At 44.5% G+C, this 143,582-nt stretch overlaps 3 protein-coding genes across 4 annotated transcripts in view; 2 read left to right on the plus strand and 1 right to left on the minus strand.

Annotated features, from left to right (window-relative positions):
* Positions 1-11,931: 11,931 nt before the first annotated feature.
* SERPINE2 (serpin family E member 2) lies at positions 11,932-74,853 on the plus strand. The gene is made up of 9 exons (XM_061148632.1): positions 11,932-12,099; positions 47,689-47,969; positions 50,972-51,199; positions 56,753-56,950; positions 66,314-66,512; positions 68,507-68,607; positions 70,760-70,846; positions 72,991-73,074; positions 74,225-74,853. The coding sequence occupies exons 2-9, from the start codon at positions 47,711-47,713 to the stop codon at positions 74,260-74,262; spliced, it is 1,194 nt and encodes a 397-aa protein (XP_061004615.1). The 5' UTR covers positions 11,932-12,099; positions 47,689-47,710; the 3' UTR covers positions 74,263-74,853.
* A 9,363-nt stretch (positions 74,854-84,216) lies between these two features.
* Positions 84,217-89,220, minus strand: MRPL44 (mitochondrial ribosomal protein L44). The gene is made up of 4 exons (XM_061148631.1): positions 89,004-89,220; positions 86,981-87,449; positions 85,896-86,074; positions 84,217-85,070 (listed from the first exon to the last, which is right to left on the minus strand). The coding sequence occupies exons 1-4, from the start codon at positions 89,180-89,182 to the stop codon at positions 84,899-84,901; spliced, it is 999 nt and encodes a 332-aa protein (XP_061004614.1). The 5' UTR covers positions 89,183-89,220; the 3' UTR covers positions 84,217-84,898.
* Positions 89,221-93,145: 3,925 nt separating this feature from the next.
* The window catches only part of WDFY1 (WD repeat and FYVE domain containing 1), a 57,818-nt gene continuing 7,381 nt past the window's right edge, over positions 93,146-143,582 (plus strand). Inside the window, exons 1-12 of one of the 2 annotated variants that reach the window (XM_061148634.1) lie at positions 93,146-93,359; positions 113,261-113,328; positions 118,250-118,323; positions 125,617-125,671; positions 127,178-127,250; positions 129,040-129,152; positions 131,216-131,342; positions 132,340-132,445; positions 137,067-137,168; positions 138,946-139,076; positions 140,601-140,709; positions 141,732-143,582. The exon at positions 141,732-143,582 is cut by the window's right edge and continues 7,381 nt beyond it. In XM_061148634.1, the coding sequence (XP_061004617.1) occupies positions 93,223-93,359; positions 113,261-113,328; positions 118,250-118,323; positions 125,617-125,671; positions 127,178-127,250; positions 129,040-129,152; positions 131,216-131,342; positions 132,340-132,445; positions 137,067-137,168; positions 138,946-139,076; positions 140,601-140,709; positions 141,732-141,791 (1,155 nt within the window). In that variant the 5' untranslated portion in view covers positions 93,146-93,222 and the 3' untranslated portion in view covers positions 141,792-143,582. Of the gene's footprint in view, positions 93,360-113,260; positions 113,329-118,249; positions 118,324-125,616; positions 125,672-127,177; positions 127,329-129,039; positions 129,153-131,215; positions 131,343-132,339; positions 132,446-137,066; positions 137,169-138,945; positions 139,077-140,600; positions 140,710-141,731 lie in introns of both variants that reach the window. The other variant, XM_061148633.1, reaches the window with a different exon arrangement.

The following is a 143,582-nucleotide window of genomic DNA, read 5'->3' on the forward strand; positions in this document are numbered from 1 at the left end:
TTCTTTCAAACCCCAGAATGTAAATTAGATAGAATAGACTCAAAAAGACCAAATTTATCCAAAGCACTATTTTTCCCATTTCCTGCAAGCAACATGGGATGCCCAGGAGGCAGCACAGAATCAGGAAATCCAAGTTAGAGTAATGATCATCAGAGCTGTTTACTGAGAAATTTTCAGGTGCTCTTAACATGCTTTTCATTTTACCTATTCAACAGGCCTATGAAACCTCATTAACAATGAATAATGGGAAGTTTAGTGCTATGTTCAGGGACTTACCTAAAATTATAGGCTAGAAATAGGGGTGCCTGGATTTGAACAGGGGTCCTCCTGACTGCAAGCATAGGTTCCTATCCAGTTACCCATATGACCCCATGGTTTACCCATGTGACCTTGGGCAAGTCAACGGGGCTCTTAGATCCCAGCTGCCTTATATATAAGTGAGTTTGAGCAATCTTCTTAAATTTGAATGTTCATATGGCTCTAGTGGGGATCTTGTTCTGATTCAGTAGGTCTGGGATAAGGCCTGAGATTCTGCATCTCTCACAAGCTACTCAATGATGCTGACACGTCTTCAGAAGTAAGGGTTTGACCAAGCAGAGAAAGAAAAATAACATATATATCGCTTATGTGTGAAGTCTAAAAGACAGTGAAGCAAATGAACTTATTTACAAAACAGAAATAGACCCTGTTAAATTAAAATGGAGAAAATCTTGTTCAGAATTCAGAAGCAGGAGAGTAGGCCTCTGACCTGCTTCTGACCTGCCTGGACACTGCCAGGATTCTGTGACTGCCAGCAAGCACAGCAGATGAGGCAGCACTTTAGATAAGAAAGAGAGTGGGCCCTATAATTTCTTAAACCCCTGAGGGTCTGGCCAGGACCCCTCTCCCCTAGCCCAGGGCCTAAGAAATTTTGTGACTCACAAGGTGAAACAAACAGCATTGCAGATGTAAAACCAGAGCTGCATTTTTGCATGCAAACTAATGATATCAGTTTGTGGCCTGAGATTATAAGGGGGAGCCCCCCAAACTGCAATTCAAATTCTCACCCGTGGAGTGGATGCACCTCCCAGGACACTTTCTTGCTCGGGATTCCAGATTGCTGCTAATGAGGGACTTCCCAGCAAGTCCCTCATTGAGGGACTGTTCAATTCTGGATGTAGGTCGGCCCAATTTGGTGATGTATATGCTGTTACTTCTCTCTGTTGTTTCTATTTCTTTCCTTTTAATGACTGTATATTGAGATTAAGTCAAATAATCTTCTATAAAAAATTGGAATTGTTTATTTGTGAGTAAAGAATGGTTTATTTTGTTAACAAATCCTTCAAACCTAAAACTAAAGTAAAACTTTTGGTAATACAGACCCACAAACACAGAAAACAAACTTATGGTCACAAAGGGGTGAGGGGAGTCAGAAGGTTGGAACTCACACACACACACACACACACACACACACACACATATGTAAACAACAAGAATCTACTGTATAGCACAGGGAACTCTACTCAATATTTTGTAATAACCTATAAGGGAAAAGAATCTAACAAAGAATAGATATAAACACGTATAACTGAATCATTGTACTGTACCTCTGAAACTAACACATCATGGTAAATCAACTATACTTCAATTAAAAATTTTTTTAAAGAAGTAAAGGCTTGGACTACATCAGTGTTTAGATGTATGTGTATATGTGATGTCTATAAAAAAATTCATATTGAGATGGCTGCTGAAAGAATAGATCTTGAGATGGATTCCCAGGTGCAACTTTAATAAGAATCTCAAAGATGATCTTGGTTTGGATCATACTTTAAGAAATGCTGGCCTGTTGATCAGTAAGGTTCCTTCTTCACTCTAGGAGTCTTTGAAGAAATGTCCAATGCTAAGATGACACAGGCATCAACAGTGTGTGTTAAAAGATACAGTTAGTCAAAGATCACACTTACAGGTTCCCTTGAGGTTCAGTCATTGGTTCCTAGATCCTTCAGGGTAGAAATGCACAAAGCATAGTTTGGAAAGACTACAGAGGCTTCTTCAGTGGTCCCTTATGGAATTATTACTTTAAAAATGACAATGGATCTCTATGTCTGGTATGATTTAATAACTGACTTTTTCTTCAATAAGAACCAGTCTTTTCTCAAGGTCTCATAAGGATGGGACATGATTATCTGCATTAAATCTAAAATGGTGTGTAAGGAGAGGTGATAAGGCAGAAGCTGAAGAGGGTAGAACACAGGGACCTCCTCCACAACAGAGATGCCGGGAGCTTGGGACAGCAAGAACTGCCCTCCAGGGAGGCAAGAGGCAATGCATTTCAGCTCCTGCCCTGTGACTGGCTATCGAGATTATTAAGCAAATTGTGATTAAAAATTTTTTTTTTTTCTTTTTCACTCAGAAGCCATTCTTGAGATTTTAAACCCTGGTTATTCTCACTCTGCAATCTCAGTCACCTTTGATAACTCAGGGGTCTTCCTGAACATTTGAAGACAGCTTTCTAACCTGGTGAGGTTGGTAACCTAGAAAAAGTCATTCCTTCTGTTTAGAACTGGAAATCTCAGAACACTTGCCTTCACTTTCCCCTTCCCAAACATCTGTCCATAGGGACTGGAAAAACAATAATAAATGCTATTATCTATTGATTTCTATGGTGTGCCAGGCACTATGGAAGGCACACCAGAAGAGTTGGTATAGAGCAGAATCAACAAAGAACCAAGATAGACCAGTGAAGATCAATTGTGGGACTTCCTCAGTGGCCCAGGAGCCTTAGTTCTCCCAGAGAAAGATGTCCAGGTTCGATCTCTGATCAGGGAACTAGATTCCACATGCTGCAATTAAAACCTGGAGCACCCAAATAAATAAATATTTAAAAAAAACTAAAACAATCAATTGTGTGTTTCAAAATTAACAATAATAATGTTGTGGGCTGAATGTTTGTGTTCTCCCAGAAAAAACAACAGTGCGTGCATGCTAATTTGCTTCAGTCATGTCTGACTCTTTGTATCCCTTTGGACTATAGCCCACTAGGCTCCTCTGTCCATGGGATTTCCCAGGCAAGGATACTGGAGTGGGTTGCCATTTCCTCCTCCAAGGGATCTTCCTGACCCAGAGATTGAATTCACATCTCTTATGTCTCCTGCATTGGCAGGTGGGTTCTTTACGTCTAAGTGCCACCAAACAAGAGTAATGTTATGAATGAATGCTTGTCCCCTCAAAATTTATCTGTTGTAGCCCTATTCTGCAGTGTGACAGAATTTAGAAACAGGGTCTTTATGGAAGAAACTAAGGTTAAATGAGGTCATGAGGGTGGGGCCCTGATCCAATACTCTTAGTTTCCTTATAAGAGGAGACCCAGAGTTCTCTTTTTCTCTCTCCTTTCATAGGCACAAAGAGGAGGTCATGTGAGCACACATTGAAAAGCGGGCACCCAGAACCAAAGGGGGAGAGTTTCATCAGAAACTGACCTTGCTGGCACCCTGATCTTGGAATTCCAGCCTTCAGAACTGAGAGAAAATAAATTTCTGTTCCTTAAACCACTCAGTCTATGGTATTTTGTTATGGCAGCCCAACCAGACCAGAGTAATACAAGTAATAATATCTGTGAAGTTCTTTGGATTTCAAAAAATGCTTACCGCTAAATATCATATTCCCTCTCATGACAAACCTAAAAAGGCATTGCTATTCTTCTTTCAAACTGAGGCTCAGAGAAATCAAATTATTTGCTCACAAACACAATTAAGAGGAGGCAGAATGGGACAGTAACCTAGGCCTTCTGGTTCCCGGTGTCTGGTCTTCTAGTTCCACCCCCAGGCAATGGTATAGAGAGCTAGAAGAGAACACGGAAGAAGCAGTGAAGCATATTAACTGCCCAGGTGCCAAAATTAGTGTTATCTGTGAGTGGCTGTCACTTTTTAAACTGGTAAAATCAGTTATGCTTAACATTCATTCAACAAACACTTACTATGACCTTCTCTGTGCAAGGCACTGCATGAAAACATAAAGATATGAAAAAAATGGTGATTGCCTTGAAGTTAGAGCCTAAACCAAAAGCTTATATCCAAGACAGGATGTGGTCATGAGACATAAACAACCCGTACTTAGAGCTGCAAGAGTGCTGAGTGAGGCGATCTCAACACCAGCTAGGCTGAGAGGGGGAAATTGTGAAGCATGAAACTTATTAATTCAGTGGCAGAGAAAGATGGTGAATTAAGTCCAAAATTGATCCCTCCCATTCTGCGGGTCCTTTGCAAAGTGATTTTTCCACTTCTCTTGTTTTATACTAAATTGTATCTCTCCAAAATTCATATTTTGAAGCCCCAACCAGTGTGGGGCTAATTTGAAGATAAGCCTTTCAAGGAAGTAATTAGGATTGTTTTTCAGTTGCTAAGTCACGTCTGACTCTGCAACCCTACTGCCTGCAGCATACCAGGCCTCCCTGTCCTTCACTGTCTCCTGGAGTTTGCTCAAATTCATGTCCATTGAGTCAGTGATGCCATCCAACTATTCCATTCTGTGTCACCCCTTTCTCCTCCTGCCCTCAATCTTTCCCAGCATCAGGGTTTTTTCCAATGAATTGGCTCTTTGCATCAGGTGGCCAAAGTATTGGAGTTTCAGCACCAGTCCTTCCAATGAATATTCAGGGTTGATTTCCTTTAGGATTAACTGGTTTGATCTCCTTGCTGTCCAAGGGAATCTCAGAGTCTTCTCCAGCACCACAGTTGGAAAGAGTCAATTCTTCACCACTCAGCATTCTTTATGGTTCAATGCTGACATCTGGACTGGAAAAACCATAGCTTTGACTATTCAGACCTTTGTCAACAAAGTGATGTCTCTGCTTTTTAATACGCCATCTAGGTTTATCATAGCTTTTCTTCCAAGGAGCGTCTTTTAATTTCATGGCTGCAGTCACTATTGCAGTGATTTTGGAGCCCAATAAAAAGAAAATCTGCCAGTTTTCATTTTTCCCCCATCTATTTGCCATGAAGTGATGGGACCAGTGAGTTTTAAGGCAGATTTTTCACTCTCTTCTTTCATCTTCATCAAGAGGCTCTTTAGTGCCTCTTTGCTTTCTGCCATTACAGTGGTATTTTCTGCATATCTGTGAGGAAAAAAAGCATGAGGCTCTTCTCCAATATGAATGGTGTCCTTATAAAAGGAAACAATAAAGATCTCTCTCTTGCTCTCTCTCCACACACACAAAAAGGTTACATGAGGACACAGTGAGAAGGCAGCCATTTGCAAGACACGAAGATAGGTCTCACCAGAAACCAACCCTAAGAGTACCTTGATGTTGGACTTCTAAGATCTCTGTGTGAGAATAAATGTCTGTTGTTCAAGTCTGTGATATATTATTACGGCAGCCCCAGGTGACTATTGTCTCTCTCATCAAGAAGCAGAGTTTACTACTCCTCCTTCTTTGAGATAGTTCTACTTTGAATGTCACAGAAGTGACTGAACGCAACAGAAGTGTATGTATGTGAAAGTCGCTCAGTCATGTCTGACTCTTTGTGACCCCATGAACTATACAGTCCATGGAATTCTAAAGGCCAGAATACTGGAGTGGGTAGCCTATCCCTTCTCCAGAGGATCTTCCCAACCCAGGAATCGAATTGGGGTCTCCTGCCTTGCAGGCAGATTCTTTATCAGCTGAGCTACCAGGGAAGCCTCACAATAGAAGTCACATTGTACTAAATCCAAGACTAGTCCTTAAGAGGTCTTGCAAGTTCTGGTTTCACCCTCTCAGAGTCTTGTGCTATCATGTAAAGAAGTCTGCGTGTTGCTGGAAAATCAATGTAGAAAGAAGTGTCTCAGTTTGAAATATGAAAGGAGGGGAAAGGCCCATAAAGATGAACAAAGTGGAGGAGAGAGAAGATAGAGTTCCAGCCAAGCCTGTTTAGGGTCCATACATGTTAGTGGCACTATTTTGAATCCTGCAGCTGTGCATGTCCGACAACACTGGGTGAGTCAGAGATGACCCATCCTAGCTGAAGTCTGCCCAGCCAACCCATGAAATTGTGAACTAACAAAATGGCTACTTTAAGGCATTAAGATTAGGATAGTTCATAATACAAGGCTAGAAACTGATACAGGTGGAGAGAAAAGGTATTTGGGGTAGATAGAATGGTTCAAACAAAGGCACAATAGTAGAAAACTACAATATAAATTTAAGATGAGTAATTCTCGTTGGTAAAGCCTTTATGAACATATTAGAGAAAATAAGAGGATAAGGTTAGCAAAGTAGGTTAGAGTTAGAGTGTGGCGGGGTTTCAGTGTAATGATTTTTTTACTGAGCACTTACTATCTACATTCAGCTAAACCCTTTTCATGGACCAGCTGGTTCTCACATAACTCTGGTGTAGGTTATACTATTACTTGAAGCTCAGAGGTTAAGTTACTTGAAAAAAAAAAAAGGTTTTGATGAGACTGGTATTTGAACCCAGGCACTCTAACTCCAGAACTTATGACGCCAACCTCTACAAAAGATGGCCCAAGCCAAAGAATTTGGACCTTAGTGATAAGCATGAAACTATTTTAAGCAACGAAGTGGCATAATTGAAGCAGTGCTTTAGAAAAATTAAGCAGGCAGAGGTGGATAGAATCTGGAAGCAGAAAGTTTAGGATATATTGGAGTGGTCCAGGTATGAAGTGAAAGGAGTCTGAACTAATCTGAAAAAAAAAGGGCAAGGGATAAATAAGAGATGTCAGGAAGACGCTATTAATCCCATCCAGGCAATGGCTGGATATAGGATAAATAAAGGGAAGAGGTGTTGTCAGAATTCATTTCCATCTTTCTCATTTCTGTGACTGAGATGGTAGTCATCCCTTTAAAACCCTTATTGCAGGGGTCCCCAACCTCTCAGATCCAATCAATGCCTGATGATCTGAGGTGGAGCTGATGTAATAATAATAGAAATAAAGTGCACAATAAATGTAATGTGCTCGAATCAGTCTGAAACCAGCCCTCTTATCCCCTATCTGTGGAAAAAAATTGTATTCCATGAAACTGTTCCCTGTTGCCCAAAATGTTGGGGACTGCTGCCTTATGAAGTTCAGGAGGAAGAGATGGTTTGGCAGGGAGATAATAAATTGGCTTTAGACATGTTAGGTGGGAGGTGATGGTGGGATATGAGTTAGAAGTATCTGCCAGGTATTTGAAGATAATGTAAGTAGGAACTTGAACAGGGGTCAAGGCCATCTGTAGATACAGGCTTGGAAATCTTCCAGAACTAAGCAAAGTTACATGCATCTAGAATGTCTCTGTTAAGAATTCTTGGTTACAAGCAACAGAAACCAAATCTAACTAAAGAAGAGTCCAGTGAGGACTTCTAATCAGAAGAGTCAGGGACCAAGGAAGTTCTGGAGATCCAGATGGGAAGAACTCATAAACAATCTTAGCAAGCTAGGATGAGCCAGTTCCAACTACTTTCCCCACTCCTTTCAGTATTCAGGGTCCTGGGAAGGGATCCATTGAGTTTGGTCATATGGCCATCTCTTGGCTAGAAGAAGTAGACACCTTGTAATCCACTGCCAACAAGGTGATGCATAAAGCAGGAGAGGTAATTCTCCAAAGGCAACCAGATTTGGCAATCAAAAGACAGGGAGTAGATGGGGGTGGCCACAAATCAATCAACGGTCCCGCCACTGACAGAATATTTGAAGGAGAGGAGACAGCTGAGGGCAGACAAGTATATGGCACCCACATGTGGAAGGAGGACAATTCGATGAGCCAAAGATAAAGGCTGGCTGAGGAACTGGAAGAGAGAGAAAAGGCAAAGACATTTCAAAAATGGACAAAACACCAGCAGAGTTCAATGGTGCCAAGAGAACAAGTGTGATAACGAATGATGGAAAACCACCAGGGTTGCCATTGGAAGTTACCGGTAACTTTTGAGAGAGAAGGGTGGTGGAGGGATGGGTGAGGGAGACACAGTGATGCAGGTATGAAGAGAGAGCAGAGAGAGTATAAAAGAAGAGACATGGCATCCATGTTCAGTGATAAAAGGAAGAAGAGTTAGGCTCTTCTTTTAATTGGTGAGCATCACAATGACCCTCAGCACCCCGGGAGTTCCATTTTCTTTGCTCAACTATAAGTAGCAAGTCATCCTCAACACAGCACCTAGCAATGTCTTCTCTCTGAAGCTCTTGGGAAAAAGTAATGATGACAATGGGAAAGTGCGAATTGTTTCAGAAGTTACAGCAAGAGGACACTGGATTTATCTGAAAGCCAACTTGAAAGGGAAATAAAAAGACAATTGCCTATTATAAGCTAAAAAAAAAAAAAAAAAAAAAAATCAGACCAATGCAACAGCCCCAGAAACTAATTGTCTAAGAGAACTGTTGTAACCAATCTCCTTGCCTCTGGTTAAAACCATCTTACGAAACAGCATTTGCATCTGTGAAGTTGTGTAACAAGTCGACTTGTGATGAAATGTATTTTAAATAGGGGTTAGATAGGAGAGGAGCAACCATTATTATCTTATTATAGAAACATCAGTAGTTCTTCCAGACAAAACACCATCACCCATTGGGAGCTAAGGGTAGTTTTTATTTAAATACAAGGTCATACTGTTTGGGTGTTTGAGAGAACGGTGGAGGTGGGGCGGGGTGGGGTGGGGGGGTGATTTTCATCTTCTTCCAAAGCACTCAAAGCTGGACCTCTTCCAAGAGAGGAAACGAGACTAAATAGATCATTTGTTTTATTCTGTTTGGGCATTTTCTTGCATTTCTCCCAACTGTGGCTTATGGACACAAAGCCAAACTCAGAGACTGGCTGGAGCTGGCTAAACTCCAGGTCACTTGAAAAAAAAATTTTTTTTTTTAAGGAATAAACAATTTGAAGCTCTATCAGAGGATTAAGGCAAGCCACACAATTGAAGGACAAAATGAAATCCTGCTATGAATGTGAAGTCGTAAAAAAAGAAGTGGGTAGGAGCGTTAAACAATTTGGATTTTTCAAATAAAACAGAGGTAGAGACAGGAGGGAAATGCTGATTTAAAATGCACACCAATGAAAAATCCATTTCAGTGAGGGTCAAACGCCAGAGGAACTGCTGCTCATGGGCACCAAGTGAGGTAGGAACAACACAACTTTTTGGGGGCAGCCTCTAATGATGGGTGTCAACGTGCCTGGTCACTTGAGTGTCATGGAAATCTTGGCAGATTGTACCTGTGTCCTCCTGCTGGCATTGGGGAGACTGGCCAGCAGCCCCCATGCACATTCTGTAGCAAGCATAGTTGATATTCCCAGCATATCGCACTGGCAGAATGGGTCTTTGTCTTGAATCACTTCCCTCTGGAAGGCACTCATTGGCAGTCTCATCCAATGTCCAAGGAGAGAGAAAGGCCCATTAGTGGCTAGGCATAGTTCAGCATATTAGTTAACACTGCATCCTGTCTGATTTCAGAATTGACAAGTCATGTACAGTATTGCTCAAAACATTCCTTCGACAGTACTGGGTAGAGCGGGGAAGTGAATGGTCAGAAACAAGTTTCAAAGATTTCGGACTGTCTTTTACAGATGAAGAATCTGAACCCTCACTATGTTCTAATTGGGAAAATAAAACATTTTTCACCTTAAAAAAATGTTGATTCCATTAAAACAAGAAACTGAAACCCTTTAAAATAATATTTTTTCATTTCTTTCAAAAATCAGAGTAATTTTACTGAAAATTTGAAATTGAAAGTAGTTACCAAAGTGTTTGAGACATGAATCAATCTATCCATGTTAATATCCTGATTGTGATGTTACACAGTAGTTTCACAAAATGCTACCCTTGGAGCAAACAGGACAAAACATACAAGGAACCTTTGTGATATTTCCTACAGCTGCAATGTGAACTCACAATTATCTCAATAAAAGTGTTCAATTTAAAAAGCGTGATGGAGTAAGCAGATAAGAATCCACCTGCCAACGCAGGGGACATCGGTTCGATCCCTGGTCCAGGAAGATTCCACATGCCACGGGAACAACTAAGCCACTATGCCACAAATACTGACCCCCACGAGCTGCAACTACTGAAGCCCGCGAGCCCTCGAGCCTGTGCTCTGCAACAAGAGAAGCCACCGCAATGAGAAGCCGGTGCATCGAAACTAGGACGTGGCCCCCACTCGCCACAAGTGGAGAAAGCCCACGCACAACAACAAAGACCCAGTGCAGCCAACAATAAATAAAATGTTTTCAAAAGTGATGGAGATAGAAATGGATGGGGGGATCAGGCAGGCTTTCAGAAGCTGGCTTCACCTACATCTTGGTTCTCGTTTGTTTCTCCTCTGGTCCCCTGGATGACTCCTATCTGGAAGATATTAATTCCAGTTTCTCCACCTCTGGGCTTTCTCCTCTAGCCTCTTCCACCTCCATCTCATTGTTCCCAGCTCCAGCTCACCCTGCCAGATGAGACCAAGCGATAACCCTGTCCCTGGAGCAATACCTAAGCTTGTTAATAGTCACTTGGCATTGTCCACCCACTAGTCAAAACATAGTTATTGAGCAACTACTTTGATGGAGTACTGGCTCCAGGCACTAAGAACTAGGTGACTTAGAAACCACATTCAACTGGTTTCTCTTCCCTGCTTTCTGGGAGTATATATTCTAATGAGAAAGGATGGGGGGCGGAAACTAGCCAAGAAACAGGTGAAAAAAAAATCATGATGAAAGTTATTAAGAATGTAATGGGTTGGAGAAAGAAGGAAGTGGCTTTAGCTCAAGTGACCAGGAAAGGTTTTCTAGAGAGGGTGACATTTGAGTTGCAACCGGAGGTAAAAGGAAGTAGTCATGAGGAAGACCATGGGGAGGGAAAAAAAGCATTTCAGGCAGAGGGAACAAGGAAAAAGGATCTGTATCCTGCACATAACTGAATATAAATACTAGATATGAGAGAAAAGCAGTGAAAGGCGTTTTCTCTTTGTGAACTGTTTCCTTTTGGTTTCACGACCAAACCTCCCATAGATAGTTTCCCTCTATGAGAGGCTGTGAAAATCCTTCTAAGAGTCCAAATTGCTCTCATCAGTACGTGCAAGCTTAGTTCAAGGATGTGTTTCAGATTTACATTTTTTTCCCCCTCACAGGTGGGGCCGTGGGCCTGGTGATGAGGATTCCGCACTGTTTACGGGAGACATAAATTATATGTCATTCAAGTTGGGTACCCACGAACCTAAGTTGACGCAAAGGAGGGCTGAATACGGGAGATCTGGGTAACACAGCTGGAAGCGGGACAGTGATTTGTCGCCAGCCTCTGGGGTCTGTGCCCCTCTGCGGCGCACAAGGTCCCATCGGCGGCAGTAACCGGTTGGGAAGGGCCGGATGCCCTGGGCTCTGCGGGTACCTTACGCTGTCACCACAAGCAGGAATCCAGTTTTCTGGATTCCCTCGTCTGCCTATTGCCTAGGGCGACCAGCGGCCGCTCCTCTGTCCCCGAGGCCGGGAGAAGTCGGCTCTGGGGCACCGGGCGATCTGTCCCTCCCCAGCCGCGACCTGGCACCGTTCACCCCATCACCCGGAACGGTAGGCACTCTCCCCGGGCGTCCCACCCCGTCTCTCCCGGGGCAGGCTGGGGGGGTGGGGGGTGGGAGAACAAGCCCAGACGACCCGCCCGGCGTCCCAGGGACGCGCCGCGAGTCCCTGGGTCCCTCCCCGCCTCCCACACCCCCCGCCGAGCCCGGCGACCCACGTGCAGCACGGCCCGGGCTGGCGCCGCACCTCGGGGTCGGCGCGTCTCCCGGCGCTTTCCGGCGCAGCCCCGGGACGGGAACCCGCGGGGGGCGGCCTCGGCGGGACGGCGGCGGGAGCGGGGGCGCCCCGGAGTGCGGGCGCGGGGACGCGGCGGCCGCCGGCACACAAAGAAGGCGGCGGGAAGGCGGGGCCGGGCGGGCCGGGGGCGGGGGCGGCAGGAAGGGGCGGGGGCCGCACGGGCCGCCGATAAAGCCCCCGCCGCCGTGGCTGGCGGCTCGCGCTGTAGGGTTGCCAGGCTCCGCGGCTTGTGTAGGCGCCGCCGCCTCACTCCTCGCCGCTCTTCCTGCCGCGACTTCCCCCGCCCCGCCAACACCCGGCTCCGGCTCCGGCCGCGCCGCGCCCCACGGCCGCCACCTGGGGATCCCGAGCGAGGGGCGGTGAGTACGGGGCTGCGCGCCCGCGGCCGATCCCGGGCGCCCGAGGAGCGGGAGGGGAGCGGCCGGGGAGCGGCCGGGGCTGCCCGCCGCGCCGGGGACGGTCCCGGAGCTCCGCGCGCCGCAGGCTGCGCGCCGTGACCTTGCGCCCGGCCGGGAGGCTGCGGGGCGAGCGGGGCCCGGGGGCGCTGGCGTCGGGCGGAGGAACTTTCTCAGTCTCGCCCGACCGGGCTGCCTCGGCCTCGGCGGCGTGCGCGCCCGGCCCCGCGGGGAGCCGGGGTGGGACCCGGGCGGGGAGCCGAGGGGCCGCGCTTACGGTGGCGTCCAGGTGTGCCCGCGACCGGGAGTTCTGGGGCCGCCGTGGCTGCTGCCGGTCCGTCCTATCGGGCGCCCCTGACCCTGAACTTGGGGTACACAGGTACTCGCGGGCGTCCCCTACCCCGTACTTTACTGGAGCACCTCCTCTTACGGAGGACTCCTACGGACTCCTACTTGTTACCGCTGCCTGAGCAGAGTGGGGGTAACGGGTGGTTTGGGGGAGAGCCTTTGGTTTCCTGCCTCCGATTTAACCCTGTGGAGCAGATCTTTGCTTTTTTTTTTTTTTTTTTTTAATCGCCTGTCGCAGTGGGACTTGCAATACAGATTAGTGCCTACAGGTAAGGTGAAAGTACTCAGAAATTCTGGGGGAACTGGGTGTTTAATTTGCCTACAAACTGAGTGCAGAGGAAAGGCTTCTATTACATAAGACAGCACTCCACCTTCAGGTATCATGGAAGATGCTCTCAAAGGTTTTACTGTTTTAATGAACGAAAAATAATCTTCGCCTATGTCTCTCTTGAGAAATCTCTAATGCTGCTGTGTCTTGCTTTGACTACTTCTCAGGGAGCATTTTTATATTTATATTCTTATATTTAGCATCAACATAAAAAGGTGTTTGAAGATTTGACTTCCTTTTTCAAGCCGGGAAGCAGATTACCCCTCTGAACTGTTCAGGAGCAATCTACATGATAATTTTATACTTTGGAGATTTTATATCGAAAGTTGAACACTGATAACTGGGAAAAATGTAAGCGTTGCTAATTTGTGTATCTAAAGCACACTTCAGAAATTGAAGATACCTTCAATGCTGTCTGCATATCTAAATCAGTAATTATGGGCTGTTTGCAATATTTCAGTGAAAATTTTCTTCAGGCATGCAAATGAAGGTGTTAGCTGAAATCATGTAAGGTTTCTTTCAACTCTGAGTTTTGATTCTTGCTTGAAATGTGGTTCAAAAATATTGTACAGTGCAGGGCAATTAGAAGGTCAGCAAGATGTCATCTTTCTTTTTTTTTATTCTTTAAAAAATGAATCTATGCAGAAAATTTCGTCTCCCTTGAACTTCACTTATTAGTGTAATTTTAAAAGGACAGAAATGAGTCAGTCTGTAAAGGACAGTAATTTTCAGTTTCACACGTCAGTAACCAAATACTAGTCAGAGATTGTTTGAGGTGGCAGAGTTGAAAATGAGGTGGGGACCCAGTCAGGCCCCAGCTACCCGTCTCTGTAGCCGTCCTCTGCCAACCAGTCCGTCTCCCACAGCATGGATGACTTTGTCCCGTGGGCTTTCTCTCCTCCCCTAGTCCCACAGTTCACGTAGACGATGCTCCCCTGCCTGCTTCTTTGACCAGCTCAACTCCAGGGATCTCCACCCACTCTGCTACTGGGTCCTCTACATCCGGGTCTTGCCCTCACCCAGAGTTGCTCAGCTTCTGAAATCAGCATCTCAGTGTCTCTGCACCACAGGCTCCTTCCTTCCGGGTTGCAGATTGGTCCTCCCATCACAACTCTTCTTGACCATAGGAGATCTCTTCCCTACCCTCCTTCCCCTTTGGCAGGTGACTAATGACCCATTCTGCTGGGAAAACAGGAGTCACTGGATTGATGTCTCTGCATGTCCCACCCCATTTCCTTCCCACAGACTTTTCCACAGTTACCCACATCCAAGAAATCTTAAGCACCTGTTGTGTCCGGGCACTTTGTTAGGCCCTGATGTATGGTAAAGATAGCAGGTCCGTGCTCTTCTGAAACAGTCTTTCTTGTGGAAGCAGACAGACAGAAAACAAATATAACTATGCTCTGATAGAGTTGGAATACGGTAGAATAATAGAAGAAAAATCGGGGGATGGGCAGGGACTTAAGAAAAGATCAGAGAGACAGAGACACATCTGACAGTGCCTCATGACTCCCTATGAACTCTTTTTTAAAAAAAAATTATTTATTTTAATTGGAGGCTAATTACTTTACAGTATAGTGGTGGTTTTGCCATACATTGACATGAATCAGCCACGGATGTGCACGTTAACAGTATTTTAAAAGCATCATAACCTCCCTTGTCTCTGCATCCCCAACTCAGCTACAGTGACCACCTGTGTATCCAGGTCTTCTTAAGTGAGTTAACCCTTCCTCAGGCTCCCCTTTCTTCTCAACTCTGCAACCTGGCCAGTCTCCCCACAGTAGGAGTTATTGTTCAGTCGCTCAGTTGTGTCCAACTCTTCGTGACCCCATGGACTGCGGCACGCCAGGCTTCCCTGTCCTTTACCATCTCCCAGAGTTTGCTCAAACTCATGTCCATTGAGTTGAGGATGCCATCCAATCATCTCATCCTCTGTCACTGTCACCCCCTTCTCTTCCTGCCCTCAATCTTTCCCAGCATCAGGGTCTTTTCCAATGAGTCGGCTCTTCCACATCAGGTGGCCAAAGTATTAGAACTTCAGCTTCAGCATCAGTCCTTCCAATGAATATTCAGGGTTGATTTCCTTTAGGATTGACTGGTTTGATCTCCTTGATGTGCAGGGGACTCTCAAGAGTCATCTCCAACACCACAGCCCAAACGTGTCAGTTCTTTGGCACTCAGCCTACTTTATGGTCCAACCATACATGACTACTGAAAAAATCATAGCTTTGACTATATGGACCCTTGTTGGCAAAGTGATGTCTCTGCTTTTCAATATGCTGTCTAGGTTTGTCGTAGCTTTTCTTCCAAGGAGCAAGGGTCTTTTAATTTCATGGCTGCAGTCACCATCTGCAGTGAATTTTGGAGCCCAAGCAAATAAAGTCTGTCACTGTTTCCATTTTTTCCCCATCGAGACACCATAATTCCTGAAGGATCTAAGGATGTCCTGTAGACCTTTCTGCAGGACTGGGTATGGATCTTTCCTCTTTTTCTCTTGGATACTTTTCTTCTTCCCTAGTTGCTATCTCCTCCTGGTTTGCCTTCTGCCTCCCTGGCAACTCCACTACCTCCTGGGGTTTCCTGGGGCTCAGGTCTCACCCATATTGAGCTCTATGAGGAGTGTTTGAGTTACCATTTTACCGTGGCTTCCACTTTCACCAGTTCAAAGTCCCAGATTGTATCTTCAGCTAGTTCCCTCCAATCTAGTGGGCTGATCCATGCTCTTGAGGTAGAAAACCCACAATAAGTCCAAAAGTGATTTTAGTTTTTAATCATCCACCCCATACCTGTTTCATCCTTAGCAAAAACCTGTCCCCTGTCTTATGTGATGGTGCCACCATTCACCAGGGGGCTAAAGCAGGGACCTCCCAGGGTCGCCAGACTCCTCCAGCAGCCACTAGCCCCCCACATCCAGACAGTCACCGAGTCCTAGTGCTGGTGCTGTGAAATCCCTTAAACCTCAGCTCCAGTCACTGTGGCCCGGTTCTGCTTTGCAGTCCAGAAGTGGCACAGTGATGGCCAGTGCGCCATTTCTAGCTGGCAGACATATTGTTGGCCTGAACACAGGTCTACAGAAATTGAGTTAATCTTTAGAAAGGTTGAGTTATCACTTGGATTTACAGCTACTCTTAAAAACCAGGGGCCCTGGAACAGGAGGCCTGCATTGCCATGTAGCAGCACGTGGCTGGCATGGAGCTCCCAGGGCCTGGGTAGGCTGGAGACTGCTTGCTTTCCACTCCCCCTGGACCCATGGTCCCCCCTTACAGCAGCTTCCCAGTGCCCATGGTCTTCTGAGCTGGCAACCACAGGCTGGGGGATGACCACGGGCAGTCCTGAGTGACTGACTGCACCATCTCCTGCCTGGTCTTTCACACTAGTTTTGTACGCCTTTCAAACCATTGTCCACGTTGCTGCTGGGCCTGCTTACTGTGGGCCCCTCAAGTCAGAATCCGTTTGTGTCCCTCCCGAGAAAACTCAGCGCCTCCCTCTTGGGGACAAAGCCCTATTCTGAAGGAGTAGCTGTGTTGTGTCCCAAGGTCAGTGTCTCAGATTGAAGAGGTGATCTTTCTGTTCACATTTAAAGGTGCTGTACCAGAATTTCTCGAAATACTTTTGAGCCTCTCCATGGAGGGTTGCAGATACATAATTCTGGCATTGGCTCACCTGTACTGAAATGCAGTCTCTGCTGATAATAAACCATTTCCACAGACCTCACCACCCTCCTCCTGCCCCATTACCACAGGAGGAGACAGGGCAGGCTGAATTCAATGTCCCAAAGCCAGAAGACCTCAGCCCTTGGAACATGGTTCAGCTCATCTCACATGGTGCCCAGAGTCATGCACTGTGTTCCCAAGATCACTTAGCTCCCTTTGGGCAGTCCTATCCCACAAGTCAGCACTCAGCCAGACAACTTGCCACAGTGCCTTTCTCTCCAGCACCTCCCCAGGCTGCTGGCCATTTGTAATGACTTGACAAAGGCCAAGCTTTCTTCAGTCCCTTCCCACCTCCCTGCTGCATTGTTGTTCAGTTGCTAAGTTGTGTCCAACTCTTTGCGACCCCATGGACTACAGCACACCAGGCTTCCCTGACCTTCACTATCTCCCAGAGCTTGCTCAAACTCATGTCCATTGTGGTGCCATCCAACCATCTCATCCTCTGTCACCCCCTTCTCCTCCTGCCCTCAATCGGTGGCCAAAGTACTGGAGCTTCAGCTTCAGTATCAGTCCTTGCAATGAATATTCAGAGTTGATATCTTTCAGGATCGATTGGATTGATCACCTTGCTCTCCAAGGGACTTTCAAGAGTCTTTTCCAACACCACAACTTTTCTTGCAAAACTGAACTTCCTACAGACTTACCACACCATGATGTGCCCTCGCCTCCTTATCTTGGCTCCTACTGGACCTCTGCCTGGAATTCTCTTTCTCTATCTTCTGCGTTCGTTGTCTGGCCAACTTCCACTTTTTCAGGACTCACATCTCATGTCACCTGTTCCAAAAAGTCTTTCCTGAAGACCAGTAGTATCTGCCAGTCCTCCCTGATGCACATGTGGTGTGCACACACATGTACACTACCCAATGGATGCCTTTCTGATGGTGGTTACTGTGTCATAGCAACATGCTCTATCCACCAGATTCCCAAATGGTGTGAAGTTGTGCTTCAGTTCTGGTTACATTTGCACCAGCAATGGTGCATGACCCAAAGGCATTTAATGGATGTTGAACTAAACCATTTTCATATCTTTAATAAGTTTGCTGCACATTTTATGAACCAGTGCTTGTCTTCTGGGCTTAAAGGGGAGCTCTGCCTCTAGACCTCTACCCCTGGTGCTGGTACTTCTGCACTTAATCAATCTATATCCTAACATAAAAAGAATGTTTGATCAACCATGTCTTCTAAGACAGAACATTACTGAGAAAAAAGCGGAAGTCTAACACAGAATGGCTTCTGTATCTGTGTTCACTTCATTTATCCTCATTTGAACCCTTTTTGGCTTTGTTCTGTCTTCCTTGAAGTCCACTGGCTATACTTCGTATTTCACAATTTGTAGAAGGTAGAATTGTTGTTCAGTTTCTGAGTAGTGTCCGGCTCTTTGCAATCCCATGGACCATAGCCCACCAGGCTCCTCTGTCCATGGGTTTCTCCAGGCAAGAATATTATAGTGAGTTGCCATTTGCTTCTCCAGGGGATCTTCCCAGACCAGGGATTGAACCCATGTCCTCTGCATTAGCAGACAGATTTTTTACCACTGAGCCACCAGGGAAGCCCACGAGGTAGAAGACTTTCTAGCTTATTTCCACTAACCTTTTCGATGATGGTGATAGCATGCCTTCTTTCTGACCCATTTTTTGTTGTTATGATTTTTTTTTTTTTCAGTTTTTGCCAGGGCAGTTTTTTGGCTAATGTCTTAAGCTAAGTTTAGTGGAAGGAGGCCTGGGTTGGGAGAGGGTATGCACTGTGCCATAAAAGATTTATATAGTTGACCATTTGGATCTTAATTTCCTTACCTATACAATAGGTGTGTTGAAATAGTGATCTCAAACATTTTATTAAAAAAAAAAAAAAAAAACAGTTTAACTTCTTGGCTTATTTTCCTTTCTGACCCAGCTTTCTCATAAATATCAGGCCCAGATGAAATTTTCTCTGAAATGCAGTTATATGTTTATCTGCATGAAATTATTCTCTTTCATTTTTTCTTTTAAACCAAATAAATCATTCAGTTTGGCTCTTTAGGGCTCAGAAATAGCATTGAGGCCCAACAGGAAGATGTATTTGGTTTGTATTCCTACTTGGAGACATTTATAAAAATGTGTGATACATTGAGTCCCGTATACTGGGATCTTCTTTGTAAACCTCTGTCTCCATTCATAAATGTGTCCTCCTTCTCTCTGCAGAACCATCTTTCCTCATGAGTAGATTGTATGTCTAATCTAAAAATCAATATTGGGTTTAAAAAAATACCCTTAGGTATGGAATGGAGTCAGATGCAATAAACTACACCTTTAGGTTATTTCTTATCTCTAAGTTCACAATTTGTTTAAGAACACTGAAAGACTAGGACAGTTTTATTTCTCTTTTGAGAAATGCTACCTTTCACCCAACAGGCCAAGTCAATTTACACAGTAAATGATTCTCCCTTTATTCTGCTTTTAGATTTCCAGGTCTGGATGTCAGCCCAGTCCAGAGAAGTTGGCGTTCCTTCTGTGCCTCTTTTTTGTGCATGGGGATGGCCACTGAGCCTCAGCAGTCTTCTATTTGTAATTCCATTCATGCATTTGGACAAACATTTCATCCCCATTTCCTCCCTGAATTCCTTCAAAGGTTGGGGTGGATGCCCTAATTCAAGATGAGACCAGGAACACCCCATGCTCCTGCCTCAGTCTGACCTCAGACTTTGCCCTTTGCCTCAGAAGATAATTGGAAAATTGGAGCCCACTGTGCCTTTCTATTTTTATCAGTTCATTCTTGGGAGAATGATAATATGGAGACATTTTAATGTAAAACATAAATAAATCCTATGAAAAAGCAGAAAGGATTTCTTACAATGACTGCAAACCTTGGTGAATATACTTTGTTTTTGTAATGACTTCCCCCACCTTACAGCAGAGAGAAGTCCAGTAACCTGGGGAATTTCTATGAGCATGATAAAAATAGCATCAGTCCTTGTCTCCACCCCGTGCCCCACCCCCCACATACCCTCTGCATTTAGTGCCAACTAATACAGCTATAGAAAAAAATAACTATTTGTTTTTGGCCCCAGTTTTTATGGGCCAAATCTTGAAAGTGAATGTGGGCAGGTGAGAAAGTTTAACACTGAATATGAACCCAACTGGAAAACGAACAAGGTGACTGAAAATGAAAATAGATTTTTCTTTCTTTTGAGGAAATACTGTATAAATAATGGCAGTGTTTGCTTTTTCTACTAAAAAAAAATTTTTTTTTTGGTCTTTTTTTTTTTTAACCAATGAATCCACTTAGGAGAAAATTATTTTTATTGAGGATTTGGTCACTGATTAGATTATATGCACTTTAATTACTGTCTGATCTTTTGGTTACAAGTGCAGAAGTATGATCAAGTGTAGTCAAAATAACTGACTCGAAAACACGGAGAGCCTGGGGGGAGCTACTGGCTTACGTTGCTGACCTGGAGCCAGGGCGAGGGTGCTTTGGCCCTGGAGGTGACCGGAACTAGAGACTCACGTCCTTGAACCTCTTTTCTTTCCCACCATGTCTTGTCTCTGAACCACGACTGCAGGCACCTTCAGGCTGACCTCCCTACAGCCTCAAGATCAAAGAGGAAAGATGAGCTTCCTAGCTGTTTAGGTCAGAAAAAAAAAATCCCAGGGAGGAACTCTGATTGGCTCAGGTTGGGTCATGTGCCTTTCCCTGGACCAATGGCTGTGGTCAGGGGAACGAGAGCCTGTGATTGGCTAGGTTCTGAGTCACATGGTCAAAACCTGCAGTCAGAGGAAGGAGGAGTAGTGAGAGAAGCGTGCTGGTTAGTATTTGTATGCAGAGGTTTGATAGAGGTTCAGCGTCTCTCCTCCAGCCTCACGGCTACGTGTAGGACAGATCCTAACATCATTCCCATTCAGACAGTTGTGCAGAAGAGTGTATAGCCGCCCAGGTGTCCGTGGTTACTCATACAGTCTGTATGTGTCAATGCCAGAGCCTGAACCCAGGTCTGTAAACGTGTGAGCTCTGAGCTCGCACTATGAACCGCCAAAGATTTATGACTCATCAATATTTATAACCTCTCAAAAAGAAACCCGTGTCAAACCACGGGCCTCCTTTCAAGAGACTATCTTCTTCCCTTGCTGTATAATGTCCTTCAATAAGACAATCAAAACAGAGACGGAAAGAGGCTAATACTTTTGTGTTAGCTTTGAAGTAATGTTTTCACGCCTTTGGGCCCCTGGGCCCGGTTGTTTTCTTAGAGACTTGTTTTTTTCCTGGGACTCACACTCTAAAATTAATACTGACCTTTGGATTGAAAAGGTAGAGTGCATATACGCAGAGTCCAAGAGAATAACATATGTTTAAGCTGGATGAAACTGAACTAAAGGACAAAGGTGACATATTTTTAAAGGATGTCTACTCCACAACTGTGTAGACTTAGGTTAAAACATTGAGATTTAACTTGTTTTTATGGTTTTCTTTATATTTAACTTTATTTCAGAGTTTGTCATATCTTGTGGTATATGTTCTCCCCATCCTCCTCTTCCTCCTTTGTGTAGTGTAGTAATTAAGAGTATGGAGCATGTAGAGATAAATGGGCTTTCATCTGTATCTAGATTATATTGGATACTAGCTGGAGGTCAGGGGGCTGTAGCCAATTTACTAGACTTCTCCAAGCCTCAGTTTCTTCATCTGTGAACTGGGCATGAAGGTAATCACATCTTAAGTGTTGTGAGGATGCAGTGGAGAGTATGCTTTAGGTGCTGAGCACAGAGCCTCGATTGGAGTTGACTTCCAGGACATGAGATGGAGGTGGGGTTCTATTCGTCACAGTAGTCCATGTGAACGTTTCACTCCTGGGACCTGTGTTTTCATTGTGCCTTTGACCTCATGAATGAGGAACTTGCTGTCTGTGTTTGCATACTTAGTTTCCAGACCCCTTTTCTGTAAAATTCTCGTGAACAGTATTCCCAGTGATCAGCTGATCATCTGTCTTTTCCACAGGCTTCCAGCTCCTCCGGTATTGGCCACAGAGCAAAGGATAGCTGGTGCATGAAATAAATTCCCTTTTAGTCCACCTTTGAGGAAACGTAAGCAGCAGTATTACCATTAGGTCTTTCTAGGGGCATATTGCAAGCTGGCCTTGTCAGACTGGGTGCTGTTTTTTTTCTTATTGTAGTTATGAAGAATGAATAAATTGCACAGTAGGAAAAGTAATCTTAGGTAAAAGTAATCTTTAATATTTAGGTTTCTGCAGATGTAGCATCCAAAGTCTTCCCCTTTTGTTCTTGTTTGTCTGACTGTGAAAAAGTCATTTTATTGTATCCAGTGATATCCATATATCCAGAAATAGCCATTTTAAGCACATGGTCATCTAATTATGATTTGATGCCTTCATTATACAAAAGAGTTCTGTGAATGTTGGATTAACCATTGCCAACATTCCTAGATAGGAAATGTATTTTCAACTGCCATTAGTATGATTTAAGAATTTTACTGGCAAATATACATGTGGGACTTTTTATAGCACCCAGTGTATGCCCGAACCTGAATTGTTGCTTGGACAATGAGTTGGGAAATGCCAAGGAGATTCTGGGTGATGACTTAATTATAGAGTTTTCTTTCTAAAAAGAAAAGTTTTCTCTTTGAAGTTACTTTAGTGATAGACTCATATGGTGTCTTGCCAAACCTGTATTCATTTCTTAAAGACATGTTAATTAAAGTAGCAACTTAGAAGATTGGCCAGAGATGCCGAAGTATTCATAGTGAACCTCTTCTTGTGCAGCTAGGTCATTAATCATGACCAGTGCTAGTCATACTAATGTGAATTGATTCAGCAGTTACTGAAAACAGAGTTGTTTCATGCATGTATATCACTTAGTAGTCTAAAATTTCTTTAAGAAGGATAAGTATATTTTTTATATACACATTGGCGAAAATGTGCTTTTCTGATACTCTCTATCATGTGTTCTACTTATTTGTGTGTGTCTTCTCCGCCCCACTAGGAAATCTTCAGGATTTTGTAGTCTCTTTTATTCCTCTGGTCTCCTTCCACAGTACCTGACACAGAGGAGCCCAGAAGATGCTTGAAACGGGGAATGAAGTGAAAGATCAGTGGGTCATCAGGGTGTCAAGTGCTATGGGACACCTTTTATACACAATCTTGTTGAATCTAAACAGATGGAAATTAAGTAAGGTGGAAATTAGTCGTACTTCACAGATGAGAACACTGAGGTTCAAGTGTGTGAAGCACCCTTCTGAGATTCCTGCCCATGGGATGTTCACTCCAGATCTGGGTGTCTCAGTAGAGATTTTTGATTCTGAAACAGTGTTTTCAGGGAGCAACCAAGGCTAAACAATGGTGGTCGAACCCACAGACCATGGCTGGATGAGGGTGACTTGGGAAGTCAAATGAACCTGGATTAAGTGTCTTGTTCTATGCTTAGTAGTTTTATGTCTGCAAAATATTCTCTGCGTCCTCCACCCCCACTCCCCACCATCAGTCCTGAGCTCCAGTTCCAAAGCTAAAGAATGGAGATGATAAGGATGCAGCTTCATTGCGGAGAGAGATTGAACTGTTCCTGTTTTACAGACAGGGAAATAGGAAATATTACAAGTTAGGTCACCTGACCAGCCCTAGGATGTTCTGTGAGTGAGGAACTCGGAGGCTCTCTGAGGGTCAGGAAGCTGGGCAAGAAATGGACTGTGTCCAGGTCTCAGTTTCCTTCCCCTTGAATTGAGCGCTGTGATACCCACTTTCCAGGAGCTTGGGAGGCTCAGCCATGCTGATGCTAAAGCCTTTTACTCAGAGGAGTTGCTTAAATGTCAGTCGCTACAATGCATGTGTGTTCATCTGCGTGTGTCTGTATATGTAGAGATAAGAGTGTGCCCAGTGTGACGTGTTGGCTTGTGGCTGACAAGCACAAAAGTGCAGACGGCCCTCTTGGGTAATGTGGCCCTTTCTTTTTCTTTCAGGTTACTCGCCACAGAATCCATTTTGCCCTAAATTGTGTAGAATTGCTATTTACTGATTTGTATCCATAATAAAAGTTGGCCATTTAGTCTCTCACGGGCTATCTATAGCTAAATTCATGGAGATAACTTCTCCATGGCAGAGAGATCAGATCTCATAAAAAATATGACAGTTTTAACGTATGACTTTGGAAAGTAAAACGTTACTTGCATGTAACTTTCACTTTCAGTAAATACTCGACTTCAAGACACTGAAGTGTCCCAAATTGCAGCAAGGCCTGCTCTTTTCTGTGTCAGATATGCCAAACTGGTACCTTGGAGATGCCTTAATGAGCCACTAAAAAGCATTGCATGCATGCTAAGTCAGTCACTTCAGCTGTATCCGACTCTTTGCAACCCTGTGGACTGTGGCCCTCCAGGCTCCTCTGTCCATGGGATTCTCCAGGCAAGAATACTGGAGTGGGTTGCCTTGCCGTCTCCCAGGGGATCGTCCCAATCCAAGGATTAAACCCACGTCTCTTACATCTCCTACATTGACAGCCGGGTTCTTTACCACCAGCATCATCTGGGAAGCCCCCAAAGGCACTAAAATGGGGGAATTTTGTCTGAGAAAAAGAGTGTCCTAGTTCAAAAACTCTGAATGTGAAGTGAAAATTTTTCTGAAATTGTCCCTCAGACAAAGAGAGGTTTGCTCTATATTACAGTCCTTACAGAATCTTCCATTTTGCAAAGATCTTGATATGTTTATTGGTCAGAGCTTACCAAAAGCCCCGGATGGATGAGACTCATGAGAACACAGGCAGAAAGCACATAAGCCTGAAATCACCTTTATCAATACTTAGTAGGAGTGCTTAGAGAGATTGCATGATGAAAAGGCATTTTTTTAAAAAGGCAGAGAAATTGAATACAGGCTTAGTCATTATTCCTGAGGTCATGGTTTTACAATCACCAAATGTTGAATGTGTCGTGTTAGTTATGGTCATGTTAGTTGCTGTAACAAATAAACCCAAACATGTGCCATGGCCCAGACGTGATGGAACGTTATTCTCCGCGTGCATAAAGCCCCAGGTCGGTGTGTTTTTTTCCAACTTGGTGATTCAGCGACGCAGCGTCTTTCCATCACGTGGTTCCACTTCGTTTAACAGGTCAGTTCCAAGGGCATGATGCTGATTGGCATCAAGCTGGTGGAACCAGAAAGGTCACGGCAGATTGCATGTGGCAGGTCTGGATGGGCCAGGCCTGCAGGCAACATTTCTACTCCCATTTCACTGACTGTATTTCAGTCTTATAGTCACTCCCGCCTACAGCACAAGCTATCACCCTGCCTTCAGTAGAAGAGGAAATGGGTTTGCTGAGAAGGTTAGCTACTCTGTCAGGTCAAATTTTATCTAAGCCACAAAGGGTCACTTTAAAATGTGACACAGCCAGTAACATGCTGTGGGGATCGCGGATATAGTTATGCCTGTGAGGGCCACTCTTCTGATGATCTGTGGGGGGCTTCTTATGGCTTAGGATAGACTTTTTTCATAAAGTGTCACACACAGATTTGAAAAGTACAGTATCACAGGCAGCTCAGAAGGAAAGTAGATAATGTGCTGAGGGAAATGGTTAGACTCAAAAAGCGATGACAGGCATGGAGAAGATGTCTGGGGAAAACTCAGAATTAAATTGCTTCACGGAAGGTGGAAATGGAAAGGTTCTATTTCTAGATCATAATATATGTGATTTCATATACTTAGCCATGTTGACCAGAACTTGCGGGACGGGGGCGCTGGGGTGGAGGTGTTGGGATTCTCTCGCTGGACGGGGGAACTGTCCTGTTTGGGAGACACCATGTATTCAAGCACAGATGGTACTTAGAACGTAAAAAAAACAGAAACTTTCATGCTGGAAGAAGGGGCGCCTCTTGCAGCAGCGTGGCGGAGGGTTGGCAGATGTGCTCAGAACACTGCTCAGCATCCAGGAGCGGAAGGCGAGGCGAAGCTGGGGGAAGGCATCAGTGCCAACCCTGAGCTCTGACTCGGGGGTGAAAGAGGACCCAGAGGGAGTGGACAGGGGGAGGCAAGTGACGGGACCACCTCTGCCCTCTCTCCCGGAGAAGCCTCTGGCAATGTCCGTCACGTGGTGGTGGGCATGTCCACGTCGTCTCTGGCCTCTTTCTCGCTGTGTGATGTGAGGCAGATGACTCAGCCTCTCTGCATCTCTTGTTACTTCAGCTCAAACCCAAAAGGCTCATGTGAGATTCAGTAGGATAATGCATCCACTGGGCTGTGCACACAGGAAGAGCTTCATAAATTAGCTCTCCCCTCTCCTGTGTGCAGTGACTCGCTGGCTGCCCTGTTGGTGAACATAACTGGTCCTGAGAAGCTGGAGAGACATTCTTTGTTGTTCAGTCGCTCAGTCACATCTGACTCTGAGACCCCATGGACTGCAGCACGCCAGGCTTCCCTGTCTTTCACCATCTCCCTGAATTCACTCAAACTTGTGTCCATTGAGTCGGTGATGCCATCCAGCCATCTCATCCTCTGTCATCCCTTCTCCTCCTGCCTTCAATCTTTCCCCCAGCATCAGGGCCTTTTCTAAAGAGTAGTTCTTCGCATCAGGTGGTTAGAGGAATGGAGCTTCAGCTTCAGCATCAGTCCTTCCAGTGAATATTCAGGGTTGATTTCCTTTAGGATTGATTAGTTTGATCTCCTTGCTGTCCAAGGGGCTCTCAGGAGTCTTCTCCAACACCACAGTTTGAAAGCATGAATTCTTGGTGCTCAGCCCTCTTTATGGTCCAACTCTTACATCTCTACATGGCTGCTGGAAAAACCATAGCTTTGACTATATGGACCTATATGGCAAAATTATGTCTATGCTTTCTAATACGCTGTCTAGCTTTGCCATTGGAGAAGGCAATGGCAACCCACTCCAGTACTCTTGCCTGGAAAATCCCATGGACGGAGGAGCCTGGTGGGCTGCAGTCCATGGGGTCACTAAGAGTCAGATACGACTGAGCATCTTCACTTTCACTTTTCACTTTAATGCATTGGAGAAGGAAATGGAAACCCACTCCAGTGTTCTTGCTTGGAGAATCTCAGGGACAGGGGAGCCTGGTGGGCTGCCGTCTATGGGGTCGCACAGAGTCGGACACGACTGAAGCGACTTAGCAGCAGTAGCAGCAGCTTTGCCATAGCTTTTCTTCCAAGGAGCAAGCATCTTTTAATATCATGGCTGCGGTCACTATCCACAGTGAGTTTGGAGCCCAAGAGAAAACTGTGACTTCATGACAAAAAGAAACTCAGCCTCCTCCATCCCTAATGATCTCTCACTGCAGTATCTTATAGCAGAGGTTAGAGATGGGTGAGGAGAACTTTCATTAAGTCAGTGATTTTTTTTTCCCGTATATCTGGTGCTGATTCTTTTTTAAAATTTTATTGGAGTGTAATTGATTTACAGTTCTATACACCTGAAACTGAAAACTAACAGTGTTGTAAGTCATTGATTTTCAATTCCAGAAATCCCTGTTCTCCCTCAGCTTTGTGTAAAGGCCTGTCCCATGAGGAAGAGTTCTGTGGGACCGAAGAGTGGCCAGGTCACCTCTCAGGATGGTGTCTTGTATGTGGATTCTGCAGGATGGGGGCAGGGGCAGGTATCACTGATTTGATGGGAGAGCGGAGTCACAGAGCAGGGATGGGATTTATCCCACAGAGGCAGGCCTAGGGCTCAATAGTCTTACCCCACCACCATGTCCAAGTGGACACCAAGTTAGAACACCTCCCCTCCCCTGCTCCCCCGTCCCTCACCCGATTCCTTCAGAAAGCACCAGCAGGGACCTCAGTGAGAAAAACGGAGTCAGACTAAAGGAAGAACCTCAGTGTTGGATGATTGAAGCCAAATTTGAAATTATACTTCCCGTCACTTCAGATGGTTTCTAAGCTTTGCATAACTTTGCTGGTTGGATGGTTCTTGCCAGGGTGTCGCGACAGACAACGTATAAATATAGAGTGGTGTGTCAGTTGCTCGGTTGTGTCCGACTCTTTGTGACCCCGTGGGCTGAAGCCCACCAGGATCCTCTGTCCCTGGGATTCTCTAGGCAAGAATACTGGAGTGTGTTGCCATTCCCTTTTCCAGGGGATCTCCCCGAACCAGGGATTGAACTTAGATATCCTGCATTGTAGGCGGTTTCTTTACAGATTGAGCCACCAGGGAAGATGGCGTAAATATAGAGTGGTCATCTTCCTAAATATTCCTTTGGGATTTTGTTTAAATACTCATTGCTGCCTCCTGGGGGATTTTCTCTGGGCCTTGTGTGTGCTAAATCATTTAACTCATGTCTGACTGTTTGTGACCCTGTGGGCTGTAGCCTGGCAGGCTCCTCTGTCCACGGGATTCTGCAGGCAGAAATACTGGAGTGGGTTGCCATGCTGTCTTGCAGGGGATCTTCCTGACCCAGGGATCAAACCAGCATCTCTTGTGTCTCCTGCATTGGCAGGTGGGTACTTTACCACCAGCACCACCTGGGAAGCCTCTCTGGGCTGCAGAGGTCTGAATCCATCAAGTCCAGGAGTGCTTGTATTCTTGGAAAACACAGCCCTCTTAAAGCCATTGTTTAAAAAGCCACTTGGAGCATTAAAAACCTCAGGTCATCAATTCCTGGTGTGAAAACTTAGGAGCGTTGGGGCTTCAGGCAAGCAGTATTGACTCAAATGTGCAGAGCACTTTAAGACAGCGTTTGATTGTACATTCTAAAACAGGGAACGCAAATTGAAATTCCTCCTGGGGGCTTTCGCTCATGCATTCTACGTGCAGTATTTTCAATTAGCTGCAGAAAAAAGTACATTCAGTGTGGGTCTATTTTTACAGCTGGGAATTGCTCTGAGAACACAATTGGCTATTTCATACATGTGAGATTTATTTAAATGACTCGTGGGGGTACTTGCAGTTTAACCAATAATTGAAAATATTATTGCAGTGTGGCAGGTAAAAGTAGGAAGTCATTTTGAATTCCTCCAAGCTCAATAGCCTTATGTTAGTCTGAGGGGCATGTGGTCGACAGGGTGAGAGCAATGTTGAGATTCCATCCTTCTCATTTCATTCCTGGGCTCTGCCACAGCGTGGAAAGAAAGAGCACTTAAGGCTGCCTGCAGGAGGGCACTCAGCAAGGAGCCAAAGCATTAAGGTGCCCTCTTGTCTTGCACTCCTGTTTTCACGCACCAGACACAGATGGAAGGTTAGATCAAACATGAGAAGCCTCATCCTTCCCCCAGTTCTTCTTGGACTACGTGTTCCGTCCCTCCACCCCCGCCACACTTTGCTTCCTGTTTCACTTCAGCCTGTCACCTAGCGAAGCTAGCTTGAGTCTCTCAGGATGGACCCACCAGCCCCTCAAGAGTTGTTCATAAATGTTACTAGAGGCTTGAAATGCATATTTGCACTGAACTGAAAACATGTAAGTGCCGGTTAGGAAACATTGTATTAAAATGCATTCTTGAACTTCCCTGAAACAGACCAGTTGTTAGAACTGGGCACTTCTGCTGCAGGGATGTGTGGGTTCTATCCCTGGTCAGGGAACTGAGATCTCCTATGCCACATGGCAAGCCCCCTCAAAAATGCATCCTTTGGATACCTGTTTACTTGTAGCTAAATCCCTTCACTGTTCATCTGAAACTATCACAACACTGTTAATGGGCTATGAAAGTGCAAAGTAAAAGTCGTGTCTGACCCTTTGCCACTCCATGAATGTACAGTTCAGTGGAATTCTCCAGGCCAGAGTACTGGAGTGGGTAACCGTTCCCTTCTCTAGGGGATCTTCCCAACCCAGGGATCAAACCCAGGTCCCCCGCATTGCAGGCGGATTCTTTACCAGCTGAGCCACAAAGGAAGGCCAAGAATACTGGAGTGGGTAGCCTATCTCTTCTCCAGCAAATCTTCCCGACCCAGGAGCCAAAATAAAAAATGCAAAAAACATATTTAGATATTAGAAAAAAATGCATTCTTGGTCCTGCAATTCAATCAAAGCATGGGTCAGTTAGGCATTCTGTGGGCAGAATTGAAGTCTTAACCACCAGTATCTAACTTTTCTCAGGATCAACAGCTCTCAGCCAGGGGTGAGGCCCCTCTCTCCCAGGACTGTTTGCCAGTGTCTACAGATGTTTGGTTGTCAGCCACGTGCGTGGTGCCACAGGCATTTGATAGGAGAAGCCAGGGAGACAACTCAACACCCTACGATACACAGAGCATCCCCTGCAACACAGACCTATCCAACTTGGAACGTCAGTAGTGCCAAAGCTGTAAAGCCCTGCTCGAGAATGTTTTTTTTTTTTGTTTGTTTTTTTGTTTTCAAAAAGAAATGACTCCCTAAATATTGGTTGGTCAAAAGGTTCGTTTGGATTTTTCCATAACATCTAATGGAAAAATCTGAATGAACCTGTCAGTGCTTGCAAGATGGTGGCTTCTGTAATCGATGTTGGTTGTGGTTTAGTCACTAAATCGTATCTGACTCTTTGCGACCATACTCTTTGTAGCCTGCCATGCTCCTCTGTCCATGGGATTTCCCAGGCAAGAACACTGGGGTTGATTGCCATTTCTTCCTCCAAGGGATCTTCCCCATCCGGGGATCTAACTCATGTCTCCTGCATTATAGGGTGGATTCTTTACCTCTTAGCCACCAGGGAAGCCCCAAATCAGTATTATTACATGAGGTGAATTCAGGTGATTACCGAAGGCCTGGCTTCTTCTTCGACAGCCTGGTTACCAAGAGAGCACTGTGCTGTCCCCTGGGCAGCACTGGATGCTGGGGAAGTGTGAACAGGACAGAAAAAGTACTCTTTCCGCCCACCCCCCCCCCCCCCCCCCCAGGGCACAAAGAGAAGAAGAGGCCACAAGTGTGGTAGTCAGAGCAGGATTACAGAAGCCTGGGTCTGGAAAGAGCCTGGCAGGCTTTGCATACTACCAGGGGGAGAGCATACCTGCAGAGGAAGCCAGATCAGAGCAGGCTGGCCAGGTTGGAGGCTGTGGGAGGGTAAGAGCTCAGGGAAGACCTGTTTGGTGCAGGTGTTGGTGCCAAGGGTCAAGGTCAGCCTTCCCTATCAGCAAGGTCACTGGACAGTGCAGACCTGGGTTGGATGTGGGAGACTGATTGTCCTCTTCCAGGAATGTCGGTGGCTTGCTGAGCACAAAGGAGATGGAGAACATAGACCATTCAGGAAGCGTCTCAGAGGTAGAAGGATAGAGCTTGTTGATGGTTAAATGGGGTCAGGGAGAGGATGCAGGGTGGCTCCCAGACTTCCTGCTTAGACTCTTCGAAGGATGGGGAGCCGCCCTTACTGGGATATAGGTAGTTCAGGGTGGAACCTCAAGTTTAGAGAGGAGGGCTCCTTTTTCTTCCCATCGTAGAATTTCTGTGAAAACGGGTAAGGGGACTTCTCTGTATCTATCTACCCTGTGTTTCTTTTCAAAAGAAACATTGGGTTTTAGAGTCTGCCCTGTGAGCTAAAATCTAACATATTTCTCCCAGATTGCTTCTTCTCTCCAGTTACCATCATAATAGGTTTTCCAGTGCAGCTCAGAATGATTTCTAAATGGCTTCCTTGGGCAATCATCAGGCATTTTCTGTATTAGACTTCCTCTCCACCTAAGCAAATAAAACAGTAATGAGACTCGGCTCACCATCCATGCTTCCGAGACAGGGCTCTTCTGGCTTTGCCATGCTGAAACTTTTCTGAATTGCATTGGTCTGGTCCTGCCCTATTTCATTTTCAGCTGGTAGGAAGCATGTCTCCTTATACCTAAGCCTGGCAGTCTCAGAAGGAGCACCAGGAAGTCACTGGAGCCTGATAGCCATATCCTAGGTCACCCAGTGATATCAGATACATTTTTCTAAAAAAAAAAAATTTCTAGAGCTGCCCTGACACCATCACCAGGGCTGTTCGAGGAGGCATCACGGGGCCCAGCTTCTACCCGGGAGGGCAGGCCTGCTTTCAGGTCCCTTCCATGAGGACCTGTGCCCACATGTGAAACTCTGATAAAGTCATACGGTAGATCCTTGAAGCCCAAAGAAATTAAGGAAATGGTCCACAGTTGCAAAAAGACCATGAATAAAACAGAAAAGGCAGCTTTAAAAATTCCCTTTCATTTTCAGAGATTGGAACTTGGGGAAATTTTGCAGTTGAGGAAGAACTGTTCGGATGGGCTGAAGAGTTGACATTTGGAGACTGAGGACAGAGACCCAAGGACTCCTTGACCCCCCGTGAATCGTGACAGAGGCAGCTTGGTTGAGCCCTTGGTGTTCAGGAACTGTCCAAAGAGCCTGAGCTGTGTCACCCTTTTTTATTCCTCGCATCAGCAGGGACTACTGTTACATGCCCTGTGCAGTAGGCAGGTGAAGTATAGTGCTTGTCAGAAATCAGGCAGTGACTTGGTGGGGGACCCAGTTTGAATTTGAGTGGTTGTCTCCGGAGCTTAGAGCGGCCAAGAAAACTAAGAATTGGTGCTCTCTCAAAGAATTATGAAAAGGCAAAATTATTCAGACACATAGTTTTGACATTTTTTTTTTTTTAAGAATATTGACATTTTTAGTGTGCTTGCAGTATTGGGAAAAGAAAGTAAATAATGAAAAGGTCTGTCTTAAGGTGCATTTGCTGACTAAAATTTTAAAATAATGCTTTTTATTTTTAATTTTTCATCTTAAGATAGTTGCAGATTGATATGCCATAACAAAAAACAGTAGAGGGAAATCGCCGGTAACCCTTCACCTACTTCCTACAAAAATCATCTTGCACAACTATGTGTGTGCGTGTGTGTGTTTAGTCACTCAGTTATATCCAACTTCTTGCGACCCCATGGACTGTAGCTTGCCAGGCTCCTCTGTCCATGGAATTTTCCAGGCAAGAATACTGGAGTGTGTTGTCATTTCCCACGCCAGGGGATCTTCCCGACCCAGGGATCAAACCTGCGTCTCTTGTGTCTCCTGCATTGGCAGGCACATTCTTTACCTCTGCACCACGTGGAAAGCCCTTGCACAACTGTAGTACTCAGTATATATTGCAGCTACAGTACTGCAACTAAGACATTAACATTGTGTTATACAGTCCATCCACCTTGTTCAGATTTCATCCAGTTTCATGTGTACTTGTGTGTGTGTGCTGACTCTATGCAGTTTCATCATATTGTAGATTTGTGTCACCACCACAGTCGAGACACAGAACAGTTTCATCACCAGGACCCCTCACGTCAGCCTGTTATAGTCACATCCACCCACCTCCCTCTCAGACTCCTGAGTCCTAGTTACCACTGGTATGTTCTCCATCTCTGTAATTTTGTTATTTTAAAACTATTTTATCAGTGGACTCATTCAATACGCAACCTTTGGGCTTGTTGTTTTGGCTATGCCATGTGATTTGTAGGGGATCTTAGTTTCCCGACTAGGGATTGAACCTGGGACCCAGCAGTGAAAGCCCTGAATCCTAACCACCGGACCGCCAGGGAATTCCCCAGTGTGTAACCTTTTGGAATTACCTGTTTTCACTCAAGCGTAATTCCCTTGAGACCCATCCCAGTTGCAGTGTGTATCCATGGCTTGTCCCTGCTTTGTGCTGTGTTCCATGTAGGACGTGCCACGTTTATTTAACCAGTCACTTGTTGAAGGACATCTGGGTTGTTTCCAGTCTGAAGCTGTTACAGATAAAGCTGCTACAACATTGGTGCAGGTGTTTGTGTGACGAGGAGTTTCCATTTCTCTTAAATAATGTCTAAGATAGCTGGATCGTGTGGTTCAACTCATACAAGAAACTGCCAAACTGTTGTCCCGCATGGCTGTACCCCTTTACAATCCCACCAGCAGTGTGTGAGCGATTCAGACTCTCTGCATCTTCTCCAGCATTTGGTATTATCACTAGTTTTTATTTTAGCCATTCTGATAGGTGTGTAGTACCAGACTGTTGTGGTGTTTTAATTTGTGTTTCCCTAATGGCTCATGATGTTGAATATCTTTTCATGGGCTTATTTACCTTCTGTATGTTCTCTTCAAGGAAATGTCAGTCTGTTTCTTTGGCCCATTTTCAGACTGAATTGTTTGATGTTTTTTTACTTTTATGTTATGAGAGTTGTTTGTTTGTTCTAGATACCATACTAGACTTTTGTTAGATAGGATGTTTGCAAATATTTTCTGCTCATCCGTAGATTGCCTTTTCATCGTCCTTGCCAAGTCCTCGGTAGAGCAAATATTTTTTTAGCTTTTTATTTTGTATTGGGGCATAGCTGATTGACAATGCTATGATAGTTTCAGGTGAATACCAAAGGGACTCAACTGTGTCCATTCTCCTCCAAACTCCGCTCCCATCCAGGCTGCCATATAACATTGAGCTGAGTTCCCTGTGCTATACAGTAGGTTCTTCTTGGTTATCCATTTAAAATACAGCAGTGTGTACATGTCCATCCCCGACTCCCTTACTGTCCTCCCCCCCACCCTTCCCCCTGGCAACTGTAAGTTTGTTTAGAGCAAATATTTTTATTTTTTATGAAAGTGAAAAGTGAAAGTGTTAGTGGCTCAGTCGTGTCCTACTCTTTGTGACCCCGTGGACTGGAGCCTGCCAGTCTCCTCTGTCCATGGGATTCTCCAGGCAAGAATACTGGAGTGGGTAGCTATTCCCTTCTCCAGGGGATCTTCCTGACCCAGGGATCAAACCTGGGTCCCTGCATTGCAGGCAAATTCTTTACCAATGAGCCACCAGGTCTAATTCATCAGTTTTTTGTTATGGGAGTCATAATTTTAGTTTCGAATCTAAGACAAAATAGGGTTTTGATTCCTGCCTCTTCTAACGTGCAGTATCTGATTTTGGAAAAGAAGGCAGGGGGACAGGATGGATATTGGAGTGTGAAGCATTGTTCTTCCAGCTTCTGTCTAGTTTAAACTCAAGTATGTGTCATGATGAGTTATTCCTCAAGGTTATGGCCCCAGGGTAGACCTGGTCCTACAAGGACTGTAGGATGATGATGGTGTTAAAAAAAAAAAATTCAAAATCTCTGTTTCCAGAACCATCCACAGTACCTTCCAACACAAGACTTTTTTGCACATGAGATCCTCTGTCTGGAGCACTCTCCCCTGCCCCCAGCCCCCACCCCCCTTGTCCTTTTGAGCTCATCCTGCAAGGCTGGCCCTTCCTCAGAGCACCTCCCCAAACCCTGCCTGCCCGTCCTTCTCCCCAGGGGTATCTTGGGTCCTCTGTTGTACATTGTACTTGCTGTACATACTTGCAAAGCAGATATGTCAGTATGAATGTAAATATCCAGCCAGGATTCATGATGGTCTCGTTGAAGTCTGTTTCCCTCTAGACCAAGGTTTCTCAACCTCGACCCTCTTGACGTTACGGAGGGGACAGGTCCTTGTGCAGGGCTGTCCTGAGCCTCAGAGGGTGTTGAGCACCACCGTGGCCTCTGCCCACTAGATGCCCATAGCACCCTCTCCGCTATGCCCAGTTGTCATGACCAAAGACCTCCAGCTGTTTCCAGATGTTCCCTGGGGGACAGACCACCCTGGTGGAGAACCACAGTACTAGACTCTGTTCCAGAGGGTAGGCGCCGAGCCCGTTCTGACCAGATTCTCCCCCAGTCCTCTTCCTGGCACACCAATGCTTCGTTAATATTTGTGAAATTGATAAATGGACGAACGGTACTGCCTCATTAAACAGTTCTTTATGTGGCATCCTCAGAAAGACCACCTGATTTCAAAAGAACCAAGCAGGTTTCGTTGTGAATTTGAGCCTTCTAAATCTAGAGTTCCTCTCTTCTTAGCTGAGTGCAGTTTCCTCGCCCCCTTCCCCTGCTGCCTGGAGTAAGGATGCAGGAGTCTTCGACTTCCTGCCCGATTAAAGCCCACATCCTCTGTTAACATTGCCAGGGCAGGGGCCCTCAGAGCCTAGAAAAGGTACCTCCATCATCCCCAGGGCTGGGAGGCCTCCCACTACCTCTGAACGCTCTTTCCGAGAAAAAGAGGACATCTCTGCGGGCGGAACGGGAACCTCCTGCAGGTGGCATTTTGCGGGTAATTTGGCGTAGGGCTTGCCTGGAGACACAATTCAGCATTCATCAGCTGAGTCTCCTTCCCTCTCTTGCTGGCCTCTGCTCCCTTTTCATGAGGAAAGGGAGGAAAATAGAGGTTTGGGCTCAGTTTTGCTTAGCTAAGCATGTAACTGAATATAATTAGTTCAGAAACATGCCAAGGAGTAAGCGCAGTCAGCCGTAAGTATAAATGTAGGGTATGTGTGAGTGTTTCAGGCTTTTCTCTGTACCTGGCAGTTATGGTTCCATGGGCCTGAATGATAGAGCGGGCTTTGCTTTGCGTGCGTGCTCAGTCACATCCAACCCTTTGTGACCCCATGGACTATATAGCCTGCCAGACTCCTTCGTCCATGGAATTTTCCCAGCAAGAATACTGGAGTGGGTTGCCATTTCCTTCTCCAGGTTTCGAACCCTCGTCTCTTGCATCTCCTGCATTGGCAGATGGATTCTTTACCATTGAGCCACTGGGGGGCGGGGGGCAGAGAAAGGACTATGGGGCGTGGAGGAGCAGGCAGTGGGGAGGGGGCAGGCTGATGGGGGTAATGACTGGCTACTCCTGCTTCATGGGAGGACAACCAGGGGTGAGCCGCAGCAGAGGGAGGCTCGGGCTGGTCCTCCCGCGGTGCAGGGACAACTGGGCCCGCTGTTAACGCCTTCCATGCTGCTCCTTGCAGGGGGCTCGGGGTGACACGGGCACCACCCCCTGCTCCAGCCGCAGAACTTCACAGGCTTGTAGAAGAGCCCGATTTGATTAGGCGGCTGACAGGCCACAGCTTTATCTAATGGTAACACAAAGTTTCCCGTCTGGGATTCCCGAAAGGGACGGGCAGGATGCCTTCCTCCCCTAGGTAGAGAAGCCTCGGGCCCAAAGTTCCAGGGAGAGTCACTGTGACATTTGTCGCTTTGACAAGAAACAAGCCTGTGATCAGACTGAAGCCTCGATTCTAAGTTTAAGGAAAGTCAGTCGTGACACACGGGGGAAGAGTGCACACGTGTGCTTCTTTGTGCTCTGGAACAGCCTTCTTATCCTCGGCACAAGTAACGTTAGGGGCTGGATGACTCTGCAGCGGGGAGCCGGCTCAGGCAGCGTCCCTGGCCTCAACCCGTGAAAAGCCAGTAGGACCCCCTCCCACGGATGGCAAACCCAAACATCTCTGGACGTTGCCAAATGTCCCTTGGGGCAGGGGGAGGGGGGCAGTGTCACGTCCCCTCCCAGCTGGAACCAGGGCCCTGGAGGAACAAGCATTCAGTTCAGTTCCTGTGCTATGTAGAGTTGTGGTCACTTGTTTACTCTGAGTATTTGCTGATTTAAGCACAGGACAGAGAGGTAGAAAGAAGGCAGTGTTTCTTTTCTTTTCCCTCAGCTGACCCTTTCAACTGCATCCCAAGAGTCAGCATGATAGACTGGCTGAATGTGTCAGTTTTCAGACATCTCTTCACCTTGTATGATCTGTATGAGCTGGGAAGTTTAATTTTTCTGGGCAGAATGGTGTATGTAACCTCCCAGCCACTTACAACCCACTAAGATTGTGGGCTCCAACTCGCAGTAGCAAGCCTCTGAAAATAACGGGTACATACAGTTAGCTTCAAAGCCCACAGGAGCTGGAGGAGAAGGGCACAGAGCTGCTAGGAGGTCACCCACGGTGTCCCTCCCTTGGAAATTTAGATTGCAGTGATCATTGCTGTTGCAATTATCTATTGCAAAGAATATTGCAGTGATTTTGCTATGAGAAACAACTCCACAGTGAACCTTTTTAGGCTCAAATCTTTTATAATTATTATTGTTACCTTAAGATTGAAGAGCTCTTGCTGTTCCAGTAGGTATACATACTTTTAAGAATTTTCATACCAAGAATTGTTTTTCAGAAAAAAATTTTCAATTTACACTTTCAGCACTTACTGTTCACTCTTTTTCTTTTTTTTTTTTAAAGCAACAGTCTAGAGAGCATTGATTTCTCACCTATGAATTGAAGACCTGTAGACAACCTGTAGTTATTCTCAGGGGTCAGAAAAGTCATGTTCCTGGTCTAACTTTCAGTATAGACTGAATAAATAATATCTCAAAACATGATTGTCTTAAAATGTATCAAGATGCTACTATGTATAGATAGAAAGAATTTGCATTTTAATAGTGTTTATGAATTCATGGTAGTATTTTATTGTATCTTTCCCCCAGTACTAAAAATATAATTAGTCATGAAGCATCTGTAATACTTTTCTTAGGTCTCAAGAATGTGCTGCCTTGTTCTAAAGATTGAGAACCACCAGTCCGTATCACTCTAATATTTTAGGCTATTGATTAGAAAGTCGTCCATATAAACTGTTGTGTCTTAAAGATTTGTCAATAAGGAAGTCTATAGGACTTGACATCACATGTAAAACATTTCATGGCCCAAGTCAGCAGCCTAAAAAAACATATCACACAACCATTAAAGGTTTTTTGGAACATACTCACCTGTCTCCTATGCTCAGTTGCTTAGTCTTGTGAAAGTCTTTGTGACCCCGTGGATGTAGCCTCCCGGGTTCCTCTGTCCGTGGATTTCCCAGGCAAGAATACTGGAGTGGGTTGCCATTTCCTCTTGCAGGAGATCTTTCTGACACAGGGATCAAACCCGCGTCTCCTGCATCAGCAGGTGGATTCTTTACCACTGCGCCGCTTGGGAAGCCCTACCTATCTCCACTCCCACCTTATAAAACCCCTTCTTTCTCTTATAAAGATGTGGGAACATGCCAGCGCTCTGTTGCTCTGTGTTGTAAATAGTCTCGTGGTGGTTTAGTCACTCAGTCGTGTCTGCCTCTTGCGACCCCATGGACTGTAGCCCGCCAGGCTCCTCTGTCCATGGGATCCTCCAGGTAAGAACACTGGAGTGGGTTGCCATCTCCTTCTCCGTAAATTGTCTAAAGAAGTTGTAAAGATACAGACAGGGCTCTATTAAGGTGTAAGTATTGTTTAACCTGTTTTTTTAGCTCGATCCTTGAGACTTTCTTAATAGCTATTGAAACAAAAATCAGAGACTGTTTGAGCATTGAGGGGCACGAGACAGCATTTACTGAGCCTGCTCCTCTGAGCCAGGCACTGTGCTCGGTCCTGTCTGCCTTTCTGTTGTGCAGACGGAATTCCCATGACCACCCTTGAAATTTGATTTCTAATACAGTAAACGAGAAAGCTGAAGTTGATAAAGATTGTGACTTGCCTTGGATCTCTTCGTTAGTGGATGGTAAAACTGGGCTTTGAAACTTAGATAAATTTCCCCTGACACTTAGAGAAATTTCCCCTGACACTTAGAGGAAAAGAAAATAAACGTCCCATTATCTTGTATTTTAAAAGTTGGACAATTCTCAATTTTTAAAAAAAGAACCATAAAAAAAGAGATGGACAACTAACAAAACCCCAATTACCTTCGTTCTCCTAGCCTTCCCCTTTCACCCCAAAGGAGATTTCGGAATGAATGGTGTGTGGATGAAAGGCACTTGGATGTCAGTTAGAGCGTACTTACAATATCTGTCTCTTGGTTGAAGGAACCTTTTAGACACTGTTGGCATACATTTCCGTATCTGAATATTTCTTTCCTGGGTATTTTTAGGTTCCTTTTTGGCAAAAGGAATTAGTGTCACAGATCAAGCATCTGCTTTGAAGTCTTAAAAAATTTAAGAAAAAATCCAAAGAGGTTTCTCTCAGCCTCTCTCCAGTAACCTGAAAGGAGGCATTTTAAAGCCACCCATCTGCTGTCACTTTTATCAGTTGGCATTTCCTGTTTGTTCTCTTAAGTCTTAAGAATGCTAACTCATTCAGATAGCGCTCCATATGCTTCCCAAGAAGGATATCAAGATGCCCTTTAGTTTTGCTTGTTTATCTAATTTTCTATCTTAAGAGAATGTGGTGGATATTTGGAAACAAGGACAGAGTCTGGTGGACATATGTCAGTAATGTTTGTAGAGGTTTGAGGGACTGGAGTCCCCCTCTCTCCATCGTAGGACCAGACTTAACCTCAGTTACTGTGCATTAACAGCCACAGTCACTTTGCAGACACGGACTTCACCTCCGTAGGGCAACTCCTGAAGTTCTCCAGGCTGCCTCTTGCCAGGTACCCTTACCAGTTAGGCTATTGCCTGTTGGCAAAGCATTGGTGAGAAGCATTGGCCTGATGGCTAGGCAGCACAGTCCTACTTCAGGCCTCTTAGAGGTCACAGTCTGGCAGCCCAACGCCTTTCCTTCACATTTACTTCTTTGGGAAGCTCTATCAAGAAAGCTGTTGGGAGATGTCATGATTCTAATATAATCGGATGTGCTGTTCTTCTGGAAAAGGCAATGACAACCCACTCCAATACTCTTGCGTAGAAAATCCCATGGACAGAGGAGCCTGGTAGGCTGCAGTCCATGGGGTTGCTATGAGTTTGACATGACTGAGTGACTTCACTTTCACTTTTCACTTTCATGCATTGGAGAAGGAAATGGCACCCCACTCCAGTGTTCTTGCCTGGAGAATCCCAGGGACGGGGGAGCCTGGTGGGCTGCTGTCTATGGGGTCGCACAGAGTCGGACACGACTGAAGCGACTTAGCAACAGCAGCAGCAGCTGTTCTTTTTCTCTACCTCCTGTAGCCCCCTGCTAGAAGAATTGGTTAATCCAGAGGCAAATTAATGAAGGGTCTTAGTTTCCAAGAACCTAGAAGTTTCCAGGATCCTAGAAGCACTGAAGTCCGAAGGATATTAACCATTTCCAGTTTCCTAATACTTGAGAATATGTCAGCGTTTATCAAGGGAGGGAGCTGATTGTCATGCCTCCCCCTCCCCCTGCCCCGATAAACTGGGGGACTCTCCTTGTCATGCTGTGGGCCAGTTCATTCTAGGAGCTTGCATTGTTAGGATCTCATTCAGGATGGGGTTGATCCAGGAGACTTACCACCTCCACATGAGGGTGATCTGTTTTAATTATTCTAGCCCAACTTTTACCCAACTCATACCCTCATCGTCTCAGCATCCAGGACTATAAGGGCTGTATAGCCCTGGGAAGCAAACCAGTTCACATGTAAACAATCTGCCTTCCATAATTTGAATTTTAATATTTGGCTGCAGTCCAGAAAGGGATGTAAATGGATTTTGTATTTTTCCACATTGTTGTTGCCCAGTATCCCCACAGTTAATTTAGGGTTTATTTGATCAGGATACTCAGATTGTGGTCTCTAAATACTGTCTCCCACTAAAAGAAACCAGAGTTCCCTAGAGAAGTATCTGATTCCAACTGGGACAGGAAGTATGTCAAACAAGCCTAGAACATCTTGCCAAACCAGAAACAAGGAAGCTATTGAGACTGCAGGGTCATATAAAAGGTTCAGGGGCCAGCCTGAAGAGGCTTGTTCTGAACATCAATAAAAGTAATAGCATCTCAGTCAATAACAAGCCTTAAAATATGTTGGAAAACATGCATTCATAATTATACTAAGCAAACAAACAAGGACACCCCCTCTGGTTAGCATTAAGAATTCTGAGTAACCAAGTCATTATTTGGAGAATGATATAAGGAAGGGATTATTACTTTGCTATACAAACTGAACCTCAAGACAACCAAATAGTTGGTTATGGGAAATTTCTTTTTATAGAAATATTCCAACTAATAAAGAAAGAGTTACAACAGCACCATTTGGCAAGCCATAATAAAACAAGGCACTTAGGGAATGATCATGAGTAAGTGTTAACATCACAAAAAAGAGACAGACAGCCTCTGTCTCCTGATTCCAGCCCCCTGTACAAAACCTCTGTGAAATATTTTTGCAAAAAAAGAGATTTAAATCTGATCAACCTCTGGAGCAGAAGTTGACAAACTTCCTGTGAAGGGCCAGGTAGTAAATGCTTCTTGGCTTTGTGGTCCAACTGAGCAGCTGTCTGTTCAACTTGCTGGTAGGAACTCAAATGCAACCGGAGAGAAAGCAACCAAGTGTGGCCAGATCTGACCCACGAGTCTGCAGACCAATGTTCTAGGTCTAAGTATGGGTTTACAGAAAGTAAGGAAGACAGAGGAGCTTGTTAAACAGCATCACATGAATGCAGTTAGCAAAATCTAGACTGGGAAACGATGGAACAAGCAAATTGGTCTCTTCAAAGAAAGACTTCCCAGGAAAAATAAGTAACTAGGGAAAGATTTTTAAAAAGACAAGAGACATGTCAACCAGTTGCCAGGTACGGAGCTTATTTAGATCCTGATTTAAATAAACTGCAAAAATGGAAGACAATCAGGAAAATTTGAACACTGCTTAGATATTTAACATAATAAAGAGATATTAATTTTTGAGGGGGATAATATGTGTATGTAGTCCTTAGTTTTAGAGTGTATGTTGAAAATACTTTGAAGTATATACTGTCTAGCCTTTGCTTCCAAAACAATCTTTGCTTTTAAAAGAAAATAAGCCACGAGTTAACAGTTATTTTATCTGGATGTTAGATATTGAGGATTTATTTTTGCATATACTTGAAATCTTTTATGACAGAAAGATTTTTTAAAAATATACATTTTACCAGATACATCACTTTAAACATATTTTAGAGAAGAAGAAGGGATGGAGCATTTTTTTATTAGACACTTCTGTGTCCTCTTAAAACAGATGGGAATCATCTGGCTAAGAGTTGGCACCAAAAGAGTGTTTCCAGTGTTTTCCCCCCAAAACTGTTTATAGACATCTTATTTGTTATTTTAAATAGACTCGACAGATACCACATTATTTATCATTTGAGCTGACAAGTATATTACTTATCATTTGCTCATGTGTTATATGTAAAAGATGTTTTGTTTTGTATAAAAAAAAAGAGAGAAAGAATTTATAAGATTGAAAATAAGCTTCATCTTTTGTGACCAGCTCTACGGTCCCCCGTTGTTTAACTGATGAGCAGTTGCAGGAATTTGGCCACAAGGCCTTTCCAGAAGGGAGGTAATGTGAGCAACGGCAACTGGCGGGGATGAGGCGGTGGGGTGCAGAGGGAACCAGGGATGCAGAAACGCAGGCGCCAGCCCCGGGGCTGGTTGCTGTGCAGGCTGTCTGCCGTGGGAATCAGGGCCCTGTGTTCCGGGATGCCCATCCATTTTCCTTTTTCCTGAGAAGAACTCTACATCTAGATTGTATGTGACATCTTCTAACTTTTAGATGCTTAAAACAGGGGTCCCAGTACTTGCCTGTGGCCTGTTAGGAACCAGGCCACACAGCAGGAGGTGAGCAAAACTTCATCTGTATTTACAGCCGCTCCCCATCACTCGCGTTACATCCCAAGCTCCACCTCTTGTCAGAGCTGTGGCGGCATTAGATTCTCACGGGAGCACTAACCCTACTGTGAACTGTGCATGCGAGAGAGCTAGGCTGTGTGTTCCTTACGCAGGTCACCCTAAAACCATCCCCCCTACTCCCGTCTTCGGTTCATGGAAAAACTGTCTTCCATGAAAGTGGTCCCTGGTGCCAAAAATGTCGGGGACTGCTGGCCTGAAATATTTCTAGAGCATCTTGTTTTCCAGACCAAACCCTCACATAGCTGGATTAGACCTCAGATTTAGCTTCCCTCCTCGCAATGGCAGGGCCCTAAACAAGAACCTGAGGGCATGGGGGTTCTCAAGTGCTCTGGCCCTGCTTTCTGTGAACTTCCAGGCTAGTTGGGAGGGGAAAAAAATACTTGAAAAACAAAATGAGAGGTGCAGATAGAAAATGCTGTGGGAATTAAGAGAAGGGGGTGGCTAGTCCCATCGGGGACTATAAGGGATCTTCATGACCTAGGGATCAAACTCACGTCTCTTGTGTCTCCTGCATTGGCAGGCAGGTTCTTTACCACTAGTGCCATTTGGGAAGCCAAATTTACAACACTAAATCTCACTTAAAGCTCAAAAACATTCCTCACTCTGGAAAGGAAAGATTTGAAGTAAGAGAAACTAGAAGTTCATGGGGAAACAGAAGCCCACATTTGGAAGGATATACCTGTAATAATGGGCTTCCCTTGTGGCTCAGCTGGTAGAAAATCTGCCTGCAATGTGGGACACCTGGGTTTGATCCCTGGGTTGGGAAGACCACTTGGAGAAGGGAAAGGCTACCTACTCCAGTATTCTGGCCTGGAGAATTCCATGGACTATTGAAAAGAGTTGGACACGACTGAGAGACTTTTCATTTTCACCTGTAATAATGACTTTATTTATAGGTTTGTGATTTTCCTACAAGAATGGCTTAAAGTAGAAACTTTTCACTACTATGAAAAGATTATTCAAGAAATTGAACCATTTAGATAGATTTAGGATCGTCCATATTGATGCTGTGTAATACATTTGGGCCACATCTTTATTGCTTCTCTTACCTGAACGTTTAAAGTGTAATTTCTCTAAAAAAAATAGGATGTTATTATGTTCCTCCCATAATGAGAATCTCTTCCTTCTAGAGAGTAAGCATTTCAAAGCCTGATAACTCTAACAGTTATTTCATGTAAAAGACTGTTTGAACATGAATATGTATTCATTATCAGGAATGTTATCAGCCGATAGTAATGTTTGGATTAATACCCACTGTCCTGGCTACAGAACTTTGGGAAGAAGTAAAAGCTTAATCTTAGACATGTGCACAAGCCAGGTAAGTTTAGACAACTGAGTGTTTAGCCTATGAAACTGAGGCCAAGAAGAAGTTATGCCCAGAACATCAGTCACAAACAGCTCTGATTCCAAGTTCTGCACAGCCCCTGACCCTGTCCCAGTGTACTGTTATGAAACTACACACAGACATCTCTCAAACACTTCCCAATCCAAGGAACCAAGAAAAACACCCCTGGCAGACTTCCCCCACTTTATAATGAAACTGTTCTTTTAGCTAAAATTCACAACCAAGCAAAATTCTGCTAAATAAGGTGGCTATTTATTTGGAAGACAGTCTTTGCTGATTCCAAGACCTTGGAACGTAGCTTTTTCTTACTGATCCTTTCTACCAGTTTTACAATCTTCTACATAAATCTGTAGTGTTTGGGTAAATCAACTTTAAGCTAGCAGAGGCTAAACCAGTTTGATGTCCTTTCTGAGAATGCAGATTCAAATATTTGCTAATCCAGGAGAATTTTGTTGGGAGGTTTGGGGAGTATGGATTATGGCATACTGAAGGCAGCTGCCAGAGTCCACCAAAATGCAAGAGTCAACAGTTCAGATTGATGAAGTTGGTACCAGTCACTGGATTTGGCCATTTGTAACAAAGATGATACTGACTGTTTTATATTTATGCTGGCTTTGTAGTATCTTAAAGGTTAAAGAGGACATTTATTTCCAGGAAAAAAAAAAGCGGGGGTGGGGGGGGGAAGGGAGGGAGAAGGTGTGGACACAGTGTCTAATGTCTAATTTTTAGATGCACTGAGTAAAGCTTCCATAGTCAGGATTGGAGAGCTCTGCATTGTCAGCCAGGCCAAAAGAAACTCAGAGAATTGTTGTAGTATTAGAGCTGGTCCGAGGTGCCAAAGTCAGACTAGGCCACTCTGGCCACAGGAAAGCCCTGAGTGGGAGTGTATGTAGGTCACTTACATGTTTTGAATTTAGACAGGCTGCATTTACACACTCATTCTACAATTAAGCTCTGGACGAGCTCTGAATATTCTGAACTTTTTGTAACATGCTTGTTTCCCAATATAAAGAATCTTGCACCGTCACCTTTGAATGATGGCCTTAGTGGTTCACCTCGGGGTCCCGCATGTTTGGTGGGGAGCAGGTGGGGAAGTAGTGGGTGCCTCTTCCCACTCCAGTGCATTTCAATCTGTTGGGAAACGTTTGAAGCTAAGAGTGAGTGAGGCTCAGGACTGAACAGAATCATTTTCTTAAGAACTCCTTGGTGGTCCAGTGGTTAGGAATCCACCTGCCAATGCAGCAGACAGGGGTTCGATCCCTGGTCCGGGAAGATTCCATATGCTGTGGGCCAGCCAAATCCTGTGCATCACAGCTGCTTAAGCCTGCGAACCTAGAGCCCCTGCTCCACAACCAGAGGAAACCTGTGTGCAGCCAGAAATACATAAATTTTTAAAAGGGATCATTTTCTAGTCATGCTCAATAAACATTATTTTGATGCAATGAAAAATAATAACAAAAATAGAATATATATAAGGCATCAAGTTTAATCCCACATGCATTTATTGAACATCTACTGGGGTGGGGAGCAGGCAAAGTAAATAGAGAGGAAGGCAAGAGAACACGGAGCTTCCCAGGTTGCTCAGAGGTAAAGAATCCACCCGCCAACGCAGGAGACGAGGATTCAATCCCTGAGTCGGGAAGATCCCTTGGGTAAGGAAATGGCAACCCACTCCAGGATTCTTGCCTAAATAATCCCATGGACAGAGGAGCCTGGCGGGCTACAGTCCACGGGGTTGCAGAGAGTCAGACACAACTTGGTGACTAAACTAAGGGAACACACATGGCCGTGTTTGCCTGATGCTGTTCTGGTTCCCATTCCTCTCCTGGAGCACATGGACACTGTTTTCCCCTCACTCCAGGTTACCTCTGCTGAAAGGCTCCCCTCTGTCTTATTCTCTGAAGACACACCCCCTACCTTCCCCATGTAAGTACACCTAGCATCCATGGGATTCTCCAGGCAAGAATACTGGAGTGGGTCGCCATTTCCTTCTCCAGGGGATCTTCCTTCCCGACCCAGGGATCAAACCCTGGTCTCCCGCATTGCAGGCAGATTCTTTACCATCCGAGGCACCAGGGAAGCCTGTAACAGGAGGACCAGTTGTTTCCTGGAGAAACGTGTGCCCATCAGGAGCTCAGATCTAGGGAGGAGCCACGTGAGCCACGTCTTGAGTTCTACGTTGGTTTTACCAGCTGCCGCTGCCAAGTTCTTATTTAACGAGAGTATTGGCTTTTCCATAAACACATGTAAATTTCCTGCCTCTTACTTGTCACAGCCAAAGAAAGTTCAGTAAGCAGTAATCAAGGAAGAAAGCGTATTTCAGAGGAATCACCACAATTGAGAATATCTGTAAACAATGCCATCTTCACAGTGGACGAATTTGCAGATTGTTCTGCCCTCTTGCAGGTTTACATTTATTTTCACTTAAATTTAGTTTCATTAAGCATTCTTTAGTTAAGAAAATCATATGCTTATGGTACAAATCGTGTACGTGCAGTTAATAAGATGATTGCAGCAACCTAAGAGATTCACTCCCTGTTTCAAACCCTCTAGTGGGTCTCACGACCTGTAGAATGAAATGCAAGAGCCAGATGGGGCTCGACAAGCCCTTCAGAATCTGGCCCCTTTTTCTTCCTCACCCCCCTCCCCGACCCCTCCTCCCCACGTCCCTTATATTGCAGCCACATCGACCTCTGACAACCCACCTCTGCTCCCCCTCTGCCCCTCTGCCCGGCGCATCCTTTCCCCTGATCTGCACTTCTTCTGGTTCCTCCAGCCTTGGCACATGTGTCCCTTTGCAGAAGTGACCTCCCTGCCCATCCAGGCCCATGCTGCCCCACCCCTACCGCTTCCTGGGACTTGACGATCTGATTGAAAACCCACCGTTCATACTGTCGTGACCCTGATCCCTCTCTGAAGTGACTCTATCACCTCCTGATTTTCTGTCTCCCCTCTGGAAGATAAGCTCCAGGAGGGCAGGGCTCACAGCCGTTTTCTTTGCAGTCTGCTCAGCACTGAGACAAGGGCCTGGCACATTGCAGGTGCTCGGTAAATATCGGTCTGATGGGATGAAGGGTGGTTACGAAAAAGAAACAACGATTAGAGTCGTGTTTGCTGCAGTCTTGGGACCAGCAGCTGGAAGTTTCCTTCCTCTCGCTCCCCATCCCCCTCACAAAATATAAAGGAAAACAGTTTCATCTATGCTGTTCTACCTTGACTATATTAAAGATGTGCAGTTACACTGAATTTAGTAAATCACAGCCACCTGGGTCCAGAGTTGTTTTGTTGTTGTTAAGCCGCTGAGTCGTGTCCGACTCTTTTTGCGAGCCCTTGACTGTAGCCTGCCAGGCTCCTCTGTTCATGGGGTTTTCCAGGCAAGAATATTGGAGAGGGTTGCCATTTCCTTCTTCAGGGGATCTTGCCCACCCAGGGATCGAACTTGTGTCTCCTGCATTGGCAGGCAGATTCTTTACCACTGAGCCACCAGGGCAGCCTGAGTACAAAGTAGTTCCTCCAGAAATGTTTGTTCAGTGTAGAACGTAAACATTTTCTCCGTCTCCTCTTCCAGGTTGTCCTTGCTGGAAGGAACAATGAATTGGCATTTCCCCTTCTTCCTGGTGGCCTCCGTGACGCTGCCTTCTGTGGGCTCCCAGTTCAGCCCTCTGTCTCTGGAGGAACTCGGCTCCGACACGGGCATCCAGGTTTTCAATCAGATCGTCAAGAGTCAGCCTCATGACAACATCATCATTTCTCCGCACGGGATCGCGTCCGTCCTGGGGATGCTACAGCTGGGAGCCGACGGCAGGACCAAGAAGCAGCTCACCACGGTGATGAGATACGGCGTGAACGGTACGTGTGCCGGGGCCTGGCTGTGCAGGTGTCCTGGGCAGGAGGGCCCCTTGCTCAGCCGGGAGGGATCTCGCTAGTGCCCCCTGGGCCTGAGGGCCAGCCTCCTCTAAGAGCCAGTGGCGGTGCGGAGAGCTGGGCTCTGGGCTTTGCTCTGCCACTGTGGGGCTACAGGCAGGCACTTGATCGCTTGATGCTCCCGTTTTCTCATCTCAAACAAAACTTCCTGTCCACCCCACCCCCATGGTGTACAGGGCTCAGAATGCATTAAGGCTGTGAATATGCTTTTAAATCCATAAGCTTGGGGAGGTGGGTGGCTGTGACCTTGGCGGGCAGCAGGAGGAGCCTTGTGCTAGGGAATCCATCTGCATATTCACTGGTGGTGGACACATGAGTCTCCATGGGCAATGAAATTGCAAAGAGCTACACATACACATGCATGCATGTAAAACAGTGCACAGGGGACTGGGCCAGTGGCAGTTTTCTGGTTGTGGATCTGTATCCTGCCGTCACGCAAGATAGTATCATTGGGAAATTCAGGTGAAAGGTAGAAATATACAGGGAAAAATATATGGTTTTGCAACTTCCTGTGACTCTATCACTATTGCAAAATAAAAAGCTTGATTTCAAGTAAGGCCCAATAGGAATGGTTTCATTTTCTTGAAAGAAAACCCTGTTTGAATTACCTGCCTAAGCTTAGGAGATTACATCTCCAAGCATTGTCACTCAGCCTTAGCTCAGGTTTTCTCACCCGAGTCCCCGTCCACCACCTCCCCAGGGCTTGGGGTACGGGGGTCAGCACTGGTCTTTGGCACCAGCAGGCGCCGTGACCTTGAACAAGTCCTTTCTCACATCTGGTTCATGGTTGCTTTATTGGGAAGTGAGTGTGCTTTCGCACCCACGTTCTTCCTCTCCCACTGGCCATCAGATTCTAGGAATCTTGACCCTTTTGACCCTGGGAGCAGAGAGATGGGGGTTTGGGAGCTTGCACGCCTCCCTCTGCACCCCAGCTAGATTCTTCTCCAAGCAGCCTCCTCTGGGGCCACCAGCCCCAGAGGCCTACCCGCCCCCACCCCCTTACGCTGGCCCGTACTCTTGTTTGCATAGCGTGAAACCTCCGCTTGAGTTTGCAGTTCATTCACCTGTTGGAAGCGCAGGAGGACTAAATGCTTGGAACACGCTGTGCTGCCCTCGTTGGAAGCCCACAGAACTCTTGGTGATTTATAACTTCAGAGCGAACCACCCATAGGGTTCCTGGCCTCTCCCAGGGCCGGTCAGGCTCTGCCGGCCAACACCATTTCAAAAGAGCAGCTAGATTCTTGTTTGTTTTCCCGCCGAGCCACATCCGTGTCAGGTAGTATTTCTAAAATGTTGACAACATTGGTCGGTGGGCAACCTCCCCCGACCCAAAGTCGCTCACCGTCAGTTCACACGACAGACTCATCCTGGGGAGCCTGCGTGGGCTGTCAGGCCTTGGTTTGGGCTCAGCCTCTGGGAGCTCAGGATGGTGGTACGCTGGCTGTGGAGGGAGGTGAGATAGTCCGGGGCAGGGGAGGAGGACCTGCCCTGACCTCTTCTGAGGAGGGGGCCGGGGCCCGTGGAGGAGGCCATGCAGCTGAAAGGAACGAGTGCCGGGACTGGGCCCTGACGTTGGCTGGTCCCTTCATCATACAGGGGCTGCCCGTCCTGCTGGGCCTGCCCCTCAGAACCCATGAGGGGTGGGGTCCCCAGAGGCTTCACAAAGGGCCAGACTGTGGGGCTCTCACTTGCCCTCTTCCAGAGTGACCGTCAAGGTGACTCTGCTGGTTGTTTTAGGACAGTGTCATTTTGAAAGGACCCCAGGTGAGTTAGACAGATCTGTAAGTCGAGCTCTCTGTAGGCACGCATTTCATCCTCTATAACTTCTTTCCCTCTTCTCCATGCCCTGAAACCAAATGGAGCGCATACAAGTCACTCATGTAAAATAAAGCTTACTGAAAAGTGAAGCCGCTCAGCCGTGTCTGACTCTTTGCGACCCCATGGACTGTAGCCTACCAGGCTCCTCCATCCATGGGATTTTCCAGGCAAGAATACTGGAGTGGGTTGCCATTTCCTTCTCCAGGAGATCTTCCCAGCCCAGGGATTGAACCCGGGTCTCCCACATTGTAGGCAGACGCTTTACCATCTGAGCCACCAGGGACGTCAAAAGTAAAGCTTATGTCGCCATGAAATGAGTCCCCTTATTTGTGAGCTTGGTATCAAGTAAAAATCGCATTGTTCTTGGATGGTGGCGCATGGCAGTTCTTCGTAGTCTTTCTGATGCTTTCTTGACACCTTTTTTTTTTTCCTCAAAATAGAGACAAGAAATTGAACTGTTAAATCTTTGTCAGGAAAGGAAATAGCACTTCAGAAGAAAGAGAGACGGATTAGGGAGAGTCCTTGGGCTGATCCCCCATGGGTACATAAGTGACGAGGGTGCCAGTCTCCCTGCTGCCAGCAACATCTTCCAGGAGAGCGAGCTCTCCACGGGAAAGGTGCAGAGAAGCCCAGGGAGATGCCTGTTTTGGGGCAAGATGTACAGTTGATCTCGTGTGTCTGTGTGCTCAGTCATGTCCGATGCTTTGCGATCCATGGACTGACTGTAGCCCGCCAGACCCCTCTGTCCATGGGATTTCCCAGGCGAGAATACTAGAGTCGCTTGCCATTTCCTTCTCCAGGAGATCTTCCCAACTCAGGGATCGAACTTGCATCTCCTGCATTGGCAGGTGGATTCTTTACCACTGAGCTATCTGGGAAGCCTGCAGTTGATCTTGAGGGGTTGTTAACGGTTATATGTTGTTTTCCACCCTCCCCTCTTTTCTTAACAGGAGGCCACTGAAAAATCAGATGATTTAGTCTCTTGCTCCTCATACTCATCTTTTTTATTATACTATCCTTATTTTTCATACTGTAGACGATATTTAAAAAAAGAAGAAAGCCTTAAATTCTTACGGAAACATCACTGCATTTTTTCTTTTCTGCTTCAGGAGTCGGTAAGATGTTAAAGAAGATCAACAAGGCCATCGTCTCCAAGAAGAATAAAGACATTGTGACGGTGGCCAACGCCGTGTTTGTGAAGAACGACTCTAAGATGGAAGTGCCCTTCGTCACAAGGAACAAGGACGTGTTCCAGTGTGAAGTCCGCAATGCGGACTTCGAGGACCCGGCCTCCGCCTGTGCATCCATCAACGCGTGGGTCAGGAACGAGACGCAGGGTGAGTGGCCTCGGGTCCCGGGGACGAGTGGGGTGGTTTTCTGCTTTGTGGACGAAGGCGTGAGTCAGGCTCTGAGACCCTACCTGGGGTCAGTGAGTCCAGCGGCCCGCCCGTGGTGAAAGCCCTGGACCCCACTGACTGCACCGTCCTCTCCCTCTTAGCAGCCCCGAGGCTCAGTCTTTCTTCTTCCTTCCCTTTTCCTGCTGTGGCCATAGCTCGTGCCACTCCCCCTGCCCCCGGGCCCTTGTCTGTTCTGCAGATTTTTTTTGCTCATTTCTTCCTGCTTCTATATTTGCATCCCCCTTACCCAGAATGTGCTTCTCAGCCTTTAAGATTTGGGATTGAGCCTTCCCCACACATTCCTGTCTCTCTTTATTGAAATATAGTTGATGTACAGTATTACATAAGGTACGGGTGTACAGTGTAGCGATTCACGGGTTTTAGAGGTTACACTCCATGTACAGTTATTACAGAATATTAGCTATATGCCCCGTGCTGTACAATACATCCTTGTAGCGTATTTTCTACATAATAGTTTGGACCTCTCGGCCCCCTGCCCCTGTGTTGCCTCTCTCCTCCCCTTCCTCCCCTCTCGCCTCTGTCATCGCAGGAAGTAGGTGTGTTGGTGGGTTGTGGTTGGCATGTGCTTACATGACCATGCCCTTCATTAGATAGAGCATGTCCACCATGATGGTCATTTGTGCATGTGCGTCCCTTCCCCCGTGAAACTGAAGAAATGTCTTAAGATCAGTGTTTTTAGCCTGTTCATTTGTGAACAGTTTCAGGTGGAAACATTCAGGAGGTGGGATAGGTACAGAACAACAGAGAAAATTTAAGGCTAAAAACAGAGATTTGGAAACTGTCTTTCACAAAGTGGGGGGAGTTAAGGTCATCAGAGTGGAAGCAAAAGAGACTCAAAATGGAGAATAAGCCCAAAGAGGAAACGTGGAGAAACTCTGTCTCTTCCGGTCACATCTCTCAAAAGCATGGTTCCAGCATCAGAATGGCATGTGTTTAGAATTCTGATCCCTGGAACCCCAGTCTGCTAAGGAGAAGCTCAGAGGCAGGGGCCTCGCCTTCTACACTAAAGCAAGTTCTCCCCCAGTCTCCCTCCAGACTTGTCAAGGCAAATATTTGCAAATCACATCAGTGGCTAGAAAAGATGCTCCAGAGGGTGGAGGAGAGCCAGGGTGGTGTTGGTAAACCGGTGCCATCCCTTCTCAACAGGACCCTGCACAGTGCAACCTAGGCTCCCTTCCTGAAACCACGAAATGGTTAGGAGACCAGTGAGTGGGAGGGGATAAGTGTGATTTCTGAGCCTGTAGGACTGAAAACTGAGGCAGGACGCTTACGGCACTCAGATGCCGAGTGGCTATGTGATGTGACATCAGATCCCACCTAGTCTCCTGTACTGCGTCCTGGGAGCAGTAAGTCCCTCAGGATGCCGCCCAACAGTTTCAGGTGACTTTGAACACACACTGACTCAATGCATTGCTCATAGCATCTGGGGAAAGGAAAGCAGTAAGGCTAGAAAAGTGCTCTTCTACCCTGCAGACCTGACTCCCGCTGTCACAAAAAGATTTTCATACTCTCTTGAAGTGAAATGCATAGCTCCTGTAACCTATGCACACATACATACATTTTGAAAAATTAATATAATGCCAAGCTGTAATACTAGGAAAAACAAAAGTAGTTTATGGATGTAGTTCAATGGGTAAACCCTTGGGTACAGCCACCCCTGAATATGCAACAGAATCTTAGAATAAGAATTGACATGGGAATTGACATTCATACTGTGAATTGACAGCCACAAAAGCAGACTGAGTCAGGCCCGCCCTACTGGTGACAGAAAAACCACAGGCTGTGTTACCATCACTGATGCAGTTTTTTCCTAAAACACTGCAAAACTCTTTGTAAATTTCCGACCAAAACAAGTACCGGCTCCTCTTGGTTTGCGTGGTCATCACTTTCCTGGCAAATTCAGTGTCCATCAACAGTACGCAAAATATATGGCAGAAACCAACACAATACTGTAAAGCAGTTATCCTCCAATTAAAAATAAATTATTAAAAAAAAAATACTTTGTGTTTACAACAAGAAAAGTGCGGCTCTGGGCTCAGATGACCTTGAGCAGGTTTCTCGGGAACATGACTCTGCAGTGGAGCGTTGGAAAGTTAATGCAGGAAGCAGGACAGTTCATTGTGTGGGGCTGTTCTGAACATTACAAGACAGGTAGCATCTCTGGTCACTGTCCACTCAGCCAGAAACACTCCTACAGATTTGCAGATGGCCCCACTCAGAGGCACTTGGCTACATGCGAGGTCTCAGAGAGACCCTGGAGATAAATCAGTCCACATGTGGAAGACCACAACGTGGAGATGACAAATCCTGCCCTGCAGAGGGTGGGGGAGCCTTCCCAGTGTGCCAGGCATATGGTGATGGCTTGCCTGGGACCCCCTTTCTGTGGCCTCGGACTCAGCCATGCGGACCCCCTCCCAGTCTCTCGGCCATCCTGTCTCCAATCACAGACACCCCCGTGCATCCTGCTTCCTGGAATGCTTTCTCTCTCCAGTAGCCCCTGGCCTGTTGATTTCACACTATCTCATGAATGGCATAGCCCTTACAAGCGTAAGTGCCTAGTTCGAGTATCAGTTCTGCCACCTACTGGCCGTGTAACATCAGCCTGGTTACTTAACCTCCCTGTGCCTCAGCATCCTCCTCTGTAAAATGGGGAGATGATATAATAGCAGATCCGGGACTTTCCTGACGTCCAGTGATGGGACTTAGCACTTTCACTGCCGAGGGCATGGCTTTGATCCCCGGTGGGGGAACTAAGATCCTGCCAGCATCGTGGTGCAGCAAAAAAAAGAAGAACTGAAGAAAAAAAAGACAGTGGTACCTATTAGAATTCTTATAATAACATTAAGGCTGTTATGGGAATATGAATAATACTCATAAGGCATTTAACAGAGTGGTTGACACTTTGGAAATAATGTTTGGTGAATGTGAGCTATTTTTACAGTTGTGGACTCAAGTAATCCTTCCTCAAGGAGCCCACCCATCCCTGATCTCACTGACCAGATCGAATCCCCCTCTTACTTGCCTTCACATCCTTAAGTATCCATACTTTCACTGCAGGATATTTATTACAATTGTATTTCTAAGTCACTTATGTTAGCGTCCACCTCCCTCTAATCTGTAGCTTTTTGAGGGATGGGGTTTATTTTTGTTTTGGTTTCTTACCTAAAAGAGTTCCTGGCACATGGTAGGCAGGCATCAAAGAAATGAATGCATGGATAGATGGATGGGTGAATAGATGATGGATGCATGTTCATGACAATTATTGATGGGAGGTCCCTCCTTGCCTCTAAACCATGCATTTTTTCCCTTTTATTTCTTTGTGTTCCCTTATTATATCTTAGTTCTACCAGTAGCAGTGTTCTTGTTTAGTTGCTAAGTTGTATCTGACCCTTTTGTGACCCCATGGACTGTAGCCCACCAGCCTACTCTGTCCCTGGGATTTGCTAGGCAAGAATAGTGGAGTGAGTTGCCATTTCCTTCTCCAGGGGAACTCCCGGACCCAGCGATTGAACCTGTGCCTCCTGCCAGCCTAAACCTAGTGGCAGTAAGAGGCTTTATTTGTCTCAGGAAAAGGGGCAGAAGAGATTGCTTCAGACTCTTGGTGTGCACCAACAGAAGAGCGAACATAGAATCTTAGGTGTGATTTTTCAATAATGAACGACAAGGTTCTTGCTCTTGTGCAGCTCACAGTTTAGTTGAGGGAGACAGATGTTACATTTGGCTAGAATAAAATGCTGCAGTGTAATGATAGTGCTGCGCCTTGGGTTTTATGGAAAGTCCTGGGAGATGGGAGGAGGGTCAGAGAAGAGATAGAAGAAGAGGGGACCATTGATCTGTGTCTCAAAGGTATGTAGCAGTTGGACTGGATAATGGTCCCAGTGAAGGCAAGACGCAGCTATTGGGAATCCGACTCGCTGGAGCACAGAATTCTCACTTCCTTCCCACAGGATCCAGTGTTCACAGAGGTCCCTTGCATTGAAAGATGGCTATTTATAGCACTTGTGTTCCTGCAGATCCTGCTATAAGGGGGCGTTGGCGCCCCCTGGTGTAAGTAAAGAGCAGTGAGGACACTGACTTATTGAGAACCCTGCGGGTCAGGGTATCCATCCCGGTGTTCTCCTTTACCATGACGCCCATAAACATCTGTTTATTGTCCATCTGAGTCTCCTTGAGCTTCATTTAAAAGGACTTAAAGCTCTCTGCTGAATTAGATAGTCTTGCTTCTTCAGAAGCTGTTGGTTTTATTCCCACCGTTTAATGTATTGTAACTAGGCATTTATATTAGGTACTTTTTGGATTAAAAGCTACAGTGAACTCATTTTTAATAGTTTTGGTATTAGTGATCTCTCTTAAACCTGTACACACTCACAGAGACAGACACACACCCACACACAGTTGAATCTTTAAAAGCCAAGCAAGAGGAACCTAAATGAAAATCCAAAGCCTCAGGCAGAGATAGTACTTGAGGGGGATCTTCATGCATTCACAGGAGCATCCTGAAACCAAAACAACGATATCTGCTGCTTCACTCCGACACAAACAAGCTGGACCATCCCAATGTCTTATGAAGAGCTCTTCCTTAACAAATAGTTCTTCCCTACAGACAGACCCTGGTTCTTTTTAATCTCTGTAATATGAGCCTAGATGGATCCCTGACCCATCAATATAGATACCGATTTTAGTCCTACCTCTTCTTTAAGTAGCTTTGTAATAACCAGGGATTCCAAACTAATGCTCCACATTCCTAAAATCTTAAGAGAACTTAAGCGTTTAGCTTTGATAACATTGCATAGGCTGAAGTGTTCCTTTATTTTTAACTGGGATTAAATCAACCTGGGAGTTAAAATAAATCAACATGACAACAGTTTATCTTGTGCCGACCAAAAGCCCTCACTGGCAGCCATACAGATCGTTATTATCAAACACAGAAATGAATTAATGAGTATAGTTTATGTGGATAAGTAAAATGTTCTTAAAACTAAGGGGGCTTATAGGGAATTAGTTATAAAATAATTTTTTTCAGTGTTTTTGTCTTGTGCTTTTATCAGATATATTCCTTTGATAATTTTTGATGCTATTATAAGTAGATTTGTTTTCATTTTATTTTTTAATTGGTCATTGTGAGTGTACAGAAACAGATACAGATTTTTAATATGTTGTTCTTATATCCTACAACTTTAAAAGAATTTCTTGATGAAAAGTTTGTTCTAAATAGAGGGTTTCTGAAGTCTTTTCTGGGTTCACTGATTTTTAATTTGTTTTCAGCTTTTAATTTTTAGTGAGGAAAACAATTAGAAGGACAAGAGGATATTGTGAAAGGTCTTTTAAAAATCTTTGAATTTTTAAACTTTAAAAATCTTTGAATCTTAACACTTGTTAGATTTTTTCATTCCCCCCGATCCCTCAGCTGCCTTTTGCTCTGATGGATGGCCGGTCCCAAGTGTCCCCCATGTCTGTTCTCTGCCTGCGCAGGTATGATCGACAATCTGCTGTCCCCAGATCTTCTCAACGGCGCCCTCACCAGACTGGTCCTGGTCAACGCGGTGTATTTTAAGGGTTTGTGGAGATCACGATTTCTGCCTGAGAACACCAAGAAGCGCACGTTTGTGGCAGCTGACGGGAAATCCTACCAAGTACCCATGCTGGCCCAGCTGTCTGTGTTCCGCTGCGGTGAGTGCACGCTGGGTGAGGCTGTGTTCTTGAATGTGCCAGCCGCGGAAAGGGCCTCGCATGCTGTCAGTAAGTTCAGGAGCAGTCTGCTTTTTTAGTTTTTAAAAAGGACCGGGGAGGGGAGGGCAGGATTTTTTAAAAGCTCACGGTAAGTCTTGGCATTATTTACAAAGGTTATGTATTAGTATGGACTTTCCTGTTGGCTCAGTGGTAAAGAATCCGCCTGCCACTGCAGCAGACGTGGGTTCGATCCCTGGTCAGGAAGAACCTCTGGAGAAGGAAATGGCAACCCACTCCAGTATTCTCGCCTGTAAATCTCATGGACAGAGGGGCCTGATGGGCTACAGTCCATGGGGTCGTGAAAGTGTAGGACACCATTTAGTGACTAAACAGCAACATGAAGTATATGTAACACATGCATCACTTTTAGGTTGAAATTTAAAGATAAAAGGGCAATTTAGGACATAAGAAGTATAAATGGACAGTAAACATATGCATGCATTGTCAACTCATCATTAGCAATCTTACATTACCAAATTAAAAATGAAAGTAAAAATTAGATTTCTTTTCTACTGATCAGATTAGCAAAAATTGCAGAGACTGACAAGGCCAGCCCAGTCATGGCTGTGGTGTGGGGCACGTGGATGCCCTTGGGTGCTGTGGGGGTGTGAAGGCTGTGGTCTGACTGACTTTCTAGAAGCTGTGCTCCAACAGTTTCACACCAAGGAGTTTATAATCTGAAGATAATCACACACCGGCAACAAATAGAAGCTATATAGGTACACGTAGTGGAACACACATGACAATTAGATTTATATAAGTAGAAAGTTATATAATATGTGGTTGATTTCAGAAAACAAGTTACAGAGCAGCAGATGCTGTTTCATCTCGTTTATGTAAAATACTTTCTATATATTCATACAGTCATGTCTTGGAGGATGTTCAGTAAAATGTTAAGTGGTAGTATTTCAAGTGATTATTTTTTCCTTGAGTTTGAAAATTTTTTAAATGAGCATATGTCAGTTTTATAGTCAAGGGGGAGAAAATGACCCATTTCTGCCTCATTACCACAGAGAACTAAGGCTAGTGATTATTTTATAAACCTGCTTTCATTGAAATACTTATGGTCCAGTTACACTTCCTTTTCATTTATAAGTTAACCTTTATGTGGACATGTGGGTCCCAAGCACTCCATTTGCATGTACAGTATATATTAGATCAAGCTCTTCTCTTCATATCTCTAGCTGCCTAATTCTTTAAATTAAGGAATGACTCATGGGAGGGATGCAATAACCAAAGTCACTTTTCTTCCCCCTTGTCATTTATTAAGCTTCCAGGTGGTGTTTTGTCACTTACTCAGTACATTTTTTTTTAAAGATAATATGTATTTAAAAGTCCTACAGAAAGGTGTCATGTGAAGAAACTGAGGAGAATAAACGTCTCTTGGGAATTCCCTGGCGGCCCAGTGGTTAGGTCTCCACACTCTCATGGGTTCAATCCTTGGTCAGGGAACTAAGATCCCACAAGCCACACAGCATGGCCAAAAAAAAAAAAAGCAAATAAATAAAATTTTAAAAATAGAAGACTCATTTTGTCTATAAATCACTTTCAGGTTACGTTGCCTATGTCATTGGAACACTAGCATTGCCTCTATCTTCTATCTGAAGAAAAGCTATTTTGTTTTAGATCAGTCTTTGTACATTCTAATAAACCAAATTGGAGAGGGCCTCACTGTATATTTCTATTGCTGAAAAATAACGAGTAAGTCAGGAAGGATTGAAATGCAAGGCTTCTGTAGACATTCCCGTGAAGATGAAAATGTTTGTATTTGTAGGAATTTCTTCAACATATAGGGTGTTTCCTGGGAGTTGTATCTCCAGGTGGCTTCTCAATTAATAAGAGTATGTGTGCGCTTTACAGAAAGTGAGACAAATACATTCTTATGGTCCATGGTGTGGAGGGTCTCTTCCCCGCCTTCTCTGACTCATGTTCTCGCTCCTCCCCTCCCTTCTGAGCCCCCCGGAGGCCGCATCAGTGGGTTTCCTTGCCCCTGGGCTTCCTGTTGGTTGGCTGATGGCGTGACCCAGCAGATGGTGGAGTCAGGCATTGGCACCCCAGCGCTCTCCCTGCATCACCGGGGCCGCCTCATCCCTCCACGCAAGGTCCCCCACTGTCAGGGCCTGCCCAAGGGCCCTTTGTCTCGGCCAGCACCCCCTCCCCTCGGCCCTCCCCGCCTAAGGCTGGTAATGGCGCTTATGTTTGTGACCCAGGGTACCATCCTATGACTCCTCTGTATTCTGCCCTTGCTTTATAAGTGGTCCCTCCATGAAACTCCACTTTAATTGCCCCAGTTTGGTGTCCTGCCTGTTCGCCGTTGGACCCTGACTCACCTGTACTGATTTCAAAGCAGACCATGAAAGTCCCATTGGTCCTGTTCCCTCCCAAGTCAACACTGCAAGTGGCCCGGGGCCGTCCTTCCTGCCCCACTTTCTGCACCTGGGATTGGAACCCAGGGCCTTCCATGGACCATGCAGTAGAGTCCAGTGGCATTGTCTGTTCCCAGGTTTCCCTCTTTGGCTGGCAAGGCAGTTTTTCATGGAAAGAGGGGGCCAGTTTGTCTTGTGAAGAAAGCCCAGCAGTCCACGGTGGCCGCAGGCAGGCATTTGTTTTCATGACAGTAGACCGCCCAGCAGGTCACCCATTTTCTGCCTGTCTCGTCACTGTCTGACCCACATGACCAGCCAGGGCTGGGAGGCAGGCGGTCCTGGCAGGTAGTCACTTACACGGCCTCTGGTGCCCGCTGCCTAGCCTCTCATGGGCCTCAGCCTAGCTGAGCCATCCTTGGTCACTTTGCTGGAACATTGCTGTTCCATTTACCAATTTATCAGCCTTCCTGACTTTTCACCCGATATGTCAAGGTCTCTGAGAGGATTTACTTAGTAAAACCGTAAGGGAGAGGATGGAAATAGGAGGGGAAAACCCTTCTGACTTAAGTTACATAAACTGTAAGCACTTTGAGGGCAGCAACTTTTCCATTAAAAAAAAAAAAGCCTTAAAATTAGTGGAAGTATATTTCACACTCATTGCAAAATCTTCAAACATAATAGTATATAAGGCAGAAAGAAAATATTCTCCTATAATCCCCTTTCCAGTATAAAAACTCCTATTAAGTGCTTGGTGTATCATTTGAGACCTTTTCTGTGGATATATAAAATATGTCTGTGCAACTTTTTGCATACATGGGATTACACTATAATTTCTATTCTGTAATCTGTTTTATTAGACAATCTCCCTTAGAAAACTTTATGTCACTTCTTTGTATCTACTTGATCCTTTTATCAGCTACATAGCATTCCGCATATCATAGTATCCTCTGAATGGCCATTTACTTTTTTCCTGTAACAACACTAGAATGAGCATTCTTGGACATGAATCTTTAGATGTTTGTGTTGAAACTGCTGGAGATAATTTCCTTGGGAATTCCCTGTTGGTTCAGTGGTTAGGACGCTGCGCTTCCACTGCCAGGGCCCTGGGTCAGGGAACTAAGATCCCGCAAACCACGCAGCATGGCCAAATGAATAAATCAATAAAGGTAATTTCCTTGGATAAGAATTGCTGAGTCAAAGTTTTTAACAGATTTTTTATTTTTATTGCTATGAGTTTAAACTTAAGAGACTTGCTTGTTTTGAAAAAGACCACAGAAGAATCCAGACATACATGTATATGTATATGTGCGTGTGTGTTCTGTGAATATAGAGTATGTTTCCAGTTTCCACTCTCCTCTGAGCTTACAGCTCACACCTGTGTGTCCATATTACATCTCTCCTGAGTTGTCTACCAAGTTCTGGTCCCGCAGGTAGACACACTATTGCCCTCACCATCTGGTTCTCTCCGCAGTGTTCCCTCGCCCACCAAATGGCACCAGTACTCAACCACATCTCCTTCTCCATCAACTCTCCCCAGACTCCCTTTCCATTGCAGCCTGATTGTAGACTACTATGTACAGTGGATCAACGTGTGCTTCTTTTTCTCAAATATATATTTCGATTTCTACTTAAGAATAGCCTCAACAGTTCCTTAAGAACTCTGAAATGCACAAAGTTGCTTGTAGTAGAAGTAATTAGACGGACTTTTGTATACAAAGCTTTCCTGATACTGAATATTTAAAATATTCTCTCTCCTTTTTTTACAGGCTGAGAAGGGTTCTTAACACTTAAGAACCCTGGTTATCTCCTCCATTATAGGCCTTAAAGTAGGAATTGGAGGACTTTACAGGGGTTTCCAGAAAAACCAGACCATCCCCAAAGCACCCCCTACAGAAAGTTCTAAATCTTCTCTGTATTTTCAATGTTTGATTCTTTGCCTGTTCATTAAAAGATTTTGTGGATCACCATTCATCTAAGAGGGCTCCTCTAGTGGCTCATCGGTAAAAAAATCTGCCTGCAATGCAGGGAATACAGGAGATGTGGGTTTGATCCCTGGGTTGGAAAGATGCCCTAGAGAAGGAATTGGCAACCTGCTCCAGCATTCTTGCCTGGTGAATCCCATGGACAGAGGAGCCTGGCGGACTACAGTCCATGGGGTCACAAAGAGGCAGACACGACCGAGCAGCTGACATTTTCACTTTCATTCATCTAAGAGAAAAAAACTGAGTTTCCCTCTTTCACCCTTTCCCTTCTCTTTAGAATGAGTGGGGCTGATCCAGTCACATCTCTATACACTCCAGGAATTCTCCTCATTGGAGAACACTCAGTCTGCTTCCCAGATGTTAAAGGATGGAGAGCTTGGGGCAGAAAGAGGTCTGGGATGGCAACAGGCTCCCTGCTTTGACACAAAATCCCCAGATGCCACTTCCTCGCCTGGTTCATTCCACCCAGGAGCTGTGTCCCACTGAAGCAGGTGTGGTTTCTCCCGAGGGATCGATTCTGACACTCAGGAAGTAAAGTATCTTACAAAGCTGCCCATACCCATAGATGAAGGCTTTTTGCTCTGTGCAGCCACTGGGCTGAGCTCCAGGCATGAGTTATCTCATTCAGTTTTCACAACAGCTCTGTAAGGTGGATACTATCATCCCATTTTACGGATAGAGAAACTAAGACTTGGAGTTCAGGAACTTGCCCAAATCCCAGAGCTAGTGTGTTGGAGCCAGGGTTTGAATCCAGGTCCTCTGACTCCAGATAATTGTGTCTTTAACCTTTGCCCTGTGTAAAACCATGCTACTTCCATGATTGGGTGGACGGGGAGAAAAAGTGTTTTTTACCCTGGTGGCTCAGACAATAAAGAATCTGCCTGCAGTGCAGGAGACCTGGGTTTGATCCCTGGGTTAGGAAGATCCAAGAAGGGAATGGCTACCCACTCCAGGGTTATTTCCTGGAGATTTCTGTGAACAAAGGAGCCTGGTGGGCTACAGTCCCTGGGGTCGAAAAGAGTCGGACATGACTGAGCAACTAACACTTTCACTTTCACTTCCACAAGTAAAGATAAGCGTGGAAGGGGGCTGTGTATGAAGTCATCCCAGCTGACATTTGTCATCTGCTCCTGCGATGGGAAGTGGGGCCGGGGAGAAATGGACCATCGGGCAGATGTGAGCGACTAGATGCAAATTGATCAGCTGTTATTCACCTTACTGATCAGTTAACGATGTGTCCCCTCGAGGCTCGATTCCCTGGTAGAAGTAGCAGCTCTCGCCCCACCTGGGACATACTCCAGCTCATAAGTTCATTTTTCACGACCCTGATTCTCACCAGAACAGTAAACACTTCTAGAAGTGGTTAATGAATGCCTCCAGGTCCTTACTTCATGCCACGCAGCAGTCCTTTATTAGCAACTTCCCACATTTCACAGTTTCCAGAAGTGAGCTCTGCCAGCACAGGAACATAATGTTTTCTTTGAAAATTAAAAGGTTTATTAGGAAGTGGGGTTTTTTTTTTTCTCTCTTTGCCATCATTTTCAGTTTCTGCTGAGACCATTTTATGATGCAGGGGAAAGACACAGCATCTCATCTTGGATTCTTAGGCAGCCCTGAGACAGAACCTGGGTGAGAGAGAGGTCCATGTGTGTCCTGGGCAGCCCCACAGGCAGAGGCGTATGATGGGAACAGGAAACACCAGGTGACCCACAAATTGCTCGCATGTTTCTTCCTCAAGGAGATCCTGTTGTGTCCTCCTGTAGAGTCATGTATTCTAAGAGCTTCACCATTTTGTCATATTCCTGGTGGCTCATATGGTAAGGAATCTGCCTGGGACCTCCCTCCCAACCCCTATCTGGAGAAAGGGCTTACTGAAGTTCCTTGTCTCAGATGCAGTGATTAGCAAAGGTCATCCCCAAAGAACAGTCAAGTGAAGATCATGAGAGAAACTCACTTTCTCTTTTCTCTCATTCTTAAATGTTTTGTCCGCTGAATGATGGAAGAGGGGGCCAGCGTTCACTGGGCACCCACTGTGGCTGGGCCCTGCTGGGAACCTTGTTGTTAGTTGCTAAATTGTGTCCAACTCTGCGACCCCAAGGACTGTATAGCCCACCAGGCTCCTCTGTCCGTGGGATTTTTCCCAGGCAAGTATACTGGAGTGAGTTGCCATTTCCTCCTCCAGGGGATCTTCCCGAGCCAGAGATCAGACCCACGTCTCCTGCGTTGGCAGGTGGGTGGGTTCTTTACCACTAAGCCACCAGGGAAACCCTGCTGAGTACCTTGTATATGGCTTCTCACTTCATCCTCACAATAATCTTGTGCGCTACACTTTTTAAGTTTTTATTGTATGTTAGAGTATAGCTGATTGACAATGTTGTGATGGTTTCAGGTGGACAGCGGAGGGACTCAGCCATACAGACACATGTATCCGCTCTCCCTCAAGTCCCCCCTCCAGGCTGCCACTTAACATTGAGCAGAGTTCCCTGTGCTATTACAGTAGGACCTTGTTGGCTATACGTTTTTCCACACTCTTTATATTCCTGATCTCTCTGTTCTCCAAACCAGGAGGCACACAGAGGTTAAGGAACCTCACCAGGATCACCGAGGTCTTCTTCTAAAGCTGGAAGTGTTCAAGAAAACATTTCAGAATTCCACATGATCCAGAAATGCTGATTTTCCATTCACGTAGTTAACTCTGACAGCTCTCCCACTGCATGGCTCGTGTGAAGGTTTCTTGGGATGCTCAGGCATGCCCTGGGGAAGGCTCTTTCCCTGGGATGCTCACGGCCCCTCTGGGCCCCACACCCGCGCCCTGGGCTTCTCCCCAACACCTGCCATGACTGCACTTGTGGCTTACTCTGATGGGCGATCCTCAGTTGTACTGCTTAGTTGCTAAATGTTTTGAATGCTTCACAGGGGATTATTGTTGTTAGGTAGTCACTAAGTCCTGTCCAACTCTTTGTGACCCCACGGACTATAGCCCACCAGGCTCCTCTGTCCATGGGGTTCTCCAGGCAAGGATACTGGAGTGGGCAGCCATTTCATTCTCAGAGTCTTCCAGACCCAGGAATTGAACCCAGAAATTGTCTCCTGCATTGGCAGGCGGAATCTTTACCACCAAGCCACTAGGGAAGCCCCTTCACGTGGGATAAAAGGATTCTAAGGTCAAATTAATTTGGGAAACCTGGGAATAACTAGAGTTAAACAGTTTTCTTCAGGACCTCTCAGAGCCTTTCTCGACTTGTGTATTATGAATGTGCAAGAAGAATCTGGTGCTTCCTGGGATGTGGAATTCATTTTGTCTACCAGGTGGCTTGCAGGCTGTGTGTTCTCTAGACGACTTTGTGAGAAGTGCTGGTTTAAATCATTCTTGGGTCTTTGTTAGTAAGCACGGGTACCATAAACTACCAGAAAGCCCTCATGGTAGTTACCGGAATGGATGAAGCGTGAGTAGGGGGTCGGGGAGTGAAGGAGGAGCACCTTTGGGTTTAGACGTACTGAGTCAATACGGAGCTCTGCTCCACTTCTCAGCCTCGTGTCTCTTCTTGACAGGTTAGTTAGTGTCTCTGATTGTAGCCTCCCCAGCTGTAAAATTCTTCCTGGTGACTCAGACAGTAAAGAATCTGCCTGCAACGCAGGAGACCCAGGTTCGATCCCTTAGTTGGGGAGATCCCCTGGAGAAGGGAATGGCAGCCCACTCCAGTATTCTTACCTGGAGAATCCCGTGGGCAGAGGGGCCTGGCTGGCTGCAGTCCACGGGGTTGCAAAGTCAGACCCGACTGGGTGCCTAACACTTTCACTTTCACAGCTGTGAAATAGGACGGCTTAAATCTACTTTGTGGGGTGCTGTAGATCCTAAGTGTGTTGGCGTGGTTGGTGTGGGCCTGGCACAGAGTGGACCCTAAACAGGGGAAGCTGTTGACTACCCACCCCCAACTTTTCTTCATACACACGGAGGCTCCACCAAAAGAATCATGCTTAGGCAGCTCACATTCACCCCTTCATCCATCTGATAAAGGTCAGCTTCTTACAAAGCACTGTATTCTACATGCCTTGTGATCTGGTTTAATTCTACTTAGATTTAGTGTGGCCAAAGGCATTCTAGACATGTCTAGACTAAAGAATTCTTTACCAGGGAAGGAAGAAATAATTGCCCTTATCTTTGACTTTCTAAGAAAGCTGTTTTTGGAAGCTTTCATAAAACAGAAAATGAAGGGGGAAAGCAGTGAGTAATGTGTAGACGAACGTGGCTGGGCATTTATTTGTCTTCTAGAGATCTTATAATACAAAAAATGAAATAAAAGGCGAAGCAGTTAGGACCAAACCACCTGACACACTCGCCTGAGTGTTATCTTGATTTTGAAAATGAGCTGTTTCTCATCTTTTAAAAAAATACATATGGGGCCTGAATATCAGTCATCTTCTTACTGTTAAAAGGAGAATGGATGCATGAATGGCCATCCTTTGAAAATGAAGTGCTTGTTGATGCCTACTGTGTGGTGTGTGGTGGGGGCTTCCCTGGAGGCTCAGACAGTAAAAAACCCACCTGCCAATGCAGGAGACGTAAGAGACGCAGGTTTGATGATGCCCGGGGGCGGGGGGGTGTGAGGAAGATTCCCTGGAGATGGAAATGGAAACCCACTGCAGTATCCTTGCCTAGGATAATCCCATGGACAGAGGAGCCTGGTGGGCTACAGTCCATGGCATCACAAAGAGTTGGATGTGACTGGGCGACTAACTCACACAGTATGTGGTCGGCCCCGAGGATCTGAAAGATTCAAAAGGTGAATAAACATGTTTGGGAAATGGGCGTATAAAAAATGGAGAACAATAAAAGTATGTGCCCCAAAGTCAACACAATGAAATAAATAAAAGCTACCCTGGCCATCAGCAACTGCTCGTGCCCCTCCTGGAAGTCACCAAGGGTGCCCTGAACCTGCCTCTGATTTATTTAGGGTCGACAAGCACCCCCAGTGGCTTATGGTACAACTTCATTGAGCTGCCCTACCACGGCGAAAGCATCAGCATGCTGATCGCGCTGCCGACAGAGAGCTCCGTCCCGCTCTCCGCCATCGTCCCTCACATCAGCACCAAGACCATCGACAGCTGGGTGAGCACCATGGTGCCCAAGCGCGTGCAGGTCATCCTGCCCAAGTAAGTAGCCCCGTCCCTGAAAGAGGAAACAGCGGCAGCCCTGAGCCCTGGGAGTGACTGTGTCCTGTACCGGACAACCGAAGGCTGGCGCAACACCAGACCCGCTTAATTGTGCAGAAATTGCATGGTGGGAATACAGAGCTGTGCTTTTGTAGAAGTTGGTTTTCAATCCGCGTGCCTCTTCTGTGGCAGGATAATGACGATGGGGATGGAGAGAAAACAGCCTGGTCACCAGGCCCTCCACCAGACCACAAGCTGCGGTGGCACTACAGGGGTTTTCGTAATGCTCACTGTTCAAAGGGGGCTTCTCTGGTGGCTCAGTGGTCAAGAATTCGCCTGCCAGTGCGGGTTTGATCTCTGGGTCGGGAAAACCCTCTGGCATAGGACATGGCAACCCACTCCAGTATTCTTGCCTGAGAAATCCCATGGACAGAGGAACCTGGCGGGCTACATCCATGGGGTCGCAAAGAGTTGGATGCGATCGAGCACACACACACTCATACCTTCCAGTTCTGATAGCTTTTAATTCTCTAGTCACTGAGTTAAGCAATCAGAGGCATATATTCATCATAAGTATTATAATAATCCTCCCAAGAGTTTTTTGTTGTAAAATAAGCCTTCACATAAGGCAGTGCTTGCCGTAAATGAATAGGCTGGTGATGTACATAAATTATCATTGTAATGGTAAATTACCATTATAGCCCATCTGTGATGAGTCTGCTCACTTACCCTTGCTGCTCTCCCACAGGATGTGATAAAATCTGGTAAACACATCTGATGACAGATTTAATAACTGACATTTACATATATAGCTATAACGCCAGATAGTCCAAGTATCCAACAAATCCATATCATACGCAAAGGAATGTCATTCCTAATGCTTGCCCCTGTTTTGATGGTAAAATGCTTCCAGAATGCAAACACTTAACTAGCAGGAATGTATCTCCCCCCTTTGACCATCCACAATCCCAATAACGATGGTGGTTCTGTGGTTGGATACGGGGATAGACTGTAGAATACTGAACACTTGTCAGTACCCTGTTACCAAGTCTAGTGCTCATCGAGCAACCAATAAAGAGATGAGTTGCTGGGACTTCCCTGGTGGTCCAGTAGCCAAGACTTCCTGCTCCCAAAGCAAGGGGCCTGGGTTCAATCTCCGGTCAGGGAACTAGGTCCCACATTCCACAACTAAAGATCCCACATGCCACAACAAAGATCAAAGATTCCGAGTGCCGCAGCTAAGACCTGGAGCAGCCAAATAAATAAATATTCTAAAAGAAAGGGAAGAGAGAGAGAGATGAGTTGCTGGGGTAAGGAATAGTGACTTTATTCAGAGAGCCAGCAGACTGTGAAGATGGTGGACCAGTGTCCCAAAGAACCATCTTGCCTGAATTAGAATTCAGGCTTCTTGTATACTGAAAGGGGAGGGAGTAAAGAGGAACATTTCCTGGTTTCCATCAGTCTCCGGAGGGGATGTGTCAATTTCTTCCTCCCTGCAATCATTCACAGGTGGGCTTGGCCTATTTCCTATGAGCTAAACAAAAGTCTGTTAGCTTAATGCTGATTACCTGGGAGGCAGGGTTCCCAGAGACGGGCCAGTAGGTATAATTTAAGCTTAAAGGCAATATCCCTTTAGCAATTAACTTGTAAGAGAATGCGGAGATTATTTCCTATTGCAACCCTGCATCTCCCCATTCAGCATAAGAGAAAGTACTTCCATAGCTCTTCCTTGGGCTGGAATGGGGAACCTATTGCCCATGAGGGTGAGGACCCCCCTACTTGCTGTTACTGTTCCGTTTTGCCATGTACATGTTTGAGAGATGGGTTGTTCTCTACTTACCTGGTACTTAAATCTTGGGGTTAAAATTTAAGATATGACTGTTCAGAGTATACATTTACAAACATGTCTGTAAACATTTTTTTCCACTGGCATGGATTATATCCTTTTGTATCATTTATAATGATTTTCCCTCTGTTTTCTGCTTTTGTGCTAGGTTCACAGCTGTAGCTCAAACAGATTTGAAGGAGCCGCTGAAAGTCCTTGGCATCACCGATATGTTTGATCCATCAAAGGCGAATTTTGCAAAAATAACGAGTATGTTCAATTTAAAACTTGCTCTTAGACTTGAACAGTATGTTATAAACCAAGTTTCTGATTTGTTCAGAAAGAAAAGGTCAACATTAGGAATGTGTTGCTGTAAAACTCTTCAGGGTTTCATTGGATGCCTCGCCAAGTGATGCTACTGAGCCTTCACACACATCAGGATGAGGCATTTCCTATGTACATTTCATGGGAAACCTATGTGACTGCATTCATTTAAAGAAACATTTCATGTATTGTTTCCATTACCTAAAAATTTGGCTCTTAATTAGATATTAGTCCCTTCTTTTTCCAAATGCACAATTTTCCCCTGTATTTTCAAATTTTCAAGATCAAGAATGTTTGAGCTCTCAAATGGCTTAGCTTCCACCAAACAACTGCAGATGCCAGTATGTGCAAATAGGATTTTGGCATCTCAATCCCATTAATCTGAAATATAAATTCAAAGGAGGCTGATTAATTGCCTTTGCCAGACCATCTAGGACACAGCTGGTATGATATCCCTTCATTTGCCAGTTACATGTAATTTTTTTTCCCTTGAGTCATATCTCAGTGGATGGTCCTTTGTCTTTTTAATTGATAGCACAGCCAGCTTCTTCCACAGACAAGGCTTAAACATTATTTGTGCTCCATTTCGTACTTTTCCCCTTGATTAGTATGATAAGAAAATAAGATAAGAGAATAGTTCAGTACCAACCTCAGTTCCCTGTTAGTGAACACATGGATACCTGTTGTGGGGACTAACATGACTCCCCTGGTAAAACTGCAGCTCCATAGATATTCTGAGACTCTCATCCCATGTTAACCAAACTCTCTTCCCTTATCCAGCTGCATTAGCATCTCCTTGTCTGAAATTCACGATCGTGGGTCTGACTCAGACCTACTGACTCAGCATCTTCACCTGAACAAGGTTCCTCATCCCAGTGAATCCTGGGAAGTGCTGTTTTACCCTGCACTTTCCCCTTTAGGATCACGCATTGTAACTTAAATACTAGATACCTGTGACAGGGTGTTCACAGGTGTTCCGAGGGAGGAGCAGCTGCCAGAAAGTCTCCTGAGACGTTCTGTTTAACCGTGTGCAGGTGATGAGGGCCCTGGAAACGCGTCTCTCATTCACAATTCACATGAGAGCCGAGCACCAGTGCAGACGATTTCAAAGCAGACGATCCAAAACGCACTTTTCTCCCTTCGCACCAGACCTGTGTCCCCTCAGGGTCAACAGTAACTTCTGTTTTCGTCCTCCTCAAATGCTGACCCCAGTGGGTGTTGCAGGAATGGTGAGATCTGCTGAGAAGGAAAGGGTGTTCAGTAGAAGGTCCCAGGGGCCTGGCTGCAGTTCTGAGCCTGGCTCCTCCTCCTCGGTCACTACTCTGCCCTGAAGTGAGGGACTTCTGTTAGGAAAAGACGGCTCTTACTCTGCCATCAATGAGCCATGGGACTGGGGTTAAGAGTTTCTTAACACTCTGGGCCACAGGTTCCTCGTGTTTATGTGCCGTATTTTTTCTGGATCTGAGATTCTGTAATTGAAAAGTAATACTGTTGGCTTGCTTCTTCCAGAAAACTAGATTACCTTTTTAAAGCTCCCCTCTTTTTATTTTTTTTTAATAAAATTCTTAAGTGATCGGAGTTGAACCGACAGAGGCATTAACACACTTGGGGTCCTGGACTCCCTGCTGTGAAGTGACGTCACAGTTCACTTAGCAGAGACTGAAATTCACCACAGTGACAGTCGCCCTACACCCTTCCATCACGGGGACTGTCAGAAGTCACTTCTTCTGACACTTTTTTGTTTTAATTTATTTATTTTTAATTGAAGGATAATTGCTTTACAATATTGTCTTGGTTTCTGCCATGCATCAACATGCATCAGCCACAGGTATACATATGTCCCTCCCTCTGGAAACCCCTCCCACCCCATGCCATCCCCCTACGTTGTCATGGTTTGAGCTCCCCGCGAGTCGTACTGGCTATCTGTTTTACATATGGTAATGTATATGTTTCCATGCCACTATCTCGATCCGTCCCACCCTTTCCTAACACCTTTTAAGGACTGAAACTTGTCCTGGCTTCAAGATTACTTCTCTCACCCAACCCAGTGGCCTACATATCAAGCAAATGCTGTTTCTGTTTTATTTTCTGGAAACAGGGTCAGAAAACCTTCATGTTTCTCACATCTTGCAAAAAGCAAAAATCGAAGTCAGTGAAGATGGAACCAAAGCTTCAGCAGCAACAAGTGAGTAAGCCCTGGGTCTTGGGGCCGGGAGCAAGCACACCCCGTCCCTTCATCAACCCAGCTACTGTGTCCTGAGCCGATTTCTAGGCAGGCGCTGCAGGCTGACCCTTGGGAGACAGTGGTGAACTTGGGAAAATCCGCATCCATGAAGCTCAGGGTCTGTTCCATGACAGAAAGTATTTCAGTAGAAATTCCTCCAGGACAGGAGTCAGCAGACCTTTTCTGTCAAGAGCGGGATGGGACATAGTTTATGATTCGTACAGGCTCCCTCTCCACTTCTCAGCTCTGCCTTTGCAGTGTGAAAGCAGAATAGACTGACTATACAAGCAAATGGGCACAGCTGTGTTCTAATACATCTTTCTTCATAAAAACAGGATCCCTCAGACTTGACCTAAGGATGGTGGTTAACTGACACCCCCCGCCCCCACTGTCAGACAAATCAAGCATATTGTGCCCTCTTATTGGCAGAAAAGCCCCATCTTCATGTTGAAACACAAAATACTAGCAACCACTAATAGGAAAATAGCCAATCGAGTCTATCCAGGACCAAGTGAAGAATTAGCAAGCAACTGTTGAATTCTGGCAGGATTGCTCCACAGCCTTCTTCGATAATTAGAACTTCCCCATTTGTTTTCTCCTCAATGGCTCATATAATGAAGGAGAAAACAGAACAGTCTTAGGTTGGTTTTTGTACCCCCTAATTATCCATATGAGATTGGATGAATAGATCTGGCCAAACTCTGTGAACTCATAAAGTGACTGTCTTAGCTTTCCTTGTAACTAGGTCAAATATTTCTGGTCATTAAAATGTACCACTTGGACTCAAAATAGACCCTTTATTGCCTTTCTAGAATAAACATTTAATTTTTATTTCCTTAAAATAGCACTTAAAACAAAGAGCTAGAAAATGACATCTAAATTTTGCCAAAGTTATTGAGCAGTGTTGCCAATTAGTGCTATTAGGACCGCCTATGTAAGTTGCAGGGCCCTGTGCTAAATGAAAACATGGATCCTTTTGTTCAAAACTTACTAAGAATTTCAAGGACTTCCCTGGTGGTCCAGTGGCTAAGACTGTGCTCCCAGTGCAGGGGGCCTCGGTTCGATCCCTCATCAGGGAACTAGACCCCACATGCCACAACTAAAGATCCTGCATGCCACAACTATGACCCAGTACAGTCAAATAAGTAAATAATATTAAAAAAAAAATTTCAAGTCAGCATCCACAAAGCACTAGACCAAGTGTAGGGCCACTGTGAGTGTGGGGTCTTGTGACTGCCCAGGTCACATGCCCTTGAAGCCAGCCTTGCTGTGTTAGTCTGCCAGGACTGCCATGGCAAGCTACCCCAGAGTAGGCGGCTTAAGCAACAGAAATGTACTTCTCGTTTCTGGAGGCAGAAGTCCAGTATCAAGGTGTTGTCAAGATTGGTGTCTCCCGAGGCCTGTCTCCTTGGCTTGCAGACGGCCACCCGCTCACTGTGCCCCCCACGGCCTTTCCTGTGTGTTCACAGCCCTGGCCTCTCCCTCTCTGCCTGTAAGGACACCAGTCCTGTTGGATTCAAGCCCTGCCTTCAGGGCCTCATTTAAACTGAAATCCTTCCTGGGGCTTCCCTCGTGGCTCTAGTAGTAAAGGATCCGCCTGCATTGGGTGCTTATTAAGTGGCAAACACTGTTAAAGAACCCACCTGCCTATGCAGGAGATGCAAGAGACACAGGCTCGATCCCTGGGTCTGGAAGATCCCCTGGAGGAGGAAATGGCAACCCACCTCAGGATTCTTGCCTGGGAAATCCCATGGACAGAGGAGCCTGATGGGCTGCAGTCCATGGGGTTGCAGAGTCAGACACAACTGAGCAACTGAGCACACACACACACATTGTTCTAAGAGCTGTGGTGTGTTTCAGTTCATCCTCATAAGAGCGCTATCTGGAGTAAGCATGTTTTTTAAAGGAGATGGGCTTGTGTGAACATTTAAATGAGGCGGATTGGAAAGGGCCTGGCCCTTGGGGGCTGTGCTGTCAGTGGTGACCACAGGGCCTGTTGTTTCATGGCCAGCCTCTGGGACGGGAACGATGTCCTGCCTTGAATTACGTGCTGCCTTTGCGGCCTCATGCTGGGTGCACAATGGGTTTTCCTTTTCTTCCCGCAGCTGCGATTCTGATTGCAAGGTCATCGCCTCCCTGGTTTATAGTAGACAGACCTTTTCTGTTTTTCATCCGACATAATCCTACAGGTGAGTGATTGTCCTCTCCCATTGTTCACTCCATCCGTGCAGCTTTGAATCCTTCTCCCATGTGTCAGCAAGTGCCAATACTTTGAGTCATGTAACAGTCCTTTGCAGAGAAAGGAGAATCAGACTGTTTTTACACAGTGTGATGGCATCTCTCAAACATAGGATTTTAGGTTTTGTCTCTTTGTTTTTGTTTTTTTTTTTTTTAACACCTGAAGAGCTCTGCAGTCCATTGGGGCTTTTTGACATCTGCTGACTTTTTTTTTAAATAAATGCAATTAGGTAAATTTTTCAGGAAGCTACATGTCTTCAACCTTTGTAAGGACACCCTGCTGTTATGACCTGAGAATTGTTAGTTCAGTCAATCTTAGCTCCGAGAGTCATGGGTTCAAAGTTGGCTCTGTCTTTTAGCTTCATCTTTAAAATTAGAATAACAGTAATTCCTAACTCTTAGTACAGTTATGAAGAATAATTAAGACTGTCTTTGTGAAGAGGTTGTCTTCATGTTGGTGCAGAGTAGAAACTAACATATTCTAGCTTTTACTCTGCTTTTGATCAATAACCTAAGCTGCCTCCTATCCTTTTATCTCACTGTATCTTAATCATTATAATTAGTGTGCTCCTGAGCCAAACAGTCCAAACAGGAGCCTCTAGCCACACGTGAGACTTAGCTTTTTAACTTTAATTAAAATGAAGGGCTTCCCAGGTGGCTCAGTGGTAAAGAATCCACCTGCCAATGCAGGAGACTTGGGTTCGATCCCTGGGTTGGGAACATCCCCTGGAGAAGGAAGTGGCAACCCACTCCAGTATTCTTGCCTGGGAAATCCCATGGACAGAGGAACCTGGCAGGCTGCAGTCCGTGGGGTTGCAAAAGAGTCGGACATGACTTGGTGACTAAACAACAACAATTGAAATGTAATTTAAAATTCAGTTTCTTAAACCACATTTCAAAGGCTCCATAGCCACACGTGACCAGTGGCTACCATATTGGACAGTGAAGATGCAGACCACTCCCATCACTGCAGAAAGTTCCATTGGATAGCATTGCTTAAGAGCAGTGGGGTTAAGGACAGCCCAGAAACCTCCCCTTAGATATACCTTCCATCTTATCTGAAAGACTAGAGTTATGCATTCTTTCCTTTTAATTCTCTAGGTGCTGTCTTATTCATGGGGCAGATAAACAAACCTTGAAGAATATATGGAAGGAACCATGCAAAGCAAAGACTACTTTGCTGTGAAGAAAAGACTCCTTTCCTACATCTTTCCTAGTTCTGTTAAATATTTTTGTACATGACTTTCTTTTTCAAAACTAGTTCTTAGGTTCACAGACTCAATGATGCAGCATTTCTGTTCTGGGAAGTCTTAAGGGGGAAAAGGGCAGGATGGTGGAACACTGTACTGAGAAATGAATAGAAAGGCTTCAAAATGTCTAAAAGATTCTTTAAACTACTGAGCGGTTACCTAGGTTAACAACCCTCTTGAGTATTTACTGTCCAGTTCAGGATTTTTGTTTTGTTTTGTTTATATGTGTGGCTTTTCAGAAAAATTTAGTCAGTGTGATGGGGGAGGGGAAAAAAGGACATTTTATGGTAGCTTTTACTTTTATATGAAAAAAATATTATTGGCCTTTTAAAAATTTTTTTGGTCTCATCCAAAGTCTTAAAAGTAATCTTGCATTACTTTGGGGGTAGAAATAGTGAAATCTTTAGCCTCTTTGTGTGTTTTTGTTGTTGTTATTTTATATAATGCATGTATCCACTAAAATAAAGTTTAAAAAACTAATGTCTTGCTAGACAAGGTTTGCTGTTGTGCAGTGTGCCTGTCACTACTGGTCTGTACTCTTTGGATTTGCATTTTTGTATTTTGTACAAAGTAAAAATAAAGTGTTATGAGTAGTAAAAAAAAAAAAAAAAGAAGAAGAAGAAAAAGCTATTTCTCTGCTATTTGAAAATACAACAAAAGAAACAGCCTTTTAAAAATACCTCAGCCTCTTCTCAAAGAAGGCAATGGCACCCTATTCCAGTACTCTTGCCTGGAAAATCCCATGGATGGAGGAGCCTGGTGGGCTGCAGTCCATGGGGTCGTAAGAGTCGGACACGACTGAGTGACTTCACTTTCACTTTTCACTTTCATGCATTGGAGAAGGAAATGGCAACCCGCTCCAGTGTTCTTGCCTGGGGAATCCCAGGGACGGGGGAGCCTGGTGGGCTGCCTTCTATGGGGTCGCACAGAGTCGGACACGACTGAAGTGACTTAGCAGCAGCAGCAGGAACCTCTTCTAATAAACCTTTGCACTTAGGCAAATAACAAAAAAACCCCTGACGCCAGCACCTCCCCAAATCTCCGTCTGTTCCAGTGCAGGAGAAACAAGAGACCTGGGTTCAATCCCTGGGTCGAGAAGATCCCCTGGAGGAGGGCATAGCAACCCACTCCAGTATTCTTGATTGAAGAATTCTATGGACAGAAGAGCCTGGCAGGCTATGGTCCATGGGGTTGCAAAGAGTCGGATGCAACTGAGTGACTTAGCACAGCACCCACAGTTCAGTCACTCAGTCGTGTCTGACTCTGTGCGACCCCATGGACTGCAGCACGCCAGGCCTCCCTGTCCATCACCAGCTCCTGCAGCTTGCTCAAACTCATGTCCATTGAGTTGGTGATGCCATCCAACCATCTCATCCTCTGTCATCCCCTTCTCCTGCCTTCCATCTTTCCCAGCATCAGGGTCTTTTATGAGGAGTCGGTTCTTCACATCAGATGGCCAGAGTATTTAAACTTTAGCTTCAGCATCAGTCCTTCCAATGAATATTCAGGACTGATTTCCTTTAGGATTGACTGGTTTGATCTTGCAGTTCAAGGGACTCTCAAGAGTCTTCTCCAACACCACAGTTCAAAAGCATCAGTTCAGGGGAACTTCTGTCACAGAGAAATCCTGTCTCTAATTTCAGATAGGGTTCCTCAGGCCAGGGCTGAGGTTTCCCAGCAAAGGTAGGGAGGGGTTTGGTAGCAAGAGCAGAAAGAAGTTACCCGGTGAACATCATTTTTGATGATAGGCTAGAATGCTTGTTTTTCAAAGCAAGTTTTTGTGGGATTTTTTTTGTCCTTTGTGTTTTTGGAGAACTCATCACAATTCTAAGTTTACCATTTTTATTTTATCTGTTTTATTAATTTTCTAGAGATTTGGGTACCCTTATCTAAATAAGAATAGTTTGTATTCTAAATAAAAATAGTTTGTAAGAATAGTAGTTGTCAAAAACTATTTTTTTTAACCCATTAGCTCTATTCCTCTCCTTGTACGTTAAAACCTCATGTTCAACTCTTCACCAGTTTGTCGTTTACAATTATTTGTCAGATAGACTGAGTCTTGCAGTTTGCAACTATTTAAATGTGGATACCTTGATTGTTAGGGCTTCCAGGTGGTTCAGAGGTAAAGAATCCACCTGCCAAGCAGGAGACGCGGGTTCGATCCCTTGGTTTGGGTAGATCCCCTGGAGAAGGAAATGGCAAATTCCCTAGTATTCTCTAGCTACGGTCCATGGGGTCGTAAGAAATTGGATGTGACTCAGCAACTGAACAACAACCACCTTGATTATTAACCAAGAGAGAAGGGAGCAAGGGGACAATTGTTTTCCTGATTTAAGTGTAAAAGAATTTGAATGGTTACATGAGACCACTTGTATTCTAGCAAACATGCTAGTTTTACTGGTGTTCAATTTTCTGATCCCATCCAGTTATTTTGAATAGTTTTAAAAAGGTATAATGTTAGTAGTAATTTGAGAATTATACACTTCATTCATTCATTCGTATTCCTGCTGGGTACCAAGTACCAGGCAGTACAAAGATAAATATTGTCCATTCCCTAAGTGGCTTGATTTTAGAAGGGTGAGAGAATCTTAGCCTAGAAAAGTCTTTAACTATTGCAAGTGTATATTTAAGATAAGGAAGTAGGACCAAGTGCTCGTTAGTCCAGGAAGATATAAAAGTGCCTGCAGCACTAAGACTCGACTCTGCACTTCTCATTCCAGAAAGGACCAAAAGAGTTTGTCTTGTCAATGTAGTGGCCCTGTTACATAATACAGGCAGTGTGCTCCCCAGTAAATTAGTCAGATTTTACTGGGCATGTTAAATTTGGCAGTATCTGGTCTCACTTCTGAATGCCTCTTCAAAATATTTTAATGTTTCAAATTTATGATATATAAAACTTGGAACATGGAAGTTTTGAACATGGAAGTTATGAACATGGAAGGTTCATAACACCAAGGGTCTCAGGCTATATATATCTATGAGTATGTATTTCGTTTCTCAGTTGTCTCTGACTCTTTGCGAGCCTGTGAACTGTAGCCCACCAGGCTCCTCTGTCCATGGGATTTTTTTCAGGCAAGAATACTGGAATGGGTTGCCATTTTTCTCCTCCAGGGGATCTTCCTGACCCAGGCTTCTAATCCATGTTTCCTGCCCCGTGGGCGGATTCTTTACCCTCTGAGCCATGGGGGAAGCCCATATATATCTGTATATCCTCTCTCTTTCATTTGATCTGCTCAACTTAACTCATCTTTAGCCCTTCCTCCTGTTGGCCTAAAGCATGTAGAATGCCAGGTATTTCTTCAGCAAAGATGGGTTTATTCGGGATAAGCAGAGAATTACAATTTGGGATATGCAACTATAGTGACAGGAGTACTATCTACCCCCATGGCAAGAAAAGGAAATGCCTTTATAGAGGAGAACAGGAAGTTGAGAGCTGTGATAGAAAAGGGTTCATGGCTTCCCACAGGCTGAGTCTTCGCCTGGTACAAAAAGTCTGTCTTTTCCTTGCTGGGTTCATCTTTCACAGGTGTGAGAGCTCCCCCTTCTGGCCTCCAGTCCTACTGCAGTTTCTATTAACTTTTTATATTCATCAGCCAATACCCAGTTTTGATCCTGGCTGACTCGTGTTTGTGCTTAGTCGCTCAGTCATGTCCGATTCTTGTGACCCCATGGACTACAGGCCCTCCAGGCGCCTCTGTCCATGGGGGTTCTCCAGGCAAGAATACTGGAGTGGGTTGCCATGCCCTTCTCCGGGGGATCGTCCCAGCCCAGGGAGCTGATTCATAAACCTTGTTTATAATTCCTGGATTTAGGGGGAAAGTTCATCAAATTATTTTTCTAAAATTCAACTTTTATCTTTTGATACACTTAGTGGGTCTGAAGGCCTTGCCTTCAAAATGATAACATTTATGAACACTTTGAAGGAAACTGGAATAAATTTAAAATATGGAGATTGCCACAAATATGACAGACCTGGGGTAAAAGATTATATTTGATGTGGTGCTGTGATTTATAATAAAAATATATATATACAGTATTTGTTCCTCATCCCGGCTTCTGGCACAGAACTCCCCAAACTCGGAATGTCTTAAGTGAGGAGCACAATAAAGGTGTCTTTTGTTATGTTAATAAGTTAAGGTAACTTGCAGCTCCCAAGGATGGGGACTGGCCACCAGGAATACCAACCATGTGATTTGGGGGCCCCACACCCCAACCTCTCGGGTTGGAGGGCTGGCTAGCGGTTCTGTCAGTCACTGATGGCCAATGATTTCACCAGTCATGCTTATGAAACCAGGTGGCTCAGTGGTAAAGAATCCGTCTGCCAATGCAGGAGATGCAAGTTCAATCCCTGGATCAGGAAGATCCCCTGGAGAAGGAAATGGCAGCCCACTCCAGCATTCTTGCCTGGGAAATCCTCTGGACAGAGGAGCCTGGTGGGCTACAGTCCATGGGGTCGCCAAGAGTCAGACCTGACTTAGCAACTCAACAGCAGCAGGCTATGAAATGAAGTCTCTGTGAAAACCCAAGATGATGGTTTGCAGAGCTCTTGGATTGGTGAACTCAACAGTTGAGATATAGGGAGGGCAGCATGCTCCTTGAAAACTCCTTACCCTTGCCCTTCCCTCAGCCCTTGCCCTATTGATCTCTTCCATCTGGCTGTCCCTGAGTTATGTCCTCTTATAAGAAACCAGTAATCTAGTAAATGAAATACTCCTCTGCATTCTGTGAGCTGCTCTAGCAAATTTAGTGAACCCAAGGAAGGGTCATGGAAACCTCTGATTTATAGCCAGTGGGTCAGAGGCACAGGGTAACAACCTGAGCTTCCACCTGGCATGTCAAGTGGAAGCAGTCTTCTGAGCCCTTAATCTATGGGACCTGATGCTCTCTCCAGGTAGGCAGTGTTGAAATTGAGTTGAATTGTAGGACATGCAGCTGGTGTGGGGAAAACCCCCGGACAAGCTGGAAAAGTGGAGATCAACAACCAGGAAACTCACTCCTTGGACACTTAATGAGATGGGGATTTCAATTCACCTGAGACACAATGGGAAAAAGAGTGGGCACTGACCCAAGTAAGTTGAAAGCGCTGTCTTGTCGGCCTGAGTCTTTGTCCTGAAAAGGAAATGATGACAGATGACTTGAAAAAAATGCCAGTCGTAAGAGAACTTTAAAAAAAGACACAAAGGGGTAGCTTTTGTCCCTGTAGCTCTGTTTTTCCGAAAATTAAAAATGGAAGGACACTTGAGCTCTGCACTAAGGGACCTAAAAAACTGAAGGAGGAAGGGTGGAGTTTGCTGGGAACAGGCCGAGTAGATGTGATTGGTGGTGACTCCCTGGGAGAGGTGAGGTTTTTTGTAAGCTGATGGCCGACTGCTGTATCCTTGACCTCCTGTGATGCAGAAAGACACCGTGTCCTACCAAGAGTCCACTTTGGGTGGCCAAAGAGTGGACAACACCGCTGGCTAAGCTCTGTTTCTTTCAAGATGCCCCAAACTGCACCTCTGACACTCACTGAAATCCTGAAGAAAAAAGGATGCAGTTGTGATTTAAAGGAGGAATTTGCTAAACGAGAAACTACTCTACACAATGCCAGGTACATCGTTGCTTGCAGATTATTGCATATGAGGCAGCAAAATGTAAATAAATTTTTAAACTCCTTAATGCTGTACCTCTTTCATCCAGTTTGTAATCCTGGGTCTTCCCTGGTGGTCCAGTGATTAAGACTTTGCCTTCTAACGCAGGTGGCGTGGGTTCAATCCCCGATTGAGGAACTAAGACCCCATATGCCTTGTGGCCAAAAAACCAAAACATAATTATTAACAAGTTCAATAAAGACTTTAAAATGGTCCACATTAGAAAAAAAGTTTAATAAAAAATAACAAAAAAACTTTAAGTAAAGTTTATAATCCCAGCTGCAGAAGGTAAAGAGAAGACAGGTAGGCCTTTGTGCTTGTCCCTCTTAGATGAAAAGCAATCCCAGGATCAAAACCTGAGTGGCAGATTGTCAGGAGCCTGACCTAATGGTGATTGTTGTTGTTAGTCTGAGGGTTGTGCTGAGTTTTGACTGCATTTGCCTCATTAACTGTATCGTCTGCTGATAAATCTTTCTTACTGACATGTTTTGCTGTGGAGACGCTAATACCAATAGTTTATGTAAAGAAAGTGTCATCAGAAAGTCAGATAGACCTTCCTCGTCAGACTGAAAATGTCCTTCTCCAGCTGACAATGTCCTCATTTCTCTTCTGCAAAACTCATTAAAATAAAGTCACACGTTCACTGTGCAATTTTACCACACAACAGATCAGTTAAAGAGGTGTTCACTGAATAATCAAATAATGGGTTCCTCCTCAATTGAAGGAGAATGAACTAACGTATTCAGTTTTCTCCATCTCAAAAAATTTTCTTAAAACTCTTACTCTTTGGTCATTAGTGAGAACTAACAGGCAGCCAGGTAATTGGACAAGAGCCAATGAACACTGAGTGGGAAGCACAGACACTACTAATGCCAAGAAAGCTTGCTTCTTTCAGAAGCCTGTGTGCTTGTGGTTGTGATTTTTGACTGCATGCATTTTTTTTCTTGGAAAAATTGTCCTCAGTTTGCAAGATTCAATTCAGTATAGCAATCAGCCTTGGTATCCCAGAACTGTGGCTTTCAAATGCTCTGAGAAGCAACAGAAGTTGTGAACCATGGCTCTAGGGTCAAGCAACCATGCTAGAGGGCTTCACTGAGAGAAGACTCGGGGATCTGCTGAAGGGAAGAGAAAAGGTGGGCTTAAAGATGCAGAGGTGTGTGGCATGCTGCCTGACCATGTCCTCAAGGGGCTGCCTGCAGCTGGGGAACGCTGTGAGCTGGACCCCACCCTACCCCCACCCCCATGAGAAGGATGGCCACATCCGGTTTTATTAAGTGTCAAGATGGACAGTGTCCCTTGCCTCTGCCGTGCATTTTCTTCCATCATAAAAAAGAGGAGGAAAGAGTAACAAGAAGGGGCCAAAAAAAGAAAAAAAAAAAAAAAGGTCTTTTCTACATATTATCTATGACAACCCTTAAATGTTAACTCTTTCTGGTCAAGATAAAACGAGGTCCAAACATTGGCTCATTCATCAGAAGTGAATTGCTCATACGTGAAATTCCTAACCTTACATCCTGAGGGGAGAAAAGGTGAGGTCGCAGAAGAGAGCTATAGGAGGTCTAGAAGTTGTATTTCGCTATAATTCTATGTAATCAATCTTTCCCGTTTGGGAAGAAAAGTGCTCCCCCTAATGTTACTTTGCATGCCACTCACACTTCACTGAGAAGTAGGGTTAGAGCACCATCTTGTGGCCCAAATCCCTAACATGCTGAACGCTAAAAAAATAGCCTTGTTTCATTCCTAACTAGGATAATAGTTGGGGGGGGACGGGTATTTGTTTTGCTTAATATTCTTGTTTATCGATTCGATATGTAATATAGAAGTCCCAGTCCATTCCTCTCCCATCCCTACTGGCAACCACAAGTTAGTTCTCTTTATCTGAGTCTGTTTCATAATTACGTTCATTTGTGCCGTATTTTGGATTCCACATATAAGTGATACCATGTTATTTTTTTTCTGATTTACTTCACTTACTATAATGTCTAGTTGCAGGGATAGTTTTTACTAATATTTCACTTCCTTAAAACCACATAAAACACTTTTGAGAATAATATGCCCTATTTTATATATGCATATAATAACAGTATGAACTACAGTAAAAAAGAATGATGCTTAGATAATTGAGTCTATAGACATCAATATTACACTTTTGGGTAAGGAACTTTTTGGGGGCTGAGGAAACTGGAGGATGGAAGTGTCAGAATTTCAAAGTAAATGACTTCATCTTTCTCCGGTACGAAGGTTGAGTCAGTGCTCTCATATCCAATCAACTTCCCACAGTCGTAACAACTGTCTTCTCAACATGGACTAGACATCAGTCAAAAAGGGGTCCTGGAATGGTCACTGAATGCTCTTGAGTACAGTCCTTTAGGCAATACCCTCATACCCACATGCTCCTCTTGCCCACACATCAAACTTCTGTAATACTTACTCTCATATAGCAAATTAAGTAGTCGTTCAAGTTGGTCCCAAGTTTCAAGCTACTTCACATGGAAGTGCGAGAGCATATAAATTGTCTTCTACATTCTAGTTCATGGTATTTTAATTGGTGCTTTTTACAGGTACCGGCTTCTCTGGTGTTTCAGATGGTAAAGAATCTGCCTGCAATGGAGACCCAGGTTCAATCCCTGGGTCAGGAAAATCCCCTCAAGAAGCAATTGGCTACCCACTCCCAGTATTCTTGCCTGGAGAATTCCATGGACAGAGGAGCCTGGCAGGCTACAGTCCACGGGGTCACAAAGTCGGACACGACTGAGCAACTAATGCTACACTAGAAAGTAGTTTTTATGAACTAGAGAGCTAGACTTGTTCCACGTGTAACCCTAAAAGCATTCAAGGATTAGAAGCTTGAAAAACCTAAGGGTGAAGATAATTCCCCTCCAAACTTGTAGATTACAGTCTTGCAAACTGCCCTGAGCAGGAGATATCTATCAGTAGAACTGACAGAGGAGGAAAGGATTATTCAGTTTGCAACTGAGTTCTCCAAAGACTTTTGGAAAAAAAAAGTTCAACTAAAATAAAATTAGAACATTGCTCTAGCACATGCTGGATGAGAAGTGGTTGGAGGATACATACCATCTTTTGCTTCCCAGAAACTTTTTATATAGTATCTCTTTCCTGTGTTGTCAATGAGATGCTTATGTGTCTACTTGTGGATGATACATGTAAGGGTAGCATTTCACTATTGTGTTTGGTCCTCTATCCCTGTGCTGAATTATTAGGAGGTGGAGTTACTCTCAAAAGAAAGGTGAAGAAGTTTACACTTAACCTAACTAATCCAGCCAACTAGGTAATTCTCAAACTCCCCTTCAAAAGCAGTCTCTGTGTTAGCTGTCATAGCTGTAAGTCTTCTTTTTTCACCTTGTTTAGTTGCCAAGTCGTATCCAACCCTTTGTGACCGCTCAAGTCCACTGGACTCCTCCATCCATGGGATTTCCCAGGCAAGAATACTGGAGTGGGTTGCTGTTTCCTTCTCCAGTAAGTCCTCCTAGATGATATTAAGTCCACTTTGAAACTGCTGCCTGAGACTGGTTAGGAGTTTCAAAGACTCTTCCTCTTCCTTTACAAAAAGATCTCATGGCAGAAAGTGTTACCAGTTTAAACATTTTACCTCTTTTCTATTCTCAACTCCCACTTTTCTTGTTAACTTCTGGGGAGTGACTGCTGGCAGACTGAAACTGAAAATTATTACTGTTGCCAAAAAGTTGAAAAGAAATAAAGGGAGTTTGCAGTAGGAGGATTACTGAATTGAACACAAAGGATTAAAGAACCAGAAAGACACACTCTTAAGATGTGTCTTCTACTGAATTAAATGTGTTACAATAAGATATTTAACAGCCATGCTTGGGACATGGTCGCTGTGATTATGGAATACTGCTGCTGCTGCTGCTAAGTCGCTTCAGTCATGTCCGACTCTGTGTGACCCCATAGACGGCAGCCCACCAGGCTCCCCCGTCTCTGGGATTCTCCAGGCAAGAACACTGGAGTGGCTTGCCATTTCCTTCTGCAATGCATGAAAGTGAAAAGTGAAAGTGAAGTCACTCAGTCGTGTCCAACTCTTAGTGACCCCATGGATTGCAGCCTACCAGGCTCCTCGTCCATGGGCTTTTCCAGGCAAGAGTACTGGAGTGGGTTGCCATTGCCTTCTCCCATAGAATACTAAATTGATAAATACATACTTTATTCTTCCATTAGCTTCAATGTTTTAATCTGCTTTTGATTTTCATGTTTTATTTTAAAAGCATAAAATGTACATCCCCGCCATTCATTTTATGGAAATTAAATAGCTATGAAATTAACTTGCATACAGAATTTTAAACCTAGGCTTCTCTTACCATGGACCACAGGCTCTAGGAACACAGGCTCGGTAGTCGCCACCTAAGTTATCGTAAATGCCTAATTGTTATAATCAGCACCTGACATTTCTAAAGGTTAAAAGTTATAACTATTTTAGCTAAAACTGTACTAGAGAGGCAGAGTTCACTAATCTGGGTATATCAAATTAAGCTACAATGAAATACAAGAAGAATAACTTTTTTAATTGGCATTCCAGCAAACTTCATGTAAAACATACATTCAAATTATGATACCTCAAAGTCAGAAGGGAATAAAATATACCTAACTGTACAAGTTAAATACAATAATAAGATCAAGAATTTGAGTTAAAATTTATCAGGAAAATACCAAAAGATCAAAAGATTTTTGACAGAACAAAAATGACTAAAAAGAAACTACAAGAAGTGACCTGATAAATACTTGTTCAATTTTAGGAACTCAGTATGAAGAATAAGACACATTTCTTTACAATTTAAAAAATGTCCAGCTTGGATCATCTTTTGATGTTTGTTCGTCTCGCTATTTTGCTCACAAGTTTCAGGCTGCGCGTCTCTGGCTGGCTAGCTGGCAGCAATGGTCTTTTCTGCTCTCACAGGCTCTTTGGGCCTACAGTAGTCCCAGGGCCGGCGATTCTCAGTGAACCCGTAAAGTTTCCTAAGTGCCACTCGAGCAGCTTCTTCTTCTGCAACCAGTACTGTCTCCCCAGGGCCTTCTGCAATCAGCTTTTTATCACTAGGAAAAAAATGCAACAATAGCCTGAAATTACATGGTGCATCATAAAACAAAGCACACAGATCAGTTTTCCCTGGTCTAATTTTGGCAGCAATATTCACCAAAACTATCAGAAATATTGTGCCTTTTCTTTTCTTTCTATCAGCAGTGTATGAACTCCTGATGAAGGATGCGTTTAAGGTTTGCCAATCTGATAAGAGCATCTCATTTTGCTTTGCACTTCAATTAAAACTAAAGATGAAACATCTTATAACACCATCAATTTTCTCCTTTGCAATGTCTTCCACTGCTTTTATACCTACAAAGTCCTACGTCATATAAAATCAGAAAAATATTTACCTAAATTTTAAAAGTCATTATAAATATTCACACTTTACACTTAACACTTCTATCCACCTGAAATCAACCTGAGGCAGGTCAACTGTTACTAAGAAACCTAAAAGTTCTCAGCATGGGCTAACTTATTTTGATGGACAACGTTCAGTTTCTTTTTCAGTTCTAGGCTCAGTTGAAGGGTTACAAGTGTGGACCGGGGTTAAATCTCTATTACAAGTCAAATTTTTTCTAAAGAAATATTTAGATTAGCAGGATACTCCATGAGATTTCTATAGTGAATGGTTGGTTAACAAAAGCTACTATTAGCAAACCACAGATTATCTACCTTCCCCTAAGGATGACCAGCAGGAAAGGAAGTAGTGACTAGATCACCAAAGGAATGAGGTTTTCAAAAAATCTTTTAATGCAATTCGAGGTTTATTAAAGAATTGTGAAAAGTCAGTTTTTAAGACTTCTGATCAATATTATGAAGATTAAAATTTTACTAACCAGTATAAGCCAACAAAATACAGAGGCAAAGCTGTGGTGCTTCCAGACTGCCTAGTGAGTCTAGATTCAGGAAGTGAAATATTCCTTTTCTTCAGTTCTTGTACCAGTAGCCCCATGGGATTTATTATCTTCCAAATCTCAAAGAGTTCTTTTCCCGTCATTTGAGTAATTAAGAAGTCCTGCATGTAAAAACATAATTTATACATTTAAATTAGTATAAGGAAAATAAGGACCATAATTCAAAGTTCACTTTTAACAGAAATTTAAAATTCAACACGATTAAGAGGTATGAGCTACTATGTACTGCATTGACCAAAAAAGTCCCTTTGGGTTTTCCGTAAGATGTGACAGAATAACCTAAAGAAACTTTTTGGGCAACTCAACATAAAATAAGGAAAGTATAGGGTATGTTGTACAGCAAAGGGAATATGCTCCTCAAGGTTTCTTCCTGGAATGACCTCCTTGGGGCAAATGTCACTTCTGTAAAACTTCCCTAACCCTGCTGGAATTGGCAGTCGCCTCCTCTGAGCTCCCTCTACGCCTTACAGTACTGAGCGCCAAAGAATTGATGTTTTTGAACTGTGGTGTTGGAGAAGACTCTTGAGGGTCCCTTGGATTGCAAGGAGGTCCAACCAGTCCATCCTAAAGGAGACCAGTCCTGGTTGTTCATTAGAAGGACTGAATGCTGAAGCTGAAACTCCAATACTTTGGCCACCTGATGCAAAGAACTGACTCCTTGGAAAAGACTCTGATGATGGGAAAGATTGAAGGCAGGAGGAGAAGGGGATGACAGAGGATGAGATGGCTGGATAGCATCACCAACTCAATGGACACAAGTCTGAGTAAACTCTGGGAGTTGATAATGGACAGGGAGGCCTGGCATGCTGCAGTCCATGGAGTCGCAGAGTCGGACATGACTGAGTGACTGAACTAAACTGATAAAAAACTTTAGGTCTTTCTCAGTTTGGATCAGGAGAAAAATTCACATGTAACCTGTCAAGGTCATAGCACAAAGAAGTAAAGTACAAAAAATTTTTCTTTCTACCTCAAGCATGTTCTAGCATGTGCAACTAACAATCACCTACCCTGATGAAGAGTGCAGTCCTCTCGGGTCCGCTGCTCTGTAGCAAGGCTCCAATTACGGCAAAGAAAGTCTGCAGTAACACAGCTGGGGGGACAGGGAAGTCGGCGCTCAGCGTCAGTTGCTCCACCGCTAAGTTTCTGGCCACATGACACACCACGTCCTCACTGGTGAGATAGTCAACCAGACTTTTAGTGCCTTCCATGGGCAAGTCTGGGAACGCATCCTCAAAAAACTGCGTCAGGCATGTCTGTGAAAAAGATGTCCCTTGTTCAGAGAGTTCTTGATTATCTTTGAGGTTCAGAAGAACAGCTTCCTTCTCTATTCCGAGTTTTTGGCGTTTGGCCTCCTCGCTTTTAATATAGCAGCTATTAACAAATGCAGTTTTGAGAAGATCTAACGAAAAAGTTTCCTGTAACCGAGGGCCAAATGCTTGTATTTCGGCATGGTAATCCCAGTTGGGTTTCTCCGAACTGAAAATGTAAAATAGAAGACAGTAAGACACAGTAAAGAGAACAAGATGTTGCAGTGATGCAAACATTTCTCATTGTGATGCAATTTTCTTTAATCATATAAAGAAAATTTTAAAAGATTGAGCTTCATTTTAATTCCAGAATCTGATTTTCTAAAAATTGAATCTTATGTCAGATGATTACTTGTGGTCCTTTGCTGGATCAATTGTCCCTCTGAGTCAATTGCCACATCAAAGCAGTTCATCAACAGAGACTAAAACCTTATCCTCACTTTTAGGTTCTACTGTTATAACCACAGAACTATGCTTTATACTTACACATGAAATACAAATTATAATTTCATATGTTCAAGTCATAAACACTAAGTACATTATATTTATCTTGTATTTTAAGATTTGAAAGCATTCATTGAAAATTAGCAATAAAATCTAGCATCAATATTTTAAGTAGGTTAAAACTTCACAATCATTCTCAAGAACGACTAAAAGGTCTTTTTAAAACTAAAGACAATAAACCAAAAATAAAATTCTCAAGTAAAAAAGGGCTGCAACACATAAAGATCTGGGTTCTAAGTCATTAAAATATATATAATCTATATAATATATAAAGTTTTAACAACTATAAAAGCCTAAAACGACTAACTTCACTACAACCAAATGTAGATCAAGAAGGAACACTATTTTATTATTTTTAGGAAAAAACTTAATATTCTGTGTTGAAAAAATATAGGACTACGAACATATATATTCCTACCACGTGTATAAACTAGATCGGCTTTTTTGGCGGGGAGGGCAATATTAAAGTAGCTATCAATTTTCATACTAAATTTCCAAAGGAGCAGTAACTTCAAAGCTATTCCGTGTTACATCGGTTGTAATAGCAACAGTAACTCAAAACACGCACCAAACGGAGCCATCAGAGTGAGGTGCATTTATTTGTACGGCCACGACTACACGTCAAAGAAACATTATTAAAAAGATGCAAAACCTCATGTATAGGGGGATCTTTTCTGGAGTTATAGAAAGATCTGAGGGTCTTCCTACCAGACTTTCCACTAGCAGAACAAGATTAATTATGGCAAAAACCTAAAGCCAAACTGTTTGCTTTCCTCTGGACAGCGGACTTGTGATTGTGTACTTTTTTTTTTCTTTCTTACTTGCCCTATAGCGCAATACTGTTGTGTGCTTTCCTCCCTCTTGTTCGGACCCAAGGAATTCTGAGGCCGTAATACAACGCAAGGGCTAAGATACACAAGCCCGGGTAAAGGTTACCCTCCAGCCGGCCTTATTTCTCACAAGTCTCAGTCTACAGGACTCCAAATGGGAGTTCCAAGAGCGTCGGGGGCAGCCACGCGCCCAACTCCTCGGCAGAAATGCATTCCCTTGGCCTCCGCCACGCGTCCACAACCCGCGGGTGTCTTTATCGTACAACTAGGGTCAAGCCAGGAGCAAACGAGCGATGAGCAGCCCTACCCGCCACCCGGTCGAATCCGTGGGGGAGCGCGCCCCGGCTCCACGACCGCCACCCCTAACCTCTTCCCCGGTTGACTCCTACCGGCGCACCGGCGGCGGCGGGCACCGGAGCAGGCGCCACCGCTCTAACTCCTTCTGAAACCGCAAAGCGGCGCGAATTCCCTTCTTCACTCCCCGAACCGGCGGGGCGAGAGTGGGGCCGGACGTTGCCAAGAAGCAACGGGGACCTCGCAGCAGCAACCTCGTCAGGCCTGATGCCATTGCACCGGAGAAAGCAATGAAGGGCGGAAGGAGGAAAGCCGGAGCAGTGTCGCGGTAACACAGTTCCCCCGGAAACCGGGAGACGCGGGAGAGGCGGGGGCTGAGCCAGCGCCCGGTGGGTGGAGGCCAGTTGGGGGTGTTTTAACGGGCATGCGCAAACGTTGGGTTTTGTTTTGTTTTTTTATTTTTTCCCCTCAGTTCAGTCCAGTGGCTCAGTCGTATCTGGCTCTTTGCCGTCCCACCATCTCATCCTCTGCCGTCCCCTTCTCCTCCTGCCTTCGATCTTTTCCAGCATCAGGGTCTTTTCCAATGAGTCGGTTCTTCACATAAGGTGGCCAAAGTATTGAAGCTTCAGTTTCAGCATCAGTCCTTCCAATGAATATTGCTTTCTTACCAAACTATTAATTTATTTTTTTAACTTAATATTAAGTCACCAAAAAAGACTGTCTGAATCCTCAAATTTTGAACTGCCCACAGAACATGTAGATGTTGAAAGAGCACCTCTTGCTGTGATCTCTCTACTTGTTAATGGCATCCCCCATAGTCACCCAAGTTGGACTCCTATGTCTTCAGTTGTTCCTATTTCCACAAATACCCTCTTTTGTCCAGGTGGCAAGTCTTCTTTCAGTTTATTTCCACAGGAGCTATCTGATGGCTAGCCTACTCCTCTCCTAGGTTATTGTAGTCAGCCTCCACTGTAATCAATCTTCTTCCTTCCTTTCTTCCTGGACACATCTCACTCACATTCACCTCCCTGAAAACTGGTTCATAACAACATACAGGGGGTGGTGACCAAAACCATCCCAAAGCATGCTACGACTTAGCTCAAGAATCTTCAGTGTTAGGATCTGGCAAAGATTCTCCTTGACCAAACTTCAGTCTGGCTTCTGTAAGCCCTCTTCTCAACAAGGCTTCCACCTCAGGCTCTAGTCTGTCCCCTTGACAGGCCTGCATCACAGTTTCAACAAGAAAGTTAAGTCAGTTTAGAGAGGCTCCCCTCACCCGATGTCTGACAATCCTTGATATCTTATCAAATTCATAAACCTTACTATCCTCCAGTTATGTCTGATCACCCTGGCCTGCCTTTTGTATGAATTCTGTCAACTTAGTTGAGGCAGAATCCCATAGTACGTCTGATGTTTCCTCCTAGTACTTTTCCAGCCACTGACCTCTACCCTACTCCTTGGCTTTAAATCCCCACTTCAGTTCAGTTTAGCCTCTCAGTTGTATCCAGCTCTTTGCGACCCCTTGGACTGAAGCACACCAGGTTTCCCCGTCCATCACCAACTCCTGGAGATTGCTCAAAGTCATGTCCATCCAGTCGGTGATGCCATCCAGCCATCTCATCCTCTCTTGTCCCCTTCTCCTCCCGCCTTCAATCTTTCTCAGCATCAGGGTCTTTTCCAATGAGTCATTTCTTCACATCAGGTGGCCAAAGTACTGGAGTTTCAGCTTCAGCGTCAGTCCTTCCAATATGTATTCAGGACTGATTTCCTTTAGGATGGACTGGTTGGATCTCCTTGCAGTCCAAGGGACTTTCAAGAGTCTTCTCCAATACTACAGTTCAAAAATCACCACTTGTCCATGTTGTGTTGGAAACTGAGCCCAGTTCTCTGCTGGGGTCTCTTTTCCCCTGTTTTTAGGGGAATAGTTCCTAAAAAGTTCCTAAATAGAATGTTATTAACCTGTCCAGCTCTCATTTTTCTTTGATCGGTCATACAACTCAGTTCAGATCTCTTAGCTTAACCAATCAAGAGGAATAATCTGAATGGTTCATTCCCGTTTGTAAAAGGGTTCCCAATGGGCAGGGAGAGAAGAAAAGAGGGATTTGACACACATGGCAAAACATGCTGATGTATTTCTGGGTGAAGCAAGTTCTCGCAGAAGAGGTGAGAGGGGATTGTGATCGGGCTTTGTGTTACACTACATGTGAAATACTGAAAATTCATGGAATATCATTCAAATAAATTGAAGAAAGCACAAGGAACTGTTATTTTTGCAGTATTTCATTAACTGAGAGAAATACTGTAATAAATGATCTACTAATATAGTTGGAGAGAGGATTATTAAAGAAAATGGGGGGCCACAGTTTTTTGCTTATAGAAAAGTGCTCTAGTCACTGACCTTTCCTGAGTTCCAAAGGGTAGTTACTAATTAGGGGACTGAGGGAACACAGAAACAAAGGAAAAGCAGCCAGCAAGAAAAGTAATAATAGCTTAAACAACAGTTCAGCGATAACACGCTCCTCCTCAAGGGAGAGTCTAGCAATCTGATACATATCTTTGAGTTGTTTGGCAGAAACTAACACCCCCCCCCCCACCCAGGTGGAGAATGGTGACTATACGCTGACCAAAAGCATGCGTACCCTAGACCAGTCAGAACCAGAAGGTTGACGATTAAGATTTCTAAACATAACCCATCACCACCAAGCAACCAGAAGAAAGTCATGAGTCGCAACCCTTACCCAAATGTTGCCTTTAAAACCTTCCCTGAAAGCCATTCTGGGAGTTGGCTCTTTTGAGCATGAGCTGCCTGTTCTCCTTCTCTTACTCAGTTGCTTGGTCATTTTTTTTTTCTTTCTTTTACGACCCCACATACTGTAGCCCACCAGGCTCCTCTGTCCATGGAATTCTCCAGGCAAGAATACTGGAGTGGGTAGCCATTCCCTTTTTGAGGGGAATCTTCTCTACCCAGAGATCAAACCTGGGTCTCCTGTGTTGCAGAGAGATTCTTTTCTGTTTGAGCCATCAGGGAAGCCACCCTGCAAATAAATACTGACTTTCCTTCACTACAGTGTGGTGTCAGTAGCTTTGCTGTGCTTTGGGCTAACAGATCCAAATTCAGTTCAGCAACATTTATGCGCACATTTATGCTCCACAGATACTAGCTGTGAGCATCCAACCAGCTCCCAGCAACACCCAGGTCTGGCTGACAGTACCAGGCCAACTCCTAGAAGTCAAGGGCTGCTTTTCTCTTTCTCATAGCTTTGTGACCTTAAACAAGTGATTCGACTTCTCCATGGTTCAGTTTTCTCATTTCCAAAGTGAGACTGCGAGCGCACTTACCTCTTCACCTCTTAAATTGTTATCTGGATGAAGATAACCCATGTCAAAAAGTTATGGTTTTCCAGTAGTCATGTATGGATGTGAGAGTTGGACTATAAAGAAAGCTGAGGCCAAAAAATTAATGCTTTTAAACTGTGGTATTGGAGGAGACTCTTGAGAGTCCCTTGAACTGCAAGATCAAACCAGTCAATCCTAAACGAAATCAGTCCTGACTATTCATTGGAAAGACTGATGCTGAAGTTGAAGCTCCAATACTTTGGCCACCTGATGCGAAGAGCTGCCTCGTTGGAAAAGACCCTGATGTTGGGAAAGACTGAAGGCAAGAGGAGAAGGGGACGACAGAAGATGAGATGGTTGGATGGCATCACCGACTCAATGGACATGAGTTTGAGCAATCTCCGGGAGTTGGTGATGGACAGGGAAGGCTGGCGGTTCTGCAGTCCATGGGGTCGCAAAGAGTCATACACGACTGAGTGACTGAACTGACTGAACTCAATAAAGATTTTAGGATCGTGCTTGGTATACAGTCACCACTCAGTGAGTGCCTTTCAAAGATTCTAAATTGCATTCTTTTTTGCACTTTAACATGTCTGGAATGGAAGTGTGGTCCAAACAAAGGCTTCTTAGAATGGATACAGTATAGTATTGTTATTTTCGATAGGTTCTAGTTTAAGGGACAATTCCTTTTCACCGCCAACTGCTCAAACCATTCCTGGACCCATGAGTTTCCTTTTCGAACTTTGTAACCTCCCCCACTTCTCAGGCGAGCCCCTTTACAGGCCTCTCTCCTGGCCGCGTAATTTTTAGCTGCGCGGCTTCCTCAGCCAATACGGTAGACGGCGGAAGCACTCAGGAGCATACGGCGGCGCGGCACCCACGCGGCCGAGGGAGCCGGAGCGAAACCCAACTGGTCCCCGCCCGCCCGCAGTCAGCTGATGGGCCGCCCGTCGCGGAGACCGCCGCCGCCGCTCGAACATGGCGGCCGAGATCCACTCCAGGCCGCAGAGCAGCCGCCCGGTGCTGCTGAGCAAGATCGAGGGGCACCAGGACACCGTCACGGCCGCGCTGCTCATCCCCAAGGAGGACGGAGTGATCACGGCCAGCGAAGACAGGTAGGGCCGGCGGCTGGTGCGCGGCGGGGCCGAGGCGCGACGAGGGCGGCCCGGATTCCACCGGCGCCCGGGTGTGGGGGCCGTGGGGGTCGCCGGCCTCGGCCCTCTCCGCGTGGGGGCGTCTACGGCCCCCGGGTCTCGCGGCCCGTCGCCCCCCGCCAGCCCGTTTGGGGTCGCCGGGACCCCCTCCCTCGAGTTCCCGCCCGTGGGGTTCCTGTAGTCTCGTCCCGCCGCCGCGCTTCTCTGGTCCCAGACCCTGGTCCGTGCTTCGCACTTCCCGGTCCGGGACACCTGTCCCAACCCCCAGCCACTGCGCTCCCCCAGCCCGAGACCCTCATCCCCGCTACGCCCCTCTGGTCCGAGACCCCCCATGGTATGCCCTTCGAGCCCGGGACCCCCGCTTCCTTCAACTCTCCTTTGCCCAGAGCTGGAAGCGTCCCCTCCGCGGTCCTTTCCAGGCCGCCTTCTCTGGGAGCCAGGACTGGCCTCCGGTTCCCGCGGGACCGGGTGCCAAGGATCCCCTTCTTGCAACAAATCTCCCGGGGCTTCAGCACACTTCTGCCCTATGCTGGGGTTTACACCTCTCTTCGGGCGCTCACCAGGTCTCTAGATCAGTTATTTTTCCACAGCTGTTAGAACCACCTGAATTGTTATTTACAAAACAATGTGTTCCCCCCCCCCCCAAAAGTGACTCACTTAAAGACTCTAAGAATAATAAAAATGCTGTTATTTTTAAAGAAATTTGATATTTCCACTGTTAATGGAAAACCAGTTATCCCTTGCCATAAAAAATTGATGGCTAAAACGTTCATCTCTGTGCACCTAAAGTCAGCTCTGTCTTGTTAACGGGGCGTCTTGCCTATCATACTTTGGGAAACACTGATCCGATGCGATTTTCTCATTCTCCCCAAGAGGCAACTGAGGTTCGTGGAGAGGCACAGAAATGCACCCCAAGATTCCCCAGTCCAGCTCTCTGGTCTTTCCAGGGTTTTGTGATTGGATGGGAGAGAGATTGTTTGTGTTGTAACTTTCGCGTTTTGTAAACCCTTGAAAGTTTCAAAGGTTAGTGGTTTTACTGTGGGAATTTGGAGGAAATGACTGATGTTTTTGAGAGAAACTGTTTGCTTGCTGCAGTGAGTGTTCTTAAACGGTGATCCTGCAAAAGTGGAAAGTCTTTCTGGAAGAAGGAAGGTTCTGCTGTTTTGTTAAAGTGGGAGGCACAGAACAGCCTTTTGTCGTCTAGTTTTTGTAGTCGGTAGTTTTGAGGGCCTGCTCCCACTGAGAAGAGGAAACCTGAAACCCCCGGCGCCTATTTGACCTTCGTATTTTGCTTTTGAGTGAGTTTGTTGTGAGCAGGCAATTTAGGAGTAACTAACCGCAAACGAGGTGGAGAGTGATTGGTTAAACCTGGATGTGGGTGTGTCACCGGGAAGGAGCAGGAGACTGGGTACCTGAGCCACAGGGAGAAATTGTTCAGTTGCTAAGTCTCCTGTCCTCTCAGGAAGAGGGGACTGTTTGAAAAAAAGACAAAGGACAGAATAATGATATTTGCATGATATGAACACAGATGGAGACATCACTTTATACAAGTTAGCTGTCTTTGTTCAGTAAAATATTTTAGTCATGACTCACGTGTGTTGGGTAAATTGCTGAGTATTTGTGATTACTGGCCAGGAGCAGTGTTGATCAATGTTTTATGGAAAGTGATTACTTAACTGCTCTGGGACTGAAGTGTTCCGGGAGACACTTTCATGGAGGCACAGCAGGGTCCTGGCAGACGACTGGACCGGGTGGGGGTTGGGGCCTCGGGTTTCTAATTTGTGTTTCAGGCCCATGGAACTTCCTGGGAGGCAGGACACTCTTTGTAGCAGGTTCTACACTTTATGAGATTTATGAAAGCACATGGCTATGAGGTTTTTGTTGTTGGATGTGGTGGTTTGTTTTTACATTGTCATAAGTCTGTGTCATATTCTTCAATCGTTTGTTTATTCACTCATTTATAGATTCAGAAACAATCTCCTTATTGAGTGCCAGGCCCTAGACAGAACAAGGAGCAAAAGTCATAGCACTTGCCCTTATGTAACTTCTGATTCATTATTTTATGGTCTCCAACCTGATAGAACCAGCCAGGGAATAGAACACTGACCACCATTTATCATCAAACAAGCATTTATTGGGCACTTACTGTGTGCCAGGCCCATCTTAGATCTGTGGGTAGAAAACACGGACGCTGAAATTGCTGTTCGCAAAGGGCTGGATGGTGTGGTGAAGAGATGGCCTGTGCTCTCCACTCCCTGGGTGCTGGGGAGACAGAAGGGAAGGAGGGTCCTTGGGTGAGCGCTGGGTTTCAAGAAAAGCCTCCTGGAGGAGATATCACTGGTGAAAGGAGTGGTCTCTGTGACCCTGGTCCAGGCAAAGGGAAAGGACAGGAGGGAATCGCAGGCAGTACAGAACCATCTATTGCTAGATGCCCAGAGCAGAAAGTGTACTGAGAGCTGGAAGGCCCAGTGTCCCGTTATAGAAGGATCTTCCTTGTGTGCCACTGTTGAGATTTGGACTTCAGTTTGCGAGCAGTGGGGGACCATCAAAGAGTTTAGAGCAAGCAAAGACACCATCAGAATGTGTACTTCAAATCTTTCTTTTTTTCAAAATATTTATTCGTTTACTTGGCACGAGGGGGGTCTTAGGTGGATCATGTGTGTGCTTGATCACTCTGTCGTGTCTGACTCTTTGTGACCTCATGGGCTGTAGCCCGCCTGGCCCCTTTGTGCCTGGGATTGTCCAGGTAAGAATATTGGACAGGGTTGCCATTTCCTCCTCCAGGGAATCTTCGCGACCTAGGGATCTAACCTGCATCTCTTGCTTCTCCTGCATTGGCAGGCAGATTCTTTACCACTGCACCACCTGGAAGACCCCTGTAGCATGTGAGTTCTTTTTAGTTGTGGCATGTGGGATCTAGCTCCCTGACCGGGGATCCAACCCAGGACCTCTGTATTGGGAGTGTGGACCATCAGGGAAGTCCCCCAGAATTTGTGCTTTAAAAATAGCAATAGTTAACCTTTTATTTTTTTAAATATTTATTTATTTGGGTGAGTTAGGTCTTTGTTGCAGCATGTGGGATCTAGTTTCCTGACCAGGGATCAAACCCGGGTCTCCTGCACTGGGAGTGCAGAGTCTTAGCCACTGGACCACCAGGGAAGTCCCAATAGTTAACCTTTTAAAAGTCCCCTCCCTCTTTCAGTACAGAATTGGACCAATGTATGTAACTGCATCCAGTCCTCACATCTGCCTGTGAGATGGGTTGAGTCACTTTCTCTTATCAACAGTTCCAAAATTGAAGGTATTGTAAAAGTCAGAGGTGTTTTTGTGAGTTAGGCCTGAAAACTCATGGTGCTAAAACTTGACCTCCGTAGATGAGAGTATTTGTAATCTTTATTTATCCCATGTGGCATGAGTATTCATTTGTTTTACTGCAGAGATATCAATGCATTTTATTGCGGGTCCCACAGGGACTTTTATGGAACATAGTGTAGGTGTAATGGGCATTTGGCCATTTAGAAAACTGGGGCGCAAGGGGCACTGAAGTAACTATTAATGCCCAAGGTCACATTGCCAGTAAATGACGGGAGTGAGATTTGAACCCAGGTCTGACTCTGAGGCCCTGGTTCTTTCTGCCGTGTGCCTGGCCCTGCACGTTTGGAGACGCTGAGTTGAGGCAGTTGTCAGTGGTTGACTACTCCAGCAGCAAGTGTAAAATGCTAGGATTCTGCCTTTTGCCCTTCCCCCTGTCCTCTGGGGGGAGGGGAACGTTAGGCAATATCTGGAGATATTTTGGTTGTCATAACTGGGGGAGGGCACTCCTGGAATCTAGTGGGTAGAGGATGTTGAACAGCCCGTAACACTCAGGACAGTCCCTCATGGAAAGGATTGTCCAGCCCCAAATGTCATTAATGCCGAGTTGGAGAAACCCTTGTCTAGGCTTAATGTACTTGTTTGTCTGATTTGTCTGGACAGTGGTTCTCAAAGCTTGCATGTGCATCAGTGTCACCTGGAGAGGGATCTTGTTAAAGCACAAAGATCCTGGTTCAGTAAGTCTGGGGCTGGGCCCCAGAGTTTCCCTTTCTGTCAAGTTCCCAGTGATGTCCACGCTGATGCTGCTGGTCACACTTGGAGGTCCATTGCTTTATGCAAAAGGAGAATTATTCATCGTGCTTGTCTGTGGAGAGGCACTGGGAAAGAACATTGTTTATACCTTATCCTCTTTTTTTTTTTTTTTTTGGTCAGTTTATGGAATGTATTTGCCTGGAGCCATTTACATATACCCATCTATTTCCTAGTAAAACCAAACTACATCTGATAGTGCTAAATACAGAGAATTCCCCCAAGCAGTAATAAACTAATATGGGGGATTCAGCTTAATTCCATGGGACCTGGAGTCGCTGCTAATGGTTCAGGCAGCAAGTTTAGGGGTCTGATAGGAAACCTTCAGGGATTACTGTGCCCTGAAGGGTTGACAGAGAATGGTGCTGCTCTTTCACATGCATTCATTTGTATTTTGTTGAGGCTTCCCAGGTGGCTCAGTGATAAAAGAATCTGCCTGCCAGTGCAGGAGATGTGGGTTCAATCCCTGCATCAGGAAGATCCCTTGAGGAGGAAATCGCAACCCACTCTAGTATTTATTGCCTGGGAAATCCCATGGACAGAGGAGCTTGGCGAGCTGCAGTCTATGGGGTCTCAGAGTTGGACGCATCTGAACGACTAAGCACGCACACACAGATTCCTTTGTTTAAGCTTTGTTCTTCATGAAACCTTAGTATTTTTAAATTTTAGTTTTCAGTTGCACGTTGGAACTAGAATATCTGAGCATGCAGCGTAGAAAATTGATGCACTGGTAAAGTAAAAAAATGATATTCTGGAGTCAGTGGAGTATGACTGTCTTTCTAGTCAGGAAACTGTAAAAATAAAAGTAATAACCTCAGTATATCGTTTCAGAATTTAACTGCAGCAGTCATTTTCCTGGTCGGAGAAACAAAATGAGACTGTACTTTCAGGACAGAACTGAAACGTGAGGCAACAGGAAATGATTCCCCAGACACGTTTGCTTTCTGAACTTCTTTGCTTTGAGTTGCACCAAAAATTTAGACAGTTGGTTGAAAAGGATGGATAGCATTTTTTTAAAGGTAAAATCTTACTAAAAGTCTTACCAGTAAGTTCAGGCTGGGGGCTAGCTATCTTCATTTTTGAAAAATAGAGTTTGGAGAGATGCCTGCTGATACTACTGTTTCAGGGACCTAAAGGTCAAGGTTGATTTCTGCAAGAAATTGTTTTGTTTGGCCTAAGTCAAACAAAGAGAGATTGCGTATATTTTAGGATATTGCACTTAAGCTGGTAAGCAATAGAGATCACAGAAGACCAACTTTTAAAATATTTTTGGTAGCATCTTCCCCCCCCCCCCATTACATTAGCTGTTTATTATTTTTTTTTTGTTTCCTTTTAGACATTTGTAAGCATATTAAGATGGTTTGAAGGAAAACTGTATATTTAGTAGCTGTTCTCATAGAAACAATGCTAAATAAACAAGCAACTTGATTTTTAAGTGTTATCCTTGGGAGGAAACCTGGTGTAGCTGGAAGTTTTCAGTTTATACAGAGAACCAGAATGTTAACTGCTGTATTTTTGTTGTCTTGCAGTGCCTAAAAATAGACTTTCATTTGTGTTACACAATGAAGTGAAGAAGTGAGATGTCGGAAGCCTGGGCAGGAAAGCGTCTGTTGCTGTGTCGTTAGGAGTGGGTTTTCATTAAGATCATTTTCTTTTATAGCATAGTTTAGAACAGATTCTGAATCTTGAATGCCTGAGTTTGAATCCTAGCCATGTGACCTTGGGCAGGTTACTTTCTTCTCCCAGTGTTGTAGTTTTGTCATCTGTAAAATGGAGATAAATAAGGCTCCAGGCTCCTAATTGTGGGAATTAGATGAATTCACATGTAAAGCACTTTGAACTGTACCTGGCACAGAGAAGGCACTTCATGTGTGTTGGCTATTATTATTTTCCATCCCATTTATTTTGCACTTAATTGCTTTAATCTCATCAGAAGCTAAACATGTCTTTGCCTACTATGACTTTTGAGTATGCATGTGCGTGCGTGCTCAGTTGTGTCTGACTCTGGCATCTCTGGCACCTCCTGCATTGCAGGTGTATTCTTTACCGCTGAGCCACATAGGAAGCCCCTGGTATATATGTGTGTGTGCAAATAAAGTGAAAAATCTCTTGCCTGAATAGAATAGTTTCAGAGCAATAGATGCTTTCCTGTCCAGGCTTCTGACTTCTCACTTCTTCACTTTATTTTGTAACACAAATGAAAGAGTCTATTTTTAGGCACTGCGAGACAACAAAAATATAGCAGTTAACTTTCTGGTTTTGTGTATAAACTGAGAGCTTCTACTTCGGGGGTCCCTTACAGACCTTAGATCTTATAACTGTCTTTGAGTCGTGCCTTTTCAGCATTTCCGCGTTTGGTCGCTTACAGGTCATGTCAGTCCCATGTTTCCACTTATAAAAGTCCTTGCCCTGCTCGCTGTGTTAGGGAACCCCAGACCACTGCCAGGTTCCTGGATTCAGATCGAGGACTGCCATTGTGTGGTCATCCTCCCGGCCGCGATGTATTACAGTGGGAGGACAGGAAACAAAATCGATGAAGGGAAAGGTATGGGGTGAAGTCCAGAGGAAACCAGGCTTGAGCTTCCAGGAGTCCCGGCCCTGTAGAGACTCTCAGGAGATGTTCCATTCCCCCAGCCAGGAGTTATCCCCACACGTGTGAAATACTCACACTGGCTACCTGCAAGCTGGTTAGAGGCTCAGGCTACCCAGGCTCTCACTGGGGGATGTTCCCGAAGGCAGCCTCTGCCTCACATGTGCCAAAATCCCAGACTCCCAGAAGGAAAGCAGGAGGTCAGTGGTCTCTCAAATGGCAGTTTGGTTTTTGTTTCATTTTTTTTTTCCCATATTTATTTATTTGGCCATGCCAGGTCTTAGTTGTGGCATGCAAACTCTTGGTTGCGGCTTGTGGCATTTAGTTTCCTTGACCAGGGATCAAACCCAGGCCCTCAGAATCTTAATCCCTGGACCCCCAGGGAAGTCGCTCAAATGTTAGTTTGAGAAAATCCTCAATAAATAAATCTGGAAGAAGCTTGGACCAGAATTGCGAAATAGCCTCACTGTCTCCAGCTGTTTTTCTTTTGTTTGCCCTTGTGTTTCAAGGCTGTGAAGAGTTTGGAACATTTTTTTTTTTTTTTCAATTCGGAAGTTAATGTTGCATGGACCCTACGTGGACTGACTCCATCCTCTCCTCCTGCTCCTCAGAGGTTGTAATAGCTTTTACCCTCCTGGGTAGCACAGAGGTCACAAAAGATAATTTTGAGGCTGACAGTGGAAACATCGCAATAGGAATGGTTCCTTAAGTCAGAAGGAAAACATCTTCTCAGGTAGAAGACCCAGCCACCCGGCTTGTGGAGCTATTATTCTAATTTAGGGGCTGGCAAAGGTGCATGTGTCCTTTGCCCCTGGGTAAAAGTCTGCCGGTGACAGAATCAGCAGTCTGAGGGTCACTGTGGACAGGATTCCTTCCCTAGACTGTAGAAGGGGATGGAAATTTAAATTGTCTAAGCTAATCTGATTTTCCTTTATACAAAAAAGACTAGTTCCCCTGCCTTTCAGTTGTTAATTCAGTAAAAATCTAGTATTTTCCCCCTTTGTTATTCAAAGAGGAAGGCTGCTTTCTGCCCTAGTAATGAATAGGGCAAAGTTCAAGAGACGTGGCTGGAAGGAAACTGCTGTTTATTTGATAAAAGCAGATAGAACCATTAGGGCTTCCCTGGTGGCTCATTGCTAAGGAACCCAGCTGACAATATAGGAGACGTGGGTTCGATGCCGTGGTAGGGAAGATCCCCTGGAGGAGGAACTGGCAACCCACTCCAGTATTCTTGCCTGGGAAATCCCGTGGACAGAGGAGCCTGGTGGGCTACAGTCCATGGGGTCACAAAAGAGTCAGGTACGAGTGAAGCGACTGAAACAAGATTGTACCACATCCTCTCCTTCTCTCCCTTTTAGGCTAACATCTTAGTGTTAGATCAGAAGAAATTACTTGGGCTATCAGAATTGCGCATTTTTATCTGTAACCCTGGAGGTACTGTCAGACTAGGAAAAAACATCCTTTGTAGTAGGTAACACAAATGTTTGGTCATTTACCAAGGTATAAAATAACATCATTAATCCTAAGAGCGACTGGAAAATCAGGTTTCCCCAAACTTACTTTTTTTCCCAAGCTTAAAAGAAATCAGGCTTGGGGCTTAATTTGTAACACATGCTATATTCTGTGTTCTTTTAAGCCAATTCAATGAATAAGCCCTGTGTATCAGTTTACAATTTAAAGATGACTAAATTGCTTTAATTTAGCTGTTTGGGGATGATCAGGGTGTTTTTTGGAGAGCTTTTTGGGGATGATCAGGGTGTTTTTTGGAGAGCTATTTGGGGATGATCAGGGTGTTTTTTGGAGAGCTATTTGGGGATGATCAGGGTGTTTTTTGGAGAGCTTTTTGGGGAGGATCAGGGTGTTTTTTGGAGAGCTTTTTGGGGATGATCAGGGTGTTCTTGGAGAGCTTTTTGAAAGAGCTGGTTTTAGAAATGCTGATGTATCAGGCAAGGTAGAAATTGGCCTTTTGGGATTTTATAGAAACACCTGTGTGCTGTTTGAATCTCTTTATCAAAGTATGGGCATGATTTTCAAAGTAATCATACCAGAAAATAATATATACTGAACCCAAATGTATGTTCTCATTGGGCGATAGGTTTGAAAACAGTATTAATCATGTCTTGCCCAAGGTGCCTCCTGGTTTGAGAGCCAGTGCTTTTCAGGAGGAAAATTATGCTTTAATCTGGCTTTTCTCTACTGTGTTGTAGCATATGTAAATGAGATTTTATAAACTTGGTGATTTCCTAAAGTATGTTTGTAACTCGCTTTTGATCAGTTCTTTGACAGAGTGAAACCAAGGGGCTGGAAAAGATCAAAGGAACCTCTGTTCCTCATCAGGAGTATCTGTGAGCAGGTCACAGATTCATTTCCCTGGAATAGGTGCTTCTTTCTTAAACCTGTTGGTTTTAGTCTGATTTTTATGTATCTACTCTAGTGAGGTACTTCCAATGAATGTTCAGGACTGATCTCTTTTAGAACTGGTTGGATCTTCTTGCAGTTCAAGGGACCCTCAAGAGTCTTCTCTAGCACCACAGTTCAAAAGCATCAATTCTTCGGCACTCAGCTTTCTTTATAGTCCAACTCTCACATCCATATGTGACTATTGGAAAAACCATAGCTTTGACTAGATGGACCTTTGTTGGCAAAGTCATGTCTCTGCTTTTTAATATACTGTCTAGGTTTGTCATAGCTTTTCTTCCAAGGAGCAAGCATCTTTTAATTTCATGGCTGTCCTCACCATCTGCAGTAATTTTGGAGCCCAAGAAAATAAAGTCTGTCACTATTTCCACTGTTTCCCCATCTATTTGCTATGAAATGATGGGACCAGATGCCATGATCTTTTAGTTTTTTGAATGTTGAGTTTTAAGCCAGCTTTTTCACTCTCCTGTTTTGCTTTCATCAAGAGGCTCTTGAGTTCTTCTTCACTTTCTGCCATTAGAGTGGTGTCATCTGCATATCTGAGGTTATTAATATTTCTCCCAGCCATCTTGATTCCAGCTTGTGCTTCATCCAGCCCAGCATTTCACATGATGTACTCTGTATATAAGTTAAACAAGCAGCGTGACAATATACAGCCTTGACCTACTCCTTTCCCAGTTTGGAACCAGCCCATTGTTCTGTGTCCGGTTCTAACTGTGGCTTCTTGACCTGCATACAGATTTCTCAGGAGGCAGTTAAAGTGGTCTGGTATTCCCACCTCTTTGAGAATTTTCCACAGGTTGTTGTGATCCACACAGTCAAAAGCTTTAGCGTTGTCAGTGAAGCAGAAGTACATGTTTTTCTGGAATTCTCTTGCTTTTGCTGTGATACAGCAGAAGTTGGAAATTTGATCTCTGGTTTCTCTGCCTTTTCTAAATGCAACTTGAACATCTGGACGTTCTTGGTTCACGTACTGTTGAAGCCTAGTTTGGAGAATTTTGAGCATTACTTTGCTGGCATGTGAGATGAGTGCAATTGTGCAGTAGTTTGAACATTCTTTAGCATTGTTTCTCTTTGGGATTGGAATGAAAACTGACCTTTTCCAGTCCTGAGGCCACTACTGAGTTTTCCAAATTTGCTGGCATATTGAGTGCAACACTTTAATAGCATCATCTTTTAGGACTTCCAGCTCAGCTGGAATTCCATCACCTTCACTAGCTTTGTTCATAGTGATGCTTCATAAGATCCACTTGACTTCACATTACAGGATGTCTGATTCTAGGTGAGTAATCACACAGTCGTGGCTATCTGGCTCATTAAAATCTTTTTTGTATAGTTCTTCTTTGTATTCTTGTCACCTTTTCTTAGTATCTTCTACTTCTGTTAGGCCCATACTGTTTCTATCCTTTATTGTGCCCCTCTTTGCATGAAATGTTCCCTTGTTATATATAATTTTCTTGAAGAGATAGATCTCTAGTCTTTCTCATTCTATTGTTTTCCTGTGTTTCTTTGCACTGATCACCGAGGAAGGCTTTCTTACCTCTCTTTGCTATTCTTTGGAACTCTGCATTCAGATAGATGTATCTTTCCTTTTCTCCTTTGCCTTTAGCTTCTCTTCTTTTCTCATTTATTTATAAGGCCTTCTCAGACAACCATTTTGCCTTTTTCCATTTCTTTTTCTTGGGGATGATCTTGATCACTGTCTCCTGTACAATGTCACGAACCTCCATCCATAGTTCTTCAGGCATTCTATCAGATCTCAACCCTTGAATCTGTTTGTCACTTCTACTATATAATCCTAAGGAATTTGATTTAGGTCATTCCTGAATGGTCTAGTGGTTTTCCCTACTTCCTTCAATTTAAGTGTGCATTTGGCAATTAGGAGTTCATGATCTGAGCCACAGTCAGCTCCCAGTCTTGTTTTTGCTGACTGTATATAGCTTCTCCATCTTTGACTGCAAAGAATATAATCAGTCTGATTTTGGTATTGACCATCTGGTGATGTCCATGTGTAGAGTCGTCTCTTGTGTTGTTGGAGGAGGGTGTTTGCTATGACCAGTGGGTTCTCTTGGCAAAACTGGACTAGCCTTTGCCCTGCTTAATTTTGTACTCCAAGGCCAAACTTGCCTGTTACTCTAGCTATCTCTTGACTTCCTACTTTTGCATTCCAGTCCCCTATGATGAAAGGGACATCTTTTTTTGGTGTTAGTTCTAGAAGGTCTTGTAGGTCATTGGAGAATAGTTCAACTTCAGCTTCTTCGGCATTAGTGGTTGGGGCATAGACTTGGATTACTGTGATATTGAATGCACAGAGTCACAGTTTATTGCCTTGTAATTTTCAGGCCAGTGAGTCCCTGCCTTTTGGTGCCTTCTCTTTCCTGCCTTTCTGCCCCAGACTTCTCTGCTCAGCTCTGCCCCTGCTCACAGATCCCAGGGAGTAACTGTTGCTCTCAAGGCCCCATCCACCCGACACCTCTCGCCCTTGTGTCCACGCCCTCCTCACCCCTCTATGCTGACCTCCATGGATACATCAGATGGACTCCGAGAGGCCACAGAGCCTCTTAGAGTCTGCCGCACTGAAAAGAAAGTGGTTGCGTCCTGTTTGAAACTGCTTCTGCTTCCCAGGTGGCTCAGTGGTAATCTTCCTGCCCGTGTAGGAGCTGCAGAAGATGCAGGTTTGGTCCCTGGATCGGGAAGACCCCCTGGAGGAGGAAATGGCAGCCCACTCCAGTATTCTTGCCTGGAGAATCCCACGGACAGAGCCTGGCGGGCTACAGTCCCTGGGTTCACAGACTGTGACCAGAGACACACGGAGCGAGTGAGCGTGCGTGCACCGCTTCTAGAGCCTGCTGCTGCCCAGAGCTTCAGGCTGACCCTGTTCCACTCCCCACCCTCTCCTGCTCTCAGTGGTAACAGTTTGTTAACCACGCTTCCAGGGAGTGGACGGTTTTTACACTTAGAATTTGAGATAGCCACACTTGAAAATCAGACAGAATAAGTCCTGTGTATCTCAGGGCTTATGAAAGTGTTAGTAGCTCAGCTGTTTCTGACTCTGTGCAACCCCATGGACTGTAGCCCACCAGGCTCCTCTGTCCATGGGGTTCTCCAGGCAAACATTCCGGGGTGGGTTGCCATTTCCTCCTCCAGGGGATCTTCCTGACCCAGGGATGGAACCCAGGCATCCTCCATTACAGGTGGATTCTTTACTGTCTGAACACCAGGGAGGCCCCAAGCTCATGACAAAATGTTTAATAGTTGGCGGCCCTGCTGTCCTCCTGCTTCTCAGCTGCTCCATCTTTTCTCCGGGGACCACCCCTCATCCTGCCCTCCTCAGAAGCCAAAATCCTAGTCTGCCTCAAAGGCCTGTTCTCTCTTTCTGCCCCTCATCAGCCTTCTTGCCCTCTCTGCCCAGCCTGACTCAGCGTGACTGTGCAATTTAGTTCCATCATCTTTTATTATCCTTAAAAAAATCATAAACATTTCTTCATGCTTCCATGGTCATCATAACTCATTTTAGTGACTATATAGGCTATTGAAGTAATATATCATTAACCCATTTGATTATATGGCATTTTCCCTTAATTTTTACTCCTTTGAATAAGGCTCATATGAACTTTTTAAAATACATAGTTCTTTTTTTTTTTAATCTATTAAAAAATTTCTGCAGAATCAATTGCCAAGCCTGGAATTCCTAAATCAATTTATTGTTGCTTTTATCATCATCATCATCATCATTACTGTTGTTATTATTAGGTAGGTAATGTGTTTCTCACACAGTGGAACAGGATTCTTGCCACAGAAGTAGTTCTAATGTACAGTGCTGACAAAAAACCATGAGAACCCTGGAAATGGTACGATATTGTTGTCCTCAGTTGTTTCTTGCTTAGCCCTGCTTAGCAGTTTCAGTCTGAAATATTTAAAATAAAGTAATACAATACAGCTTTGGCATTTTCATTTTCCCAGAAATTAAATGGATGATGATCCACTGGGGTGAACAGCAAGACAAATCAGATGATGGTTTGATGTGGATACAGTGGGGCTATAGTCTTACAAAGAGACCTCTTTTCCTCTCTCCATGAAAAACTCTGCAGCCCCACGTGAGTTCGTGCTTCTTAGACTAGGAGGGCAAAGCAGACTGATGGTAGAGCCCTCCACAGGATCAGCAGGAGTGTAGGAAGTTTTAAAAAGCACTTATGTAAAGTCTCTGGAAGAAATGACACATTTCCTTTCTAAGTACCTTTTGGAAAAGTTTCAGGCTATTGTTTTTAAAATAACCTAAACATAGAGCTTGGCAAAATGAATATGTTTCTAAAATTTTTTTTAATCTACATTGACACAGTCTTATTAGACTATCAAAGAAAAATCCCTGTACTAGAAAAAATGGGTCGAATAAGCAGCAGGCAAAACATACAGTGAGTTTGAGTGAGTGGGTGTAAGTTGTCAAAACAGTGAAGGAAAAGGAAGCTGTTTTATCTCGGTGCAGAGCATGGCTTCCCTAGTGGCTCAGATGATAAACAATCTGCCCACAATGCGGGAGGCCCAGGATTGATCCCTGGAGAAGGAAAGGGCAACTCACTCCAGTATTCTTGCCTGGAGAATCCCATGGACAGTGGAGCCTGGCAGGCTACAGTCTGTGGGGTCGCAAAGAGTTGCTCGAGTAACACATAGAACATGGCTTAGACATTCATGAAGGTGGTTTTTGTAAAAATAAAGCCATCTGATCTTGATGCCTTGATGTGGTTTATTAATATCATTCAGGAATTTTTAATAGTTTGTGCCTCTAAAATGTTGCTAAACTGTATTATTGTGAACAGTAGATTTTGTTTCCAATTTGCTGAATAGTAAATTTTTTTAGTCTGTGGAATTTGTTGATTTTTAAAAATGAAACAGCCCAACTTAAGCCTGTTTTGATAACCATTTTTTAAACCAATGAGACATATCCTAAATACAAAACAAATTTCTGTATTACTTAATAGAAGCTATACAACTTTGTTTAACACGTAGTTTCTTGAGAGTGCTGGAGTATTAGGAGTTGAACTTAATATTGTTTTGATTTTATCTCAGAAGTGGGAGATTTTAATTTGTCACCCAAGAAAGTAAAGGAGTATGCCTGGAAAAAGAGAAAGTAATTCTAGATAGAACGTGTGAGTACAGGAGGAGAGCCAGCTATCAAGGTCAGCTGCCTGATTTGGAACCTGATTCGCAAGCAAGGATGTCTTCTCTCAGCCTGAATGTGATAAACAATTTTCAGGTGAAACACCCCCAACAAATAGTATAAGTCTTGCCAATTTTCTAGTGTGTCCGCTTGAGCTGGCTGCAGACCAGATGGTAGTGCTGTTGTTTGTCCTCAAAGGAAATACTACTGTGTTTCAAAGTTCCCGGGGTCTAGCTAGGTCCCATTTTGACCTTGGGCTAGTTTATCATTCTGAAGCTTCGTGAAGTTACAGCATGATTTTTTCAGGTTAGATTGAATTTTGGAAGAGATGACTTTAAGGTTTTCCGCTCACAGCAGCTTCTCTGCTGTCTGAAATCATTCTTCTTTCAAGAAGACACAGGCAAGAGCATGTCCCCTGACCCCTCCATTGAACTACCGGCGCATTTGTGACTACAACTTTTGGGGTTGATTTTGGGAGTTTTAGAATATATCAGCATTCTGATCTTTCGACCCTTAAAACCACACAGATAGGGAGCTTAGCTTGTTAATCGCTTTGAGTGAAGGAAGGTGCTGCCTGACACCCTCATCTTCAAGTGCCTTGGCTTTTACTGTCCTGTTTGCAAATGGAGTAGAATCCTTGAACAGGCTTTAATGTAATTTTTAGAAATATTTTATTTATTTATTTGGCTGCACTGGGTCTTAGTCTTGGCACACAGGATCTTTAGTTGCGGCCTGTGAACTTTTAGTTGAGGTGTGTGTGAATTCTTTAGTTATGGCATATGGGATCTAGTTCCCCAACCAGAGATCAAACCCCAGGCCCCCCTGCATTGGGAACACGGAGTCTTAGCCACCGGACCACCAGGGAACTCCCTCCTTGAGCAGATTTAACGCTTAGAGGAGAGTTGGCCTTTAACTTCTTATAATTCCTTATGTTTCATCCCCTATGTTGAACATAGGTAATGGAATGTATCCATAAGTATTCTGTACTAAATAACAAAATATAGTCAACAAAATGTGATATTGTGTTCATAGATCAGGCCTAAGGATCATCATTATAAGCTTCTTTTGATTAATTTAGGTGAGGGAAAGTGAAAGTGAAAGTCACTCAGTTGTGTCCGACTCTTTGCAACCCCATGGACTATAGTCCATGGAATTCTCCAGGCCAGAATACTGGAGTGGGTAGCCTTTCCCTTCTCCAGGGGATCTTCCCAACCCAGGTAGCCAACCCAGGTATCCTGCATTGCAGGCAGATTGTTTACCAGCTGAGGCACCAGGGAAGCCCTTAGGTATGGAAGGCCATGCCAGATGCTGCTCATCCTGCGGTGTGCTGCCCAGGTGGACTACTGCCTGGAGAGAAAAGTCCTTGGTAGGGAGGTGAGGGACAAGGGCTTTGGACACAGCCTGAGCTCAGTATTTTGGGCACCTGAGGATGACAGCTTGCTAGGATGCAGGGTCTGGGTATGGGAATCACAAGCATGTCAGTTGAAACCCTGATTTGAGACCACCACTGGTGGCCTCTGTGCCCAGGGGCAGTGGGATGTGTGGCTCCTTGGGAGTTGTTGCCCGTGGTCGACATGCCCGAGGTGGTCTGGAGGGAAGAGACCCCAGGTGACCTGGGAGGAGGCTGCCCTGAGGCATGAGTGGTGAGAGTTGGGCGGTGGTGGACGTGCCAAGAACAGAGGCAAGATCCAGTGTCTTAGGTTGGAATTACTGCTTGCTTCTTAAAAAACAAGCAGAAGCCTGCAACAGTGTTATCACATCTAAAGAACAGAATCTTTTAATGTCAGATATCTAGTCAGTGTTCCTATTTGTAGCTGTTTCATGACAGTATTGGAGAAGGCAATGGCACCCCACTCCAGTACTCTCGCCTGGAAAATCCCATGGACGGAGGAGTCTGGTAGGCTGCAGTTCATGGGATCGCTGAGTCGGACACGACTGAGCGACTTCACTTTCACTTTTCACTTTCATGCGTTGGAGAAGGAAATGGCAACCCACTGAAGTGTTCTTGCCTGGAGAATCCCAGGGACGGTGGAGCCTGGTGGGCTGCTGTCTGTGGGGTCGCAGAGTCGCACAAAACTGAAGTGACTTAACAGCAGCAGCAGCATGATAATATAAGCATGTTTCTGTAACAGTTGGAGAAGGCAGTGGCACCCCTCTCCAGTACTCTTGCCTGGAAAATCCCATGGACAGAGGAGCCTGGTAGGCTGCAGTCCATGGGGTCGCTAAGAGTCAGGCACGACTGAGCGACTCCCTTTCACTTTTCACTTTCATGCACTGGAGAAGGAAATGGCAACCCACTCCAGTGTTCTTGCCTGGGGAATCCCAGGGACGGGGGAGCCTGGTGGGCTGCCGTCCATGGGGTCGCACAGAGTTGGACACGACTGAAGCGACTTAGCAGCAGCAGCAGCATATGTAACAGTTTGGCCGAATCAGGATTTAGTAAGTCTCCACATGGTGATTACTTGATGTGTCTGTTAAACCTCTGTCGTGGTAGGCTGGTCCTCCATCTCTGTGTTTCCCTCCTTGCAAATTATGTGTTGAAGAAACTAGGTCATTTGTCTACAGAGTTTCCTGCGGTCTTGCTTTTTTGCCGAATAAAATCCAGTGGTGGTGGTTATTGTGTTCCTCTGCATTTCCTATGGATTGATAGTTGGATCTAGAGGTTTGACCAGATGTATTGTAAAATAAAGTTGGTATCATACTGCACTTATCAATTTTATATAGGGCCTTTTACTTAACATTATATCATGAACATTTTCCCATGCCATTAAGTATTTTTTCTATTTCATAACTTCATTTAAATGGTTTCCAACTAGAAAGATCTGTTCCATCACTTCAGTTCAGTTGCTCAGTCCTGTCCGACTCTTTGCAACCCCACGGGCTGCAGCACGCCAGGCTTCCCTGTCCATCACCAACTCCCGGAGTTTGCTCAAACCCATGTCCATTGAGTCAGTGATGCCATCCAACCATCTCTTCCTCTGTTGTCCCCTTCTCTTCCTGTTCTGTTCCTTCTGTTCATGGAAATGTCTTAACCTCTGAGATTTGTGGAAGAAGAAAACTAAATAATTATCAACAGTAACCGAGAACCCACAGATAGTAACAGAGCGGTTTAAACATTAGCTCAAAGAGTGTCAAATTTTGATTTAAGATGTTGAACTACAAACAATAAAAAGGTATATATCTGTTTACACGTGCTTTAGTCTGATCTGCGTCCCGCTTTCCCTTTTAGTTTCGGGTGTGAACTTGAACTTCTGTCACACTGTAGGTGCTCATGAAGGAGTCTGCCTGATGGTCTGGCTTTGTGACCCTTGTGACATAGCAGCTTATTTAATGGCGCTTGAACAGAGAGAGACTGCGTGTCACCATGTCTTCATGGTGTCCATGCAGACGTGGTATGTTAGTACCTGCGTGATTGCAAACAACGGGTCACTTGGATTCGCTGAAGCTGCTGAGGGTGTTCGTGGTGAGGATGCTGGGGCATCTGCCTCACAGAACCCTCAGAACACAGGAGGGGCCTCAAGAGCAGCTGGCGTGAGGACCCTCCACGTGGACTGTCTCCAGTTTCTCTTCATAGGTCGGCTTCATTCTTCCCCCTTTGTTAACGTACAGAATTCTCCAGTCCAAACTGCAAAACGTGTGGCCAGAAATAGTTATGCCAGCTCCTGGAGAGGTACGGGTCTGTTTCTTTCTCCTGCTTTCTGATTTCCCAGGGAAGGAACTGACTAATCTCTTCTCTGGTCTGACTGGTGGTGATCAGAGGTGGGATAATGTAGAGGAAAATCCTGGCTTCAACTTGGCAAAGGTTCCGTGGTGACCAGTCCGCCGTGGCTAGAAGATGGGACAAATGGCAGTTCATACACTCAGGCCTGTCTCCAGGTCACACATAAAATAGCATGATGCCCGCTGTGCTGCTCAGTCATCTTACTTATTTGGATAAATGAGGGTCAACATCTAGTCTGTCTTTATTACGGTCTCATCATTTACAATAATCTTAAATAAGCCGGGCAGATTCTGACACATGCATACACCCACGTCACCACCTCCCCATGGTGACACGGCCCCGGAAAGTTCTCTCGTATCCTCTGCTGTGTTCTGTCCTTCCTCAACCTGGGAAGCAACCACTGTTCTGATTTTTATCCTCAGAGACCAGTCTTCCTTGTCTTGAACTTCAAACAGGATGGAAACAGAGAGTGTCAGTGCCTAGCCTTAATGTATTCTAGCTCAAGGTTGTAGACATTAATTCAGTGCTGGCAGTGAGCCAGAATCTCGTTGCTGTTGAAAAACAAGAGTGGCTGTGACAGAGCTGACAGTCAGGGCCACGGAGAGAGCTGGGGCTCAGGTGAAGCAGAGCACGCCTGCGCCAGTGTCCTGCCCTGAAGGGAAGGAGGCCCGGAGCTTCCCGGAGGCTTGGTGGTGTGCAGGAGAGGCGCTCCTCATTGTTCTTCTGAGGGATGAGCCAAAATACTGAACCTGGGCTGTTTTGGCCGTGTGTCCTTTGCCTGCCTGTGGGCAGGACTTCCTCACCTCCCACGTGTGCTCTGGTGAGACCAGAGGCCCGGGGACTGGTGTGGAAGGGTTTCCTCCCAAGGCCAAGCTGGCTGGGAGCTCTCGGTGAATGAGCGGCCCTGTGGGCTCCACTCTGTATGCAGGTCTCTCCCAGTTCTCCAGAAACGTTTTCTTTCTGTTTACTTCAGCTACTCTCCTCATTCGGAGAAGGCAATGGCACCCCACTCCAGTACTCTTGCCTGGAAAATCCCATGGATGGAGGAGCCTGGTAGGCTACAGTCCATGGGGTCGCTAAGATTCGGGCACTACAGAGCGGCTTTGCTTTCACTTTTCACTTTCATGCACTGGAGAAGGAAATGGCACCCCACTGCAGTGTTCTTGCCTGGAGAATCCCAGGGACGGGAGAGCCTGGTGGGCTGCCGTCTGTGGGGTCGCACAGGGTCGGACACGACTGAAGCGACTTAGCAGCAGCAGCACTCTCCTCCTTTGGGTGAGATGGCCAAGACACCAAGTTTGCAGCTGGTTGGCAAGAGTCGGTAGTCCTCAGCGTTGTTTGTGTATCACTATATAATGAGCACTTTCCATGTTATTGATGTTATTCAGAATCCTGACTCCTGGTTCTTGTATAACTTACCATGTACGGACATAACTGTAGCTAGTCAGTTGGGTTGTTGGGCTGGCCAAAAAGTTCATTTGTTTGTAAGTAAAAATAAAAGACATACTTTTCATTTTCACCAAGAACTTTATTGAACAGTGTAGTCACTTAACCAAATGAACTTTTTGGCCAGCCTGCAGGGAAGCCTGGGTTTGCTCTAGTCCATGGGGTCGCAAAGAGTCAGACATAACTGAGCGACTGAATAGCAACAATAAATATATAGAGTATATGTGTATGTGTAGACATGTACATACTAGTATAATATACCATGTTCTGTGTATGTGTGTGTATTTGTCTAATTTGTCCAATCGATTAATGTTATAAGGTCAATGGGAAATAGTATTGAAAATAAGAAGTTTACTTGGGTGACAGGATAAATTTATTAAAGACTACTCATTCTTTTCTTTTTTCTACAGGACTATCCGAGTATGGCTGAAAAGAGACAGCGGTCAGTACTGGCCCAGCATTTACCACACAATGGCCTGTGAGTAGCTGCACTGTTGCACCCAAGAAGAATGTCTTTGATGATTTAAATTTCAAAATGAGCTTGTTGGTTACCTAATACCTACAGTATTCTGTGTTAAAATGCAGGAAAATTCCTCTTCTCTTGCAAAAAGGAAGCTGAGTCAACTGGTTTAACTGAATCACTTGGACAAAACTTGGAGGAAAAAAAAGGAAGAGGAAAGCTGCCCACCTCCCCCATTTTCCTTTGTCTTCATTTTGCCAACTTATATTAGTAGTAATTTTCTACTTAGTAATAGCTGATACTGACACTAAAACAGGATTCTGAACACTCCTTTGCCTCATACCTGGCCTTTTGTGCTTTTTCATAAACTCTGGATACTGTTGAGAAGTTTGGTCCAAGGCACGAAACATACTAAATGGAGATTTTTTTTTTTTTCCCAGTAGTCAAATATGTTCTAAAAATAAACCCAAAAGATAAAGCTTTTGCATTGAGATTTTAGAAGAGCCCTGAGATGTAGTGACATAAAATTGCAGTTAAATCCTGCCCTTCCTGCCAATCTAAGCTTTGTCTCCTTCACTCCCACTTCTCCATCCTTTCTTGAAAAAAGGAGGCTGGGTACCACCCAGGTCCAAGCTGGAATCGAGTCCTGCCACCCCAGTGGCCACATGGAAGGCATCATGGCTGCTCATGCCCGGGTGGTTTTGGTCCTTAATGAGGAGATTTTCCTCAGTTAAGGTTTCAGTGTTCAGAGGCCCCCGCTGGGAAAAGACACGGTTCTGGGGCAGGCTTGATGGTCTGTTACTGAAGACCATACGGAGTTCTCCAAAGAAGAGCGCGTGCCAGGGCCAAACTCTGTGGACACTGCGGCTCCGTGAAGAATTACTGCAGGGACTGTGGGGTGTGTTACAAACGCAGAGTAGCCAGTTATTCAGCAGATTCTATTCAGTCAGCTTGAGTCACCCTTCCAAGCACGGCTTGTCTTGCTAGCACTTTCTCATTTGCACATTTATTGCAGGGTACCTGCAGGATTTCAATCCTATAAACATTTGCACAAAGAATTAGTAGTTTATCAGGATTTTCCTTTGTCTTACCTTCCGCTAACAGCTTGGGCAGGCCGGTCACCTTCTCTGTCTTGATAACCATTCAATGAGAATGAAGTAGACTTTTTGGAATACTGGTGTAAAGCTAACTATTATAAAAGGACCCTTTTATATAATTATAAAATAGTTATAAAAAGCTATTATAAAAAGTATAACTTCACTGTATGTACGTAGTGTGTTAAGACCACCTGAAACCCTAGTCGTGGTCTCTTGTGCAGGCAGTAGTATCTTCTGTCCTGCATCCACGTTTATCTGTGGATGGGTCACCTTAGTTACTCAATGTGGGAACTTGAAGTGGCCATTGTCTCAGTAAAAGTCCTTACAAGCCCATTTAATAAATTTACTTTGGGATTTTGAGGAAGCGGGGCAGAAATAGATGGAGCACCTTCATCCACTGAGCCTACCTTTTACTCAACCGAAAAAAAAAAAGGGCTTCTCTTAGGTGAGTAACTACTTACTTCCAATGGTCCAGTGATGGGTCTGTAGCTGGAAATAGCCACAGCAACAGTGCTGGGAGATGGTTTGTCATCCTTGTGGATGGTCTTATTAATGCTGTTGGCTGTGATTCCTCCCTCCTCCCCCTTCCCTTACACTTCAGATTTTGGCCACAGCTCAGTCTCCTTGAGACCTCAGCTGTGGAGTTCTTTAGAACAAGGAGAGTCTAAGATGGATTTTTGTACTAATGTCCAGTATTTAGTACAGTGACCCCTTGGCTTGCATTTCCCCCAGATACTTAGTTCGCTTTGTAACTGATTTCTCTCCTGGGACACCAGGGCCGAGCAGCAGCAGCACACTCTTCCTGGGCTTCTGAGTCTTGGGCACATGGCTTTGCTTTCTCCATCACCATCCCTTGCTAGCTTGGCTTAACTGTACGCTCCGGAAGTAGCTCCCAGAACTCTGTGGCTGGAAGGACCAGGAAAAAACAGGACAGAACAGGCCCAGCATCTCTGCCATGGGTGACTGACACCTTCGTGTTTGTATACATGCATGCAGCCTGTTGCTTCCAGATGGCTGGTTGTTACCTCCAGCTGGAGCAGTGTCTGCTGATGAAACTGCAGGAACACTGCCCGAAGAAAACAGAATGAACGAATGTTGAGAAATTTGCTTGTCTGTTTTAGGGTGATTTTTAAAATTAAATTCAAAACACAAGAAGAAAAGTACCACGTTGCTCTAAAAACTGCTGCAGATTCACCAGTTAACATTTTAGTGGTCATCCTCAGATTTAAACTGTTCTCTGTGACGCAACAGAGGTGATCAGTAAGCGAAACCTTAGAGTATCGCTGTTCGTGGACCAGTTATGAATCATAACAGTACCTCACGTAACAGAAATAACTTTGAGAATCTGCTTTAGCTGAAGAAAAACCTGTCAGTTTCTACTTCTGCTGTGTGCTCCTGCTCAGCTGCTCAGTCACGTCTGGGTCTTTGCAACCCCACGGACCATGGACTGTAGCCTGCGCGGCTCCTCTGTCCATGGGATTCTCCAGGCAAGATGACTGGAGTGGGTGGCTGTTTCCTCCTCCAGGAGGTCTTCCCGACCCAGGGATCAAGCCTGTGTCTCTCATGTCTCCTACTTTGGCAGGTGGGTTCTTTACCACCAGCACCACCTGCAAAGCCCATCTACTATGTGTCTCATGCATTTTTCTTGGTACTATTTTACCAAATCATCACAACAGCTATTATAAGAAAGATGATATTTTCATCATTTAGTAGACAAGGAAACTGAGGCCAGAGGCTGGAATTCCAATCCTTGTGCATCCGATTCCAGAACTGGGCTGCTCACCACAGTGTGGGGTGGGTCCACAGACTTCTCCTACAAAGGACCAGACATAAATATTAGACTTTGTGGGCCAGACAGTCTCTGTGGCAGCTTCTCAACTCTGCCATTGCAGAATCAAAAGCAGTCATAAAGAATACATAGATGAATGAGCCTGGCTGTATTCCAGAAAACCCTTTGTTTATAAAGCTAGAGTTTAAAGCAAATGATTTTGTACTGCGGTGACCTTTTTAAAAGGTCTGTGATTTGAAAGATGTTTTGTGTTTTTCTTGTTTATAAAACTATGTTAACATTCACATTAAAAAAAGATTATCTTTTAAAAAAAACTACGTAACTAGAAGCTTCCCTTCTAGGAAAAAAGTCAGAACATTTTTATATACTAAACAAATAAACCAGGAAGGCTTGCTTTTTTTTTTTTTAATGTGAGAAGTCTCTAACCTTATAAAATTACTCAGCATGTTGTAATTTTTACACAAAGGAGAGATTTTACATATTCATGTGCAGTTTGTTACAGGATTGGGCATAAAATTGAAAAGAAGCTTAAAACTAAAATATTAAGATTTAGTAACAACTGAAAAGCAAGCAAAAATGATGACAGTGAATCTTTAAAATCATCAAAGGGATTTGATTTGTTGAAGATAGTTTTGTGTGTGATTATTAAAGAGCATTTTGTGTGACAATAGCATGTATCTTTGGGCTTCCCCAGTGGCTCAGGGGTAAAGAACCTGCCTGCCAATGCAGGAGATGCGGGTTTGATCCCTGGGTCGGGAGAAGGAGATGGCAACTCATTCCAGTATTCTTGCCTGGGAAATCCCATGGACAAAGGAGCCTGGTGGGCTACAGTCCAGGGGGATTGCAAGAATTGGACACGACTTAGTGAGTAAAACAAAGAAACATGTATCTTTGTGCTTATAATCCTTAAACAGGATCATTCTTTGTAGTTTCAAACATCAATATGGTGGATAAGGGTGTACAAACTTGTAGTCTATTCTGATTGTTAGGTGTGTAGACAATTTTAGTATCTACATTTCAATGAGATAGTTCTTGGAATGCAACTGAAATAATCTTTTTTTATAGTCTGATCATGCAGCTAACTATGTTTCTGCCTTTGAGTACAATCCAGCATTTCTTCCAGTTTTCTTCCTTTGGTGGAGAATATCTGCCATGGTATTTAAAGACCTTAGACTGTTTTCAAGTGGTAACTTCATTTATAGGATTTTTCTCTTCTACTTTTTTATAAGACGTTTTATTTCAAAGTAAGCTCGAGTTTGTTTGTTTCCTGGCATTCATTTCTTTCTGTGGTCAATTAAAATTCTTAAGGCTGAAGTGAACCCGAGTATTTCTTTTTCCAAGTGTTCGATTTTCTAAATCACTTTAATTTTGATTTTTAGCAGAAGGAAGTGATTTAAAGTTTCTCCTTTCTGAAACTCATTCTCTGGTGACGCGTTTTGGAAGAAATATAGGTGGAACCTGGAAGGGTTGTGTCTATGGGAAGAGTCAGGCTGTCCCAGTCACATGACACTGCTTTGGACAAAGAAACAAACTGGGATTGTATGAGTCACTGCAAAATGGAACTTTTTTTGACCATTGGGTGAAAAAACAACAACAAATAATCCCAAAGTAGCCTCCCAGTCTGCTCACATGCCTTGGGACGGGAATTGTGGTACTGGACACCTCTCTTTCCACAGATGCCCGCTACTGTTTTGCCTGTGATGGGGAAGGGAGGAGGGGGAGGATGACCCACAGAGCTTGGGTGGCAGATCAGCTTCTCTAAACACTGGTCCCCACACCTTTCCAGAAACAGGTAGGAATTTCAACCAGATGAAACTTCATGCTGACTTGCTTCACCCAAAGTCATAAAAGTAACTTGGAAGGTTATTAAAGCTAAAATTTGAAACTAAAACAGCAGAAAGAAGTTTAATAACATTTTTTAAAATAAAACGTCTTTGCCCTCTTTTTTTTCTTTTTTAAACCTAAGTTGTATAGCTCTTTTTAATAACATACCTTGAACAATGACTTAACGTGCTTAGCTCTGCTCGTAACATGGTCTTTGTCTTTCTGGCAGCTCCCTGCTCTGCTATGGCTTACCATCATGATAGCAGACGGATATTTGTGGGCCAGGATAATGGAGCCGTGATGGTAGGTAGCTTCCAGAATGTATTCATTGCATTGACCTCCCCATGTTCACCGTTGGACAGTTTAAATAAAGTTAACAAAGAATGCCTGGTTGTTTGGCATTAGGAAATGTTTCATTCAGTACAGATGATAGACCCAAAAATGGATTAATTCTAGTTAATGCTAGAATTAACTAGCATTAATTAATAAATTAATAAACTCCAGATTTTCCTTGATTTATGATGAGGCTTTGTCCTGATAAACCCATTGTAAGCTGAAAATATCATAAGTTGAAAATACATTTAATACACCTAATCTACCGAATATCATAGCTTATCCTCACCCACTTTAAACATGCTCAGAACACTGACATTAGCCTATGAAGTCATCTAACACAAAACCTGTTTTATACTAAAGTATTGAGTATCTCATGTAATTTATCGAATACCGTACTGAAAGGGAAAGACAGAATGACTGTCTGAGTCCAGAATGGTTGTGTGTCGATTGTTCACCCTCAGGACGCTGAGTGGGGGCTGTGGCTGCCCTTGTTCAGCATCACGAGAGAGGATCGTACGGCTTATCACCCGTCTGGGAAAAGATGAACATTCAAAACTCAAAGTACAGTTTCTGCTGAATGTGTTTCGCTTTTACACCATTGTAAAACTGAAAAATCCTAAGTTGAATCATCCTAAGTCAGGGACCAGCTGTAGCTCCATAGAGCTCTGATGATTGATGGCTGATTCTCAGGCTGACCCATAATGCACAGCCTTTGTACATTGTCATGAGTCCCATGGCAGCCCCCGTCCCTGAGCTCATGAAGGAGGAGACTGGGGCAAGGAGGACGTGGGGGAGATCATGCACACATGTGTGTGTTTGTGTGTGTGTGTGTATGACAGGAGGGAGAAGAAGAACAAGATCAGGGACTAGTCATTCAGCCAACTCGTGTAACTCTTCTCAAACCATCTTTGGTGAAGAACCAGACATTTAAATTTTCAATTTGTTAGAGATTGGTGTTTTTGTAAGTCTAATTGTATGTGTGTGTATGCATATATTTCATTAAGATGTAATTCGTATACCATAAAATTCACCAAAGTGTGCAATTCACTGGTTTTATAGTATAGTTAGAAGATTGAAAGTGAAAGTGTAGTCACTCAGTTGTGTCCGACTTTGCGACCCCATGGACTGTAGCCTGCCAGGCTCCCCTGTTCATGGGATTCCCCAGGCAAGAATACTGGAGTGGACTGCCATTGCCTTCTCCAGGGGATCTTCCCGACCCAGGGATGGAACTTGGATCTCCCTCATTGTAGGCAGATTTTTTACTGTCAGAGCCACAAGGTGTGTGTGCATATATTTAATTGAGATACACTTCATATACCATAAAATTCACCAGCTTAACGAGTGCGGTTCAGTGGTTTTATAGTATAGTTTCAAGATTATACAACGGTTAATAGTCTAGATTATTTTTATCAGTGCCTCCCACCCCCAAATATAAATCAATATCCTTTAGCATCACTCTGCATTACCCCTTCCTTCAGTTCCTAGCAGTCAGTAATATACTGAGTTCGTTCTAAACATTTTATGTAAATGGAATCATAAAATGTATAACCTTTTATATTTGGCTTCTTTCACTTAGCATCATATTTTCAAGGTTCATCTATGTTGCAGCTTGAATTAATACTTCAGTCCTTTTTGTGGTGAAATAATATTCTGTTATATGCCACACTTTGTTTATCCATTCATTAGTTGATAGGTAGTTGGGTTATTTCTACCTTTTGGCTATTATGAATAGTGTTGCTATGAACAGTCACATAAAAGTTTGTGTGTGAACCCGAGTTTTCCATTTTATTGGGTATACACATCTAGGAATGGAATTGTGGGTCATACGGTAACTCTGTGTTTAATTTTTTACAGAACTGCCAAACTGTTTTCCAAAGTTGCTATACCATTTTACATTCCCACTGGCAATCTATAAAGATTCTGAATTTTTACATATTTACCAACACTTATTATTTTCTGGTTTTATTGCCTAGTCAGTGTGAAGTGGTATCCATCTTATCTCATCTGTTGGCATATAATTGTTCATAGCAGCCTTTTTAGTCCTTCTTATTTCTGTAAGATTTAATAGTCCCCTTTTCATTCCTGAGTTTAGTAGTTTGAGTTGTTTCTCTTTTTTTTTTTTTCACCACTCTTGCTACATGTTTGTCAATTTTGTTAGGTGTTTTTTTGTTTGTTTGTTTGTTTGTTTTTTCAAAAAACCAGTTTTCATTTATTCTCTGTTGATTTGTTTACTCTATTATTTTTCTATTCTCTGATATTGTGTTTCAGCTCTTATTTTTCCTTCGGTTTGCTTTGAGTTTAGTTTGCTGGATTGATAATTTGAATATTACATTATTGAGTGAGAAAATTTGTAAGGATCCATGGTGGCTCAGATGGTAATCTGCCTGCAATGCCGGAGACCCAGGTTTGACCCCTGGGTCGGGAAGATCCTCTGGAGAAGGGAATGGCAACCCACCCCAGTATTTTTGCCTGGAGAATTCTGTGGACAGAGACTACAGTCCGTGGGGTTGCAAAGAGTTGGACACGACTGGATGACTTTCACTTTTAACTTTATCTGCTTGAATGTCATGACGATGTTAAATTGCTGGAAAGTTTTCTGAACACTTATTCCCTATTTTCCTGCTTCTTTAATCAGGACCAGTGGTCCACAGACCTCATTTTGAGTAGCACTGTTTTACGGAACTGGGATTGGTAGCAAAAAGTAAGATTTAGCTAGTGGGGTTCCATCACAGGTCAAGTGAAGAATGCACAGACCAGCACCTGGACTCACCTGGCCGGAGAGAGTGGCAGGGGCAGCCTGCAACTGTGCTAAGCCCTGGAGGGTGGCAAGAAGTTAACAGGAGAGGAGGAGGACTTCCAGACACAGAGGACTGTATGAGCAAAGACAGAGGGGTTTGCAAGGTCAGAGTGTGTGCAGAGAACAAGAATGAAGCGGCTTGGCAGCATGAAACATGTAAGACTGAAGAGGTGGCTGGAGCAGGGCAGAGAGAGACTTGCGTTCAGATTTTACTCAGCACTGGGCATCCTGCGGAATGCTAATTAAGAAGGAAGGAGACATGGGCCCTGCTCCCAGGGGTCTTTTGGACTAGTAAGAAGGACAGGGTAATACACAAGTCAGTGTCGCATTGCAGGTTGTGTTGGGTGCGGTGGAGAAATGAACAGGAGTGGGAAGGAGAGGGTGCAGAGAGGTGTGTGGCTCCGCACCCAGCAGACAGGATCGGCAGGAAGGAGGGCTGCTCCAAGGCTGTGAGGTCCCGCCGAGGCCTGAAGGGCAGGCAGGAGACAGCCAGGCAGAGCAGGTTTTCTAGGAGTGAAGGCATGTGTGGAGGCGCGAGGCAGGAGGTGTCTGTGGGTCTGAGGACTTGCAGGACGTCCTCTTGGCTGGCTGGTGCTGAGTGACAGGGCAGCGCTAGGGTGATGGGCCAGGTGGGCTGAGGGCAGGTCATTCAAGGCCTTGTGGGTCTGGGTGAGGTTTTCAGTTTTGTACACCCATGGGAAGCTCTTCCAGGGTTTTCAGCAGAAGAATGGTAACATTTAATTTACAAAGATCCCCCTGGCTGCTCAGTGGGGAATGGATTGAAGGGCAACAAGAGTGGAGGTGGGAGGGTGGTCCAGTGGTTAGTACTCAGCCTTTTCATTGCTAAGGGCCTGGGTTCTTCCTTCTCTGGCTGGTTAGGGAACCAAGGTCCTGCAAGCCATGCAGTGCAGCTAAAAAAAAACCAACCTACTCTCTAACACCATATACAAAAATAAACTCAAAATGGATCCAAGACCTAAATGCAAGTATAAGGCCAGACACTATAAAACTCTTAGAGGAAAACATAGGCAGAACATTCTTTGACATGAATTGCATTCAATATCTTTTGTGATCCACCTCCTAGAGTAAAGAAAATAAAAGCAAAAATAAACACATGGGACCTAATTAAACTTAAAAGATTCTCAAAGCAAAGGAAACCATAAAACAAAAAGCCCACAGAATGGGAGAAATTTGCAAATGAAGCAACTGACAAGGGATTAATCTTCAAAATATACAAACAACTTGTGCAACTCTGTGTTAAAAAAAACGAAAAACCCAATCAGACAATGGCCAGAAGATCTAAATAGATATTACTGCAAAGAAGACATATAGATGGCCAAGAGGCACATGAAAAGATGCTCAACATCAATAATTATTAGAGAAATACATATCAAAACTATAATGAGATATCACCTCACAATGGCCATCATCAAAAAATATATAAACAATAAATGCTGAAAAGGGTGTGGAGAAAAGGGAACCCTTCTACAGTGTTAATGGGAATATAAATTGGTACAACCATTATGGAAAACAGTATGGCAGTTCATTAAAAAACTAAAAGTAGAACCACCATGTGATCTAGCAATCCCTCTCCTGGGCATATATCCAGAGAAAACTCTAATTTGAAAAGATACATATATCCCAATGTTCATTGCAGCACTGTATACAATAGAAGCAACCTAACTGTCCATTGAAAGATGAATGGATAAAGAAGATGGAATATTACTCAGCCATTAAAGAATGAAATAATGCCATTTGCAGCAACATGGATAGACCTAGCAATTATCATACAAAGTAAACCAGATGGAGAAAGACAAATATATGATGTCACTTACATGTACATGGTAAAACATGGTACAAATGAATCTATTTACAAGACAGAAATAGAGTCACAGATGTAGAAAACAGATTTTGTTGTTAGCAGAGGGGGATCTAGAGGGGAGAAATAAATTGAGACATTGGGATTGATAATATACACACTTTTATATATAAAATAGGTAAATAATAATATACCGTATAGCACAGGGAACTCTACTCAATACTCTGTAGTGACCTATAATGGAAAGGAATCTACAAAGAGTGGATTATGTGTGTGTGCCTGTTCAGCTCTGTTGTACAGCGCAGACTAACACATGTTATAAATCAGTTATATTGCCACAAAAATTTTAAAAATGGAGGCGGAAATATCAGTTCTTTTCGCTGTCTGGGTGAGAAGGTTGTGGCAGTGATGATGGACAGAAGCAGATGTCTTGAGCTGCAGCTATGGCAGGTCGGCTGCAACGGTGGGGAGAGGAAGGAGCAAGTCAGGTGACAGCTGGGTTTTTGGCTTGAGTGTCTGGTGGATGGTACTATCATTTATTAAGAGATGGCTTAGGGGTGTGTGGGGAGAGCGCGTTTAGAGTGAAAGGACAGTGAGGAATCCGTGGTACAGTTAAGATACCAGGGAGACACCATTCATGGGTGATGCGAAATGGGCCAAGGGGTGGTAGGACCAGCCAGGACAGTGTGGTCGTGGAACCTGGAGGAGCAGTAAGTTTCTGGTGGGGCAGAGAGAGGATGAGATCAAGACAGGAACATGGCCTTGGGGATGGCAATTAGCAGCTGGTGGTCGCAGGGAGAGCCGTTTCCATGCAGTGGGCTGGTGCCCTGGGCTGCAGCGGATTGAAGAGTGACTAGGGTGAGGAGCTAGAAAGCCTGAGTGTCGAGTGTGGGCTGATCTATAGAGAAGGTTTTGGCTGGGATGGGGTGGGGGGGGACAAAGAAAGTTTTAGCATTGTTAAGAGGGTGTTGTGTTCATTTGTTTTGCTTTTTAAATTAGAAGTCTTGAGTGTGTTTACGAGCCAGGGAGGAAGGAGCTAGGCGCTCTGCATAAGAAGTTCACTGGAGAATAGGTGGCAAGAACGGAGGGCGGGGTGGGGGATCTGCATGGTTGGGGGTTGATGCCCACCAGTTTTGGGCTGCTGTAAATCCGTTGTGTGATAATAAATGCCAGTGGTCTCGTTTTTCTCCTGAAGATTTTAATTGGAATATGGTAATGTGCATACACATAATAAGAGGCCAGGAGTGCAGGCCTCAAATAGCATCTCCAGGAATGGCAGTGGCCGTGGATTTCTTTCTCTAGGGACCCTTCTTGTGGCTCCTGGTTCAAGGGTACTCTACTGCCATTATAGGATGGCATATAAAACCCTTACAGCTCTTCGGTGGAAAGGGGCGTGTAAGTCCAATTTAGCATAAGTTAGTATTGAACTGTTGATTTCCCCCCATCGGAGATTGTGATGGTGGTTTAGCTGCTAAGTCATGTCCAACTCTTGTGACCCCTTGGACTGTAGCCTGCCAGTCGCCTCTGTCCATGGGATTCTTCAGGCAAGAATACTGGAGTGGGTTGCCATTTCTTTCTCCAGGGGATCTTGAACCTGGATCTCCTACATTGTGGGTGGATTCTTTACCGACTGAGCTATGAGTTCCAACAGAGATTAGGATATATAAAAATGCCGATACATTTTTGTACTTTGTAGAACCAAGATGAAGGACAAGAAATCAGTATTCCTTTGTGGGTTTTTTTCATCCTGACCAATCAACAATGTCTATATTATCTAGACAGTTAAGAGCTTACCAATTTACCACTGATCAATAGAATTTTTTTTTTTCACTTTACCAATAGAATTTTTTTTTTTAAATTTTTTTTATTAGTTGGAGGCCAATCACTTCACAACATTTCAGTGGGTTTTGTCATACATTGATATGAATCAGCCATGGATTTACACGTATTCCCCATCCCGATCCCCGCTCCCACCTCCCTCTCCACCCGATTCCCAATAGAATTTTTAAGTAGTGCATTTTCTTTAGAGTTTTATCTTAGTCTTATGCCGGAGGCTCATTTTTATTAATAAGCACATACTTTTAATTTTTTCCTAGTTATAAAGTATTACACAGTCCATAAAAACTTTGGAAGATAAAAAAGGAAAACCACCACCATCTTTACATTTCTTTTTGTGTGTGTGTGTTTGTGTGTTAAATATATGCAATGTGCCCCTTCTGTTACTTCAGATACCCAATGCCTTATTTTCACTGGTGCTGAGAACTCTGTTAGTAATGGGTCTTTGTATATCACTTTGCTTTGGATGTATCATCTTGAGAAACTTTTAGTGACACCAAGAGAGCAAAGTTAGCAAGATGCCTCCTTTGCAATTAGAGGGAAAGGAAGTGTAGAGCACTCATTTGTGGAGGAAGAATTAGACAAAAATTCTGTGGTGGTCAGCAGCACTTTCTTTACTTGTCTGGTTCTAAAAGAAATAGTGTCGTAAGGACAGGACCAGGAAGCAATTTCCTACTGTTCTTATGGAGCCAATCTTGAGTCATCAGGCTGGTGATGGCCAGTTTTAGGTTTTATATCCTTTTGGAAGATAAGTTCCCATTGTTTTTAAAACTATAACTGTTCTCTTATTGCATGTTTTTATTTTTAGGAATTTCACGTTTCTGAAGACTTTAATAAAATGAACTTTATCAAGACCTACCCAGGTAATTATAATACACACACTCATTTGCACACATATACACGTAGATACACACAACAAGCTAGAATACCGTGTCTTATGATCAAAATTAGGTTTTCACATTAACTTTTTAAAAGGTTGGTTACCCCAGTTACATAAGAGGCTGTTACCTCTTCAGAGTTATTTACACATCCTTTTCCTGCTTATTAACATCTGAAATTTTATATACTGTTCCACTGGGTGCATGTGTCAGATTTAGTTTAATCATTCCTCTATTTTTGAAAATGTGTATTGCTCCCATTTTTTAATAACACAAACTAAGATATATGATGATATGTACATATGAATGTGTGTTTACATATATCTGTGTGTATTTCATATATATATATGTGTAAAAGTAATTTCATATATATATATATGTGTGTGTGTCCTTGATAGTTACTGACTCAGATCCTGTAACTCTGATTACTTTAAGATAGATTACTAAAAGTAGAATATGTGGGTGAAACATTAAAGCTTTTTTTTAATACTCTAGATTTATTTTGCAAAACTCCAGCAATAGTGTAAATATTTTAATGAGTAGTGATTGAAAGTGCCTGTTCATTAAGTCTTCATTGCTCTTTTTAAATGCTTATTGCCAGTTTGATAGTCAAAATAGTTCTGTTTTAAAATTATTTAAACGTTATTTGATGTTGACCATTTGTCGTGTTTTATGAATTCATGACTTTGCCCACATTCCCAGGGGGTTGTAGTGTTTTCTGGTTAGTTTATAAGAAACAGTCCCTCTGTTTTTCTGAAGCAGCCTGTACAGCTGAGAGTAAGGTCAGATGTGTCTCTGTCTAGCTTCTGACTTCATTCATCAGACTGGGCATTTATTAAACACCAGCTGTATGCAGGACCCTGCTTCACATAAAGTAGAGTCACTGCCCTGATATGGCTTAATATTGACATGGAGATACAAATATTCCAGAAGTTAGGTAATAGAATACCTTCCTCATTCTCAGCTATTACTTTGGAATGTGGAACTTTACAAATGCTTCATCTTAGAAATAATGAAAAGTTAAATTTCAGAAAATTTCAATTGCCATTTTCACAATGCCAGTGTTATCTGAAGAGTCAAAGCACTAAAGGTACAGACAGTAGAAAACGAACAAACCTGTTCTGTTAAGAAAAGACTACTGCTTTCCACATGAAACTCACTGATAGTTGTTTTGATGGTTTTTTTTTTTTTTTAATCTGTCCTCTGATATATTATTTGAATCCCTCTTGAGCATTATCCTTTTAACGATTTGTAGCTTCTGATGGTCTCCTCCCTTGCAGGGAGGCAGAGGGCAGGGCCTCGGAGAGCCTGCCCATTAGATCATGGGTTGGGGGTTGGGGAGATTCTCTGTCGCCTGTTCAGAGTACAGACTCTCTGGGGTGGGCCTGTCCAGCCTGTGAGTCTGCAGGCTGACAGGGTGGAGAAGGGGAGCTCCAGTTCCCACCCACTGAGACTGGATTCCCGGGTCGTGTTTCTTCACTGTTCCCACAGCTCATCAGAACCGGGTGACGGCGATCATCTTCAGCCTGGCCACTGAGTGGGTGATCAGCACTGGCCACGACAAGTGCGTCAGCTGGATGTGCACCCGCAGCGGGAACATGCTCGGGAGGCACTTCTTCTCTTCCTGGGCCTCGTGTCTGCAGTATCCTTCCTGGTCTCAGGAGCTAGCTCTGCCTCTGATCCTAAATTGCTCATCGAGATCTAAAAGCTGAATGATTCCTACGTATTTCACATAAAATCGAATGATTTCTGTCTCTCCTTTCTTGGATATAAAATTGGTTTATTGGGACTTGGTGGTTAAGACTTGGCCTCCCGATGCAGAGGGTGTGGGTTCAATCCCCAGTCGGGGAACTAAAATCCCGCATGCGTCTTGGCCAGAAAATCCAAAACAGAAAACAGAAAAACTATGGTAACATACTCAGTAAGGACTTTAAAAGTGGTCCACATTAAAACAAACAAACGAAATACTTTTAAAAACGGTTTATTAAAAGTAATAAATGAATTGCTGTTCTCTGCTGGGGTGTGCTATAGGTGTTTTAATACAGAAGTCTCAGAAAATCTAAACCTCGTTAATGCAGACCGCTCCCTTCACTCCTTTGCTTTTTGAAGTGAAAGAAAAGACTTTTTGTTGTGTAAAGAGGGGAAGAAAGGAATGAATCTTCTAGTAGTGGGTTATTTGCAGACCTGGCAAAAGAATACAAGAATTTGTGACCCTGGAATTCATAAAAGGGCTACAAGGAGTTTTGTCATTTTCTTGTGTGTGTTTGAGGAGGGTTCATAATCCTTATATGACTCTGAAATTCTGCGGCTCTGTTGGATTTGTTTCATGTAGAACGTGCTCTTGCATCACGTGTGTATCTTAATGCTGGCAAGGTCAAGGCTGTCAGCCGCGGGCAAACACCTCATGGTATTTTCTCTTTCCGTATTGGACATCTGGTGTAGTGAAATTTTTTCTTCCATTGAGAGCCTTTATAACAATGTTCGGTACAAATGAATGTACAGCACGAGATACTTAAAATAGTACCATACACTTTAGAATCAAACAAGGGAAGACTACTCAGATGTATCATGTGCTATATCAGCTTTTCTGTTATGTGTTAGGCTTTCGTATGGATTGATAGAAAATAGGACAGAATCACATCACTGTGGCCCAGCCTGTGGTCTTCCTTTTGATCCATGTTTTGAAATTAAAACAGTAATTACCTTATTGTTTGTAGACACCTGATTTGCCACAAACTGCTATGGCCATAGAGTAACCGAGTGTTAATAACAAGTTGTTACCAATAGTTAATGTATTTTTAAATTTTAAATTTACTACCATCCCAAATGACTGCCTTTTGGATGGCTAAACTCTTCACAGCAATTTAAAGTAAACCATCCTCTTCACTTAAATCTAAATCATCTAGGCCCCCCAGAAGATGAGTTCACATCATTTGCTGTCAATTTTACATTATTTCCAGAGATAATTTCATAAAAAGCATTTTTCTTCAGTTCTTTTTGACTATTTTCATTATTGAGTATTTTACCTTTTAAAACTTTACTATAATATGATTACTTATTTTTATGTCTCTCTCTCTCTGTCAGCTCTTTTATCTTTTTTGTTGCCAATTCCTAGGATATCAGTTGAAATAATAACAGGTACTCAGTGAATGCTTGTTGAATGAATGAATATTAATTTTCCTGATAACTGTCGCTTAAAGCATTTTTTTCTTTGATGTTTCCATGCTGTGTGATTTTCAGTGGAGTGTTTCTTTTCTCAGTTTTAGTTTGTGCTTACCCTTTATAGAATGTACGTTTTCTGCTTTATAACTTGAGACAGATTGTTTTATACATCCTTGACTGCTTCTCCACAGATATGACTTTGATACTCAGTATGCGTTTGTCGGCGATTACTCTGGACAGATCACCCTGCTGAAACTTGAACAGAGCACCTGTTCAGTTATTACCACCCTTAAAGGACATGAAGGTAGGCTGTGTGATCACCGCTGTTTTTCACCTAATATGTGTGCATGTGTGCCTGCTCAGTCGCTTCAGTTGTGTCCGACTCTTTGCAACCCTATGGACTGTAGCCCTCGAGGCTCCTCTGTCCGTGGGGATTCTCCAGGCAAGAAGACTGGAGTGGGTTGCCATGCCCTCCTCCAGGGGATTTTCTTGATGCAGGGATCGAACCCGAGTCTCTTATGTCTCCTGCATTGGCAGGTGGTTTCTTTACCACTAGCGTCACCTGGGAAGCCCTTTTCACCTAATATGGGCATCCAAATGTAGTTTTCGGCTCTGTGGTTTCATGATTGATTAGCTCCCTAAGATCTTGTCAGGTTTCAGTTTGACTGGCCAGATATGGGACTTCAGTCCCAGAAGATCTTAAAGAGTGAAAACTAAGTGAAGGCAAGGTATGGGGTTAGGTTTCATGTTGTCCAGATCCCTTCTAGATTTGTAATGCTTGTGTGACATTACTTTCTGTTCTGTTGCCCTTTTTTAATTAAATTACTTTCAGAAGACCTTTTTAAAATTTCGTGTAAATGGTAGGACCTTTGGAAGAAGGTTGTTATTACTGTTTTAAATTTGTCACTTTCTAGGACATCAAACAGGATGCAGTAGGTCAGTCAGTACTATTGGAAGACGTGTATGAGCTGGTTCATTCTTTATTTGGGAAACATCCTCTGCGGAGAGACTGAGGGAAAAGAATGACTGGGCGGAATTCTATTATTTCTGTAGCATAGTGAGTTGGCAGGGCTTCGTGGAAAGGCTTTAAAGCTCAATTGACTGTATTTCATAACAGATTAGAAGCTTTGAGACCATCTGGTTCAGATTGAAGAATTAGGGTTTGTTGAAGGAATTAATGATGGATTGATGTATGAAAATAGTGTTTTTAAGTATAGCAAGTTTAAATGTCCTCTGTAGGTAATTTATTTAGTCTGAGTCTGTGACCTTGTAGAGGAAAAGGGGGAGGGAAGGACAGTAAGTTTGAGTAGATAAATCTAAAGGCAGGAAAACACAGGCCCTCAGAAACCACTTTCTGTTTATGACTCATGGTCTCATGATCCCAGGCTCTTAAGTGTTCTCTGGGTTGCTCAGGACAGAATGAGTTCTGATAACTGCTCAGCAGGGTTCATGTAGAAAGAGCTGGCTTGTCTGCTCTTAGGCTCTAGCTGAAAAACATGGGTCATAAGATCAAACAGGGCTAGGGTTTCTGCAGAATTGATCCCTGAAGCCAGTTTTGCACAATATTTCTTTTTTCCCTTTAGTTAAGCTTCTGTGAGAAACTAGTCTCTTGTGGTTTGCTTTTGAATATGGCTTTACCAGTTTTCTATACACCCACCAAAAGTACTCTTAGCTTGTGTGACTGGTTTAATTGGTTTATTAATTTTTTCTAGGCAAACAGAAATTAGTAGAACAATGAAGAGATCTGTTGAAAGAGAAATCTGTTAAAAGGAAGGTTTTTCCCAAGGGTATCAAATTTAGTAAGTTTAGTCAGCACAGAATGTGAAACGTAGGATTTGGATTTTTACCTGTATTCTCTGTCATAACCGCGTGGTGCAATTTCACATTTTTTTCTTTGCTCTAAGACGCTTAACTTCCTTAAACAGAGGCACCCTGGAATAGGACGCCCGCACAGTCCCAGGGACCTGGAATAATCCAGACTTTTATCTTAGAACCCCTGAAGCCTTCATTGCCTTTGCTCTCTAAATACTGGTAGCGTTTTTCCCCCCTCCCCTTCAAAAGCTTTTTGTGAACTAACCCTCATGTACAGCTATTTTATAATTTTTTGGTATAGAGGAGGAAGATCTTCTTTTAAACACCTTTGTGTTCAGAGTAGTCTGATGTACGACAACTGGAAAGCCTCATCTTGTAGCTTGGGCAGGGGTTGTGCGCTGTCTCCTCCGTGACTCATGATAAGTGTTAGACGCCCTTTTGTACGACGAAGGTGTGTTTTTACATCCAGACTCGCTGGTCCTGGTTCAGCGTTCTGTCGTCAGTTGTGCATGTGCCTGTGGAGAGTTCCAGCTGACCTCCCTCTCTCACCCCTAGGGAGCATCGCCTGCCTCTGGTGGGACCCTGTTCAACGGTTACTCTTCTCAGGAGCGTCCGACAACAGCGTCATCATGTGGGACATCGGGGGCAGGAAGGGCCGCACGCTCCTGCTCCAGGGCCACCAGTGCGTGACTCGGGGGAGGGTGGGGAGTGGGATCCAAGCTGGGGAGAGGCGGGGGAGGCGTGAGTACTCTGAGACCCCTGTCTCCAAATCGCATCCTTTCAGCTGTCCACGTGATCGGGCGCTCTCCCACCTTTCTCTGCCAAGGAGTCACCCCTGTGAGATGTCTGCTTCAGGCAGACGTGGGTTAGAGACCACGGGTGGGACTTTGACCTTGGACGATGGCCTGCAGTATGACACTTAAGCCAGTCTCATTAGCGAATTTCATTAAGGAATAATGTCTGGATTGACCCAGTCCTGCTTCACCTAAGCTATGGCGTTTTAATGCTCAGGTTTTTGCCATCTAGTCTTGAAGAGGAACCCTTTCCTCCTCGTTGGGTAGGCTTGTCTGTTGCTTGGCTACGAGCAGAGTCAAGTTAAAAAGCAGCCGAGGAAAGGAAAGCTTGTCCCCACAAATCTACAAGTCAGGAGGTTGTTTCCTGGGGCGTCCAGAGGAGGAGGCAGACAAGCATGCAGGAGCAGGGCAGATTGCCTTACCCTGTCAGAGTGTGTGTGTGCGCGCGTGTGTGCGTGCACGCCTGTGTGCACACCAGCAACCTCCATCATCTTCAATTGCTTGTTCTTATGGATTTTTAAGTAAGGGAGTTACACCTCCTTTAAGAGGTGAACACCTCTTAAGTTCTGAACACCTACTTGTTCAGAAACAATCTTGTGCACCTGGAAAGAAATGACAGTGGTTGGTCCAGAAGACTATGGTTACTACCTCCTCTCTGCCCTGCAGTTCTTAATGACGGATTTGAAGGTAGTAGTGTTTATTTCATAGTAACTGTTATTCTGTATAATACATTATAGAATGCCGGGTAAAGTGTATACAGGGATCCAGATGACCATACCAAATAGTTAGTGATAAAATGCTGATTCCAGCGAGGGGAGACGCTGGAGCCTGCGTGAAGACGGTGCGTGTGTTCCCGGTTTGAGAGTGACTGCTGTCTGTTTGCAGTGACAAGGTGCAGGCGCTGTGCTACCTTCAGCTCACGAGGCAGCTGGTCTCCTGCTCCTCGGATGGTGGAATTGCAGTGTGGAACATGGACGTCAGCAGAGAAGAGGTGAGAGAGAGCGAGGCAGGGTTGACCCGGGGAGGTCCCACAACCCGCCTCTTGGTTTTCCACCCTTTGGCTGGAGATGCAGGCGGTCCCAGCCCCTCACCGCTGTGCTTACTGGTTATTGTCCAGCGAGGTCCTGCGTGTCAGTCACTGTGTCCCCCCACTCACTGGAGAGTTTCCACAGGGACACGCAGTACACACATGGGGCATTTAGGCTGATTTTCACAGGGAAGTTCATGGAGAGGATGCTGGAGACGGTCCAGCCCGTCCAGGGAGTGGACTGCAGACAGGAGCTCCAAGGTGCTGCTCCACACCTGTCATGGGATCCCCGAGACACTCACCAGGGACATAGCTCATCTGGGAAAGTATTTCCCCAGTCTCTGTTTTTATTTTCCACGAGTTCTGTCTCACTGAGTCCATGTCACTCTAGTGTTCTTTTCAGGAGACCTGAGTTTAAGTGCCTTGATTTCCTCGTCTCCGTTCCTTCTTCCATCAAGTGAAATAATTGAATGAGATGACTTCTCAGCTCTCTTCCAGTTATTTAGACAGACACTATAAACAATCTCTTTTTTTTCTATTTTAAATAATGCCGCAGTGAACATTTTTGACCTTGTCATTGTGTGATTGTTCAATTATTTATTTCAGACAAAATTCTGAAAATAGAGCCTTAGGGTCAAGGGTATGTACATTCTTAAGGCTTTTTATAGATGTTGTCAGCTGATTTCCAGGCAGGATTTCCATTCTCATCTTTACCAGCATAGGTATTAGCTGCCTTTTCCAAGTGACGTCTACAACCTGCGATGTAGAGAGTGGCGTTGATTCCAAAGAAGATTTTTTTGTGAGGGGGGTTAGGGACTTATGGTTTAACTTCAGAAGCATTTCTTGACTACCTAAACGGTGGCCCTGAAGTCTGGAAACTTAGGCACATATACCTCGAAATTATATTGTATTGTGGTACATATTGTGACAGGGCTTCCCAGGTGGCTCAGTGGTAAAGAATCTGCCTGCCAATGCAGGAGACACAGGTTTGATCCCTGGGTCAGGAAGATCCCCTGGAGAAGGAAGTGGCAACCCACTTCAGTATTCTTGCCTGGAAAATCCCATGGACAGAGGAGCCTGGAGGGCTACAGTCTATGGGACTGCACAATTGAGCAGCTAGTCAAAAACAACACATACGGTGATGTTAGGATGATGTTGGAACATACGATATGTTCCAAGTGCTGTCCTTTACACAGCATGAAGGTCAGCTTGCTGCCCACCGCAGCGGATGCCAGGTGTGAACGCAGCGTTCCCCACAAGCCCTGCCCATGTCTGCTTTGTGTTACCTCTGATTGCTCGCGAGTCTGATTCTTCCTGAATACAGTTGATCTTTAGCGTCCCCTTGGGGACATAATCAGAGCGGTTCAGTCTATTAAAAAACAAAAAAACAAAAAAAAACCCAGTGACATTACTTTACAGACATTACACTTCCAGACTTTATAATTACTGTGCTCTATACATAAAGATTCTTGCCTGCCAGAAACTTATAATCCCGTGAAGGAGATAGATTACTCTATAAATAATAAAATTTCGTTTGTAATCTGGAGAAGTCCTGATGGCTAGTTTTTTACTGACCTTGTAAGACAAGTTAAATAGAGGAAATCTTGATGACATGTCTGCTTGTTAATGTCTCTGTTTGAATTTTCTAGAAAGCTTTTTGGCAAGGCTTAGAATAACTTGTTATTAAACATATGTAAAATTGACTCAGAGTTACAGAATGTGTAATGCTGCCTTTGCAAAGGTTTATCTGAACTGGGTTATGTATTTGTCATCTTCTAGCTTCATGCAACATCAGCGGCTAGTGTACCACGCTGTTTCCTCAGTTCAGTTCAGTCACTCAGTCGTGTCCGACTCTTTGCAACCCCATGCACTGCAGTACGCCAGGCTGTTTCCTAGACTTGTTGCTCTTCAGTCTAATTCTGAGAGAGCAGGAAACTCGGGGAGGATGGGGAGAGGATGTGTTCCGTGAATCAGGAGGGAGGAGACCATCTGGGCCTGATGCTACTAGCTAAACCCTCTTGTAAGGGTTTAGTTACTTGGATCAATCCACTGTTCTCATCCTTGCTAAGTCCTTTTAGAAGTGGAAAGTAGAAGCAGGGTTCCTACCTCCAAGGTTATGTGAGTGTGAGGTTATCTTTCTTTCCCTAGGGAAAGAAAGAGTCCCATCTTCTTTTGGGGGGGCCACTCATTCAAGGTGCTTTCTGCGGAATGGGGGTGGAGTGCACTCTTTTCCTCCGAATCACTTACGGACAATTATCCCAAATCATGTGCACACTGGCTGGTAACACTGTCTCAGTGGTTGGCAGTGTTGGTGGGAAAGAAAATTATGTCAAAATGATGCAATATTTTTAGTAGGATTTTTTGGTTTGGTTGTTGTTTTGTTTTTACCAACTGAGTAAATATAAGTGCAAAAGTAAGCAGCCTCTGGTATATGAGATTCTGACCTTGCTTTAGGGTTTTCTACAATTTGTAGGACTTCCTTAGGCACCGGCTGGGAAGATTAACCCCAGATTCTCTAGCCCCACAGTCCTTGCTGGGAATTTCTTTCTGAGTCACCTGGAAACACTGACTGGGGCGTTTCCAACCCACAGTGGCTGTCGGCCACCACACAGGCAGGTTGGAAGCAGACAATCTCTGCCAGATTGTAATCAAAGGGACTCCTTTTTGGAAGGAGGCAAGAGACATAAATGAGCAAGTAGCCATAATAAATCCACACGAAGAAGACTGTATTTGGAGCTAATTGATTACAGATTGAGAAGTATTTTATACATTAGTGCAAAACAGATTATCAGTGCCCTGCGGTTCTTATTACATCATCTTTGTCCAGGTAAGGCAGATGGAACAAGATTTAGAAAAGAGAATGCAATAGTCAGAATACTTGAATAATGTTCTCTTTTGCTCTTCTCAGCACAAAAGAAAGCTTTTTCTCCTTAGAGAATGAGCATTCAGTAGAATGGTTCATGAGAGCTTATACCATAACACTTAATCCTATTAAAAGAATTATGGTTATTTCTTATATTAAAATATGTTCCAAAAAGTCTGTTTATTTCCGAGTTTGTTTTTTTGTCCGTTATCTGATTATTTTAAGCATATTTTTTCTTTCCGTGTGTCCCTGTCCCATCCAGCTCAGCAAAAGGATATTCTTCCCTAACCCTTAGACAGCATTATGCTCCCTGAGGGCAGGAATTCAGTCCATTGGTTGTCATACTCCAGAAACATGTTTGGAGACCCTGTTGAAGTAAAGAGGACCGTGTCCAGAGGCTATGTAGAGAGCAGTGGACAAGCTCAAAGATGTGGGCTGGAGTCCTGCATCTCCTGGGGGCTCCACCCATTGACCAACCATGGACAGTCGCTTCAGTCTCTGAGCCCCAGTTTCTTTACCTGTAAAACTGAGAGAATGTTGCTCTGCATCTCCTAGGGTTTGAGAATGAAGCAAAACAAACCCCTTGGCACGCTAGTGGACTTATGTGGCACTTGCTGTATAACCAGGCACCGTGCAAAGCCCTGCAGATGGCGCATTTAATGCTCACAGCCTCACCCACTGTACTCAACCTTGAGTATCGCTGCCATGGGTGGTGTTGCAGGAGTTGCACTGGCCTGTGTCACAAGCTAAGACTAGCCAGTGGCCCTGCTTTCCTTCCACTGCAATTTAACGTTCCTGGGGTATTGGCAGCAGGCCCCACTGTGTCTCGGGTTTTCCCTGAGGGACGTTGTTCACAGGCAGGGTTCTCAACCCCCCTTCTCTCTTCCCTGATCACAGAAACGAGCAGTTCTACATCGGGTGGTAACCTTGTCACGTGGGAATGTATTTCCTCTTTGCTCTTTCTGTCCTCCCTTCCCACCTGCAGCATTGCCCCAGTCATTTACAGAAGGCTCTTCTGTCTTAGACTGCTTCATTCTGTTTGTGGGTGCCTTCTCCACCCCCACTCCAGGAAGACTTTTGTAATGGCTGTCTTATGTAGAAATACTTCTAGTGCCATATCTAAAATAAGAAATAGGAAAGCCAGAGGTTTTGATGCAATAGGAAACAAAGAATTAGGGATACTCACTTTTTAAACCACCCTCTCGAATCTATGAAACTGACCATCTTCACTGAAGGCTTTTTAAGGGTCAGTGTAGTTCGTTTTCTCTGGTTCTCCCATCATTGTCTTCTCTTACCAGATAAATTTTTCTTGAATATTAACTTTCACAGTCAAGAAAAGATTATTCCTAACTTCATGATCTTCGATGTAATTTTAGAGTATTTTCTATCTTTATTGCATGTATATGATGCCAAGTGATTGAGGTCAGATATGCAAGGACAACTCTTAAGAGTTCATAATGCAAATTGAATTCCTCCCTCCTGTCTATAGGTTGAACAATCTAAAATTAAACAATCTTGAAAACATTGTTAAAATGGCAAAGATTACTCAAAACACAAACGTAATATTGAATAAATATGGAAACAAATATAATACATAGAGAAATTTAAAAAAGGGGGGGGGGGAGAACTCCTGTGAGGTCTAGAACTGTTGTATTAATTTCTGAAAACTCGGTATAAATAAGCAGATGCTCTGATGTTGGGTCTGACTTTCTCCTCCCCCAGGCTCCTCAGTGGTTGGAAAGTGATTCTTGTCAGAAATGTGAACAGCCCTTTTTCTGGAATATTAAGCAAATGTGGGACACGAAGACACTGGGGTTGAGACAGGTGAGTAGCTGGCATCCAGCTGTCACTGTGTTAGTCATATGTTTTGTTATTTATATGATTGGTCTATCATTTTATTTGGAATCACACTTTTCCTGATGAGTGCTGTTAATTCCTACATTTGTGATGTCACCATCATTGTGTGACAAATATGAGTAGATCTTTCCTGGGGTAATAGTGAGACTTAACTTTCCCAAAGTATGCTATCGCTCATCCTACACTGGAAAATCAGGGATATCCAGAAAACCCTCAGAGCCTATTTGTAAATGGATGAAAGAGCTCTGAGTTTAGGGCCATTACTTGTTTGTTTTTTCTTTTTTTCATTTATTTTTATTAGTTGGAGGCTAATTACTTTACAATATTGTAGTGGTTTTTGTCATACATTGACGTGAATCAGCCATGGATTTACAAGCCATTACTTGTTAAACTCAGTGTTTGTACCAGCCCAGCACAAAGTCAGAATGAACTCGGCCTCTAAGCCTTAAACTTCCATGAACAGATAAAATGTAACAGATTAGCCCTCACTGGAATACTCTTGACAGTAAGAATTTTAGATTGTTCCACGTGAGTGTACTTGGAGCAATTCTGTTTAGCATGTTTCAAGTATGTACTGTTTTTTAATTCTGTAAATTAATTGAAGAAACATGTTCCAGATAGCCTATAGAGTTTAAGGAAGCTCTTACCATTAGTTATTCATGTAATACTAAAGTTCTACAAAAAGCATAGTTTTACAGCAGCCTTGAAGGTAGCCACTCACTCAGATTGAATGTGAATTTGTGCAGGCAAGTAAAAAGGGAATGCCAATGTTAAATCCTTTTCTTATGGGTTGTACCCTCTCTAAGGAATTGGTGGAAAGTTTGTGTGTATCAATAAACTTTTACTTATGAAGCTACTCTACAGCAAGATCAGATATAAGACTTACAGTGTAGGAATTATTTTATCACTCATAACATTCTAATGCTCAGAAATTGCAGCAATATTCTGTCTTTAGCCTTGTTCTCACAACATATGGCTGGTAGTAACTGGTGGGTGAAGTAGTCCCTACTTCAAAGGAAACATGGAGAATTAATTTTAATCTTATGAGTTAACAGCTAATAGAAGAGCATGGGAAGGTATGGGTCACAAAATTTTAGTGGTTTAAAAAAATATATATATATATAAAAAGTAGTGATAATAGCTGGACTATTTTGCAATGTTCTTGAAGCTCATTTACAGAATCATAATTTGAAAGAGTAAAAGAAATAGCAAAACATGATAATGGATATTTGTTAATGAGGGCAAATTACATTTAAAACTTTACTTCCAAACTTTTTTTTGTTAATAAGAATCAGTTTTTCCTTCCCGAAGTCTAGCCATTTGGGTTCCTAAATGAGCTTGAACTTGTTTTTAATGTTGTTTGTTGTCATCTAGGCTGAAAGTATAAATGAATAAAAGTCAGTATTTGACCAATAACAAAGCAAGGATATTTGGAAATCCTTGAAAGTGTTGAAATTCTCTGCCTTTGGCATGTTAATTGATAGATTGAATTAAGGGTGATTATAATTCAAGAACTGGAGAAGAGAATGGCAACCTACTCCAGTATCTTGCCTGGAGAATCCTATGGAGAGAGGAGCCTGGCGGCCTACAGTCCATGGGGTCATAAAGAGTTAGACACGACTGAAGTGACTTCACAGTATCATTCAGGACATATCATCCCCAATCCCATTCCCCTACTCCAAAGGGAAACCACGTACCTTAAAACAGGAGGTTAACGCCCCCTTTCCCTCTTTCCTTCCGGAAGCATCACTGCCGGAAGTGCGGGCAGGCTGTCTGTGGCAAGTGCAGCAGCAAGCGCTCCAGCTACCCCGTCATGGGCTTCGAGTTCCAGGTCCGAGTCTGCGATTCCTGCTACGACTCCATCAAGGACGAGGAGTGAGTGCCTGTCTCTGTCTTATGTGTGTACATCTGCAGCAGTAGAGCCTGGGAAATGACACGGGTACACAGTTGGCCCGTACACAACGGTTAAGGTCCTGTCCTCCATGCAGTGGAAAATCTGGGTACAACTTAAAGTTGGGTGTAGCTGGGTATACCTTAGACCCTCCTATCCACGGGTCTGCAGATCATTTAGCACTGTTATATTGACTAGTAAAAAAAAATCCGGATATAAGTGGATCGGTGCAGTTTGAATCTGTGTTGTTCAAGGATCAACTGTATTGATCTTTTATCTCTCGTAAACAGTTTCTAAGGACAGGATTCTGCCCTGGATTTGTGACTCAGGACAGGTTTCTCCCAAACACTTTGAGGAATGATGCTGGTCAGACTGGTCAGGCCATGAGCGGCCGTGTCTGAGCCCCCGAGCCACTTGCTGTGAGGGTCAAGGCTGTGTGCACACTGCTGGGTGGCTGAGCGGGCACTCTCAGAGGCATCCCAGCTTCGACCTGTGCTCACATTCAGGAGCGTTTTATTAGTGGGAAAACCCTGGAGACCCACCTTTTCTCCTGCATGAAGTCTGACCTAGTGATCTGTACTTAGATAACTGTGTACAAGACACATCTGTCCCCCATTCAGTCCTGAATCAGATCCATGAAGGCAGGACCAGCATTTTCTCTTGCTCCTTTTTTTAAGAAATATTTTATTGAAATGCAGTTGAGTTATTTTGGTGTGTTAATTTCAGCTATGCGTGCTAAATTGCTAAGTAGTGTCCGCCTCTTCGTGACCCCATGGACCATAGCCCTCCAGTCTCCTCTGTCCATGGGATATTCTAGTCTAGAATACTGGAGTGGGGTGCCATTTCCTTCTCCACTTGTGCTCCTTTTTGAATCCTCTTTGAAAGCAGTAGCCGGGCACAGCTTGGTGGATGCCCAAGTAGGAAGGCTGGTGTGGTCAGTGAGCTGGTGATGGGGCCAGGGTGCGAGCTTTGGAGCAGAGTGAGGGTCAGTACCCAGGGATGGCATTGCCTCTCCCACCTGGATTCGCGGGGAGCCTGCAGCCTGTGATCTCGTGCAGAGTAGTTCCTCTTCTCTGTTAAAGGTTCTCGTTCTGTTGTCTAGGAATGTACCAGCCTGTCCACTAAAAAAAAATCAAATATTTTGGGAATTTTAGAAAATCCTTTATAAAACTGCTTGTGGGAATCCCCTGGGGGTCCATTGGTTAGACCTCTGCTCTCACCACTGAGGGTGCAAGTTCAGTCCCTGGTTGAATAACTTAAGGTCCCTGAGGTCGTACGGCACAACCAAAAACAAACAGAAAGACCAAAAAAAACCCCGAAAACCAGTCCTGCAACTTAGGCTTGTGTCATCCTTTAATTATACTGGGTTTTCAAAACTGTAGCCACATTTCGGGTAGCAAATTTTGACACTGTTACTGTAAATATTTCCTTTATGTTGCTAAGAGGACTCATCCCTCAGCTCCAGAAACCGTCAGATGAGTCTAAATGGCCTCTCTTCTCTCTGTCAGTCGGACATCTCTAGCAACCTTCCACGAAGGAAAACATAACATCTCCCACATGTCCATGGACGTCGCTAGGGGCCTGATGGTAACCTGCGGGACCGACCGCGTGGTGAAGGTAAGCTGCCTAGTTGTCCCAATTAGCACCTCCGTGCAGACTGCTCCACCGACACGCTGTGAGTGTGTAAGGCAGTTCTGATGGACAAGCTCGCCTTCCCTTGGATGAACTCCCCATGGCCAAGTGAAAGCCCTGGATAACAAATTGCATGTTTGTGAGTTTGCATGCCCTTCCCGGCAGCTCAGTCCAGTGGGGTCTCCCTCTGCTGTCTCAGTCTCTCCAAGTAGGCTGGTGAGGGCCTGCCACCCCTCTTCACTATCTGCCCTGAGCCGGCCCCAGGGTCTTCCCTCCCACTGCCTGGCCTTAGCTGACCTCTTTCTCTGGTGGCTTCTTCCTTGGCTAATGGTCCTGTATCCTGGGTAGAATACTCCCCATTTATAAGAAATAACTGTACTTCCCTGTGTTAAATCCCTGAGTGACTAACACAGAAGCTGAGTGTGAGCGCTTTATCCTCAGTACCACTCTTGAGTTACAAAACTGCCGCGCATGCGTATGTGCTCAGTCGCTCAGCTGTCTCGAACGGTTTGCGACCCTGTGGACTGTAGCCCGCCAGCCTCGTCTGTCTGTGGAATTATCCCAGCAGGAATACTGGAGTGGGGTGCCATTTCCCCCTCCAAGGGATCTTCCCAAGCCAGGGATTGAGCCATGTCTCCTGTGGCTCCTGCTTTGGCAGGTCGATTCTTTTACCACCGAGCCACCTGAGAATCCCTGTAAAACTGTCATAATTTAAAAAGTGGGCTTTTCCCCAGTGGGCTTTTTAGTCAAAATAAAAGTAAATTGTAGTGAAACATTATTATGATGTAATTTGCAGGTGTTGAGAAAAATACTGCTTATAAGCATTTTTTTATGTTTTAGCCAACCACATTGTCTTGTCACTGTGTAAACCTCCAGAAGGTTTTATAGGGAAAGAAGAGGATGAGTTGTGTGTCTTGACCCGCTGGCCAGTGTCCCAGCTGTCTGTCCTCCCGGGGACCTCGTGGCCGGCGCCGCTTCTCCAGGTCCTCCCCCTCCTTCTCTTACAGATTTGGGACATGACGCCTGTGGTGGGCTGCAGTCTGGCCACCGGCTTCTCTCCACACTGATGCGGGGCCGGCGGGGTCTGAGTCTTCGCGGCGGCCACCTTCCCCCACACACGACGCTTCCCTCTAGCTCCACAGTCCCTGTCACGTGGATGGACAGCCAGCCACTAAAAAACAAATCAGCATTTTTATAAAGAACAAAACGTGAGCGTGTGTTTTTGGGCATTTGTGGAACTATCCGTGGGGACCGACATAGCGGGTCCCCGAGGAGTGGAGTTATTCCAGCGAGACGTCCTGCGAGCGGTGAGCTGACGTGTGCCGAGACGGTAATTTAGCACACGAGAGTTTCAGAAGAAAAACACTGAACAAATGAGTTAAAGCCTAGAAGTTTCTTCAAGCAATTCCAAGTGCAAACACACTCCCCTCCCCCCAGACTTGCCGGGCGCTCGGGAGCTCCTGCGCATCTCCGCGGTCAGAGCAGGGACTCCAGGGAGGAGGACTTGCGTTCTCTCTCGGGGCGGGGGTGCAGGGGTCTTAGGAACCCAGAGGCCCTCCTCGTCCGCTGGCGTCTGTGAATATTCCCCACCCCTGGCCACTGACAGACCTCTTCAGGGTACCTGTCCTCTCCGGGTGGGGCAATGTCTACACTTAACGTGTGGTCCGCTTCAGTTGTTTCCCGTCCCAGCCAGCGTGCCGTGGGCGGACCCTTACGGTTGTCACCACGTGAGCGGTATGGCGTCTATACTGACCACGGGAGTCCACACCCTTCCCTGTCCCCCAGATGTGCTCTGAGGACAAGACGTCTCTATGGTGCTGTTAACATGGGACTCGCACAAGCCGCCTGACTTTTTCCTCATTGCAACTAGGGATGACTAATGGCAGACCCAGCTACCAGCATGACTGGGATGGGAAACGAGCAGCCCGCTCCGTGGAACAGCCCAGTCCTCCTGAAAGACACAGTCTGTTTGCAGCCCAGGATGAGCCCCTGTAAATACCGTGACACTTCAGTAGACACCTCAGAAGAGAACTCCAAAGCTTTTTAAACTAGGTTGACTTTTAATTACAACTTACTTCATAGGAAGAAATCGGTAACCCAGAGCAGTGACTATTAGCAAGGTCCTGCACAGGTATTCCCAACTTGTAAGTTACTCCCAGAACAGTTATCAAAATCTCTTGCTATCACGTGGCATTTTAATTTAAAAGTTTTTGGCCACTTAGTACCAGGATTGGGGAAGAGGTAGGAAATGGGGAGCCTGTCTTTTAATATTCAAATATTTATTTGTTTTTAATGGCAGATCGGGCTTCCCTGGTAGCTCAGACAGTAAAGCGTCTGCCTACTGACAATGTGGGAGACCCGGGTTTGATCCCTGGGTTGGGAAGATCCCCTGGAGAAGGAAATGGCAACCCACTCCAGTATTCTTGCCTGGAAAATCCCATGGACTGAGGATCCTGGTAGGCTACAGTCCGTGGGGTCGCAAAGAGTTGGACACGACTGAGCGACTTCACTTCGATGGCAGATCACGTGTCTTGTTACTTTAGGACTATTTTAAGGATAGATTTTAAAATAGATAGCAGCAGTATTTTTGTTAGTCTTACTAATGGATATAGAAAAATACTACTGCATTGCTTTTAGGGGATCAAACCAAGACAGCATCATTCTGTGTGACATAACTAAGGGACTAAACAGTTTTAAATAACAGTTGTTAATGAAAATGTGTTTTTAATAACAGTTTAAGACAGGCAATTAAGATGTCTTAATGGCCAGTGGCATAAATTAGGAAAGGAGGTCAGGTCATCATGTTCTAGAATGATCTGCAGTAGACATTGACTTGCCTTCAGAAATAAGACTGAAGG

Source organism: Dama dama, chromosome 8 (assembly GCF_033118175.1).
Source record: "Dama dama isolate Ldn47 chromosome 8, ASM3311817v1, whole genome shotgun sequence".
NCBI classification, from domain to species: Eukaryota; Metazoa; Chordata; class Mammalia; order Artiodactyla; family Cervidae; genus Dama; species Dama dama.

Coding starts and splice junctions, on each gene's coding strand:
- SERPINE2 (XM_061148632.1), top strand. CDS start 47,711: ATGAATTGGCATTTCCCCTTCTTCCTGGTGGCCTCCGTGACGCTGCCT. Junction 66,513..68,506: donor GTGCAGGTCATCCTGCCCAA/GTAAGTAGCCCC, acceptor CTTTTGTGCTAG/GTTCACAGCTGTAGCTCAAA. Junction 73,075..74,224: donor CATCCGACATAATCCTACAG/GTGAGTGATTGT, acceptor TTAATTCTCTAG/GTGCTGTCTTATTCATGGGG.
- MRPL44 (XM_061148631.1), bottom strand. CDS start 89,182: ATGGCATCAGGCCTGACGAGGTTGCTGCTGCGAGGTCCCCGTTGCTTC. Junction 87,450..89,003: donor CCGCCGCCGCCGGTGCGCCG/GTAGGAGTCAAC, acceptor TTACATTTTCAG/TTCGGAGAAACCCAACTGGG. Junction 85,071..85,895: donor TATTTTGTTGGCTTATACTG/GTTAGTAAAATT, acceptor TTTTTTTCCTAG/TGATAAAAAGCTGATTGCAG.